The following is a 144,179-nucleotide window of genomic DNA, read 5'->3' as shown; positions in this document are numbered from 1 at the left end:
GGGTTCTAGCATTGTTAGCCACACATGCTACCATAAACTTTGCTACATGAAGATCAGGGTCTTTATTGTACTCTCCCCTAAAAATTAGCAATGGGACTAAATTTCTTGGCATGTCATCAATATTTCCAGGACAGGTTTGACTAGGAAGGGGACCTTGAGTCACCATGGGGACTTCTGTAAAGAGTTCTTTTAAGGCGTCAAAGGAGGCTTCTGTTGCAAGCTCATTCTCAGCCTTGATTCTTGCCTTCTCTCTTTTCACGTATCTCTGGACTCGTTCTAGCACTTGTCTCTTGATTGTGTCATTTATCAAGGGGTTGGCTCCAAGAGGGGGCTTCAGTCTCTGGAGGACTTTCTGACCAAAATCTCTTCTACTTCCTTCTTCTCAACATCTCTGATTTCAGCTTTCAAACCACTACAGAGGGGGAGATATTCCATTCTGAATGTATCAAAACTCATTCTTCTTACGATCATTGTTGTGTCGTCATCCTAATAATGCCAGCTTCTGATGGTTTCAATAGTGTATGTTGTAATTAACACTTTGTCTACCAACTTCTAGTGGGTTGCTAATTGGACAAAAGATTGTCAGAACACCAAGCATCTCACGTATCTTACTGTTGAGCATCCACGAACAAATTTCAACTCTTTTCTTTCTTGTTTTCGTGAACCTCCACTGACCACGACTCCTCAAGCTTCTTCACGATCACCCACTTGATGATGTTTGAAAACTTCTCAATGAATGCCAAATCTTCCATAGATGGTCATTCTCTCTGTTTCTGCTCTTTAGTTTGTTCCCAAACAAATTGCCACCAAGATGCACGTCTCTATTGCTTCAACTGAAGGAGGAAATAGTCTACCACATAGAGCTTGCATCATGATGGTAATGTGTTTCCGCCATTGTGGGATGAAATTCTTGTGGAAAGTGGATTTGGTAATGAGAATCTCCAACTTTAGCGGAAGAAGGAACTTTGCAAACATCCATTGAATTCTTCTCTTCTTGGCAATGCCATTTCCTTCATTTTCAGTCTCTTTTGATGCTTATTGATGGCAAGTTTCCCCAGCTGTGCACCAAAAACATGAAGCCCCAAGAAAGACACCAAGGAAAAGGGGTTTCTACTGCAAGAAAATCTATCTTGTAACATCAACAAGCTTTTATTTCATTCTTTTGAGAACCACAACAAGGAAAAGAACAAATCTTCATGCATCATCATAGTAGATATCTCCCACGGATTTGATAGAATCAATCATAATCTTCAACATCTTCATAGAATCCATCAATAGAACAAGAAACACAAAATAATACACCACTTTTGAATGGAAATAATCACATAGTATTCATCTTCATTGTCTTCATAGTTCTCTCTCTCAATCTCTCATAGATAGATACATTGTTTTGATAGAATTGGCTATCTCTGACTCTCTCTTTCTCTCTCTATCAATAATACATCATCTTCTCACTACAATACTCAATAATCACTCTCAATAATCATTCTTAGATCGTGGATGTACCTCCCAAGAGGTATGTCTGATATGAAAGGGCACCAGAGCCACTACAGTGTCTCTTCATAGCTCACTACTGTCACTTCACTTCTGTCTGCTCTTCAATCTTCAATAGCTACTTCTTCCATTTGTTTTAGCTCTTTTGAACTTAGATTCATCCTTTTCAAAATTTAGAAAACTTTTTCAAAGTACACCCTCATATCACAGAACACTTACAGAAGATCTATAGAGGATTTACATAAAATAGAAACAGTGCAAGAACAGAGGCTCTACAGAGGGTATATATAGGGGGTTAACAGAAGGTCATTAGAGAACATCAGAACCTCATAACTCATACTATAAAAAACTATTCAATAAGCTTTCAAAAGACCTCAACCTTCATCAATCATCAATCATCAATCCATGCTTCATACAGAAGAAAATCAGAACAAAACAAAAGCTAAACAGAAGGTATCAGAACCAATCAGAACCTCAACAGAACTTATCAGAACATCATAGAACCTCATATTTCTACTGAGAATCATCATGAGCTTCTGAAATATAATCAATATCATCCAAAAACACTTTCAAGTACTTCCAAAACAACCAAACATAACTCAAAAATCCATTAAAAATCAACCATTCAAGCCTCAAAAATAACAAAAATCAACCAAAAGATCTAGTCATTTCAACATTCAACATTGACCTTAGACAGCAGATCTACTGAAATTCCTTCTATTGAAACTTTAAACCCTAAATACTCGATTTGCTTCTTGAAGAACACATACTTCTTCTTCTTAGCATACAGCTTGTGAATCCGCATTTTCTCAAGAACTGTCCGTAGTTATGACTCGTGACTTCCTTCATCCTTGGAATATGTTAAGATACCATCAAAGAATACAAGAACGAAATCATCAAGATAAGATTTGAATATATCTTGCATTAATCTATTGAAGGTAGCAGGGGCGTTTGTTGATCCAAATGACATTACGATAAACTTGTAATGATCGTAACCTGATGTGGAATATCTTCTTCCTTGATCCTGATCTAGTAATACCCTGATGTGAGATCAATCTTGGAGAAAATATTTTCTCCTTGTAATCGATCAAGTAGTTCGTCTATCCTTGGAATCAAATACTTATTCTTGATTGTTACTTGATTTAGCCCTCGATAATCAATGCAGAGACAGAGAGTCCCATCCTTCTTCTTCTGAAATAACACTGGAGCTCCCTAGGGTGAGTTACTGAGTCTAATGTATCCCTGATCTAAGAGCTATTTGAGTTGTTCCTTTAGTTCTATGATTTCTGGAATGGACATTCGATATGGTCTCTTCGCAACTAGTGCAGCTCCTGGTACTAGCTTGATTTCGTGGTCAACTTCTCTCTGTGGTGGAAGTTTAGTTAGTTCTTCAAGAAATATGTCAATATATTCCCTAAGCCACGGCGATTCATCTTTAGATTCTTTATCTTGTTCAGTCTTAATTAATGTGATTAGGTATACAGGTGAGCCTTTTCTTAAACCTTTAATGATTTAAGAAGCTTTCACTAATTGAATCTTTGGTTTTCCTGCTTCTCCTTGTGTGGTCACTTGTTGTCCTACAAGATTCAAGAATGTGACTTGGCCCTTTTCACAATGAATATGAGCGTCTTTGGGAATTAACTAGTCCATTCCTAATAGGGACTCACAGGTTCCCATGTTCATCACTTTGAATTGCATGTTGGTCTGATTGCCACCCAGATTAAACTCCACCTTACTGTCTATTGTGTTGAGGAAACTTCTTTCGCATCAGCTAACTCAACTATTAGCCCAAGTGCATGCATTGTGTCTTTGCCTAGTTTTCTAGCACACCTTGGTGATATAAATGAATGTGTGCATCCACAATCAATCAAGATTTTAAAGAGTGTACCATTAAAGGTTGATGATGTTTCAATCGTTGAGAACTGTCGATTTGGTCCCTTCTTGTTGAGAGAGGCGTGAATTCTTGCTCTCTCCATGTTGGTTTCCAAAGTGGGACCTTCATCATCTTCTACTTCCTTGAGGGTTATGCTGGCAACTCTTCCTCTAGATGTGGATGTCTGATTCTCATCGTTCACAACTTGCTTTGGCGTTCATTCTATTCGAGTTTTGGGCATCGCCTTTGGATGTGGCCAAGTTTGTTATAGTAATAGTACTTGAAAGTATCATTATTACCACCAGTAAAGTTCTCCACCACTGATGTCTTAGCCTTCTTATTGCTATTAGTAGATTGGAATTGACCTTGGGCTCTTTTTGCATAGCCCGCCCCTAGTTATATTTCTATTTTGAAACTTATTATTCTAAGGCTTATTATTTCTTGGTTTCAATTGGAGTTCTTGTACAATCGGTCTTACTCTTATCAATGTATCTTGGAGGTCAGATGGGCGCATTGCTTCAAGCTGTGTGTTCAGGGGATCATCCAATCCCTGGAAAAACTTGGATACTTGCTGCGCAATATCCATAGACGATGCATACTTGAGAAGTGTTACAAATTTCGATTAGTAGGCTTCCAATGTCATTCCAAGTTGCTTTAGACCAAAGACTTCATTCATCTTTTGTGTGCGGTGTACTGGCGGGAGATACTGGCCTCACGTTGCATCCTTTAATACGTCCCAACTAATAGACGCTTCGGATATTCCTTGGTTTTTACACCATTGTTTCCACCAAATTCAGGCTTCTCCTGTTAGCTTTAACTTGCTGATCATTGCTTGATTAGCTGGGGTAATTCCAGCAACAATGAATATAATCTTCCATGGACTTGATCCATATTTTCGCTTCGACCTCGATGTTTTTGCCTTGGCCATCAAACTCAAGTGGTTAAATTTGCTTAAGTAGGAACTTCTTTTCTTGGATCTTAGCAACATTAAGTGTAGGAACAACTTCCTGGGGTATGATAAGATTTTCTCTAGTTATCTCTACGAATGTTATCATACAATTTGCTCATATCTTTTCAAAAAGAAAAATCATTTCAGAAGGAAATTAATACTTTATATTAAATTTTCAAGGAAGGTTACATCATGATAGAGTTTTCTAAATTAACTTAAGGAATCTAACCATGGATTTCAGATATATCTATTGACTCGTAAGATGGTTTTTTTGAATTATTCTTAGTTTTTCTTTCATCGTAAGGGAAAAATACATGGTTTATTTGGGATGGTTGGTTATTTGGGAGAGATGATTTCCCTGATACAATCTAAGCATGGATTTGGATACATCCATTGGGTAATAATCGGGCTTTGAAGAAGGGATATCTAAAATTTGGTACTTTAAAGGAAGATCAATAAGTCCATCTTTGACATAGCTGCGGCATTTAGAGCGACCAACAACAACCATAACTCGCTAGGATGACCTTTGTCACTTCCTCGTAAACATATCAATTTAGTTTAACCTCCCAACCTCTAGTGAATAAAGTTGAATTCACTCTGGCTTCATGGGATAAATAAACCTTCACGACTTTAAGGTTTTTCATCCATCCTATCCTCTTCAAATTGGTTTGAAGGAAGGCAAGACGGTTTACGTTGATATAACAATATCCACTGCTTATCATTCAACGTCTTTCCCGATATAGTGGAGAAGGATCATAGATACAATCCAGAATCTGCATTACTTGCATTCTCCATCGATAATCCGCAGAATGCATTGCCGATGTAAACATTGTTCAGAAGACAAGGAATCACTCCCAATATTCGTGTCTCTCTGGGTAGGATAAAAAATACATATCAACAAGAGAAGGGGAAAACAACTCATATCTTAGGTTACAATTACCATTTTTTTAAAAAATTATTTTGGCTATGATACCAATCGTAACATACTCACCTTGATTGCGTGACGAGTAACATTTTAGAAGTCGCCCAAATTTTTCCTTCCAGCCGTCGCTATCCTTACTCTAACCAGAATGATCGGATTTTATCCCGGCTAGTCTAGCCCGTAGGGGAAGCATCTTGCCGTTACCCACGGAGAATTGACCTGAAGTTTCCCAATTGACCTAATAGTCACCTATCACCAACTAACTCACATCCAGATGTGTCTTTCGAGAGGCTTCTTGTCCGGAAGGAGGGACTGCCATTACCCTTGGTTCATGGAGTACAATGCTTTTTTTCAATAGTAGACTAAGGATTTGAGAAATCCCTAATAGTGCTCTGGCACAACCGCCGTACTTTTCCCCTAATATAATTTACAGTTAGGTTCTAAGACTAAACCTTAGGTAAGTCAGTGAATTGACCCTTCCTAGAGTTTCTTCTTAGCATTTGTTTTTGGGAAAACCTCTCGGCTAACTCAGACCACCCTACTATAGGATTGGATTCATCGGGAATCCATCCACCCACTTCCCTTAATGAAGTTTCTTAGTTATCTAAATTACCTACCACATTATGTGAAACAAATAAAAACAGCTTTATTAATTAAAAATCTATTTATGCACAGCTGTTCATTTGCATAATTTACTCATAGACATACAATCAGAATTAAAAAAATTCATTGATTATATTCCATAATGTGTGTTCTCTTACCCATATAGGACAGAAATTGCAATTTCATGTACTGCCTCATCCGGTGCATCTGCACATCATCAAGATCAAATCCACATATAGTTAGCATTTTTAAGTGTCCTAAGTAGAACTTAGGCCACATAGGGGACCAATTTGTTCCTAGGTGCATAAAGGAATTACTAGCTAGAATTCCCCCTAGCACCCTAACCACCTCCTACTTAATATGATCCCTGGTAGGAGACCTCTCGCCATCGGATTTGATCCATGCTTCCACGGCAGTAAAAACATCCCCTCTTGGTATGGGGATTCAGCACTTATCCTTGGGGGAGGTATAGGGCTCCTCAATTTATATATGTTCCAATACTTAATTCATCTAGATCTAATCTAGAAAATCACAAACAAGATTTGATGTCTTCAAGCAATTTTGACTTTAAACAATCATGCAACTTTCAAGTGATGATTAATCTTGTAGCAATCGACCTTTGAATTTCACGCAATGAGCTCTTCCCTTTTGGAATTTAACTAGGATATCTAGATTTTGGGGTCTCTAACTTCTTAGTTTAAGGTTCATGATGACATTCTTACAACCCAAGTTTCTTGGCCTTAAGTCAGTTTCTTCAACTTAGAGATATTTCTAGTCTTTAAAATATTCTATCAAGCTTCTAGATCAAAACTATATCCTTGACTAATTTCTTCAAGGTTTCGTTCTTAATAAATTCATCTTGAAATTTTCTCATGATTTCTCTTGAGTTTTAGGTTTTTGTAGTTTTCCTAACAATTTTCTAGCCTATAAAATGTTCTAAAAATTTACCAAGTGAATGCTCTAAGATCGCATACTTATCTTATTTCTATTGAATTCGGATATAAATTTTTAGAAAAACGTGTGGTATCACGATTGGTAAAGGATTGTTATCCATGCTCGTGACTTTGTTAGTGACTCCCATGCTCGCAACTCCAACTATTGCTTCCACGTTAGTAGGGTCACTTGTGATTCCCGCTTTTGAATTCTTTTTCTTTGGGCCATGACAGAAATATGATTCGTAGAAGGAGAAGGACACGCCAGTAATACCAACTAGCAGAGGTGTAAGACTCTTGATGATGATGATGGTTATTGTGGGATTCAATGGTGAAGGCCTTGGGATGGTTCTTCTAATTTTGTGGAGAGTAATACTTCTCTCTCTCCTAGGAAAGTAAGGAAGAACAAGAGTAGCTCTTTCTCTAGTATAGAGCAAGAGTGAGAGAATAGGTATGATCTCTCTCTCTAGTAGACGGAGTAGGGACGAGAGTAGAGGTATGACTTCTAATTGAATTGATGGAATAGGATAGAGTTCTTCAATGTCTTCTCTTCTCGGATTAGAGTAGAAGAGGATGAGAGACCTTCAGCATATCCCCTCCTTGGGTTGAATGGAATAATGTCTCCTTGTCTCATGAGTAGAGTCTCCTCCTCTTGAATTGACGGAGTAGAGTCTCCTCATCTTGGAATCACGGAATAGAGTCTCCTCCTTCTTGATCAGCGTCTCATCCTCATCAAGAGCACTCTTATCGATCTGTCTAGTTATCCCCATGCCCTCAATTTATAGTTTTTGTTGGGGGGGTCATTGATCAAAAGCATGTTCATTTTTATGCGTAGTTTATTTTTTTGGGGGGGAGGGGGGAGGGGGGAGTTAGTATCCCTCCCAGTCTGTAATGCGATGGTGCTTACCTTCGTGATGAGGAGGATGCTGACATTCGTAAGGAGGTTTACATTCGCATTGTTGATTACGTTGACGACCATTTTTTTCCTATTTTTGACAAAGAAAAACTTACGTAAAACCATTACATTATCAATGTCTTCCTTTACGGTGTGAGTATGCTTCAAATTCATTTGTTAAGGTCACTACTTTACTAGTGTTGCATTTGAAGTCATTGGAACATTATGTCTTACAACTCTTGGATCGACTCCTTTGAGTTCATTTAAGGACCAAGCAAACACGTCTATGTACTCTCACAAGAGAGCAACGAGATCAACCTCCTCTTTTAGGTCATCAACTATGTACTCTCATGTCTATGTACTCTCACAAGAGAGCAAAGAGATCAGCCTCCTTTGAATTCATTTAAGGACCAAGCAAACACGTCTATGTACTCTCGCAAGAGAGCAACGAGATCAGCCTCCTCTTTTAGGTCGTCAACTATAAACACGAGTTGAGGCTTCGCCCCTTCCCTTGCTAAGTTGACTTCCTTGACTTTGGCAGGCCCTTCTATTGATTCACTTGCCTATCCCCACCTCTTCACTCCCAACAAGATCACTACTCTATCTTGCTTCTTGAATTTAGTGAAGTGCTTTGGTAGTTCCTTGAGCTTCCTTAGTTGTTCGGCCTCGGGCCCCTTTGGTTGCCCTCTCTTTTCCTCCTTCAACCATCTACACCTTAGATGGACCAGTAAGTCCCCCTTTTGGTGCATCTAGTTTTAGGTGGTCGGGGTATCTCTGGATCACTCTCGGAGCTTAATTCTGATTCTGAGTTAAACTCACAACCCTTGCTAGAGGAGGGAGTCTCCCCTGGCAGTCATAGCTCTGAGATTGATTATGTTTTGAAAAGAGGCATGGCACTAGGTTGGGCTAGCCATGCTTGCTCATAGTCTATCATGCCTAAGTGATCCAACCAAGTGTGATCACATTCAATTATGAAGACTCTTCTCTCAATTCTAAAAGTGTTGGCTCTATGCGGCTTGGAGTCTACTCTTATATGTTCAATCAATTGGCCATTTGTGTCATACTCTATCATCTCGGCCTCCCTAAGTGATCCAACCAAGTGCGATCACATTCAATTATGAAGACTCCTCTCTAAATTCTAAAAGTGTTGGCTCTATTTGGCTTGGAGTCTACTCTTATATGTTCAATCAATTGGTCATTTGTGTCATACTCTATCATCTCGGCCTCTTTTTCACTTTCCTCATTCGCAAAGCAGCAGTCCTCGTACTTGTCACCCGAATCACTACATTGTGATTGCTTGTCATTGTCTAGGTCTCTATTCTCAACCCTTTTTTCATCCATGATCAGTGCCCACTTGTACATAAGGATTAGGCCGTGCACCTTAGTCAATTGCCATTTCGGCCCATCCATGAGGTCTTGGAGTGGCTTGAGATTGGCAGCTAGGTTAGCGGCTAGCTCCCTTTTCAAGTACTTAAGAATCCCTTGGAGCTTAAGTCTATTAAAATGAATATGGAAAGGGACATAAGTTTGTTCTCTGCTAGGGCTTCTGGCCATCATGCAAAGTGGCAGTGAAGGTGGGGTCTTACCCTTTGGTAGTTGGGATGTGGTGGCTTTGCGGAACTCACTTGTTATCCTTGCAACCTGCTAATCCTCTTCTTTATTTGGAAACGGTAGATTGATAGTGCCTAGGATATGCAATCCAATCTTGGTCATCTTCAAGACAAGGAATATACTTCATTAATGGCCCATAGGAATTCCTAGCCTGTGAGTCTCCCTTCAAGATAGAGGAGATGGCATCAAAGTCGACTATTGTGGTCTTCTAGGTGTCCATCTTGACTCTTACAGCCTCTGACCTATTACCTAGGAAAATAAGGTCTTTACCCCAATCTTCTATCACTCATGTGTTCCACATTTAGGATCGGGCCTACCAGAATGTCATAGTCCACTCTCTTCATAAATATGAAGTTTACGGAGAACTAGGCACCCACTATTTTCAAGGGCTAGTCCTTCAGCACTCCGAATGGTCTAAGTTTCATGCCATTAGCAAGTATGATCTCCAATGGTAGGTCACCCCATTCTTGTAGGGCCGCATGGCTAAGCACACTGACTCCTGCTCCTATGTCTATGATCCCCTTTCTTGTGACGTCTCCTAATGCTACCACTGGTAGGGCCACATGCATCTTTGTGCCCTCCCAAAAATCATTTACATGCAAGGACTTAGGCACCAGATTCAGTGTTAGGCTCGGTATATGTGTGGTTGCATCATGGTCGTGCAAATCAGTTGCTCCTGCCTCACTAAATCCCTCTACCCATTGCTTTAACTCTCGCCATAATGCGAAACTTTGCCTAAGCAGATCCCCATTGGTAGGGTCATAAGGGCTGATATCTGTGTTGTAAGCAAGCTACTAGGTGCTTGCCTTTCATTATACTCTACACTCTTTTGCCACTTTTCTTGGTGGTGGGTAGTCTACATACCAAGCCTGTGGCACCTAGGCTTTGTCTTTGTGGTGCTACATGGGGTGTGGATGCTCCTCTAGATTTTATGTGAGTAGGTGAGATAGACATGCTCACACTAGAGAACTCATTGACCTCATCTTTTAAGATGGGCTCAACATCCTTTAGTGAAGGGGAGCTACAAGCTCTACCCCGAGACCTACGGACCGCTTATTGATCAAGCGTTTCAAGCCGAGCGGCCATGGCTACCTCTCACATAGCCGATGCGCCATGCCTACCTTACGAGTGTAGTGAGCTTACCTTGATGCTCGATTGAGTACCCTCCTCTCTCTTGCACACTGGTAGCTCCATGATCCTTGTGGCAAGCTCAAGCAACCTCAATCCCTCTCCCATGAGCTCCATCCTCCATAGTCAAGCGCAAGACAAGGGAAGAGAAGAGAAGAGAAGAAGATGGAGAGAGAAGATGGAGAGCTTCTTCTCCACGATCCCTCACTCTCACACACTCACTCCCTCACCCTCTCACACTCCCTCACTCCCTTGCTCAAGTACAAGCAAGAAGGCAAGAAACAAGAGAAGAAGAAGAAGAAGCTTTAGAATGAGCTTCTCATTCACTTTTGAACTTTATATACATGCCCTCCCTTCTTTGGGCGGTCATCCCCTTTTTTACATGGCCGGCCATTGGCCTAAGCCCATTTCTCATTTCCCACCATTCTAATTTATCATATTTCCAATTAATGCATACAATTTGCACAGGAGCGAGCCTGGCACTCTTTTACAAGGATTCGGGAGCGCTTCCACATTTAATGGTGCGTTTTTTACTCTTTTGCTTTCTCCGGGCGACATTGAGACTTTCTGGGGATCGTACCCGAACATTTAAATTTTTCAGGGTCTGTTACCGGTCAAGGCGCCTTTTCCTTCTTTTATCCTGCACCTTTTTTGCTATTTCCTTTTTTCCATTTTCTTGCTCCTCTGCTCCATTTTCCTGCTCCTCTGTGCTGCGGTAAACACGGTAAACATTACCCCCCTCCTAGCCAATTACCAGTCCCATGGCACTGCGGTGGGAAGTAGTGCGATAGTACGGATGTGTCTTGGTGGAGTGAAGCTGATCATTGGCCTCGTTTTCTTCTGTCTTGGTGGAGTGAAGCAGCGTGTTGAGGAAAGTGTGCTGTTGGGCCATCATAGAGAGCTAGGCAGCCTCTGCCTAATTTTTAGTCAACACTCTATCTCCTTCTACTTTGGCCAATTGGCGTGCCAGGTCTCGTACCCTCCTTTCGTTGTGGTCAGCCCACTCCTTCACTCTCTTCTCCATATCTTCCAGGCTCTCCTCATGATGGAGGGTCATAGCCATGAGTCGTTGCTCTTGGTCTTCGAGCTCGCAGTGTAGGCGGGACTGCTCCTAGTCTTCATTGGCGATATGCGGACTAAGCTGATCCAACTACACCTGCATTCTTTGCACATGCTCTTCTCTTAGCTTTTCTAGCTCTGCAGTCTCATGTTTGATCTTCTCAAGCTAGTTTTATGCCTCCTGGTTGACTGCAGTGAGCTGGGTTCTTGCACCGCAAGTGAGCAGTGGTCTCCCTCTCTCCGTTGAGGCGATCCATTAGGATTTTTCTTCTTCTCTCCCAGGTAGCATCATGTTCCTTTAGGGTTTTTGCTTCTTCTGCATCTCTATTGCTAGCTTCCTCCTTTAGCACATCAATCTCCTTTTGGTACTCTGCTATCTGTTTAGTTTTCTCCAGCTGGAGAGTGGCTCTTGATTCTCGCTCTGTTGCCAACTCTTCTATGGCAGTTCTCTTTCCTTCCTTGGCCTTTTCTAGCTACGAGAGCAGCTCGTTAACGTACTCATCGTACTGGCCTATTGGAGGTGGGGAATGGGACATGGTGGCGGCGGTGGTAGTAGCTTCTATTTTCTGTCTTTTAAGCTCTGGGCTTGGCTCCACATCAGCCGTGGCTGCCCTCTTCACTCCTGGCACTGGGGTGGCTACGCCAGCTTCTCTTGCTAACTCCCTTTCCACCAGGAACTGCAGCCATGTGACCATATTGCTCTCATCAACCTTTGGCAAATTTCCTGGGGCGGGGATGGTTATTATGGAAGCAGCAGGGCTAGTTGGCACAAAACTGGTAGAGACAGGCGTGATGGCCTCCTTGCCCTTGCCCTCTGCGAGACCGGCGGCAGGATGGGATCGGCACATTCAAGCTCGTATCTGGGTTCTCATCCTCCTGAGGAGGGGTTTGCTTTCTTTGTCGTTGATGTTGTTCCACAGATAGGCGAGTTGCAAGTTCTATACCTTCTTGTTCCTTCTTCCTCAAGGCTTCTTCCTCCTCCTTAGCCCTTCTTTTCCTCTCCTCTTCTGCCTTTCTAGACTCCTCTTCCACTCTCTGTGCATCCTCTTTTTCTTTCCTTTTCCTCTCTGTTTCCTGGGCTCTTGACACTCTTTGCGCTTTTTGCAGTTCTTCTTTCTCTTTCTTCCTCCTTTCTTCTTCCCTTTGCTGTTGGAAGCGCTTAGTGTGCTGCTCTCTTTGCTGCTGCTGGCGCTTTTCTTCTTCATCACTACTCTCGTCAGTTTCTTTTTCCTCGTCAAAGCCAGAGGATTCTTCGTTGTGTGGTGAGGATGGCGGTCTCTCCTGCTCCTCCTCTGCTGCTCCTACCTCCTTTACTGCTTCTTCAATTAGGGTGGTTAGTACACCTCCATATCCAATGAATGATGCTTTGGAGGCGGCCTTCTTCCTGTCTTTTGCTGCTGGGGATTCACCTCCAACAGGTTGGCTTCCCAGATCAAGCGCTACGGCAGCCTTCTCGATTGTGTGTCTTACATAATCATTCCAGTCAATCTCTTCTAGTGCATTGGCCGCGAGGCTTTCGAGCACAGGCACATTTATCCTACCCATATTTGCAGTGTATCGATGGCTGGAGAAGAGGATGTGCATGACTTTAGCATGCATGCGGATTTTGTCATCAGGGATGTCCTGGATATTGACTCCGTTGTTGGACCGCACCTGGCCCCTGTCCATTTTTAGCATGGCGAAGACATCCCTTTTTGGTCTCTTTATGGCCCTTGATTCCAGGCCTAGTGCCTTTTCTACTAGTTTCTTGCTTAAGGGTACCCTGACTTGCCTGGCAGCATCCCCCCTTCCCACAGTCACCATGGCACTCTTGGAGGCAAAGTTGAAAGTTCATAAGAATTCAACACACCTTGCATGATCCACATTTTGCTCTGCCTTCTCCACATGCTTGGTCATATTGCACTTTTCTATGACCTGCTTAGCTGCTTCCTCCATTTCCACGACCCTGGATAGGTTGTGGACAGTTCGGAAATTCAGCCGTCTATAAGCTTGAATTTGCAGACTCGGTATATATTTTTGCTTTTCTTATTCCATGAAGGGAACCTTATGAGCGCGATCTTGATGAGCCATCTTGGGTTCCTGCCCAGCAAAAATACTTGTCATTAATCACAAGTGGAAAAGGAAAACATGGCTAAATGAAGCTAAGCATGAAAAATACGCAAAATAGGAATGCAAAGAACTTGAAAATTTTTGCTAACTTTTTTTTTTATAATCACTGAGTTCAACCTTTCAACAATTATTTATGCCTTCTTAGCCTTATTCCTTCCCCTCGGAAAGATGAAAATCCTTTCTAGGATTGAATGAAGTGGTGAGGATATCAAAGGTGATTGTGATAGGGTGTTCCGGCCAACAGCCACTCATAAAATGCAGGGTTGTACTCAAGTTGAGCGTGACGATCGAGTTCACAAGGTTGTACAAAAACTTGGGAGATATAGGTCAAGACATCGTGAAAAATATCTCCGGTATTAAGGCGGCTTGCAACGTGCAGTTCTTCTTCCGTAAGGAATTGGTCAATGTAAGGATGGGCTAGGACCTGGTCATCTAAGTGTTGGTTCCGCGTAATGGCCAAAACTCTAAATGAAAGAGGTGCCACATAAGTAGGATCATACTCAATGGTCTTGATTGCCCTCCTTTGTTCAGCATTTGTCATGATACGACAGCCTTTCTTTTCCCATTGGGTCCACTTGGTTGTAAGTGGGTTTATAAGGTGAAGCACAATGTAGATGGTTCTGTGAACAGATACAAGGAAAGATTAGTAGTCAAGGGGTATCCACAAACATATGGCATTGATTATGAAGAAACATTCAGTCTGGTTGCAAGGATGGCAACCGTAAGAGTAGTCATTGCTATGGCTGCATCAAAGGGATGGTCTGTACATCAGATGGATGTAAAGAATGCCTTCTTGCATAGTGATTTGCAAGAAGAGGTTTATATGGAGTAGCCACCAGGTTATGTGCATACTGTTCATCCTGAGTTTGTTTGCAGGTTGAAGAAAGCCTTGTATGGCTTGAAACAAGCACCTAGAGCATGGTCTGACAAGATAGGACAATATCTTGTCACTATTGGCTTTCAAATTTCCAAGGCAGATTTCTCACTTTATGTGAGAAAAACAGAGAAAGGTATTATGTTGCTTGTCATTTATGTTGATGATTTGATTATCACAGGTGATAATGATGAAGATATCCTTCATGTGAAAATGCTTTTGAAGCAGAAGTTTGAGATGAAGGGTTTGAAGAGCTGCGTTATTTCTTGGGCATTGAGGTGATAAGATCACCAAGTGGGATATGGCTCTTGCAAAGGCAGTATGGATTGGACATGCTGTCCAAATATGGGATGACAGGCTGTAAGCCTATTTCAGTTCCTTTGGAGCAGAATGTGAAGCTGAGTGCAGATGCAGGTGAGCTTCTAGAAGACCCTACTATGTACAGGCGCATAGTAGGAAGTTTGATTTATATGACTATTACCAGGCCAGATTTGAGCTATGCTGTTGGATTGGTAAGTCAGTTTATGCAAGCTCCAAGGAAACCGCATTTGGATGCGGCTAGACGCATACTCAGGTATGTGAAGTCCACATTGCAATATGGACTATTTTATGAGACTGGGATTTTGATACAGTTGCATGGATATACTGATGCTGATTGGGCTGGTAGTATTTCTGATAGACGATCTACCAGTGGATATGTGTTCTCTTTTGGAAGTGCTGCAGTCACTTGGAGCAGCAAGAAACAGCCTACAATTGCCTTGTCGAGCACAGAGGTTGAGTACAGGGGTACAGCAATGGCTGCATGTGAGGTAGCTTGGTTGCATAAGCTACTTTATGATATGCATCAACCTACATATGGGCCAATTGTCATTTATTGTGACAACATGAGTAGTATACACTTGGCAAATAACCTAGTATATCATGCTAGAACAAAGCACATTGAGGTGCATTATCACTATGTGCGGGAGAGGGTTTTACTAGGTCTTATTGATCTAGTTTATGTCAACACAGAGGATCAGGTAGCTAACATATTCACGAAGGCATTGGGTGCAGAGAAGCTGCGCAAGTTCAGAGACCTGCTTGGTGTGTAGGAATTGGGATTGAGCTCGAGGGGGAGTGTTGAGATATCGAGCTCCACTCGTGATATGCCAGGGTGACCGTTGTGCATTTATGTCACCGGCTTGTTAGTTGCAGATGCGGTTGTTACACCGCCCATGAATAATAGCTAGATGATAGCTATCCTTATCTACCCTAGTTTGTGGTTCACTTAGTATGCCACCTTAGTTAGTTGAGTTTGGTTTGAGACCCACATATATAGGGTTCTTCTATTTCTTTGTATGAGAGTTCTTTTTGGCTTACACAAATAAGAAGAGGAAAACTGTTTTCAGCCTCCACCTGTGTGTGTATTCCCCCATTATGCAAGCAAGAAAGGTACAAGTGAGACTCCTTCCTTCTCTCCCACAATCTTGACAAAAAACTCTAAGGGCAGAATGGCCTCCGTTCCATAAGTCAGCCTAAAGGGTGTCTGACCTATAGCCGTTTTAAAAGCCGTACGACAGGCCCACAAGGCCGCCATTAACTTGTTGTCCCAGTCACTCGGAGATGTAGATACCACTTTTGTGAGTACATTGACTAGGATTTTATTGGTGGATTCTTCTTGTCCGTTAGCCTGAGGGTAATAGGGCAAGGATTTTCTGTGAATGATAAGAAAAGTAGAGAGCATATGCGATATCACCTCATTAATGAAGTGTGTACCCTGATCACTGACTAATTCTATTGGACACCCAAACCGTAAAATCACCTGCTCCCACAAGAACTTTGCAGTGGTTCTAGCGTCATTATTCCTTGTAGCTCTTGCCTCTGCCCACTTTGTTAGGTAATTAGTTGCCACTATGATGTAGTGAGCCTGAGAGTACTGTGCCGCGGGACTGATAGGTCCAATGAAGTCAATGCCCCATTTTTCAAAGGGTTGTTGGGCTATGACAGGGGTCAACTCCATTTTATCTTTGCGCACAGGCACCTTGGTTATTTGGCATTTGTCGCAGTGCTTCACAAATTTAGCAGCATCACGGAATAGGGTGGGCCACCATAGTTGGGATTGCAGCACCTTTTAGGCTGTTGTATCCCTGCGAAAGTGTCCTCCAGCGATTCCGCCATGTGCTTCTTTCAATGCATCATGCATCTCATGCTCACACACGCATCTGCGCAACAAACCATCTTGTCCTAACCTATAGAGTTGGCCGGCTATCAATTGGTATGGTTGGATTTTCAAAATAGTCTCCTCAACCTGGCCTTCTCAATTGGTCTCTCAGGTAATCCGTTCTCCAGCACTTGAACTACATCATCGGCCCAATATGGCATCAGATTAGCTTTAAACAATTCTCTCTCACTAGACAGGTTAAAGAGATGAGCATCCGGTAAATCGTCAGGTATGCCTTATCCAGTGGCTTCTCCTATGGGTATGCGGGACATATGGTCAGCCATGTAATGCTGCTTTCCTTTGCGTACAACCACAGAGAAGTCAAATTCCAATAGGAGAAGTAACCATCTAGCTATGCATCTTGTAGCGCAAGGCTTGTTCACAAGATAGAGCAAGGCTTGATGGTCAACAAAGAAGACAAAGGGAATGGCAAACAGATAATGTCTAAATTTCTTTACAGCAAATACCATGGCCAACCCCTCTCTTTCTGTGGTGGAATAATTCATCTCGGTCTCTGTGAGCTGCCTGCTGGCAAAACTCACCGGATAGTCTAAGTTATGTTCACCAGGCTAGCATAGCATGGTCCCAATAGCAAACTTAGAGGCGTCTATGTGCACATGAAATGTTATGTTCCAGTCTGGGGCTCGTAAGATTGGTGCAGTGGTAAGAGCCTTCTTCAACTCTTCATATGCGCGCTGGCATTCCTCAATCCACTCGAACACGATCAACAGCTTGTACAATGGTCTAGTAATCAGTGCATAATTTAGTACAAAGCAGCGATAGTATCCAATATGTCCTAAGAAACACTGAACTCCCTTGTAGTTATTGGGTGGCGGAAGGTCAACAATGACTCTGACTTTTGAAAAGTCTATGGCGATACCGTTCTTTGACACCACGTGCCCTAGGATACATTCGTGTTTCATCCAGAATTGGCACTTCAAGGGGTTCAACGAGAGGTTGTATAACCGACACCGTTCAAAGACAGCTCTCAATTTCTCTAAGTGTTCGGCCCAACTAGAGTGTACACATAAGTCGTCTACAAACACCTCTAGTTTGCGCCTAAGCATATCTTTGAAGATAGTGCACATTAAGCGTTGAAAAGTCGCAGCTGCATTCATCAGCCCAAAGGGCATGACAATGTAGGCGAATACACCCCATTCCATGGCGAAGGCAGTCTTGTGCTTGTCATCGGGGTGCACTTGCACTTGATTGTAGCTCGAGAAGCCGTCCAGAAAGCTGTAGGCCTCTTTACCTGCTACCCTCTCAAGCATGTGCTCGGTGTATGGTAAAGGGTAGTTATCCCTCTTCGTAGCAGCATTAACTTTGTTGTAATTAACGCACACCCAGATTTTTCCATTCTTCTTCATCACAATCACAATCGGTGATACCCAGTCTGTGTGCTCAATCTCATATATGAATCCCGCCTTCATGAGCTTATCAATCTCCTCTTTTACTACATGGGCGTGTTTGGGATTCATGGGGTAAGGTCGTTGCTTTGTTGGCACTGCATCAGGGACCATTGGGATATTATGAGTCACAACCCTAGGGTCGACCCCTTTAAGTTCTTCCAATGTCCAGGCAAATACATAAATATACTCTTGCAAGACTGCAACAAGTTTGGCCTCCTCATCCTCGGTCAAATCATCTGCAATGAATATAGGTCTTGGCTTTTCGCCCTCCCCAGTCAACTTGACTTCCTTGACTTTGGCGGGTCCTTCGATCGGTTCACTAGTTTGGCATCTTTGCACCTAGCAGAATCACTACTCTGTCACCCTTTTTAAATTTTGTAAACCGTTTGGGTAGATCCTGCGGTTTCTTTTGCCTCTCTGCTTCTGAGTCCTTCACTCGCGTCATGGCCTCCTCATTTAATCTCCTGCGCCTTAGGTGGGCTGGCAAGTCCCCTTTTGTATGTTTGACCTTAGAGGGTTGGGGTATCTCGGGATCACTCTCAGTGCTGACTTCCGACTCCGAGTTAAACTCGCATCCCTCGCTCGAGGAAGGAGTTTCCCTAGGGGGTCGTAGTTCAGTAGGTGCATCCGTCTTGAGCACTGGGATTACCCATGGTCATGCTACTCCGGCTTGCTCGTAATCCACGGCTCCTATGTGTTCTAGCCAGGATCTATCGCACTCCATCCGCATGACTCCTTTTTCACTCCAATTTGTCTTTTCCTTCCTGGTTCTCGAGTCTGCCTTGATTTGTTCTATCGTTCTCCCTTCTGTGTCATACTCTACTGTATCTATCTCTTCCTCACTTTCATCTCCTGTAGAGCAGTAGTCCTCATATTCCTCATCGTCAAAGTCTTGTTCTTTAGACCGTTCAAGCTTTCCTCTTTAGTCTCCTTGTCGTCAGTAACTAAAGCCCAATTGTATAACAAATTCAGATCGTGGACTTTGGTCCATTTCCATCCTGGCTTCGTCAACAAATCACATAGAGGCTTTAGGTTGGCAGCCAAGTTGCCCTTCAGTGTGTCTGTCAGATACTCTATGATTTCCTGAAGCTCTAGCTTATTGCTGGGGATATGGAATGAGACAGGTTTCCTTGGGTTGAGTGAGCTTCCTGCCATCATGCAGAGTGGCACAGTTGGCTCCTCTATTGGCATGGTTGCGGCTTTAGCAGCCTGCCGATATAGTTCTTCCTTATCTGAGAATGATAGGTCAATGGTTGCCAAGACGTGCATCCAATCCCGCTCATCCTCAAGGCAGGGAATATATTTAGTGAGTGATCCATAGGGTTTGGTCATTTGAGTATCGCCTTTTAGCATGGCTGAGATGGCATTTAGGTCAACGGGGGTCGTTTTCCAAGTGTCCATCTCTACCCTTACTGCTTCAGTTCTGCTCCCTAGGAAGATCAAACCATTCCCCCAATCTTCAATGACTCGAGCGTTTCTCATCCAAGGTCAGCCTAGCAGTATGACGTAGTCCACTCCCTTCATGACAATGAAGTTCACGGAAAACTGCACACCTGCAATCTTTACTGGTCAGTTCTTTAAGACTCCGAATGGCCTTACCTTCATTCCATTTGCTAATGTGACATTGAACCTAGCAGCCTCTACAGGAGGGTTTCCCCATGCCTCTAAAACTGCATGGCTCAGTACGCTAACACCGGCGCCTGTGTCTACAATTCCTTTCCATGTCATATCTCCTAAGGCTAGAACAGGTAGGACTGCATGCATTTCAGTGCCTTCCCAGAAAGCATTGATGTGCAATGACTTAGGAGTTGAGTGTAGAGTTAGACTTGGGATTTGCGTAACTGCAGCATGATCTTGCTAATCAGCACCCGTAAGTCCTATGTGTCCCTCCACCAAATCTTTTAACTCCTGCCATAAAGAAAGATTCTGCCTAAGCAGGTCTTCTATGCTTAGAGTTACTGGGGTGGACAGCAAGGTTGCAAGGAGACTGCTGGGCTCTTGTCTTCCCCTAAGGCTAGCACTCCTGGGCCATGCATTCTATCTGCCCTGGTAAGTCCCTCTTTGGCCTTGTTGCTGAGTTGCCCCCTGTGGCAAGGATACACTTTTAGTTTATGGTTTTGTGGGTGAGACTGGTGTGCTCACGCTGGAAAAATCATCCATTGGATCTTCTAGTATGGGTTTAGCATCCTTGAGGTGCTCTTGGGCATCCTTGACCCACTCCTTGACTTTGGCTATAGCTTCGAGTTGCCGTTTGGGATGGGGATATTCCCCTACCTTGGCACTCCCTAGCTCAGCTGTCTTCGGGGCTGAGGTCTCTGCCTCTGCATCCGTGACTTTCTTTCCTATCACTAACGTCGTGGCTTCCTCGATTTTAAGGGTTATCTTCACGTCTGTTCTCTTTTTCCTTCTCCTTCGGCTTTTCTTTTCTATTGAGGCTGTGTCGAGGTTACTTGGTCCAGGCAAGGAGATACCTGCCTGCCTTGTTTGAGCTCGCATCATAACTTGTAGTGGGATAGTTGTGTCCTCACTATCAAAGGTTTCCACTCCAAACAGCCCCAGAGGTACTGATGGTACATTGGCAGAGCTAGCTGATGGTTTCCGCCTAGGGCAATCAAGAAACAGGTGAGTGATCCCACATCCTGTGCATCGGAGATCCGCTTTGTCCTTGTTAGCCTATTCCTTCTCTGGGCAACGTGATGAAATGTGGCCTGGATGGTCACAAACTTTATATACATGCCCTCCCTTCTTTGGGCGGTCATCCCCTTTTTTACATGGCCGGCCATTGGCCTAAGCCCATTTCTCATTTCCCACCATTCTAATTTATCCTATTCCCAACTAATGCATACAATTTGCACAGGAACAAACCTGGCACTCTTTTACAAGGATTTGGGAGCGCTTCCACATTTAATGGTGCGCTTTTTACTCTTTTGCTTTCTCGGGGCGACACTGAGACTTTCTGGGGGTCGTGCCCGAACATTTAAATTTTTCAGGGTCTGGTTACCGATCAAGGCACATTTTCCTTCTTTTATCCTACGCCTTTTTTGCTATTTCCTTTTTTCCATTTTCCCGCTCCTCTGCTCCATTTTCCCACTCCTCTGTGCTGAAGTAAACACAGTAAACATTTAGGTGCTCTTGGGCCTCTCTCACCCACTCCTTGACCTTGTCAATCACTTCCAATTGGTGCCTCGAATAGGGATATTCCCCAACCTTGGTGCTCCCCTTCTCCACTATCTTAGGAGTAGATGTTTTCACTTTTCCACTATCAATTTTACGTGCAATTATTGTCTCATCTCTCTTTCTTCTCCTCCTACGACTCCTCTTCCCTATGGAGACTTCATCAAGGTTGTTAAGTCCAAGTAACGAGATACCGGCTTGCCTCATTTATACCCTAGTCATGACATTCAATGACATGGGAGTGGCCTCGCCATCAAGTGTCTTGACTCCAAATAGCCCCAAAGGTATGGATGGCAAGATAGTTGAACTAGTGGATGGTTTTCACCTAGGGCACTCGGCATACAAATGAGTGATTCCACACTTAGGGCATCTCAAGTCACCCTTTTCTCAATTAGCCTACTCTCGTTTAGGGCAATGAGATGAGATGTGTCCTGGGTGGCCAAAAGCATGCGATAGGTTCTTGGTTTTGATGTCCTAGGCCTGTACCGCTTCCCAACCTAACTCCATCACTAGTATTGGCCTAAAATCCATTAGAATGGGGTTACCCTCTTTATCATAGGAGACATAAGGGTTTATGTATGCCTCTTCCTCATCTGGCTCCTCGACATAATGCACTATAGTGTTGCTCAATGGATGGGTCACGAAGGGTCCAGGTGGTCTAGGTATCCCTGTGGGGTTGATGTCCATCCTAGGGATAGTTAGTGTTATATCATTGGGTGCTAGAAGAGCTAATGGAGCTTCCCTTCCATAAGGTAGCGGTCTATTCCCTAGGAAGTAAGGCTGATTATATGGTTGTGGGTATAGCAACCGTCTCGACAATCGGCAATGCATTACATCATGGCCAAACCTACTGCAATTGGCACAGGGTTTGGATATAGGATCCATGCACTCGGCTAGAAGGTGGTTTCCTCCACAATGCACGCATTGCACATGAGGTCTTGTAGACCTTCTCATCATCTGTGAAGCTTAGCCAAATCTAGCTTCATGTCCACCAATTCCTGGCTCTGATTGACATTATTGGCTCAATCTCTCACTAGCAATCATGGCCCTCTCTAAGGTTCTAGAGGTTGCACTATCTCAAATTGTGTCCTTGAGCTTCTCTCTCTGAGCATGTCATCCACTCATATGGCTTCTTCTCAGAGTCCCTAGCTAGCACATCCCTTTGCAGGTTCGAGTTGCTCACCAAGGCCTTGTAAATCTTGTCACTCCTAATTCCACTTATGAACATAGTGGAGTCTACTCATTCGCTAGGTCACTCTGTGAACTAGGATTCTCTTAAAGAGACTCCTCACATAGGTGGTGTAGTCTCAGATATTCTCCTTGTCCTTTTGACAAAGGTTTATCAGCTGAACAATAAGGTTATTTGAGTATCCTGCCTCAAAGAATCTCCTAATGAAGAGACTCTTGAGAATGTTGAAATTATTTCGTTCGGTATTGTCTAAATTAGTGTATCATGTTCGTCCTCCTTTATCCCCAATCCAAAGACCAAAAACATGTGCATGTTGAGGAAGGTTTGTTAGGCTCTTCGCCTCGCATTCCTGCTCAAACTTCTCTACAAAACTATATGGATTTTTATCAAGTTGATACTTGTTGAGTTGCTTGGCAACTACAGGTATCTTTGTTTGGCTTTTTGAATTTGGAGTAATACCTAGTCATGCTAGCAATGAAGTTGTTAGGGCTACTTCGCTCTACTCCATAGCTATGTTATCTATGAGTCGCTTCGTGAGAAGCTCACTCAACATAAGGTTGGCTTCAAGCCCTCTTTCCCTCTCAGTGTTGGGTTCTATTCTATTTCTATTGGCAAGCGTTAAAACTCCTTGGACCTCTCATATTTCTATTTCCTACCTTAGCCTCTAAGCTTGTTGCTCCTAATTATGGGCAACTATGATTGAAGCACTTTCTTTGCCAGTCTCTGCTCTTCCTCATGGTTTGCTATGATATCCTTGGTTGGTCTATTGTGATGCTCCATTTTGGTTTGCAAATCGTACCGATTTATCATTTGCTAGATGTCGATCGAGAAGTATCCCAAGTCAAGCTCACCATTTTTGGGATTGGTACTGGATCCCGAAATTTCATCTCCTGGGCTACTAGAGTGTCAATCAAGTTGATCAACTCGGGTAAGATTGAGTCCCTAAGCACATCATCTCCTAGTGCTCTCCAAGAGGCTTGCTCTAAGGCTCAATGTCCTTGGTCACATGTTCAAGATCTAGAGGTCTTCTCCTATTAATGGGTTCATTTGGTCTTGCTTATCTTGCATGTCGGTTCCTTGTCATTTCAGTCAGTTCTCAATTTTAAGTGCACTCAGGTGCTCGTGGGGTACTTCCTTCCATGCAAAGTGTGAAATCAAGCCTTTGGCTTTCTAGGTGCACTTCAAGTGATTCTTTATGTAGTGTGTGACTGTAATGAAAACAATGTGGTACAACACACACTTTTCTAGTGCACTCCTGTAGGTGGTGGTCACTCTAACATGTTCGTTTTTGGGTCCTTTGAGACGTTTTGGATGGGTGATCTTAGAGGTTGTATTCACAACCACTCCCTAGGCTGCTAAGTCACAAGTTTTGGAGTGCGAAGACTCTACAAAGCCTTTTGATGTGTCAGGGGGCCTATGGGGGTGTTGCTTCTGGGCTCTGTCTAGTCTAAGAAGGCATGCTAGTTTTGTCAACTTGTAGGTTTTATTTTTAGTGTATGAGTATCAAGAGTCCAATTCTCAGAATCAAACTCTCCGATTTTGGTCTGGTGTCCGAGTGGTCAACTCAAACGGTCCAATTCTGAGTGCTCGAATGTTGGGCGTTCGAGTGCTTGGGGTCCAAGTCGAATTGCGTTCAAGTTGGATGGTCTGATCAGGGTGGTCTGAGTCTAGAGACTCGAAGGATGAGTCTATCCCGAGTGGACAATTGGTTCGAGTGTCTAAGTCCAGTGACTCGAACGAATAAGGGCATTCAAATGTGGATGGCCTGACTAGAGCAATCGGACCCTACATCAAGCATCCAATTACAGCAGTGGATTACAGAACAATGAAAAATCTTTGAAAATCCTACATGTGCCTTGCTAATGACTACAATCAAGGTGCTAATAGTAATCAACAAGCACCAAGAAACATCCAAAACACACCTGGAGGCAAAAATGCATTGCGATGAAGGTCACCATGCACAATCTCTCCTCTTTGCCTATAACTCTCTCTCTCTCTCTCTCTCTCTCTCTCTCTCTCTCTCTCTCTCTCTCTCTCTCTCTCTCTCTCTCTCTCTCTCTCTCTCTCTCTCAAATGAGAAAATGAGCTCTCCTACCTGTTCCTGACCTATTAAAGCCCTTCTATACTGAGTTCTAATCTTCCCCCTCTCTTCCTTCTTTTGATGCATCACACATTAAAGCTCTTTTTCTCTCCCTTTTTCACTATTTGGCCTATTTACAATAGCAGAAACCCTATTGTGTGCATAACCTTATTTTTCTTATTTTTTCATTATCCTAAAGCATTCAAATCACAATCAAATGCCTAAAACACCATATTGGGGAATATGGGAATTTTCCAAAAGTTTGGGATAGGTGGTCAAATCTTTGGATTTGTCATAACTTGAACACTATAACTCCAAATCGAGTGCTCTATAGCTCTCTAGATTCCATTTTTCAAGTGCTTTCTAATGATAGGTCACATCATATGGTTTTGAGAAACTTATATGCATGTTATCGAGTGCCACCTTTTTAGTATTCAAAAAATGGGAATTGGGAGATTCCCAAACTCACTAATATTGTGTTCTAACTAATCCAACCTACTCATCTAGATTAAAAAATCACAAAACTTACTTACCAAGGAGATCGAATACCTCTTCAAACTCCCTCACTTCCTACCTATCTACCTCAAGCACGGCTTCAGGGAAAACCCTACTTCAATACTATGCTCGATCGCGAAGACCCACAAACTACTTATTGTTTCAAGCATTTCAAGCCACGTGCAATGGCTACTCTCACATAATCGTATGCACTCTTACACCTATGAGTGTAGTAAGCTTACCTCCATGCTCGATCGAGTTGCCTTCTCCCTCAAACACTTCGATGGCTTCATGATCCAAGGCGCAAGCTCAAACAAGCTCGATCCTCAAGCTCCAAGCTCCATGCTCCATTGTCATGCATGAGACATGAGAAAAGAAGATAAGAAGAAGAAGAGAGGAGAAGATGGAGAGCTTCTCCACCACAGTCCCTCACCTTCACACACTCACTCCCTCACACTCCCTCTCTCAAGCACAAGCACAAGCAAGCAAGAGCAAGAAGAAGAAGAAGAAGAGAGCTCCTTTTGGCCACACACAAGAATGAGCTTCTCTATTCACTTTTTGGATTTTATACATGCCCTAATCCCTTTTGGGCACCCATCCCTTTTTTACATGACCGACCATTTGGCCTAGGTCCTCTTTTCCTATTCCCTTCTATTTACATTGTGGCTTCACCCATGCCCATCTATGTTTTATAAACTGCACAGGAGGGAGCTTGGCACTCTTTTACAAAGATTTAGGGGCATCTTTGCATTAAAATATGTGCCTCTTCCATTTTTACAATCACCTTGGGTTTTTAAGGTGTCTTTGTGATAGTCTCATCTTTTATTCGGATATGATGTTTATTCTTAATTGTTATATGATTCAATCCATGAAAATCAATGTAGAGCCTTAGGATCTCATCTTTTTTCTCTTGGAAAAGTGCAAGGGCATGCCAATGTGAGGTGATGGGTTGGATGGACCCTTGTTCTAATAGTTGCTTTAGTTGTTCCTTTATTTCAATGGCTTTAGGAATAGATATTTTATAAGGCCTTTTTGATTGGTTTAACTTCAAGGGTTAACTAAATCTCATGATCAGCTTTATAGCTAAGAGGTAACTATGTTAGATCTTCAAGAAACGTATCAGTGTATTTGCTAAGCCATAAATGCTCTTTCAGGTCCTTTGGTGGTTCTATCTTATTTAATTTGATTAATTAGATGGGTGGTCCTTTCCTTAAACCCTTAATTAGTCAAGTATGTTTGGCTAATTGCAATGTAGGTTTTTCCACATTTCGTTGAGCTTGAACTAAAGTTCCTTTGCTATTATTAAAGGTGATATTTCCTTCCTCATAGTGAAGACTTACTCGATTAGGGACTAGCCAAATCATTCCTAGAAGATAGTCACAAGTCCATAGGGATAAAACTCAAAAGTGTACCTTTGTGTATTGGTTTCCTAAGTGGAGTTCTATGTTTTTTATTATCTGAGTTGAATAGATTTCCTTTCCATTTGCTAGCTTGACTAATAGTTTTTTGACAGTTTCAAGTTCTAGTTGTAACTTATTTATATATTTAGGACACTAAAGAAATGAGCAGCACCTCTTAGACCTTTGTAGGCACTTGGAGGATGGTATCTTGGGATTGGGCCTTTTTATTATTGATAGTTACATGGATAGTGCCTCTTTTCACTTCTTTGTAAATGGTAGGGTCTTCTTCTTTTTTCCCAATTTAGGAAACAAGCTTGGCCATATATACCTCCTCTCACTCCTCATCCTCACTCTTGATTATTGAAATTTTCCCTTGCTAGAGGGTGAAGAGGAGGTTTTGCACTAGGTTGTTTACCATGGTGGGATACTGGGCTAGAAAATGGCTTGGCTAGTTGCATCTAAAGCAATGAGGTTAGGCTCCATGATTAGCATTGGCAAGATTAAGGTGGTTGTTATTGGTTGGGCAATTTGGGGCATTGTTGACAATATTGAGACGGCCCCAATTCTGATTTTCCATTTAAAGATTAACTTTGGTTCTCTTTGGGCAAGGAAATCCTCAGTGTGGAATGTGTGGAGTAGCCTACAAATTACATCTAGGAAGGGAGTCCAGGAGCTCGCAATAGAGCATCCTTGAGTTCGAAAGACTTCATGGCTTTTAGATGCCTATCTAGAGGCAAATTCATCCCTTGACAGAAATGAGCTCTTGTTGTGTTATTGTCATCTTGGGGGCATACTTTAGGAGGGTAACAAAATGAGAATAGTCGTTTTCCACTATCAAACCTTGTTGCACGAGCTAAAAAACTTGTCCATCTTTCCAATTTGGTAAAACGGGGACAAGTACCTTCCTTGGATAGTTTCTTTAATCTACTCCTAGGTTTGGGAGATCTTTGTGATGGCTTTGTCATGGCACCACTGCTTGCACCAAAGAGGGGCCTCTCTAGTGTGGCGTAATCAGGTAATCATAGTTTGATTGGCTATAGTCATCTCCACTGTAGAGAAGTATTCCTCCGTTTGTTTAATCTAATAGTATATCTAAGCTACTATAGACAATATCAATTATTTTTCTTTACATTTAAAATGTTGTGCCAAAATGTATAAGGGCTCTAATAATGCTAAGGTACATCAATTTGAAGTGGAGCATGGGATGCAAAAGGTCAATGCATCAATTATGTGATGCATTTCCTTTACTTTTGAGCCACCTTGGGTTACATTCTTTTCCTTCTTCAATGGTGACACACTAAATGATATATTGATGTGGGGCCCTTTTTTAGAATGTAAATATGGAAGGAGAATCAAGTACCTATACAAGCCATCAATGGGATTCAGACCTAACACAGATATGGTACCCAATGGAGAGGAGAGGGTGAGGATTGTGGGCATCATATGCCAAACATGATTTATGCAATGGTGGATGGGATGAAGGTTGTGCATAGGGCCAGTATCATCCATTCAGACTTGCATTCTAATAACATGGTAAAAGGCTTTATAGATTGGGGTCTAATTTTTATTTTCAGTATGATAAGATCGACTCTCAATTTGCAATATGGGACACTAGATGAGCCCATGTACATAATAAATGAGCATCGACAAAAAGGAGAGTTGGAAAGGAGAAGAAGGATATGGATTGCACTTGAGATCTACAACCCATTGTGCCAATCTACCTATAGCAAGGAGTCAAATGTGTATGCAATGGGTTGGCTCATAGTTTGCCTTGTAGAGTTTTGGCACCTAGGGTGGAAGTGCTTGCTTGTGGTTGTATAGGGAACCAAAGGATGTCCTAGATGAAGTGATCATGCAATTGATAGAGTTTAAAGCAAGGAATTGCATGTTAGGAGATGATAGGCTCATGTGAATGTCTTTATAGATCTCGATGACTTTTTAAGGGCAGAGTGTGGCATTGATCCTACAAAGACACAAAGACCACTCCTAGAGCTTGGTCTTGTCCTAGCTCACCCCTTCTAAATAGCTCATCTCTTGTAATATCTACTCATATTATTAAAAAATATATATCTCAATTGTTGGAGTCTCTATGACTTGTGAATCTAAAGTTGTCTTGAAAAGAGTCACTTTTTTTTTTGTAAAACTCTATACTCCATGGAATACAATTTATAATTTGTGTCTTAAGATTAACTTAGTTATCTAACTATAATTTTGGTAATTAACTCAAGATTCCAAGTCTTTATCTGTCTCATCCAATATTTTCATGGTAACGTTGATAGTTTTCTCAAGTTTTGAAATTTACCATTTTCATTATCTCCTACATTTTATATCATGGTGTGAGATTTTATAGTTACAAATTGTTTGTAGTTAGTAGAAATTAATCACAACAGTCTTTGGCAATCTAACAAATATAACTATGACTAGAAATGCTATTAGTAACTCGCAGACGTCTACAAATCAACTGGATATGTCCATGTATAAAAATGAAGCAACTAATGAGATTGAATCACAATGCTAAAATAGTACGAGACCAACAAATCCCTATTATTGCTACTAGTGTTACAACACTTAAAGCGTGATTTAGGTCTCTATAGAAACCCCAATTTTTGCTTATAGAAATAAATGAAGAAGGGATACCAAGTTTTTGAAAAGCATACAATCTAATAAGAAAAGAATTTGATTTGGTGCCTTGAAAATTGTATATTTCAACTAAATTAGGTGAGTAAATTTCCATTTATTGAGCCGCTCATACTAGTAAATGGTGCTAATCCAAAAGAAACTTGATGTATGGTTTGCTCATGAAAGAAAGGAACTGATTGTAAGTTGTAGCTCAAACTTGATATTATAGAAAAGCATGTATGCGAAGTTTATGAAAAAGCCATGTTTGATGAAAAAGAAATAAGTCAAGTGACGTGAAAATTAGTTAAGATTGTTTACATCTAAGGAATGTCCAACTATATGAGAAGCATTTACATCATGAAGCACAAAGTGAAATATCGTCAATCAACACTTTGTTAGAAAGAATGCAAGATATGAGGTTAGAAAGCAAAATCTTACAATTGAAGGTATTCTTTGTATTATTGATAATTGTTAGTATATTTATAATATATGTTCTATTTTTAAATACTAACTTGTAATGGTTTCTCTATCATACTATTTTTCATATCTTAAGGCAAGGGAGACCAATGGTGGACTATCTTAAGTATGAATAGTTTTTATCACAACTCGCTATTGATAATTTTCCACGTTTGCAATGGTCATGAAATAGTCAATGGGATTGGGCAGAAGCATTAGATAAGGTTGCTAAGGAAGATTTAAGAGAAAAAATCAAATCTTGTCAATTTTTTTTCTCTCTCATTGGATAAGGCCATGATTAAATATAATACTAGTTGGCTTTGCATAAATGATTATTGTGTAAAAAAATTCATGTTTGACATGGATATATTCTCATAGTTAGATGAGTGCAAAATGATGCCATGACTAAAAACACATTTTTACTTGTCTAAGAAAGCTGGATTGAGTATTTTGCAATTATGAAAAGTTGAGTACAAAAACTAGTTCGTATGGGGGTTGATAGAGCAACAATTATGCAAAGATATCGGTCATGGATTTGTGTTTGATTGCAAACTTCTATAGCATATTTTATGGTAGGGATTCATTGTATGGCACACCGAATGAACTTGGCCTATAAATTAGTTGATGAATTTGATAGTGTTGCAAAGATGGAGCAATGGATTAGTCACATTCACTAGTAGTTTCTTTTGCAGAAGTTCCAAATGATATTTGAAGTTCTAAGAGATGGCAAAGGGTTTAATAAAGGATAGAAGAAGCATGTGGGCGTAAGGTAGATCAACTTGTACTTTCCAATTAAGAGATTATTAGATGATTATCTATCTTTAGTGAGACTCCTGGATAGATTGGTAGCTCAAAAGTTGAAGGATGCTAACAAGGCATTGGAGTTGTTCACAACTTTGACAGATTTTGAGACATTTCTTATATTATTAAGTGTTTCAATGTTCTTTACCTCGACATATTACATATACTATTTCTTTTCCAATTTGAAGTCTAACACTTTTTTTTTCTTTGTAGGGACTGTTTCTCTCCTTGTACAGCTTAATATCCTAGTGAAGCTTGCTCAAAAGCAAACAATGTATATGGCTAAATATAGTAATATTCAAAAGATGATATGCTTATCATTGGATTCTTTTTATGTTGATATGAATTCTCCTCTATATGGGGAGAAACTCAAAAAATGGCATGAGATCTTAAACTTTGAATTAGAACTAATCAAAAGTTTTTTAACAATAAATAAAAATGGTACAATATGCATCAAAGCACATTTAAGATTAATACATCTTTATGTTTCTAGGAAGCAAGTTCTAGGAAAACTTAAAGTTGCAAAGTTTGTGGCACATGAAATAAGAGAAAGGTTTCCAAAAAGTGAACTATTAGAGGCAATGTTAATAATGTATCCACAATTTTGGAACCACAACAAGACATCCAAGTTCTTCAAGTAAGTTTCAAGGAAAGAGTCAATTCCTTAAATATCATTTTGGAAAAGTTGTGCATGTACATGAGTCCGAAGAAACAATGTCAATACTAGATGTAGATGCACTTTCAGAGTAATCACAATGCTCTGGAGATACTATATGGCACCAGTTTAGTGAGCTTATAGAGCCTCCAAGATCAAGTGTGCTATTACTCAATTATGGAACAAGTTGGGCACAAGCCAAGTTCTCCAAGAATATATAATGAACATTTTTGGCCTGCTAACTTGGCTCAAACAATGACTTTAGGGTCAATACAGGATGAAATAATGTTTAACATCATGGGGTTTTGAAGAATAAGGTGTGCAACAAGCTAAGTATAAACTTGGATATCTACATGAGATTATATATTTTCCAATTATACTCAATAGAGAACTTTCCATGTGATCAAGATTTAGTACATTGGATATCAACTAATGCTGTGCAAAAATGTGTGGATATCAAACAAGGTCAACATCACCAACAACATCTTTAGCAAACCTAGATGACAATGATGGAGTATCGAGTACCACTAGATGGCAAGCTTGAGACATTCAAGCATTTTTCATTGTATACAATTAACCTAGGTAGAAATACTCATCAATAGAAAAGGTAGATCAATGTTGCACTCTATGTGATGAATATATTATCTACGGATATTTGTTCACAACAAGTTTAAGCTTTGATAACTTTGTGCTTTCTGATTTCCCTTGCTTTAGTCATACTACTTTATTTCCCTTAACATAGTTGAAGTTTGAACTATCTTTCATTCTATGGTTTCGCTAGCTTATTATCAAGAAGATTCTATCATTATTAGTCTAAAAATAACCATTTTAATTTTTTATATCTTTACGGGTCTCATTAGAAGTATCCACCAGATCGATTATAAGTTTTCTTTTATTTAGGCAAAAAATCACCTCACTTTCTAAAGTCTAGGCAAGAAATTTAGCCATCTACAATTTAAAATTATAAATAGGTTCTTAAAGGGATCCTTGATAAAGATGCTTAAGTCAACAGCTCAACATGCTCTTCGGATTGAACTTTCCCAGGTAATACTTATTATACAGGAGGATGAATCCTTGGAACAATCTATCAAGGGCTTCATAACATCACAATCTACATTATACATCACATTGATACTTGGGAAAACAAGTTATAAACAACTTACTACAAAAGATATGCCTATAGTGCAAGCCCTCATAAGCACCTTGAAGTACAAATTGCTAGAGAAATTCCCACACCAAAAGCACTATCAGCACTTCCCTTGCCCAACCTTAAGCAAGTCTATTAGCTCATTAAGGTGCATAAGTGAACCACTCAACATGCTCCCAAGATTGTACTATCATAGGTAATATCTACAATAAAGGAGGATCAATACTTGGAATAATATATCAAGAACTTCACAGCATAACAAGCTATGTTGGACATCCTTATTGCGTTTGACTTTATGATGCCATTGATACTTAAGAGGCCACTTTGAATTTGTATTGTCAAGTGCCAAATCAAAACAAGTATCCTAGCTTATGGGAGATGGTTAGTAGGTCAAGTTCATAGAGAAGATTTTTCCCACTCTTGCAAGGATAGGTAGATGTGAGGAGCCAAGTATGCACTAGAGCCAAAGGAAGCACGTAGAGAGAAACCAACATGGTGGCACAACCTCTTTGATACCAACAACCATATAATTTTTAATTTTTATAGTAACCTAACTAAAGAGAGAGGGTGGAGCCAATATGTTGTCCCTATCGAGGTAGCATGAACTTTCATATTACCTAACAAATGATCTAAATTGGCATTGCCAAGAACCCAAAGAGCATTGAATTATTTAAACCTCAATATTTAGTAGTGTCATTTAGTGATTTTGTTAAAACAAATACCGGCCTTTTATATCCTCATTCATCAGCACTTGCAAATACTAAAGGATACTTGTTCTCTAGCTTCACCAAAAGAAACTCTTTATAAAGATACACAAAAACCATTGTTCTTTAATATCAATGAAAGGATTAGGATAGCCCCATGGGTTGATTCATTCTTTGCTCAACATTTCTACATGTATATTCTTTGAAGACATGAATGAGAGCCACATTAGACATTCTAGTAGAAATGTGGTTGATAGTTAAGGAACACTTGATAAGTGAGGCATGTCTCTCTCTTAGTCCTAGAACCTACTCCCCACATCCTCACCTCATATATGTACTTTTGACTACATTACAAAAAACTTAAGTCTTATACAAAGAGGTTTTATGTCCTATGAATTTCAAGTCTTGTGATGCACTTGTGGACACAAACTTTCAAGTACATTATTTTATAGACCTTCATGCCACAAGAACATACATTTATCCTAGAAAAATGATTGAGGAAAATGGGCACACTATGTACATCTTTATATAGCAACATGAGCTTATAAATAAGAAATATCTAAACTTAGTTGAATGATATTTTTAAACTTACACAAATAATGCAACTTATGTAATAGGGATAAAAGCATTGAGTTCACATCCCTGCTACTTTGAGTGCACATATGCATGTTGTTCTAGGCTAAATTTTAGAGGAAAATGTAGTTTGCAATTTAAACGCCACCTTGCTTTGTTAGTAGTTCCTATTTTTTTGGAAAAACCAGATACAAATATAGGAATTCAGCAAATCATGATCTCTCCATGGGTACATGAAAGGAGTGATGATTTGACAAATGTTTTTGGTACTTCTAATGGTTCTCTTCACCTAACCAACATAATCTAGTTTGATTTTTGATATTTCATGGGGAACAAAAGCAAGGTACATCAAGTTGCCTACTTTGTTCATGCATTTGAAAATGGTCTTTTATAAAATAAGAATAAATTGAAAAGGTCATTAAGTGCTTTACATTCCTTAAGAGTCCTTGAGGTCTATATGATCGAAAAAGTACTTTACACAAACCATATTGCTTTAATATTGAATATGAAACCTAAAATATAGTTTATATATTCATAATCTATGCATGTAACTATGAAACGAAGTTTGAAAAGCTCCAACATGACTACATTGTCTAATCTATCCTAATCAAATTCTAGACCATCTATTATAGGGAGATATTTGCAACCCAATAAATGTGAGGATTGATCATGTGCTAAATCACCTAACTATCTCGTGACCTTTTTTTTAAAAATGACATTGAAATGTGCCAAAAACCTGTTATAATGAACGGGCAAATTTGTGAGACTTATAAAATTGCAATAACGCACAAGTGTGGGATCCCTAACCAACTACATGACATTTTTGGAAATAATTGCTCCTAACAAGAGCCTTTCAAATGTCATTTTCTAGAGATACTCAAAATGGAAAATTCTAGAAAACATAAAACTTGGAAGCATTAATAAAAAGAATGACAATGATGTGAATGGTGATTTACATCATGTGTCCTTTCCTATATCTCATTGAGCATAAAAGATATAATCATGGAAGCCGACTGTAATCCATAATCAGTTCATAGCATAGAGAAGTAATGCAACTCTTTGAATCTAAGGCTTAGTGGCATTAACACTTTCCTTGTTCTATTACATGATGTAACAACAACTTTAACAAGCACAATCAGGTTACGCTATTGCATATGCAATGATACAACATATTGCGAACAACTTGTAATGGTATCCAAACTTGGAATGTACGAAGCACTATGGCATAAAGAACCATTTCCATTCTATGACAACAAAGAACCTATGGCAATGCATTTGAAAGCTTTATATGGAATGCTTTCATGGATACATCTAAATGCAAAAAATGTACAAATACTTTGGAACAAATCGGTAAATGTAGACTTTTTGGACTTCATCCTTCAAGATACTCAATGTAACTACCTCTCTACCAAAAATGACTATTCCCAATAGCATTAGCATGTTCATATCCAATATGTGTGCTCAATAGCATAGATCAAAGGTTAGATACATTTCTCTAACTCACGCTTTAAGGGGGTGAAATTCATAGTGTGTAATAGTATCTCTCTTTTCTAAGAGAATTTTGAAAATCCTGTCAGCCAAAGAGTGTTTCCTTCATTTACTAACCATATAGGCAAGCTTTTAATGCATTCATCTCCACAATTGTTTGGTTTAATAGTACTCCCACTATTATCACCTTTTCTACATCATGCAATTTCATTTGGACCTTTTGACATGATTTTCATGAACATGATTAAAGCAAGCTTTGTCTCTCCTTCCAACATACCCAAGCATAGCACATGATCCAGCTATGATTGGGACTCGTGCTTGTACGATGCTTGATAGTGGCATACCCTAACTTGGTCTTTGGATCGATTGTGCTTTTATAATTGCTTCTAGTAAGATGCTAACTAGTAAACCTGAGAAGCTTTTCACCACAAAGTTGTTGTGAAGAAGAAGCGATGTGAAGGAAAAGGCTAATGGGTGTAGTGCTTAAGTTGAATGATTGTGGCACCACTAAGGACCATAGTGTGGGTGATGGTGAGAGATGCAAAGTTCCACTTCAAGGGTGGTGGTGATGAGAGGGCTCCATTAAGGACCACATAATGTGTGACTTCCTTTTGTCATGTTTTGCAATTTTTACTTTAAAAAAAAACATGTGTAACTTTCCATGCACTTGGAGTGTTGGAAGTGTTGTAACTTTTCCACGAAAGTGTGAGTCCCATGCATACCTTTCTCTTTCATGGGGGAATCGTGCAAAAGAGAAAAGGAAAGCGAGAGAAAATGTCATGCATGGGAGAAAATGTCATGCATGGGACTGTAGTGAAGTGACGGAAGGAGGCTAGTGTGTTGGGTGTGAGAGATGAGTGGGGAGAGGGGGGGTAATGCTCTCTCTAGTGATGTATGTGGGATGTGGGTGGGGCGAGAGAGAGAGAGAGAGAGAGAGCTCAATCGTGCATGGGATGACGAGGTAGGGCAGCTTGATCGTGTGGTCGTAAACAACGGTCATGATCCGAGTTTGTGGCTAATGGTAAAGAATTTGTGTATAGTATAGGCCGCTGATTGGCTGGCTTGTGCTCTCTTTGGCTCGTGATTGGACGAATTAGCCTTTCCTTTTTTAATTAATATTGTTGTGGTGTGCAGTGACGAGCACTCCTCTTCCCTTCACGTCACAGTGACATGTCTCTCTGTTTTTGTTGTGCCCGCGGGCCTTTATAATGCGCTTCCTCCTCCACAGTCCATACCACCATGCTCGCCTTAGAGTGAGTGGTCCGGGGGGGTCCCACTCCCCTCCCCTCCCCGTACCCATAATAATAAATAATAAGCAACCCCCCGCTCTATAGTCTATAACCTTATAAAACAAAATAAGCCTCTGTCCAACCTTTGAACTTTATATATCTCCTGTCGCGGGTCCCTGCAGTCCAAACTTTCCGGTGATCCTCGTCCCTCAATCGAGACACCGATCCATCACAATCCTAGTTTAATATTTGTAGCGTGCGGAATTGTTCGCGATTTTTACATAGCGGCTCATCATCATGGCCCACGTCACGTGCAAATCCATATCTAAGGGCCGGGATCACAACTGCCTGCAAGCAACGGTAGATACGAAGATCAATGTTCACCGAATAGCATTTCTTGGGAGCCTATTCCAAACGCCTTTAACCTCCATCCGCGCGCGCGCATGTTATTTATTTCCTAGATTTGCAGCTCCTTTTAATATGATATTGTACTAATATAACCTTGTAATTTGGATTGCAATCTTTAAGGAAATTCTCATTTCCTCCCCATCCCCACACTTTCATTGACACTAAGCCTTGGTTTTTCATGAAACTTTGACATAGATTTACGTTCCACCAACGGTAGCAAACTCCAACACTTGAAAACAACTTTTTAGGCTATAAACAAGATAAACTACCTTGACATTTGATTTAATGTCTTACATGCAAAATAAGGTAGATAATTTGTTAATATCAAAAAGATATTCTTTGCAACTTCTACACAAGGAACCGGCCAAAAGGATAGGGTACTCAACCTTAAGCAACACTACCAAATCGTCCTTATAACTACCTACATACTTAACCAAAACTTTAGCATCCCTTTTAGAAAAATGCATGAGCAATTAATAGGCCACCTTCAAGGTAGGATTCTTCCCCTTCAAACTCTTCAAGCAAAGTCCCTCAAACATATGTTAACTGAGTCAAAGACAAGTTCATAATGCTCCAAAATCTCTTTTACAAAAGGGCCCTTCTCAAGTCCTCGTTCAATATTCCTCTCAGACAAGAAGGCAAAACTTAGGGAACTACTAGAAAACCCTCTTCCTTGTAACAAAAAATACATATTGCTTTAAAGAAGATATTCTTGAATCATGTTTCCTCAAGATCCATCTAGGATCATTCTCTCCTTCCTTTAGAGAAACTATTTACAGTTCACTTCTTCCTTCTATTCACATAGTACTTCATGCATCATCATCTTTAATGATGTTTGAAGTTATCCAATTATCATTGACCTTAGTCAAGTTCAATTGTGACCACTCTCCTTCCTATACTATTAAGCTAATGGCTTGCCTTATGTGCTCTTCAATCCATCAGCACAAGCCTTTGGCATTCTTGAGGGACCTCTACTACCCCTTGAGCTATCTTGCCATTCAAGAGCTTTACTAGACTATGGATGAGTCTTTCACTCTCAATGGGGCTCCACTAAAAACTTCTAAATGTCTTGGCCCACAATTAATCAAGGTAGCTCCAATCCACCATCATGTGTGCTTGATCCAAGCAACAACAAACGACTATTTTTGTGAACCTTAAGTCTAAACCATATCCCTAATCAACTTCTTCAGTCTCTCTATGGGAAGTGGATTACTCAGATTGTTGAATGTTGTCTCCACGCTATTGCTGAGAGCCTTTGGCTTGTAGCTATGAGCCTAGATCTTATAATAGATTATGCTATAGCTCACAAGCAAGGATGGTTAGTGTTCAAGAATGATCTAGATAAGGCATATGACTTTGCTAGTTGGTCCTTTGTCTTGAAGGTGCCAAATTCTTGGGTTTGGCATTTCTTTTTTTTAAACTTAATTCTAGCCCTATTCACTAATGCCTTAGGTGAGCTAGTTGAAATGGAATTTTGGAAGCTCTTAACTTGTTTAGTTTTCAATGCAACTACCATATGAGCATTAGGTTATAGAACTAAATGAACATGATGTAATAATCAGTATCAGAAATGCACTTACTCAAGAAAATCTACAATAGGTTTATCAACATCTAATGTCATACCATGCAAAAGTATTTGAATCCTTCATTCAAAGGTTTGTAAGCACTGCTATCCATTGGCCATGTATGCTTTTTCTCTTCAAATATCTTAATCACTCACCCTTGTTTACTAGCCCTCGTCTCTAGTGAAAAGCGTTACTTTCAACATTTAAAGGAAAATTTTGGGTGCAACATGCAAATCAAATTAGGAATCTTTGTGTTACCTTCTTTGGACTTGCTTATTCTTGGTATGTGTATCTTACAAGAGTAAGAAACAAGATCTATGTTTGATGCCATGAAAGTAACACAAATTCAAGTTTCCATCTTGTTTTATGGAATCAACTATTGCTTAGGGATGGAAGAAGATGTGGAATTTAGGGTAACGTGCTTAACTTCCATCACAATGCTTCAAAATGTTTAGGAATACAAAAAATGGAGAATCCTATAGGAAGAAACCATTTGTAAAATGATTTAAGAACACCTTCTAACTTCATCAATACTAGTTTGTTGGAAAAGGCTTCTTTTTTGCAGTGAGATTGGATGTGCTATAGATCCTATATTTTTAGATCACTTAGGCACTTTGCAAGGGTCTATCCTACAAAAAATCAATCTTAGAAAAAGAAGGAAGAGAGAAATAATGGGAATGGGAAGGTGGAGGATGAATGTATTGCAAAATTGCAACCTAAAGTAGGCACTTCTACAAAGTAAGCTAAGTAGGGAAAAGGGTCTCTAAACGTTAATGATTCCCATGGTCAAGGAAAGCAAAGAAACATTCCAAGTCCCAAGTGGATACATCAAGTACAAGTCAACATATCAATAAAGGTGAAGGTAGTGTATATCATGAAGAAGGAAAACAACGAACCTAGTAAGGAAGATGCGTAGTAAACAAGTAGGTGCAAGAAACCTTCACACAAAAAGATAATGAGACAACCATAGGTGGAAAGGAATTTCTATGGAGTGTTGTACAAAGATATGGATGACAATTTTGATTTTGATGATATATAACCCTAATAGGGTCACTTCTAAAATCACACACCTCTCTTACAATGCAAGAGGAGACTTGAATGAGAAGAAATGGACTACGTGTATAGAGAAGAACACTCATAAATTCAAGCCAAGAATCATAGCTTTTTAAGTAGTTGAGCTAGAAGCTTGATTGGAGGAAAAGAAAATGTCATATCAAGGGTATGAATGTTTTGTGACAAAATGGCAATCCACGGATGTTGGGTACACTCAACCTCATGTGAACTAAAACAAAGAATGTAGTGGTATGATCCAAATGGTTGCTGAGAACTTCAATGGATGGGGAGGAAATGGACCTCATTTGAATTATACTCCTAGTTTGTCACCCACATTGAGCTATAGTGACCCAACCACATTGAGCAAATAAATGGGAGTGGTTGTTCTCTAAGCTTTGCCTCAACCATTTCATTATGATAAGTGATTGGGACATGACAACTTAGGATTACAATAAATTCCAAAGTGTGTTTTGATTATTAGAAAAGAAAATGATAAATAGGATGTTCTCTCAGTTATGCAAAAAAGTATAGATGCAAATAGCTTAGATGCAAGGGAGGGTAGCTTTTTGACTTGGCAAAATTAACACAAAGGCACAAATTGGTGAGCTACAAGACTTGACTACTTAAGCTCTTAGGAGGAGGAAACTTTTTGATAGTGTTGGGAAACGTAAGCTATGGTGCTTTGTCTTGATGTGTCTCCTAATCATAGCTTAGATTCAAGGGATGGGCACTTTTTCACTTGATATAATTGACACAAAGGCACAAATTGGTGAACTCCAAGACTCCACTGCTTAACATCTTAGGAGGAGAAAACTTTTTGATAGTGTTGGGAATTGTATGGTTATGCTTTGTCTTGATGTGTCTCCTAATAATCATCTAATTATGCTTTATATCTTTTAAAAAATTGAAATTTTATTAGAGAGGTTTCAAGTTGAACTTTCTCTTATCAAATCAAAAGCATAAGGGAAATGTAAATGGAAAAGCGCACGACTAGTTGTATTTTAAATCTCAAAAGAGCAAGAGGACTAACAATAGCATCACAACAAATGAATATGAGGACGGGTACATACAACATACAAATAATTTATGCATATGTTTGGTAAGGATCTCTTAAACATTGTGGAAAGTCCATGATGGTAGTAGAGCAACAATTAGAGGAAAAAACTAAGTTCTTCCCAAATTGCTCGAAGAGTAAACATCCTTGGAAAGGTACCGATAAGGATGGACAATCTCTTTACAGGAAGGGCTAGATTTTGTTGTCAAAAGAATGAAGCATGGAAAACTTATAGGCCATGAAGGACTATGTGCAAAGCACCTATATCGTCATTTCGAACAATGTTAAATACTTGTATTGAAGATTTGTGCCAAAATTGTAGATTTAGATAGCTCAGATTCAAGGGATGGACACTTTTCACTTGGTATAATTGACACAAAGGCACAATTGGTGAGCTACAAGACTCGACTGATTAAGCTCTTAGAAGGAGGAAATGCTATGATAGCGTTGGGAAATGTAGAGGTGTGATTATGCTTTGTCTTGATGTTTCTCATAATCATCTTAAGTATGCTTTATATCTTTTAGGAAATTGAAAATGTATCTAGTGACTAAGATAGGGTTCAAGTTGCACCTTCTCCAACCAAACCAAAAGCACAAGAGAAATGTAGATGGAAAAGTGCCCAATCAATTGTATTTTAAAATCTCAGAATAACAAGAGAGCTAAGGATAGAATCACTACCAAATGAAGATGAGGATGGCTATCAACATACAATATATGAATGATTAAGAAATCATGCATGTGTTTGATAAGCATCTCTTAGACTTTGTGGAAAAGCACATGATAGTAGAGGAACAACTCGAGGAAAAAACTTAGCTCTTATGTAATTTCTTAGAGAGCTAGATTTTGTTGTCAAAAGCACGAAGCATGGCAAACCTATAGGTCTTGAAGGACTACATGCAAAGAGCATATATAGTCCTTCCAAACAATGTGGAATACTTGTATTGAAGATTTGCCAAAATTATAGATGCAAGTAGCTTAGATTCAAGGGATGGGCATTTTTTCGCTTGGCATAATTGCCACAAAGGCACAAATTGGTGAGTTGCAAGACTTGACTGCTTAAGCTCTTAGAAGGAGGGAACTTGTTGATAGTGATGGGAAATGTAGAGTTGTGGTTATGCTTTGTCTTGGTGTGTCTTCTAATCATCTAATTATGCATTATATCATTTAAGAAATTGAAAATTTATTAGAGAGGGTTCAAATTGAACCTTCTCCAATCAAATCAAAAGCACAAGGGAAATGTAGACAAAAAAAGTGCCCAATCAGTTATATTTTAAAATCTCAAAAGAGCAAGCCTGGGTCTAAGGATAGCATCATTACCAAAGAAGATGAGGATGGATATCGACATAGAACATATAAATGATTAAGAAATCAAGCATGTCTTTGATAAGCATCTCTTAGACATTGTGGGAAAGCCCATGGTAGTAGAGGAACAACTAGAGGAAATAACTAAGCTCTTCTCTAATTGTTTGGAGAGTAAACATCCTTGTAAAGGCACCAATAGGGGTGGACAATCTCTTTACAAGAGGGGCTAGATTTTATTGTCAAAAGCATGAAGCATGGCCAATCTATAAGCCCTGAAGGACTACGTGCAAATACTATATAGAGTCCTTCTAAACAAAATGGAATACTTGTATTGAAGATTTGTGCCAAACTAAAGATGCAAATAGCTTAGATTAAAGGGATGTGCACTTTTTCACTTGGCATAACTAACACAAAGGCACAAATTGGTGAGCTACAAGACTTGACTAATTAAGCTCTTAGGAGTAGGGAACTCTTTGAAAGGGTTGGGAAATGTAGAGTTGTAGTTATCTTTGTCTTGATGTGTCTCTGAATAATCTAATTATGCTTTATATAATCTAAGAAGTTGAAATTTTATTTAGTGACCAAGAAAAGGTTCAAGTTGAATCTTCTTTGATCAAATCAAAAGTACAATGAAAATGTAGTTAGAAAAGTGACCAAATCAACTATATTTTAAAATCTTAGAAGAGCAAGAGGGCTAAGGATAGCATCACAATCAATGAAGATGAGGATGGCTATCAACATACAACATAAAAATGATTAAGAAATTATGAATGTGTTTTTATGTTGAGACGACAAGCTCAACACATGCGAAGATTAATGATGGACCGCCTGGTTAGATGGGTCCACACATCTACACCCCGATAGGATCGAAGGCACATCGGCTAAGTGAGAGATAGCCATAGGTACTCACTTGAAACAGTTGAACAAAAAAGTGGTCCATGGGTCTTGGCAGTTGAGTGTGAGCTCCCTCTACACAATAAAAGGGTACAAAATCCACTAGTCAAGCCATCAACTCAAATTAGTAGCTCACAAAGTTAAGACATGATGCTATCTAGGAGTGAGTGGCCATTATATTCAGGTTGTTACACCTGTTTACAGCTGGCATAGTTATAGCGCCAGTCGACTAATGTAGTCAGTTATGCATTGTTTGACTTAGTAGGCCACTTTCCTTTACGTTGTATCTTATCTATACTTTGTGTACATTGTAAAGCATATGGAAGAAGAAGAAGAAACCAGCAAGAAAACGTTTTGGCCTCCAACTCTCTTCTTGTCTCTTGAGTGAGCTTCTCCTTGTGCATTCTATGTGTGTTCGGCGCAACATCTTGAGCAAGTCCCCCCACCACGCGATTCTTGACATGTCATGGTATCAGAGCTGCACCACTGATTGAGGCTGGTTTTGAAGGCTAAAGCGAAGGAGAGGAGCCAAGGATTCGAGCAAGTAAGCAACGGATAAGAAGCTCTTCCATTCTCTACTTCTTCTCTTGGACAGTGCCTATGGAGACACCGAAAGCAGGGCAAAGCAAAAATCTCAAATTGCAGTGAGATTTGGTGTGTGCAAAGAGCGTTGTGTATTTGGCAAGCTTGTCTGCTGCTATTTTGGCCATCCGAGGTCATTTCAGGCCATGTTTTAAACTCGCAAGGTTGCAAACAACAGTTCAAGATACCCTGCAATTTCAGCTCTGTCTGCCGTATACAGGTGCACAGGTTACAGATTTTAGATCTGTAAGTTCAAAGGTGTTTACCAGTGAAAAAACACAAGGTTTATCTACAAACTAGTTGCAGATTGCATGTATTATTGAGCAGATAGTGAAAAAGGCTGTCTGGTGTATTGCTGTGCACTACAGGTCGAGGATTGCAGAAGATTTGCTTGCTGTTTGGTATTAGTTTTGTGATAATGGCAGAGAACAATAGAAACCCCATCATTGAGAAGCTCGACAAGAACAACTACCCTTCATGGAAGTTCTGTGTCACGAACTTCTTTATTGGAAAAGGCCTCTACGAGTTTGTTTTAGGTGAAGAAAAGGAGCCGGAGGTGAGTGATCCTCCAACTACAGAAGAGACAAAGGCACGGAAGGAATGGAATGCAAAAGACAAAAAGGTCATATATTGGCTGTCTACAGTAATTGACAATAATATGTTGGGACATATTAGAAATGCAGAGAATTCATATGCAGCTTAGACCATACTTGAAAGTATGTTTTTCGTAAATACAAAGGCACGAAAGATTCAACTCAAGCAAGAGTTGAATACATTGAAGAAAGGGAAGATGTCTATCAATGAGCATGCATTGAAGGTGAGGAGCATTGCAGATGCCTTGGCAGCGATTGATGCAATGCCTGATGATGATGATTTGGTGTCGTCTACCTTGGGTGGACTTAACAATGAAAAGGCTTGGAAGTCTTTTGTAACTTCCGTATATGTCAGAAAGCCATTTCCAGATTTTGATGAGTTGGTCTCCCTTATGATCACTGAAGAGATCAAGATGCAGAGTGAGACATATAAAAAAAGTGGTGAACATGTCCAAGCTTTCTATTCCAATTCAGGAAGGGGACGTGGCAGGTCCTCTTCAAGAGGCCGTGGTAGTGATAACCAGCAAAACAGATTGAATCAGCAATTTGGTGATATGCAGGTTTTAGGAGGTCGTGGTAGCTTTAGAGGTAGGGGGAGCTTTAGAGGAAGAGATGGATGGCAGAACAGAGGTTCTAACAACCTTGGTATTGTGTGTCACTACTGTGGCAAAACATGTCATATTGCAGCCCAATGTTATGCCAAGAAAGATTATATTCACAGTGGTAAGTTGCAGCAAGGAAACTATGCATCATCTTCATGACAGAATGAAGACAAAAATGAACGTCTGTTTGTTATGTAGCATATGCTAAATGCTGTTACAGGAAAGGGAACACATGATGATGTTTGGTATGTTGATTCAGGTGCATCCAATCATATGACCAGCCATGCAGAATGGTTTGGAGAGATGCATGATTTGTAATTATGTACAGATGGGTGATGATTCATGCCGCCCAATTTCACACATTGGAAAAGTTCCCTTGTCCTCGCATAATGGTAAGACAAAGAGTCTTTCAGATGTATTACATGTGCCATCTATTACAAAGAACTTGGTGTCAGTCAGTCAGATGGTAGTGCAAGGGCTGCAAGTCAGATTTAATGCAAAGGGCTGCTTTGTAGAAGACTTCAATGACAAGTGCAGGTTGGTTGCAAAGGGAAGTAGAGTTGGACATATGTTTACTCTGGATGCTGGAATTCTTACTATGAATGCTGCTATGTATGCTAAAGGAAAAGGTGTTGTTACAGATATTGAAATTTGGCACAAACGCATTGGACATGCAAATGTACAAAGGCTGAAATTAATGTAGTCCAAAGGGTTGGTTACAGGTTTGCCTACATGTAGAGTTGTAGAATTTCATAAGGTATGCGAAGCATGTCAGTTTGGTAAGTAGGCAAGACAACCCTTTTCACATGACAGAGATGTAAGCAGAAATATCCTTGATGTTGTGCATACAGATATTTGGGGGCCTAGACAAAATATATCTCTTGGAGGCAGTTCATACTTTGTCATTTTCATTGATGATTGTTCTAGAAAGCTGTGGGTATATTTTATAAAGGAAAAGAGTGAAGCGTTTGAGCACTTTAGAACTTTCAAGGCTGCAGTTGAAAGAGAAATAGGCTTGAAAGTAAAGTGCTTGAGGTCAGATGGAGGGGGAGAGTACCTCTCGAATGAGTTTAGTGATTTTCTAAGGTCTCATGGGATAAAGAGACAGTTCACATACAGGTATACCCCACAGCAAAATGACATTGCAGAAAGAAAAAATAGGCATATTGCAGAAGTTGCATGGGCATTAATGGCTAAAAAGAATATGCCCAAACATTTTTGGTCTGAGACTATCCATACTGTTGTCTACATTATGAATCGAACTCCCACAGCTGCAGTTCATGGGATGACTCCTGAAGAATGCTTTACTGGCAAGAAGCCTGATATATCGCACTTGAAGGTATTTGGCTATGTTGCATATGTTCATGTCCAGATGAGCTACAGAAGAAGCTTGATCCAAAGGCAGAAAAATGTGTCTTTATTGGATACTCTTTAGAGCAGAAAGGGTATCGATGTTATAACCCTATCACATGTAAGTTCAGAGTGAGCAGGGATGTCATCTTTGATGAAATAAGCAGTTTGTATGCATCTAGTGGTGATGCATTGGATGATGATGATCATGACACTTGTGTGCATGCTGAAAAGCAAGAATCACGAACTCTTAGTGGACCAGAGACATCATCTGGTAGTCCTTGGTTTGGGAAGCAAAGGAGTAGCTCTACATCTTCAAGTGCATCTAGTAGCACTACAGGTAAAGACAAAGGAAAGAATAAAGTGTCAAATGGCATTGATGCAGTTCTTGATGGAGACTCCAGTGGCTTAGAGAGCTTGGATGATGAGCTTGGTATTCCTTCTGTTCAGGAAACCAGGTGTACAAGGAGCTCATAGTAATGTAAAGGCTCCATTGAGTGATCCGGTGGTACGCAGATCTAGCAGGGTCAGATACCCTGTTAAAAGATTTGGTTTTGAAGGTTATGCAGCTTACCATTATGCTTATATGGTGAAACAAGTTGAGGATGTTGAGCCCACTTTTTTTGAGAATGCTGTTAGTCATACTCATTGGGATGCAGCAATGGATGAGGAGATGGCTGCATTAGAGGCCAATAAGACTTGGGATCTAGTATCATTGCCAAAGGGCAAGAAAGCTATTGAATGTAAGTGGGTTTATAAGATTAAGCACAATGCAGATGGTTCTATTAGTAGGTACAAAGCTAGGATGGTTGCAAAAGGCTATGCCTAGACATATGGCATAGATTATGAAGAAACCTTCAGTCCAGTTGCTAGGATGGCAATTGTCAGATGTGTGATTGCTTTGGCAGCAGCCAAAGGTTGGAGGTTGCAGCAAATGGATGTGAAGAAAGCCTTCTTGCATCGTGATTTGTAGGAAGAAGTGTATATGGATCAGCCAGCAGGTTATGAAGATTTAGAGCATCCCACGTATGTGTGCAGGTTGAAGAAGGCGCTCTATGGGATCAAGCAAGCACCTACAGCATGGTCTGACAAGATCAGAGAGTATCTTGTCAATATTGGCTTTTATGTTTCTCATGCTGATCACTCACTTTATGTGAGAAAGGGAGATGCAAGTTTGGTCATCATAGTCATCTATGTGGATGACTTGATTATTACAGGTGATAGTGATAGTGGGATTGCTGAAGTCAAGGACTTTTTGAAGAAGAAGTTTGAGATGAAAGATTTAGGTGAGCTAAGGTACTTCCTTGGCATTGAGGTGATCAGATGTGATGATGATATATGGTTGTCCCAAAGACAGTATGGCTTGGATATGTTGTCCAAGTATGGTATGATATCATACAAACCACTTTCAGTCTCGTTGGAGCAGAATGTAAAGTTGAGTGCTGATGTTGGGGATGAGATAGAAGACCCTATTATGTTCAAGAGGATAGTAGGGAGTTTGTTCTACATGACCATTACAAGGCCAGACTTGAGCTACGCTATTGGTCTTGTGAGTCAATTTATGCAAGTACCTAGAAAGCCACATTTGGATGCAGCCAGACGCATATTGAGATATGTGAAGTCCACACTATATTATGGACTTTTCTATGAGGCAGGTACAGATATACATGTGTTTGGATATACAAATGCAGATTGGGCTGGTAGTATGTCTGATAGAAGATCTACCAGTGGATACATGTTCTCTCTTGGTAGTGCAGCAGTTACTTGGACCAGCAAAAAGCAATCTACAGTTGCTTTGTCAAGTAGAGAGGCTGAGTATAGAGGTGCTGTTGTTGCAGCATGTGAGGTAGTATGGCTGCAAAAGTTATTGGCTGATTTAGATGTGCAGGTGTGGAAGGTCCATTTGTCATTTATTGTGACAATATGAGCAGTATAGAATTGGCTAGGAAATCTGTGTTCCATGCCAGGACAAAATATATTGAGGTACACTACCACTTTGTGAGAGAGAAGGTACTAGCAGGTGAGATTGACTTGGTGTATGTCAGCACACAGGATCAGATAGCTGACATCTTCACGAAGGCATTGGGTACAGAGAAGCTTCAAAAGTTTTGAAGCTTACTTGGAGTTGTAGAGATGCAGTTGAGCTTGAGGGGGAGTGTTGAGATGACAAGCTCAACACATGCGGACATTAATGATGGACCACCTGGTTAGATGGGTCCACACGTCTACACTTAGCACGTCGGTGGTCATTATGACTCTCACATGGCCACTAACTCATTACTTATTATGTTCAGGTTGTTACACCTACTTACAGCTGGCATAGTTAAAGCGCCAGTCGACTAGTGTAATCGGTTATACATTGTTTGACTTAGTAGGCCACTTTTCTTTATGTTGTATCTTATCTATACTTTGTGTACATTGTAAAGTGTGTGGAAGAAGAAGAAGGAACCAGCAAGAAAACGTTTTGGCCTCCATCTCTCTTCTTGTCTCTTGAGTGAGCTTCTCCTTGTGCATTCTGTGTGTGTTCGGCGTAGCATCTTGAGCAAGTCCCCCCACCACACGATTCTTGAAATTTTAGAGGAGGGGATAGATTTTGTTGTCAAAAGCATGAATCATGGTAAACCTATAGGCCCTGAAGAACTATATACAAAGAACCTATAGAGTCCTTCCAAGAAATGTGGAATAATTGTATGGAAGATTTGTGCCAAAATTATAGATAAAAATAGATTAGATTCAAGGGATGGGAACATTTTCACTTGGCATAATTGACATAAAGACACAAAGTGGTGAGTTTCAAGGCTCGAATGATTAAGCTCTTAAAGGAGGAAACTTTTTGACATTGTTGGGAAATGTAGAGCTATGGTTATGCTTTGTCTTGATATGTCTCCTAATAATCTAATTATGCTTTCTATCCTTTAATAAATTGAAAACTTATTTAGTGACCAAGAGAGGGTTCAAGTTTAGCCTTCTCTAATCAAATCAAAAGCACGAGGGAAATGCATACAGAAAAGTCCCCAATCAGGTGTATTTTAAAATCTCAGAAGAGGAAGAGTGCTAAGGATAGCATAACAACCAATGAAGATGAGGATGGATACCAACATACAACATAAAAATGTTTAATAAATTATGCATGTGTTTCATAAGCATATCTTAGACATTGTGGTAAAGGCCATGCTAGTAGAGGAACAACTAGAGGAAACAACCAAGTTCTTCTATAATTTCATGGATAATAAAGATCCTTGTAAATATAGGATGAAGAATGTCTTTATAGGAGGGGCTAGATTTTTTTGTCAAAAGCATGGAACGTGGCAAACCTATAGGTCTCAAAGCACTACCTACAAAAGGCCTAAAGAGTCCTTCAAAACAAAGTGGAATAGTTGTACTGAAGAGTTGCACCAAATTCTCAATTCATTTAGGAGTAGATGGGCATTGCTAAAGAAGTAAATGAAGGCCAACGAAGGTAATCTCAAAGTTGACCAATAGATTCTTAGTTAATGGAGACCAATAACTATGTTGAACATAGAGTACAACACCATGGCTAAGGAATTAGCATACAAAATCAAACTATACCTTCCTAAACTCTTTCAACTGAGACTATAGTATGGCACTATATTTGGTAGGAGACTTTAGGATGCAATACTTTATTTAGTCCTCACGATCAATTGGATTTGTAAAAGAACACATAACTTTTCTTTGATTAACATGGAATTTGAGAAGGTTTATGGCACAATCTCTTGGCTTTTAAATCTCTGAAGGCACTAGAGGCACTTTGCTCTAGAGGAGATTCTATAGAATGGTAACAACTCTCTTTTTATTAATGCATCTTGCAAATAATAATAATGGGTTCATATCCAAAAGCTTCAACCTAGAATGGTATGTAAGGTTAGGGTGCACCTTTGCCCCTTGCTTTTTGCTATTGTCATTGAGCCAATGTTAAGAATGTTGGAAATCATTTTTTTTGTAGGCTCTTTCAGATGCACAAATGTTGTTGATGAGGATGCAAATGTTATAGAGGTGGACGAAGAATCTTGCAAGGAGCTTTTGAAGATGTACGAAGAATTTTTTGTTTCTAGCTCTATAATCAGTAGAGAGAAAACACAAGTTGCATATCTAATTTGTGGTACTATACTTGAGTGGCTACCAAATTGGGATTTCATGCAAATTAAGTTTGAGGTGATTTTTAGATGCATGACTTTCCCTTTAGGTTTTAGGCATTGGCAAGTGGGTTGGTGATGACCAAAACCCTCCTCTCATCATATTTGGCTACAAGGCTGGCTACAATGTAGTTCCAAATCTCCTTTGGAACTACATCAAGTATTAGTACCAAGGATTGCATATTTTGACTACAATGTTGCATGCATGAACATAATGGTTGGTGGTTCTAAAGTGGGTGAGAAACCCAAAAGGAGATGCCTCCTTAACTTGAATTATTTGGCTTCATTAGTATCCCCTTTATATGGATAACATTAGGAGGTTGATGAATCTCTTTTTGAGAAGGGTATATAGTGGTGGATTCATGTTTAGGGCCCATTAACATGTGGATGGAAGGATCTAGAGGCTTTAGCTCAAGAGTTTGGCCTTAAAAATAAGAAGGAATGGTTGATCAAGATTTTTTAGAAGAACAAAGTAGACTAGCCCACCTCAACAACATTAGAGGTTCTCCAATTGTTAAGGAATTGGAGATGTCATAGTGGGAAAAGATTAAATTGGGTTAAGCAAAGAAAATATTTCAATCTTAAGCCAAAGGGCTTCATTGAAAAGGCTAGACAAGGTTGAAAGAGGAGATCTCCCAATGATATTCTAGTAGAGGAGAGCAAAAGATGTTGGAAGGTCCTTGCCTCCATGGATTGACAAACCCTTTTTTCTAGAGGGTGCTAATAAGAGAATTGTCCACTAAAGCTTGGGTAGAAGAACACATATGTACATTCTAGAATGTCTCCTATATAGGAAGAGTGACAATGGTGTCTATCATTTATTTGTGGGGATTCTTAGAGATTAAGAAAGTGTGGAAAGCCTTCTAGATATGATGGAGAAAGCATGATTGCATTACATTATTAAGTGTAGATCAGCCCACTTAGGTGATCGAGGGAGTATGGACGAAGAGATTTACCACATCTAGGAAATAATTAAAGGTAAAGTCATGAAGAGAGTATAGTGTATTAGATGTTCCATTAACCATGGAAAAGCTAACTTTGAAAAGGGTGGCATGGAGGATGCTTTTAAACATAGCCTTCAAGACATAATAGCTTTAGTTAAACAAGTTTCTTTCAAGATTTTCTATAGCGCCTTGAAGATGGCTTTGGAAATTTACCTTTATGATGTCAACCTTTGGGCTATAAGTCATTTCGCATAGGGGAAGATGAGCATATGTTACTCTCATAATGAATTTCACTAGCGTTGCCATATCAGAATATGGTGGCTATTTTCTTTTGTCTTCCTAGATTGCTACACTTAAGTTACAAATCATAAGGACTTGTGTGAACATCGAGTATAATGGCATTTGATAATATATGACTTTGCTCATGCACCATGATTTTGTATGTTAAGGTTTGGAACTCAAGTAACAGGTCACATTATGTGGAAGTGGAGTATAAGTGATCTTCAAAGATTTGAAAGATCAATCTATCCATCCTTGTGGATCAAAAGTTGATAGCCAAAACATTTATTCTTGCCTATTCTAAGTACTTGCCAACTTTTTATTATGTGAACATATTGTACTATGGCTATGTATTTACATCATCACCTAAAGGTAACTAGCTTGATGTATGTGTAAGAAAAAAGCAAGATTATAGGTAAGAAACTTATATGAGAATGTACTATGCCCTTGCCATCTTAAGCCAACGCAAGCCATTTTATATAACAAGCTACATGTATGACTTCTCCCCCTTTGAAAGGCCAAGTTCCCATTATTCATGCTTTTAGCAATAAAATTTGGCTCAATTACAAAGACGTAATAACACCTATCCTTGATTTTTTAACTCCCTCCTTTTCTCTGTCAGTTATTGATAGCTTTTTGCAGCATCAATGCATGGCTTGCATTTATGGCATAGCTCTAATGCATGTTGTCTTGGAGACATGATACACATAAGTCAAGTAACTTGTGTGTGTTCACTAAATTAATGTAGAGATGTTTGTCTATGCATATGTCTATAGTTGGTGAATCTCATGACCATCGAGAGTATATTGTGAGGGGGGGAGGGGGGGATAGAGGATAGAAAATGTGGGTTAATTTTTGTTTGACAAAGTATCACACACCCAAATGCTCACAAGAGGGGAGTGCCTCCCCTACAAATACTAGTTGAGAGAGCAGACAAGCATGCTAGTAGTGTGCAAATTAGAAAGCTTGCAACCCAAATGAATGATGGAGCTTGATCACAATGGGAATCTCCTCTTGAATTATCTCACCAGGGAGGACTAATCGAGTGTTTGAATTAGCAATGGCTCAAGTCTTTATGAACATGTGATACAAACATAGGTGTCTGATTGAGTAATATGCTTAGGAAGACTTTAACCCACAACCTTGTGATTGTAAACCCAAGTCTCAAGCACTAGGCCGTCATCTCTAAGAAAGTGGGATATTTGTGCTCAACTACTAGTAGGATAGTCTAGGAGATGCATGGAGTACTCCCCTTTGAAGGGATATTGTCTATCAACTAGTGTTCACAAAAAACCGAGGTTTAATGTAAAATGAATGGAAAATTAAAAAAAAAAAACCCTTCAAAATTGAAAGAAGAAGATTTAAAACCTCGAACTTTTGAAAAATTTTAGTCATAAAAATGGCAAATACATTTAATTTGATTAAAAAATCCCTGCAAAAATTTGAGTTGGAGGTTTTTGTGTCTGCTATGAAAAATATTTTTCGTGAACGCTGCTATCAACTCAGTTTTGCCAGTTAGAGGAACCTATGGATGTGTGGATCACATTGATTATTGCACAATGACTCCCACAACGTGCAAGTCGTTAGGGACGTTGGTGTGAATGGGCTCTTGTTGGTCCATGTATGTATGTATGTATTCAGTTAGTCAAACGTGTCGAGAAGTTCTGTTGTCTTTTTATTTTGTAGGATAAAAATGCGAGAAGCAGCGAAAGCTAAACAGATAGATAGATGGATTCCATCATGGATCTGTTTAGAAGAGAGGTGGCCTACACGTGTCAGCCTTATAGATCTCGCTTGACGGCGGCTGTGGTGGGCTTGGTCAAACATTTGAAAGTGGAGAGAAACGAAGGAGAGAGCCTAGACCCTACAGGGACAGAGCCTGGCGCGCGCGCGACTCCCGAGAGAGAGAGAGAGAGAGAGAGAGAGAGAGAGAGAGAGAGAGAGAGGTAGCCTCTGTAGGGTGGCAAAAGGGACTGCTCATTTAAAGCGCGACGAAGGGTTCGGCGGACCGTTGGGAGTTGCATTCACACATATCATCCGTCCACACGTATATATGAAAATGGCCCCGCCTACCACCACCACCACCACCCTGCCTCTTCTACTAATATGTGACAATATCATTCTCTCCTCTCTCTCTCTCTCTCTCTCTCAGCTGGACTCCACTCACAAACACGCACTATCTCTCCCCCCACCTTCTCTCTCTCTCTCTCTCTCTCTCTCGCCAACATTATACCGCCACTACCACCCTAATTTATTCATTATATCTTTCGTGAATTGTGATTCATGTATGCAGCATTTACATACAATTTTCTATAGGCTATATATCATGAGCTGAGCCTGACAATCTCAACTGTCAACAAGCCGCACTTGCCATCGACAAAGGATCTCTCTCTCTCTCTCTCTCTCTCTCTCTCTCTCGATTCTCTTGCAATCGATCACCATCCTATCCCACTGTCTCTCTCTCTCTCTCTCTCTCTCTCTCTATAAGAAGGTACCCTACCGTTTTGCAGAAGCGTTGAGGAATGCCTAACTTGCCCAATTCCTTTGACACTGAGTTTTATGTCATGACGACCAACAAAGGACCATCAACCTCTAAGTCGATGGACCAAAGAGTGATGTTCGCCAGTACTCAAGAGCCAGACAGTGCCCCAATGACACCAGAAACAGATATAACGCCTCGGCTTAGTAAGAAGAGGAGGCTGAATTGTGATCACTTGGGTGAATCGGACCTGCGAAATGCCGCTACTGTTGCTGAGTACCCGGCATGCCCGCAGGTTCCATGTATTGACGCAAGGATAATACTGCAGGTACTGTACTACAAAATTGGGATCAACTTTTTGCCATGGTTGTATCGCTATTACGGTGTAATTACCTCAACATAAGTTAATATTAATTCCTTGTCTGTGATGGCAGGAGGCACATGCGCATATTGATCAATATAACGGCGACAATGCTGAGCTCTCTACTGCGGACAATATTCATGAATTAGTTGGAGTTCGAGCTTCCTCCATATACGACGAGGAACAACAGGTATATTACTTCTTAATGTGTATGGGATTAATACCCGCAGCCATATAAATTTACTGGCTAAGTGCATCACATAATCAACCATTAAAGTAAATTGTTTGCTGTGGATGATGATTTCAGTCTATGTCGGCTCTATTAGACCACAATTTCAATGAGCGCTTGCGTGCCCTACAGAGCCTCATTCCTAACGGTCTTCAGGTACTTAATCAATCTATTGGCTGCCACTTAACTCTGGCGTACAGCTAATTGCAGCAGAAATTTACCCAGTTTTGACAAACACGTCGTTCTTATAAACATAGATGACCCCTCTTTGCAGTTAGAGAAGGATGAAATTCTGAGAGTGGCGGTCGACTATGTCAAAGCATTGGAGAGAGAGATTCAAGTAATTATTGACTCCCTGCAATTCCTCTTAGACCTGTATGAATTACGAGTTCCGAAACTGCAAAGGAAGATGGAGTAATTCGTTAATGCTACACGATACTAACTGCTGTACTCTGTGTATAATATATGTGTTTGTGTTCCTGTACACAGACGTTCGATCTGTCGATGAGTATGCAAGCTTGGCCTGCGTCTCCGTCCACAGAGGCGACCGCAGGCGGCAAGAAGATATTGGGCGCAGATCTTGACCAGCAACATTATGCTAATTTAAGTACTACTGCTTCTCCTCCTCCAGCTACATTAGAAGCCCTTTCTAGTAATTCACTGCAGAGAAGGGGTCTATGCATTGTTCCCCTGTCTGCCCTCGCTAAGGCCTTTTAAAAACTTAAAATCTCCATGAATGTGCGGAATGAGAGCTAATCACTGTTGGTCTCTGAGTCCCATGTTTCGAACATCGCCGGCTCTCGGCCTGCTGTAATTAATTGCTGATTTGCTTGTAGAGCGACGGGCGTGAAGGTCCTCCAGTAAGAATTAGGAAGCAAAAACTTGGGGGAACGCTATTTTGCAGAATCGAAATCAAAACTACTGCATGTATCATCCTTTTGATGAGGGACATAATATATATGTCTTTGTCGAAAATTTATCGCCAAAGCTCTGAACATAACATTTCCCGCAGTTCACTTTCATGACAGTCGATGTAACGTTTTTCCATTGATGGGTCTGGCAAATAATTGGTTCTTCCCTTGTGTGTGTGCTGGTTAGCTCCAATCGATGGGATTAGTGGAGTTTGGTCACCCCCTCAGAAAGCCTTCTCAAAAGGGGTGTGCAAGCTCATAAGTGGGAGTGCTAGCAACGAGGGTATTGGTCATCCCCTCCGAAACCCTTCTTAGGGAGATGTATCACGTGCTAACTTACATATCGAGTGGTAGGAATGAGATATTTGGATAAAGCGATAGCATTCTTTTTGCAAGCAATGATTGTGGCAAAGCATCAACATGCTGAATTTGTGCAAACGCTCATGTGCCTTGCATTCTTTGGTGTCCTTGGTCTTGGATTTATTGCGGGGAGGAAAAGTAAGAGACAAGAAATACTTCAATGTATATAATTCAAAAACCTTAATATAACACAACGCTTTTTGCTTAGTCTTTTTTGAAGAGAGAGACATAAATATGACTCAAGACGTACTAAGTGCTCCCTAGCTGCCGTGAGATTAAGGGTGATGACGTTGTTTATAGAGTCAAGTGGTTTTGGAGTCTTTCTTGTAAGTTGGAGAGTAATTGAGCAAGATGTGGCTAGAATCCATGTCTTTTAATTGTGTATTTATAATTAATTAAGTTTTGACATGTTTGTATCTGGAATTAGTATTCAACTTTTATTAAAAGTATATTAAACTCTTGTATGGTCTTGAGAAAGGTCTAAAAAGCTGAATTATATGGGTGTAAATCTTCAAGTAGGCCTTTAACATCAATGATTTACAATAAATTTACAAGTGATTGAAGTCCAACTTTAAAGCATCCTTATGGGAAAGATCAAGTGGAAGCAAGGAGCGCGGAAAAAGTTGAGCTACAGCAGTTATGCCTATACCATGCATGGCATGTTTGCTCCTATCTTGGCTTACAGGGAGAACATGTGACAACATAACATAAGACTTCCCTACACACCCCAAAGTCCCAAGAGCGAGAATTGATGGGGGAATGGAAGTCGAATCCTATGCCTCTCAACTAAAAGAACAAAGCCTTGCGGCTTAAATATGCTAAATAAAGGTCAATGATGGGGTAAACTAAAGTCTCTTCTCTTTGAGAATAAGAAGATCCATAGGGTTGAGATGGAGCTTCCCATGCCAATTGTTTGGTAGCAATATTTTGATTTCTTCACAAAATGCGCTCTATTGATGATTATAAGAATAAGTGTGACAACATAACTTTGTTTGATAATTTGCTTGCGAGAATTACAAAACACATTGATTCCTTACCATCTATTTGCTAGATACAATGGGACCCTGCCACATGTATATGTAAGTCTAAGTAGTCACTATCATGTAATGAATAAATAAATCATGAAGCTCCACAAAATAAGTAAATAAATAACATATTATTTTCATTGCAAAAAAGTAATAAATTATCATAACAAGGTAGCCAAATGTCTCCTTTAGTATCATTTGTCTCAAGTACTAAATTGCTCAAAATTGCTTAAAATTGATATCTATACATCACTTATAATGTATAGGTGTGCGGGTACTATAATGTAGCAAAGTGTAGTGAATAGATGGATGGTGTAGGCATAGATGCATTTATCCCCAACACCTTGCTACTTAAGGATGAATGTGACTCTATTGAGGAGAGAACAAGAAGAAAGTGACAAAGTATAAATGTACATAAAGTACAATATGATGAGGAATAGACATCATCTCATCCAACACCCATCATCTTTTTAAGAAGGCAAAATGCTCCACTAAGAGAATTTTAGTGAGTAAAACTACAGGATTTTGATCAATTGAGATCTTGAGACAGGCTCAATGGACTTGTTCTCAATGACCTCTCTCTGATAAAGTTGTAATGCATCTCAATGTACTTTGTCTTCGCATGGAAGGCTGGATTCTTGGCCAATTGAATATCACTCATAAAATTCAAATATAGTGTAGGGACCACATCAATAATACCAAGGTCTGCCATCACTAGATGGTCCCAACTAGAGAGCCTCCTTGGAAGTCTCAGTAGTCACAATATACTCTTCCTCTATCGTAGATAGGGCCATGCGTGTTTGCATCCTAGACATCCAACAAGAAACATCCCCTTCAACAAAGATAAAGACATAGCCAGAGATGGATTTCCTACTATTTGCATATCTTGCATAATTAAAGTCAGTGTAACCCATGACTTCTATATCCTAGCCACCATAACACATGTACATATCTGCAGTACCCTTTAGATACCTCATGACACCCTTCACGATGTCTCAATACCGCTTGCCAAGTATAGCCATATAGGGTGCCAACTCCCACTGGAGATATTGTGTTAGGATGATTGGCTATCATGGCATATATTAAATTGCCCAATATGGATGCATAAGGGATCTTTGCCATCTTGACCTTTTGCTCATATAAAATTGCTAAAGGGCATTCTAGATGTACTCCTTGTGTGTGACAGGTAAAGGAGACCCTTAGAGCGATTGCATGCGATACACATCTAAGAATATGTGAGGCTTGTCCCATGTCTTTCATCTCAAAGCTCTTCTTGAGCTGACTTTTCAAGGCATTTAGCTCCTCTTCATGAGCACTCCCATTAATTAATATATCGTCTACATAGACTACCGAAATCATAAGGTTGCCATCATAGGCCTTCTTTGTGTATAAACATGGATCCATATTACTGTGACTATATCCTTGTGAATGCATGAAAGCATCAAAATTATAGCATCTTCTCTAGGTGCCTACTTAAGGCCAAGGCTCTTCTCAACTTGCACACTAGGTGTTTCTGCATGTTTGCTCAAAGCCTTTAGATTGCTTGCATAAATCTCATTATGCAAGTTCTCCATGTAAGAAATATGTCTTTACATCCATCTGATAAAATTCTAGATCTAACTATGCAACAAAAGCTAGTACCAAGCATAGGGTAGTCATCTTGACTATAGGAGAAAAGACTTCATCAAAGTCAACACCATGCTCTTGCTTAAAATCCTTAATAACCAATCTAGCCTTATATACTATATTGGGACATTCAAGGGTGCCCTTTAGTTTGTACATCCACTTGCATGACAAAACACACTTTTCACTAGGCAAAGGAACCAAATCCCACATTTAATTTTTTTGTAATGAGTCTATTAACCCCAAATCGAGATGGCGAAAAAATGAAGAAAAAAGCCAAAGGAAGATGGAAAAAGAGCAAAGACACGTAGGCGGCCTCTAAAGATGAATCGGGGCAAAAAGCGCAACTTTAAATAAAAAGGCGCCTCAAAAAACTCGAAAAACTCTTGTAAAAGAGCATCAAGCTCCCTCTTGTGCCAATTGTAAAATATTAGATGGGTATAGGCTAGAGGCACAAGGCTAGAAGAGGGAAATGGAAAAAGGACCTTGCCACAATGGCCGGTCATGTAAAAAAGGGATGGGTGCCCATGGGATTTTAGGGTTTGTATATATAAAGTTCAAAAAGTGAATAAGAGATCATTCTTTTGGTGTGTGGCAACAAGAGTCTTCTTCTTCTTCTCTCCTTCTCATCTTCTTGCTTGTGTGTGCTCTTGAGGGAGTGAGTGTGAGAGTGTGAGGGAGTGAGTGTGTGAGAGTGAGGGATCAAGAGGGTGAAGCTCTTCACCATCTCCTCTTCTCTTCTTCTCTTCTCTTCTCTCTTCTTGCGCGCACGGCTATGGAGGATGGAGCTTGGAGGTGGAGGAGGCTTGAGGATGCTTGAGCTAGCATCTAGGATCGTGGAGCTACCGGCGTGTGTGAGAGAGGAGGCAACTCATATCGACACTAAGGTAAGCTCACTACACTCGTAGGGTCGATGGCGCATCGGCTAGGTGAGAGATAGCCATTAGTGCTCGCTTGGAACGCTTGAAACAATAAGCGGTCCGTGGGTCTTGGCGGTTGAGCGAAAGCTCCCACATTTTGGTTCCATTGCCGGGACCAATGGATTCAAGCTTGAGCACTTGCGTGCATCATATCGAGCATCGAAGTAAGGGATTCATCCCCAAAACGGAGCTTGAGATAGGTAGGAATTTTGGGTGTTTTTGATCTTCAAAACAAGTAAGTATTTTGGGTTATTTTATTTGTTTGATGATTAGGAAATATGGAGAAATCATTTCAGTATTTTGCTTTCGATTCTTGTTGCATTTAGAGTAGGATAGGATTAGGAAAACACACCGGAGAAGGGTAGGGTTTACTGTTGCAAAACAGGGCAAAAATCGTGCACAAAATGGCAAAAAGCTCGATGGTGATGCCTAAGATCGGCAAGTGAGTGATTGGGGGTGTCAATCCCATACCCGGGAAGGGGTATAAGAGCCAAGAGGCCAAGGGAGAACTCATTTGCAACCATTTCAGTGAGAGAGAGAGAGAGAGAGAGAGAGAGAGAGAGAGAGAGAGAGAGAGAGAGCTATTGCCCGATTCGATTTGATCGCACCAACGATGAGCCCACTACTCTATCCAGGTATATGAATCCCTTCCCTTATCCCCTTAGGTAGGATCTAGACGTTTGTGCCTGATACGATTGAGTAAATCACAAGAAACGATCGAAATCAAACTCGCGCTGTTGACGTGCACCGTGCTCGGCCCGTCTGAACAGTCACTTCTGGGCCGAGTCCCAGAATCGGCCCTCAGCCCTATTTCACTCGGCCCACTCGGCCCAAACCCTAATCGGCCCACTCGACCCACTTGCCTACTCGGCCCATCCGATTCTACCATTCGGATCGTGGACCAATTCGGCCCTTTGCCATGTGTCAAACTCGACTCTCCGCCCACTTGCCTCGGCCCGTCCGAGCAACCTTGTTCGAATCGACCACTCGACCCGTTCGAGCCAATTCGTTCGAGTAACTTCGTCCGAGTCCGCTCCTCGGCCCGTCCGAGCCCACCCTGTCCAAGTCCCAAATTTGGCCGTCAGCCCATGTGCCTCGACCCGTCCGAGTGACCCGCTCAGACCCTGCAATTCGGACCAGTTGAGCAAAGTGTAGATTTTTGTCAAATTTTTAGAAATTTGACCTGACCCGACTAGAACTCAGCAGCACGAACTGTCTAAAGCCCTCAGGACGCTCAGAACTTGATTCTGGCACAGGGAATATGCAAAATCATAGGGCGTAGCCGCTTAGCAGCTAGAAGTAGGCAGTTGCGAGACCCAGAGACTTAGACGCAAACCATTGAGTGGTAAAGCCTGATTGGACCAAAAACTAATGAGGCAACATATTAGAGAAACCCTAAACCCTGACAAGATGGCCAAAAAATTGACCAACAAGCCTATTAGGCCCGAAACAACGCGAAAGTGCATAGGATGCCTAGAAAGTGGTTGTTGCACTCACCCTGAATTTCCGCACTTGAAGTACACTTAAGGAAACTGAAAGCCTGATTGAGCACAAGTGCACAGGAAAAGACGCATACATTGAGTGGCCATAAATTGAGGATTGTATTCAATAACCGAAGGAACTCACCCAGATAAACCACTCAAGGAACCCACCAGTAGGAAAGGACCCAAGACATACACAAACCATCAACGTGCAAAAGTAGGACCAAGAAAGGGGCGCCGACGAAGTGGATTTGACAAGTCTACTGAACCTGATCGATAGCTTGGTGGAGCATAATAATTCGACGATGGCAGAAGAAATTTCAGACCGCAGATCTAACGAGGAATTTGACTTAGGAGCCTTTCTAGATGCTATTCAGCTGGTCAATAGTTATGACGCCCATGCCCGGTATGAGCACCACGGCAGGACAGCAGACGCTATCATCGCAGATCTAGAAGAGGAGAGAAAGCTGGCCCGCAAAGCATTGCAAGGCATGACTGAATACAATAGGGATCAGCAGGCTAGGAGCCAAAGACAGAGCATGGAGTTGCAAGAGGTGCAACCGGTGCTGAACCTGGCTGGCAGAAATCGAACAGACCATGAGAGAGCACTAGAAGGAGACTTAACTCTGAGTGAGCTTCTCATGAAGCGGTTGCTCGATAACACAGCTGTAGAGCAAAGTGCCACGGCTTTAGCGACATCACTACTCACAAGATTTGGAGCAAACCAGGGCTCGAAGAGCCAGTCTAATATTCCTATTGTTGCCAAGCAACTCGATAAGTACCAACCCCTTGACGATCCATACAGCTTTGTTAAGCAGTTTGAGCAAGCCTGCGAAGCCAACGGCCTCAACGACCTGACTCAACGCTCTCAAGCGTTTGGGCTTTGCTTGGGCGACAAGGGTAGGATGTTGTATACAAGCTTGGATAACGCAGAGCGAGTCAACTTCGATGGCCTCAAAGATCTCTTCATTAAGAGATTTGCCGAGCCCGGATACTCCGATAATCTACTAATACGCTTGATGAACGTCAAGCAGAAAGAGAAGGAGGACATTCGCGATTACGTGACCCATGTGCAGAGTCTCTTCAAGAGAATCCCTACTGGAGAACGGCCGACTGAAAGAGCAGTATCAATTGTATTCATCAGCGAGATTCAGAACGAGGAACTATATAAGGCTTTGACAGGCAACTCGGTCAACTTCCAAGTCCCAACCAACAAAAGGGAACTCCAGGAGATACTGGAATACCTAACGGACAAGCTAGTTGGCAATCCAACTGCAAATTTCAAACCACTCTAGGATCTCTTAGATGAATCCAAGTGGCAATGGACCAAAGTGCATGACTTAAACCTCATGTAAAATTGGGCCCTAGTTCGTGACCAATGACAAGAGATATATCAAGCCCTAGGAGACGACGAGCAGTCTGATGAAGAGGATTCTAACGAGAATACGAAGACTGCCAATCTTTCAGTAATGAAAGTAAGGGTGAGGTAGATACCGTGGAGTACGACACTAAAGGACAAGAAATAGAGCAAATACGAGCAGACTCCAAGCCGCAGAAAAAGAGTATCTTCAGGATGGAGCGAGAAGTCATGCGCATGGAATGTGATCGCACCTGGTTGGAACACGTAGGAGCCATAGACCTTGAGCAAGTAGGCCTAGCCCAGCCAGGAACGACATCAGTGCTTAGGACTGAATCACCATCTGAACTGCGCCCACCAGGGGAGACCACCTCTTCTAGCAAAGACGGAGGGTTTGACTCTAAATTGGAGGTTAGTTCGGATAGTGATCTAGAAATCCCTAGGCCGTCCACAACCAGACACACCAAGGGGGACCTACCCGTCCACCTGAGGCGCAAACAATTAAGGCATGAAAAGGCAAAACAACCCAGGGATACATGAGCGGAAGAACAGTGAAAACCGCAGGACCTCCCTAAACGATTTACAAAATTCAAAAAAGGGGATAGGGTGGTAGTTCTGTTAGGTGCCAAACATCAAGTGCAGATGAGCAAACTAATCAAAGGACCAGCCAAGGTCAAGGAGGTAGACCTAGCCCAGGAAGGAGAAACACCCCGACCAGTCTTCATTGCCAATGACTTGACTAATGAAGAAGAAACGAGTCTTGTCGCTCTCTTGCGAGAGTACATAAACGTGTTCGCCTGGTCCTTAGAGGAGCTTAAGGGGGTAGATCCGAGTGTCGTGACTCACAACATACCCATGACGCCAGACACAACGTCGGTCAAGCAGTGACAGTACCCTATGAATCCAAAACATGCTCATGCTGTCAAGGAAGAGATTGATAAGCTGATGAGAGTGGGATTCATCTACGAAATTGAGCACACAGGCTGGGTATCGTCTATACTCATCATGATGAAGAAGAATGGAAAAATTTGAGTGTACGTCAATTACAAGAAGGTGAATGCTGCTACCAAGAGGGACAACTATCCGTTGCCGTACACCGAGCACATGCTTGAGAGAGTGGCAAGCAAGGAAGCCTATAGTTTTCTGGACGGCTTCTCAGGGTACAACTAGGTGCAAGTGTATCCTGCGGACAGGCATAAGACGGCCTTTGCCACTGAGTGGGGTGTCTTTGCCTACATAGTCATGCCCTTCGGGTTGACTAATGCCCCTGCCACTTTCCAACGCCTCGTATGTACCATCTTTAAGGACATGCTTCGCAAGGAGTTAGAAGTCTTTGTCGACGACCTCTGTGTCCACTCGACCTGGATCGAATATCTAGACAAACTCCGAGTAGTCTTCGAGCGGTGTCGCTTATATCGTCTCTCCTTGAACCCCTTAAAGTGCCAGTTTTGGGTGAAGCATGGATGCATCCTAGGGCATGTGGTGTCAAAGAATGGCATTGCCACTGACTTCTCGAAGGTCAGGGTCATCGTTGACCTTCCACCCCCAACCAACTTCAAGGAAGTTCAATGCTTCCTAGGCCATACTGGATACTATCGGCAGTTTGTACTGAATTATGCGTCGATTGCAAGACCATTGTACAATCTGCTTATTGTCTTCAAATGGACCGAAGCATGCCAACGGGCATACAAAGAGTTGAAGAAGGCTCTAACCACAGCACCAATCCTACGAGCCCCAGATTGGACCATTACCTTCCACGTGCATATCAATGCTTCTAAGTTTGCCGTGGGGGCAGTGTTGTGCCAACCTGGTGAACACAATTTAGACTATCCAGTGAGCTTTGCTAGCAGGCAACTCACTGAGATGGAAATGAACTACTCGATGACAGAAAGAGAGGGATTAGCCATGGTATTCGTTGTGAAGAAATTTCGACATTATCTTTTGGCCACGCCCTTTACCTTCTTCGTGGACCATCAAGCCCTGCTCTATCTAGTAAACAAACCTTGCGCTACAGGACGCATAGCTCGATGGCTCCTGCTTTTAGAGTTTGACTTCTCCGTGGTGGTACGGAAGGGAAAACAACATTACATGGCTGATTACATGCCACGCATTCCCACCGGAGAAGCTGTGGACAAGGTGTTGTTGATGAACTGGTCGACGCCCATCTGTTTAACCTTTCTAGCGAGAGAGATCTATTTAAGTCTGATCTAGCACCATATTGGGCAGATGACATAGTTTAAGTGCTTGAACACGGGCTACCTGATCGATCGATAGAAAAAGCCCGACTTAGGCGATTAATCCTTAAAATCTAGCCCTATCAGCTGATTGCAGGCCAAGTTTATAGGCTGGGGCAAGGCGGATTGTTGCGCAGATGCATATGCGAATATGAGATGCACGATGTGCTCTCAGAAGCGCACGGCGGCATTGCCGGAGGGCACTTTAGCGGAGACACAACATCATGAAAAGTGTTGCAGTCTCAACTGTTGTGGCCCATGCTTTTCCGTGATGCAGCACGATTCGTCAAGCACTGTGACGAGTGCCAGTGACGAAGGTCCCAATTTGCAAGGATCAAATGGAATTAACCCCAGTTATTGCTCGACAACCCTTCGAAAAATGGAAATTTGATTTCATTGGACCCATCAGGCCTACGGTATAGTATTCGCAGGTCAAGTACATCATTGTGGCCATAGATTACCTCACTAAATGGGCAGAAGCGAGAGCAACACGAAAAAATGATGCTAGAACGACTGCTAAGTTCTTATGGGAGCAAGTGATTTCACGATTTGACTGCCCCATCGAACTGGTCAGTGACCAAGGCACGCACTTCATCAATGAAGTGATCGCGCATCTCTTGTCCACCTTCCTCATCATCCATCGCAAATCCTCGCCATACTACCCTCAGACAAACGGCAAGGCTGAATCAACGAATAAGATTCTTGCCAATGTCCTAACCAAGGTTGTCTCTGCTTCACGCAGTGACTCGGACAACAAGCTAATGGCAACCTTGTGGGCTTACCGCACAGCTTATAAAACGGCTGTCGGTCAAACCCCCTTTAGGCTGAAATATGGAACAGAAGCGATTCTACCATTAGAATTATTTGTTTCTAGCCTGAGAATAGCGCTTCAAGAATGATGGGAAGGGAAGGAGGCATGGACACAACGCCTAGTTGAACTCGAACGCCTCTCCGAGACTCGTCTTCTAGCCACCCATGAGCTGATCTATGAGAAAGGCTGACGCAAGAGCTGGTTTGACCAGCATGTCAAGCAGTGCGAGTTCAAATAGGGTGACTTAGTGCTCCTCTACTCAGTTAAGGGGCATAAGCAAAAAATGAAATTTAGAGGTCTTGGACCCTTCAAAGTCTGTGCGATCAACCAAACAGGCAATGTCGAACTTGAGACCCTAAACGGTGAAGGAATAGGCTTCTTCAATGGCAATCGTGTCAAGAAGTACTACCCTCCTATGCATCCTTTGCATGAGCCACCGATGTTAGAACCGCCTGTCAAAGTATGAGTAGCCACAATCACTGAAATTGACGACGAGGATGAGGAAGCCGTAGAACGCGCATACCTCCGTATCACGGTCATGGCAAAACAAACATGTGCTTTCAACACCTTGATCGATGAGGGAGCAGACTTCAATGTCTTAACCCATGATCATTGGACTCAACTTGGCAAACCACAACTTCAACCCACCACTGCCAAATTAAGCCCATATGGGGCCCATTCCTACGCACTACTCGACAAGTGCAAAGCAGCCATTTCTATCGAGTCTGAAACTATTCCAATGATTTTTTACGTGTTGCCAAATGCTAAAAACGCAGGCACAGAGTCACTGCTGGGGCGAACTTTCAAAAAGCAGACCCACTGCAATGTTGATTACGCGTCGCAGTGCATCCACCTTGCGATAGGCAACGTTCGCATTGTTACAACTTTCAGCAAGGGCTATGCAACCTCATCCCGGGCCACAAAGCCACCGATAGAAACGTATGTAGTCAAGTCTAAGGAGGGGGGTAGTGCGCGGCCGCCACTCCCCGAATTTCATAGACCGCAACCCATAGCAGCCAAAGCTAAGGCCCCACAGCCTCGCCTTCAATGGATGCCCAAACAACCGCAACAACCACCTAGGAGTCGATGCTCCTACCCTCATAAGACCAGAAACTCTACACCTAGGAGGCCCAGACACAGTTATAGGAATAGACGCGTAATCAGTCAAAGATGGGTTCCCAAAGCCCTCTTGAACGCTCAAGGCTACTATGAGGGCAATGCTTGGATATGGATACCTAAGGCCCACACGGCCAAAGGCACCACTCGTACGCCAGCCTCAAGCTTGATCATCCCAAAAACTGTAAAACCTCAAAACCACAAGCTGCAGAGCTTCCCTGACCCGCAACCATCAAGTTCATCCACGCGTGAACCCAAGAGAGTCGCCCAAGCCTATTGGCCCACGCGACAGCCACCGTCGCAAGAGGCATCACCTACCAGAGTCGATCTGACTTCCCCAATCCATCCTGAAAGCAGCAGGCCGTTATTCGAGGGTGCTGCTAACCCAACCTTCGTCCCAGCGACCCAATCGCAAGCTCAAAAACACTCACCACCGCAACTTTTCGTCGCCAAAGGCTCAAGTCCTATCAAACCCCAACCACCCGTAGGCCTTAGGCCCTTTTACAAGAGGAAATCCTTTCTCTCACTAGCAGCTGATTTAGCTAAAGAAATAGGGGATGACGTGGTGGATTGCATTAAGCGACTGGATGCCACTTTTGTGTCGCTAGCTCTGAGCTACGATCTCCTCGACTTAGGCCTATTGGATGAATCCTTCGCAACCTAAGTTCAAACGATGCCTTGTTCTTGGGAAACGTTTGAATTCGCATTTGCAAAAGCCGCTACCTCCGCTGCTAAATTGCTCAGCAGTGAGATCTCCAAAGAGCAAGCAATCAAACAACGCCTCATCACGTTGTATGATTAGCGAACCACTTCTGCCATCACTGACCAAGAAGTGGCAGAGCTGTCAAGACTTGCTGAGGACGAAATCCTAGTTCTTAAGGCATTGGCACTCTCTTAGGTTGCAATGGGAAGTTGAAGGATGCCGAATAATGACCAATGTTGAGCAGCGCTGCGCTATCAAAACAACAGAGTACGACCCCGGCATATGTCGCGCCAACCTCATATCGAGTGTTAACCACTCTTCGGGGCCGTCCTATAGAAGAACACATCAAAGGGCACCCCTACCTCGATTGCTTGTTGACCGAGGAAGAGTTACACATTGCTAGCCGAGTCAACTCTAGTGACGTCCTAACAGATGTTCTCACATACATCACCCAAGTGGGTATTAAGCCCAGCGTTGGACGGTGAAGCCCAATTGGAATACAATCCCAATTTCTATACTTGGCTCCTTCACAAGTAACCCCTACACCTCCATGCCGAAAGCCCTTAACCTTATGACCCTAAATCCTAGGAAGGATTCTTCTCAAGCTAGAAGGGGAGGGGGTAAGGTGAATCAAATCAAAATCAGTAAATCAAATCAAAGTCAGTCAAACATATAGCCATATATTATAAAAAACAGATGGGGTAGAAAAAGGGCATGGAAATTTTGAAGTAAAGGACAAAAAGTCAAAGTCTGAAAAGGAGAATCTGCATTAGATCTTAATGAATTCATTCAAAAGCATAGAGTTTTTCTTTTTCAGCAAATTATTATGTCGCAAGCACTAATGAAAATTACAGTTTATGATAGGAACAAAAGATGTCGCAGCAAGACCGCGTCTACCGACTCCCGTTCACAGACGAGGAAAGAGAGCAATATCGCATCCACCTAGAAAACCGCGACTTCGGCCAGCTTAAGTTTCGAACCATCTGCAACATAGAAGTTGTGGTGGCTAGGGAGGAAGCGGCTAGGAGGGTGGTCGAGCAATGTAACCTCAGCAAGTACCTTGAAAAATTCTCACATGAGCCGGACCACCTGAAGTGCATAGAGTTCCTTAGATCTTATGACCCAGACCAAGAATGCGGCACAGTGAACGGTGGATAGAGGAAAAAGTGCCAAGCAGGTGTAGGTCTGTCTAGACCCACCAGCCTTGGTAGAGAAGGCGTTGGGGTTGAGCCAAAGACGGAGAGAAAACAGAAGAGGGATGTCTATGCGATGCTGAAAATGAAAAAGGAGGAGGTACTCACCAATGATGGCATCAACATCCTAGACATCCCCGATGCAGAAACTAGGCTGCAAGCAAAGCTGGTACATGTCCTCTTCTCCAGCCAATGCTACAACTCCTTGATGCACCGAATCAGCGTATCCGTGCTCGAGAACATAGCGGCCCACACTCTGGACGAAGTTGACTGGAACAGATATATAAGAAAAACTATCGACCAGGCAGCTAAGGCATTGGCTTTAGGAAGTGTGCCAGCAAGTGGAGGGTCCCCAGCCTCTAAGGCTACAGAGAGGAAAAAAGCTTCATCCAAGGCCTCTTACATCGGGTATGGAGGTGTCTTAATGGTGCTTATCCAGGAGGCCGTGAAGGAGGCGCAGGAGGCAGAAGAGGGGGAGGGGGAAACACCCGACAGATCACCTCCTCATCAACACCAGGAGAGGTCCAGTGATAGGACTGAGACCAAGGAAGAAGGGGAGGAACAAAAAAGTAAAAAGCAGGTTAAGGAATCCGAGAAGAAAGCATCACAAAGGAAAAAGAAAAAGGATGACGAGGGCCGCAGGAAAGAGAAAGAAGACTTGGAGAAGGCCAAGAGAGAGTCCCTTAGGGAGGCCAAAGAGAGGGAGAAGAAGAAAAATAGGAAGAAGAAAAGGAAAGGGAGCAATTACAGAAGGCTAAGAAGGCATCGAAGCAGGAGGCAGAGGAGAGAAAAAGAAAGGAAAAGAAAAAAAAGAGAAAAAGAAGGAAGAGCAGAGAAAAGCAGAAGAGGAAAGGCGAAGAAAGGCTGATGAAGAAGAGAAAGAACTAAGAAGGAAAGAGGAGGAGGACCTAGCTGAAGCTATACGTCGGTACATAGAACAACAATGCAGAGCTGATGAACTGGAGAGTTTGAGCCCACATAGAGAAGAAAGGCCTGGGTCAAGCACACAGCTGCCGGAGATTGTGCTGCCCGCCATCATTACGGGCAAGGTCAAGGCCCTGATCCACCCAATTCCTACTCTATTGGTGCCTCCCACCGAGCCAACAACCATCACTCCCAGCATTCCCACCAGTACAGATGTATCAAATCTTGTGGCTTGGATGCAGTATTTCATTAAGAAGGAGATAGCCCAGGGGATGAGCATTGAAACTACGGCTACAGGACAAAAGCGGTCGGCCACAGACGCAGAGTCTAGGCAAGATCCCAAGCGACAAAAGGTGGAGGCCTCAACAACACCCATCCAAACAACGATGACGCTGCCAGCTAATTATGGCGAATACGTCGCCGAGCTACTCTCGCAGTTGGAGAGAGCTAAGGAAGAACGCAAGGTAGTGGTGTGGCTGAGTTGGCAGCAGTTGAGAAGGAATCAATAGCCACCTTCCAGCTTGACAAAACAAGGATGATAGCCATGAAACAAAGGGAGATCGCAGATCTCAAGCAGAAAATAAAGGCTAAGGATGACAGAGAGGAGCACTAGAGGCAGCAGCTCAAGAATGAAACACAGGAGCTGGTGAAGATGCAAAGAGAACATAAGCTCTTGATAATGCAATACACTAGGAGCTCATTACAAAAACCGCTAAAGTTGGAGAGCTCATGCCTGAGCTCAACGCTAGGGATGAGAAAAGAAAGCAGGACATGGAGGAGCAGCAAGAAGAGATTGAGCGCCTAACCGGTCAGTTGAACACGAAAAGAGAAGAACAGGAGAGGTTGATCAGGGAATTGGAGGACCAAGAGCAAAGGCTCATGATACTGACCCTGAAGCAAGGGGAGAGCATGGAGCACATGAATAAGAAGGCAGAGGAGTGGGCGATGCATAATGAAAAGAGGGTGAAGACACTGGCATGGTGCCTCGCTCTGGCAGAAAAGGAAAAGATCATTGTAGAGAGCAAGGCAGAAGCCGCCCAAGTGGCCTTCAATGCCCAACAAAAAGCCTTCCTCGACACCATCAGGGACACTACCCTCTTAGAGGAGGGAGAGCCGTTGGAGGTGGCACAAAGAAAGCTCAACATTGCATGAAGAGCCCTACATGCAGGACTACAATTGCCACCCCAACTTGCAGAGGTTAGGCTGAGCCTGAACGAGCAATGGAAATACCTATTGCTGGTCGGCCTAACCCCCCAAGAAGCGGATGCCCTAGGATTTGAAGAGAGAGCAGCATAGGGAAACCGGCAGGGGAAGGAAGCCGAATTCGAAGTCGATGTGAATAGATTCGCGGAAGATGTGATCCCACAACCCCCCTCGCCACACAATCAGGAACAACAACCACTTGACCCACCCCTGGACAAACAAGCCATGCTCGAGGAGCGACGTAAAAAATTGGTGGAAGAAGCCAGGAAAAGGTTGCAAGCCAAGCCAGTCGTGCGGCCATCTGCATCCCTTCCACCATGCCTCGATGATCTCCCAACGCAATTCCACGCGGAGCTGGTGGCTGTGAATGGCACGAAATCGAAAATGACCCTTTCTCTTTTAGCTTCCTTATGCCTAACAGCCTGAGAAGGGTCCTGTCGATCAAAGTAATGGAGGAGGTGATCGCGGCTGGTAGCCGACTAGGCCAAAAATGGCTGGATGATAGGGCAAAGACCCCCACTTTGTGGGGCACAGAGGAAGCAGAATTTTGGCAAGACAAAGTGTATGAAGTGCCACACACCGTAAGGGGCTACAACTACCAACCCCTCTGGAGAAGGCGAATATGCAATACCAACATGCTCGCCTGGATGGCATTTTGCAACACCCTACCCTACGAGAGGAACGACCCCACATTCATGGCGTATCCTCGTAGGGTAGGAGTGGATTTTGTCGCCACCCTCCATGGGAGGCATGACTTCCCCGTCATCTACAATTCCAACACCACCTCCTTCGAGGATGCTCTACTTTTTTATTCATGAAGCCTAACCGACTCCATGACGCGCTTCCTCACGGAATTCTCCTCATATCCCGATCCCGCTTTCATAACTACGTGTAATTACCTTAGGCTCCTTAAGCTCCTACTCAATCAAGATCCGACACCGCAAGAAAATGGCTTGTCTCCCCTCTTTTTTGATCCCAATGCTATTGATAGTTGCACTATGGCCCGCTTAATGATAAGAGCTAGCCTACTACCTTCCTTTTGCCTAGCTCTCCTAGAGGATATGAGTTACAGCCAATTCACTAGGTGTAATCACCCTTTCCTTTCCACCACCTCTCTCCACGTCCGCATGAACCTGAAAGGGTACATGCAAAGCCACCAATTTTTGCGCAAATCCATCCTCCCTCCTTCCCCCCCTCATTCAGATGAGGAGACTTAGACTTGGCTGTCATACTCCTGATGTAATACTATCCCTAAATGTATCTCATTAAAAAAAAAGAGAACCGAAGAAAGGAAAAGCATGAATGCCATTCCACACTGAATGGATGCAAAAACTCACTTGCAGAACCACTTAGCACCACAAAAGCACGATCACTGCACCTAGAGGTCCTTAAGTTAGGCATGTTCGGTGGCTTCGGTCGGCCGGCTCCTCTCCTAACCCCCTAGCCCTTTTTCCTCCCCCACTTCATGCTTAGGGCACATAAAGGGCAGGACACACCTGGGGAGGTAACACTCACCTATGGTTAGACCTGTCACCCTAAGCCACTGGCACTGCACCCCCTTGGCACAAATGGGGTCCTCAAGTGTGGAACATTACCCAGGCTCGCTTGCGGTTAGACCCACCTCCCCATTCCACTACACGAGCACAATGCACCAACACATTGAGGAAAGCACTTCCCTTAGGTAGAGTACCGCACCTTCTTCTTCGGGCACCCCAAAAGCGCCAAATCACCAACTTTGGAGGCCCTCGTCCCCCCATGACATCCAGTTAGTTGCTCCGACAAACATCATTCTTGAGCTTCCACAAGCACCTGAAGTTACATATGGCCCTCGCCCTTACACCAACGCCGAAGTGCCATGGGACTGGCACCCGTTTAGGAGGGGGGTAATGTTAATCGCAAGTCAAGATGGCGAAAAAATGAAGGAAAAAGCAAAAGGAAGATGGAAAAAGAGCAAAGACACACAGGCGGCCTCTAAAGATAAACCGGAGTAAAAAGCGCAACTTTAAATAAAAAGGCGCCTCAAAAAACTCGGAAAACTCTTGTAAAAGAGTGCCAGGCTCCCTCCTGTGCCAATTGTAAAATATTAGATGGGTGCAGGCTAGAGGCACAAGGCTAGAAGAGGGAAATGGAAAAAGGACCTTGCCACAATGGCCGGTCATGTAAAAAAGGGATGGGTGCCCATGGGATTTTAGGGTTTGTATATATAAAGTTCAAAAAGTGAATAAGAGATCATTCTTTTGGTGTGTGGCAACAAGAGTCCTCTTCTTCTTCTCTCCTTCTCATCTTCTTGCTTGTGTGTGCTCTTGAGGGAGTGAGTGTGAGAGTGTGAGGGAGTGAGTGTGTGAGAGTGAGGGATCAAGAGGGTGAAGCTCTTCACCATCTCCTCTTCTCTTCTTCTCTTCTCTTCTCTCTTCTTGCACGCACGGCTATGGAGGATGGAGCTTGGAGGTGGAGGAAGCTTGAGGATGCTTGAGCTAGTATCTAGGATCGTGGAGCTACCGGCGTGTGTGAGAGAGGAGGCAACTCATATCGGCACTAAGGTAAGCTCACTACACTCGTAGGGTCGACAGCGCATCGGCTAGGTGAGAGATTGCCATTAGAGCTCGCTTGGAATGCTTGAAACAATAAGCGGTCCGTGGGTCTTGGCGGTTGAGTGAAAGCTCCCATAGAGTCATACTCTGACTACACAGCTCCCTCCCAAAAGTTACTATCACCTATGTGCATGGCCTTGTGATAAATAAGAGGATCAGTAATATCTATCACCATAGCACAATCCATGTCTATCTCTAGCACATTGCCTCAAAACAAGCAATGGGACCTATACATCCTATCTAATATCATGGTCATGGGCCATTGGAGCATTAGTTGTAGGCTATCTAATTGGTTGTATAGAAGCATGAGGCTCCTCTTGAAATATCACCATGTAGACCTCAACTACCTACTCAAGTTGCTTATGCATTTTCTCCTCATTGAAAACAACACTATGGCTACATGGATGGATGACCTTTCGAGCTTGCGGATCCCATAGGTAATAACCCATCTCACATATATCCCCATAACCGAGAAAGATGCGTTTCACTACCCTAGAATTGAGCTTATTGCGCTTGTCCATGGGAACATCACAGAAAGCCTCACAACCAAAAATACACAAATAAGTATATGATGGAGGTTTTCCATTCCAGACCTCCTCTATAACCTGATAGTCATGACCTTCAGAGCTTGCGGATCCCATATGTGATAACCCATCTCACCTACATCCCCATAACCAAGAAAGATGCATTTCACTAACTTAGGATTGAGCTTATTGCAGTTGTCCTTCGGGGAACATCTCATAAAGCCTCACAACCAAAGATATACAAATGAGTATATGATGGAGGTTTTCCATGCCATACCTCCTCTATAACCTTATAGTCAATAGCAATGTGTAGAAATCAATTAATTAAGTGTACAATAGTAGTAACTGTTTCAATGCAAAAATGTTGTAGTAAGCTTGCATGGCAAAGCATGCCATGAATGCTCCACTGATCACCTTGCTCATATGCTCAGCCATACCATTCTAGGGTGGGGTATACAAGGCAATCAAGTGACACTTAATATCATTTTCGTAGCAAAACTACTCAAAGGCATTAGATACATATCACCCCCATTGTCAGATTGTAGGCGTTTCAAGACTAGTTCTCAACAAGAGCAAGCCAATGTTGAAATGTAGTTGATACTTTGATTTCTTCTTTATGGGGTATGTAGAAACCTTATATGAGTAATCATAAATAAAAGTAATGAAATACTTTGTGCTATTTAATGAGTAACACAGTATAAGTCCACAAACATCAAACTGAATAAGAGCTTGAGGCTCACCCATATGTGTAGCGTTAGACTTCTTATTTGAACTACGTGTTTGCCTATCATAAAGGCAATGATCACAAGAATCAAAACATTTATAGTCAAGGGGTAGAAGAGACTACAAATGGGTAAGAATTTTCATTCTCTTGAATAAGATGTTCCCAAGGCGATGATTCCATAACGATACATGTGGTATTGAAGCCATTGTCAAAACATCATTGATAAACTCAGATACAAGTAAGGGATAAAGAGTACCAAACTTGGCACCGCATGCAATGACAAGGTTTCCAGTGGTAATCTTAATAAGGAATAACCAAAAGAGAGAAAGTAACATGTATCATCCAATTGCCTACTCTAGTAGAGAGAGTTGAATTTTGATTAAAGTCAGAACATGGCATATACAATGTAAAGTAAAGATACTTCTCAAAGAAAACTGTATCCATACATCTCCAATACCAACAATATCTAATGCCAAGTCATTAGCAAATCTGATAGATCCTGTCATGCTATGATAGGAGTGGAATCACTCTTGATGAGGGAAAACATAAAATGAAGCTCCTAAATAAATTAGCTAATACTAAGCATAAGTAGATGAGGCATTAGTCAACTATGGAACATCAAGAGAAGAAGCTATAAGTATGTAATTATCATCGGAATCAATCTACATGACATTAATCTCTTCAATCTTGACAGTGGACTTACTAGGGACAATGTTGCAATCATCATTCTTTTCCTACACTTTGACATTTTCCTTTTTCTTGTACCTGTCTCATCACACATTTTATGGCACTTGGATGAATATGACCTGCTTCCCACAATAATGACAAGTCAATACAGACTTATGGCCATGGGACTTACTACGAGATTATCCACATGACTAGGAATGAGACTTTTAAGAGTCTCTCCCATGGAAATAATTACTTTTCTTAGCATTATTACTTTTGACTATCAAAGCATGAGAGCCACTGGAAGCATCAACATTCTTTCTGTTAACTTATTCATTCAATAATGCACCCTCTTCTTCCTACAAGTTCAGTCCATTAGTAGACATATTTGTACACAGAGTAGTACAGAATGTGTTTCATGATTCAAGCAATGTAACCAACAGGAACAATGCTGGAAGATTCTTTTTAAAGTCACTCCCCTACGAAGACAAGTGGCTGAAAATAGAATGAAACTCATCTAAGTGGGCCGACACGGAGGTCCCCATCTTCATATATGAAGGTCCATGAGTTGCTTCAGCCAATACATTTGAGAGACATGGCTTTACTTATTATAGACATCACAGATCTTCTCCCATAACTGCCAAGGCAGTTTGCCCTTCAAAGACAATATTGCAGAATCCTTGCTTAGAGAGTGACAAAATGATTGTAGATTTATATAACTCATTTAATTTAGCCCAATCCTGCACATCAAAGTGTTCAAGCTTTGCACCCTCATGTCTCAATGAATTAATCTAAACTTTTTGCATAAAACTTGCCATATCTGTGTCTTCTAGTAGCTATACTTAGCCCCATGCCATTTTTGAATGTGCAAGATAGCATTGTCATTTGATTCACCAACCATCATGCCAACAAATGAAAGCATAGTACAAGAAGACATGCTGCTATAAATGATTGCAAATCAATCCTAAATCATAACCAAGACAAAATCTAAATGGAAGAAAACACCAAAGTGTCAGGCTATCCACTAGCTAATGCCGGTAATGAACTACCAAATTAAAGCATTTGCTCTCATAGATAATGTATAAACCTGTAATTACATCACTACTATAACAAATGTAGCAATATGAGGATCCAAGTGTAGGTGAAGCAAACAAAAGATCAAGCTCCCACTTCCAGGAATATCCAAGGAAACAATTTGAATATTTAGAAGCAACTAGCAATGAAGATGCATACAAATGGTACCAAGATTTGTCACAACCTAAATGTGTTAGTAAACCATACATCCAATAGGCATAGATATCATGCATGTAGCAGGTCTTAGGAGGAATAAAAGAGAACTATCAAATTGTTAGGACTTAAAATGGGCTCAACAATGGTTCTCTCACACTCTAAGCTCACAATAGTCAGGCGACCTCAAATAACCAACCCCCATGGCGACCATGAGCAGCTACCAATGACTAGAAGACCTCTCAAAACTTTAAAACATTACGTTGTCTAGTCCACTCACCTAATTGCCTACTCGACTCCAAGCTAGAGTACCCAATATAAGGTGTAGTACACCACATATATGTAACATAGGCTCCTCCTCGAATGATTGTCATAGCCTTTAATCACGAGTGTACTAACTTGTTTAGGGATTGGCCTATCGGTCCTCATCTTATATCATAGATCACTACATTGACTTCACTCTTTCTCACCACTTAATACTTATGAATCTCAAACCTAGTTAGCTTAGGTGAACCTGGTGCACTTAGTCAAATGAATACAATTGCCATGCATCCGTGTATGCAAAATAATGCTTGCATGCATAAAGTGAATGAAATGTACATAATCATGATTAATGTAGAAAACATTATGTATATAATGCAAATAGTCTTTTAATATTTTCTCATGAATATGCTCTAGCGATATGCAGCATTACTACACAAATCCAAGGGCGCCAAGTCTCCCTAACTCATGCTATCCTCGAATATACAAACAACACATGATTGTCCTACTAATGAGATCCATAAGATTTTAGAACATTTCAGTAAGATATTTTAGTTTTGGGACACATTAGTTAAATTGGTTTACAAACAACACAAGGGACATCCCTGTGCTACGAAAACACTTATTTTGAGCCTACAAATCCTAGTTTTTATGGATTTTTAAGTTGTAAATGGAATATGTTTATATGTTCTGAAACTTCATGTCATTCTAAGCATTCCACTAATTGTCAATATTTTTTGTGATTGTTTGTATTTTGTACTTTTTATATATTTATCGATAGAAAATAAAAAATAGCAAATTGAAAATTCAAAGTGCTAAAAATTAAGAGTTAACATTTCTTTTCCTTTAAAATAATTTTTCATTTCACTTTCATTTACTATGAAAATTAACAAACTTACTGATAGAATATTTTACCCCATAACACGGGTATTGCCTTGTATGAGAATCAAGGTTGCTAACACTCTCTTGCAAGCCACTGAGGCTCTTGGATGACTCCCACGTGCTTCAGTAATATGTCACGATCATTCTTTGTTGCACACAATCCATCTCTCATGATCACTCTCCCCTTCCATCTTTCTCATAAGAACAAGAATTTTATATGTAGAGGAGGAGGAGAGAGAAATACAAAAAATTTAAAATTCTCATTTCTTCGAATCAACCTGTGAAAATGGTATCATCATGTAGAGCTTGACAAATGGGCTGTGATTATAAATTCAAAAGTGTCAAATGGTGCCAGATTGTGAGAGAGGAGATCAACATAGAGGGTGCTATGATGGCTTTCATCTTCTGCATTCTCTCTCACATTTTTTTTCTTTTTTAGCTTCAAAGGGCTATGTCTTTTGATATTTGGACATATAACCCTTCAAAATTGGCTTGTTATTGACCACATATTTCTCCCCCACCCTTTTTCCCTCAAACTAATGTCATTTTACATGCATTCGACATCTAAATGCATGGGTTTTATGCAAATATCATGGCTATATACTTCTCCACTATGTGTGGACTTGATTTTGTGTTCTACTCCACCTTTAGCTTTAAGAATGACTGCACCTTGTGCCTTAAATACTACATTTCACAAACCACTTTTAAGTTGAAAATCTTCATTTTATGCCAAAATCACTTTGTGGATCCACCTAAAAAGTCATAAAATCCCATAAAGCACGTATTTAATTTCACCTCTCATTAGTGATTATAGGATAGAGTGACGCAATCTATAGAATCCACAAACCAAACCTGTCAACACAACACAAGATGAAAACACACTTGACATGCAAAGAAACAATTGAAGAACAAAGTGAATATCAAGTATTCAACCCCACAAACCATGGATTCGATGGCCAAGACTAGAACCAATAAATGAGGGTTCCTCCATGGGAATAACACTTAATAATTATCCCTACTATCAAACACTCATAAGGTGACCTAAATGACATCTTATCTCAGCCAGAAAACCACCTAAGAGAAAATCTATCCTCACATAAGGCTCACAAGCACTAATAAGAGGCCTAGGCAGACTCTCTACCACTTAGGCTCCATTAATGATAAAATATAAAAATGCTAAGTCCAATATCCCCTTTGTGAATTTATTTATCAATCCATCAAATGTATAAAATTTTCATTTTTCTTTTCCTCATCGAGCCATTTGTTTGGACCATAGTGCCCTAAGGAGATCAAGTCATCTACAATGGGCAACTCAAACCTAAGAACCTACCAGAACCTCTCAAGGTGACACACATGTTTTATTTCCACCACCCCCCCTCCCCCCCCTTTAACCCCATGTCTAGGTCTTATCCCAAGGAGGATAGGGCATTAGCCCTAGGCCTTTGACTCGAACCTAGGGACCTACCAAGCCCTCGCAAGGTGTATTTTTTTTCCGTAATGGGACTTATGACAAATTCTAGCTAGTAGGCCAAAAATGAAAACCCAACCCCTCGCTCTCAATAGGGGACTTTGTCGTGGCAGGAAATCAAATTGAATACTCCTAGCTATGCTGGCTACCCTATGGAAGACAAGTGGTCCCACATTGACTATCAAACTGTCAAGAATGATACCAAAGATCATCTTATGAGCACCTTCAAGAAAGAAACTAGCAACTAAGGTACTCCACTTAGCAAGGATACACAAACTCTAGCCCAAGTCCTGACCAAGGTGATTAAGTCACTTTGTATTGAGAATATCCAAAAAACAATACTAGCTAACAACCCACAAATTAAAAGCACCTGCATCAAGAAAAAGATTAATTGGCCCTCTTAGCCTAATGAAATATGATAAGAAAACACTAAACCCAGTAAACCAATGCTAATTTAAACCCTTGACCCTTATTGAACTCTCTTAAAGTAGAAATCCTAGATCAAGGGATGGGCCACTCAATCCCCTGTGTTTGTACCTCCATACAAAAGGGTGCCAATCTCCATGGTATCTCCTCTTTATTAAAGTTTATATTCCTTGTACCATTCTAGATATAATAATTAGAAAAATCATGTACAAGGATCAATATCAATATATGAGCTTATGCTTATAATCTTCAATATCATGACCTAAAACTAGTATGGGGTCCACACCTCTTTCTACAAAATCTTTGCATGTTTCTACAAAAGGTGAGACTAATGTCTCCCTAAACACTGACATAATGTCCTCCACGTGGACACTTTTATAGCAAGGAGCTTGAAAGCAAGCTACACTTGGTGTATCCAATGGCTTTTCTAGTCCATGTATACTTAGATCATCCTTCAAGTCACTAGATACAACATTTCCCTCTCTAGCTAAACTTTTAAATCTCCATACATACTAAGGTTGAGATGCCCTTGGTTCTGGTTCAATCATAAGCACAATCTTTTGCTTATCATTCATATTCTTAGTCAAGGGGACTTGCTGTATAGGATAAGAACCAAATGGAGGTGAGGAGCCCAAATGTCTCCTCCTCCTCCTTTTCTTTGATGACCAAGGCCATCCTTCTTTAAATGGCTTTCTTGAGACATGGTTCTTTTCTACCATAAGAGAAGAACCACTAGTTCCCATGCCATGTGCTCCATTGGATCCTAGTAAAGTTTCTTTTGAATCAGTCATACTAGAAGTATGTAGTCTACTATTTTGAACTGTCTGCATCGGGAAAACACATGGTCTTCTTATGGGTTCATCCACCTATTTTTCATGCTCATTAGCACATGTAGGTCTTGTAATATCTACATGTTTTCTACTAAGTTTCAGATCCTCGCCATAATGCAAAGGATCTCTTCACTCTTGAACTGGATGTACAAAATTCATACCCTTCTCCTTGAGCTTATTATCTTTAGTAACTCAACTATTTCCACTTTCTTTTTGGAAAATGCTTGTTCTTTGGCCTCGGCCATGGTTTTTGGATTCCTTAGTGTAATATTTATACTAGCATTGAGGTCTAGCCCCTTCATAAATAGTTCTCTTGGTGCATCATCAGGTAATGAATTAAACCTCCTCAGCTGAAGCCTAATGAAATTATCAAAGGCATCTATATAAGACTTAATGCCCCTATAAGCATGCTTCTTAAATAGCCAAGAGCTTCCCAAGAACTTGATCCACATGTAAGGTGTTTTGGAACTAATCTAGAAAGAAGTCATACAGCTCTTGGATTCAGCTTATGGTTTCTAGGTATAATTTTATACCACGTTTATGCTTCCCTTTTAAGGGTATTAGAGAACCACAAGAGTTGATGGGTATTAATAACATATCAGGTTAAATTCTTTGATGTGTACCATATGATCCTCATCAAGAGGAAGACCATGAAATATAGGAAGATCTCGAAATTGAAGAGGAGGATACTTCAATCTGATCTTTGGGATTGGCACACACAATCATCCAAGTCCTCATAAGTAACTTCATTTGTAGTGGTTTGCACATTGGTATGGGGATCATTTTGTTCTTGGTAACTATATGTGTATCAATCCTTTCCTTAGCTATAGTATTGCTACATAAGGTGGAAAGGGTGGATAGCTCACATGAGGCTAAACCTTTACCACTTAAGGAGTGCTTAGCCTTAAGGCTTAATTCCTCCTCCTTCCTTAGAAGCGATCCCCCTTGTACTTGCAAATCATCCAAGACCTAACATATCCTTAGATAGTCAAGATGTGGAAGTAAGTTAGGAATTATAACATCATGTGTAGGAGGTCTAAGTGCACTCTTATCTTGAGTCATATACCGTGCAATGCTTTATTCATCCTTAAATGAAAATTTCACATAGACACTTCATTAGATTTATTTGTATGAGATGCACAAGAAGACTTAACTCGCAATACCTCAAATTCAAACATGAGGTCATTTGTAGGAAAAAAATTTAATAACATGGCCCATTGGTGGCCAACAACAACCCTTATTGCCAATCCACAAAGGATTGATATACCATCTTTAACACTTCTTGAACTACTCATCCTAGAAGCCATGATACAAACTTGAAACCACTAGGAATGATCCCTTATTCCTCTCCTTTAGCCTTCAAATGGAGAGTTATAGATGTGAACCATGTGTCTTAAGCCCCTAGCAAGAAATCATAAAGACTCCTAGCAAACATACCACCTATTGAGACCTAAAATGGGTTTGACAATGGCTCTCTCACACTCTAAGCTCACTATCAGACTTCAAACAACCAAACCCCATGGCCCTACGGCCATGAGCGACTGGCAATGACTAGAAGACCTCTCAAATATCTAAAACATTGCATTGTGAATGAAAGGTGTACAAGCATTATTAATGTAGAAAACATTGTGTATATGCAACACGTAGTCTTTTAATATTTTCTCATGAATATACTCTAGCGATATGTAGTGTTGCTATATAAACTCAAGGGCACTAAGTCTTCCTAACTCATGCTAACCTAGATTAACATATGATCGTTCTACTAATGAGATGCATTAGATTTCACAACATTTTAGCAAGATATTTTAGTTTTGTGACACATTGGTTTATTTGGTTTACAACAGATGGTACGAGGTCCACCTTGTGCTACCAAAATGCTTATTTTGAGCCTAAAAGACCCTAGTTTTTATGGATTTTTAAGTTGTAAATGGAATGTATTGGTATATTCTAAAACTTATGCAATTCTTAGTATTAAACTAAAAATTAGTATTGTTTTAGTTCTAAATTATTTTTTCTTAATCTGATCTATTTATATATATTTATTGATAAAATTAAAAAATAACAATCTGAGCATGTACATATCTCAATGAGTCCCACTATCTCAATAGACTAAGCTCAACTGCATAGAACCCAAAGCTTTGTTGCTTGAATGAAAATTATCAAAGTAGCTCAAGTGACTCCCATTGGAACAAAGCTGAATGCCAATTGAGCATGACAAGCTCAATCGATCGAATACATGACATCCGAGCATCCAAGATACATCAAATACATAGCTAGGAACATAAAACACAATAGAATCTATAGCAATTGACCAAAGCTCCAAGACATGCAACTGAGATCAAATGCAAAGCTCAAGGCATTCCATAAGGATATCCAGGTGCATATCATCAATTTCATACATAAATACATCCACTGAAGTACTCAGATAACATCAAATGCCAATAGGCATAGTCTTTCATTTGCAAGCTCAAATCAAGACAAGGACCTCAAGACATTTGCCAAATATCCTAGCATCAATGTATGTGCAAATAATAGAGGTTTGGAGGCTAAAATCAAGGCCCAAAGCATCTCAAGACATGGTCCAAACATCCACCAATGATTGTACTATCATATGAGCATCGGTAGGCATATGAATGATCTCACATAGTAGGTGAAATGGCCATCTCTATGTTATGACAACGTGTTACCTTGAGTATCTAGCTACACACAGAGGTTTTGAAGCTTAAAATAAATGCTCAATGATGAATGCCAATGTTGGGAGGGTAGGGAAGCAATGCCTAATGATCACTAAGTGCAAAGCAAGCAGTAGTATTACTGTTAATGCTAGGGAAATGCCCTAAAGAAAGAGTTGCAAATTGAGCTGTCTACATTGATTACACTGGAGCACTTAGTAGTGCTCAATTAATCCTTTGGAAGGCCAAGGGAAAGATCAAACAACCCTAGAGCAAGCTGAGATCAAACAATTACCCCGAATGGATAAAGTCATGGGCTGCCAAGAACAATGAGCTATAGGTATTCACAAGTTGAAGCAAAACTAAAGAAGCAGCTCCTTGAACCAATGCTTTGATACCAATCAAAGGGAGAAGCTTGAGTGGAAGCATGAGCAAGTAAAAGTAAGAGAGGTGCAAGCTATGGAGGATGGAGCATAGAGCAAGATAGGGAGACTCAATATGTGGGGACTCCAATAGTCACAATGTGTGACTAGCCTTTCCTTATTCATTAGTCACCGAAAGAATAATGTGTTGGCATGGCCTTTGGTATCTTAGGTGGCTTCAACAATTACTTCTAGCATTGTAAGCTTGAATATGTTCACTATTCTAGAGTTGTTGCCACTTTCTCCTAGGAATTTTGATGTGCTTTTAGCCCGTTTGTTGCATCATAAGCTAGTCTTGAGCTAAAGACCTTTTCTACAATCTTAGTCTTGAAGTTATTTCATATTTGAGGGCTATTCTAGTTTCCAAATTCTTTCACAAGCTAGGATAGTTTCTAGAAGTATTTATAGTTATCGTTTATACTAGTAGTGTGTCAATCAAGCCTATTCAAGCCATGGTCGAATCTTCTTCTAAGGATACAACTAGGATAAATTTTTAGGGGCACATTTTAGCCCAAATGCTATTTTTTGGGGGTTTTCTTGATGACGTGGCTAGTCTTTAAAGCTTAAAACTTAAAAGATACCCCTTCTATTTCACATGAATTTTATATTGTAGCCAAAATTTTATCCCAAAATACTAGAAAATAAGGTTTCATTCTAGCAATATATCACCCTATTTTCCAAAATCTTAGCTTAGATAAGCTAAATATTCACCCATGTATTTATAGTCATGAAATCATATGGGTCCTCTTTTTTTACCTTTGCTATATTGATGAAGAATTCTTGTTGCTCTTGTTTCTTAGCGACCTCAATTGATCTCTACATTGGTAGAGTATTTGGTTTGTTTTCTCAACTTGCCTTCCATTTTCTACCATAAGTGACCATGTTGTGTGTCCACTATCTTACTAAAGCCTTGCATCAACTTGAGGTAGAAAGGGACCATGTGTAGTAATGCACATGTAAACAACATGTGACAACTTGTGAGAAGTTAGGCCAATGTAACACATAGGGGAAAAATTCATGATTATCATAGAATCAAAGCAGAAATGCAAAACTAGGCATGCCATTATGAATGCACATGCACAATGCACACAAGTGCACCCCATAGTGGATAGTACATCTTCACACATGCACATGAATGCACCTATACCATTCAATACGCTCCACATCTAGATCATCTTGTTTTAGAACCCATAGAAAACTATGCATAGTGCAATCACTCACAACCTTAGAACTCACATCATGTCTTTACACACTGTGCATTGGGGGTACTATGCGCCATGTACCAACCCTTGTACACTAAACCCTAAAGTGCACTATACTATCAATTGAACCATCCCCACCCAACCATAATGCACTCAAGCACAATAGCACAGTGATTGTGCACAAGCCACACATATCCTCAACCCTTAGGCCACTTCATACATGCACCAATCTAATGCATTAGTGGACCAATTGCACAAATGTGTGTGTTTATGTGTGCTTGAGAGCACTTGAGTACGCTTAGATGCACCTACACTTAGCTGCACTCACATTTAGGCATACTCGCACATGCATGTGCACTTGTGTACACTCATGTGTACTTATGTACACTTGTCTATGCTTTAGAGCACTTATGCTCACATGTGCACCTATACTTCCACCAACAACATGCAATTGCACACACACACACACACACACACACACACACACACTCTCTCTCTCTCACACGCACACGCACATGCACACGCGCATGCGCACGCACACGCGGGCATTCACACGCACCGGCGCACGTGCCCATGCACGCGCCCGCGCACGTGCATGCACACACGTGCGCACGCGCGCACACACACACACACACACACACACACACACACACACACACACACACACACACACACACACACACACACACACACACACACACACACACACACACACACACACACACACACATTCATTAAATGAGAAGGGTTCTTACCATAGCAGGAGAAGGAAACCCTTAAGAAAAGCCAAACTCAATGGGAAAAAATAGAGTATCAATAAAATCAAAGGAACCCACAGTCAACTTGAACCTTAAAAATGTAGTTAAGGTGTTGCATAGTGAGGCATCTTTATGCACTTGTTTGAGAAAAAGAGAAAGCCTATTTGTGCATAATGCACAAGTAAAAATTCAATTGTAACCAAGAAAACCTTTATTGCTAAATAATTAAACAATTCTAAAAATAGAAAGGTATGAACAAAAACAAGGAGACTTAGGAAAACCAACGATAGAAGATAAGGACCAAAACAACAAATCAACAAGAATACCTAGGACTTAAGTTTGCAATGTAGGCGCATGCGCTTGCAAAGTAGACATGACCTTTCAACTCCTACATCAAGTAGAGACCCCAACCCAGGTAGATATATATACATTGAAAACACCTCTATTCATGATGTTTTCAACCAAGTTATCCAATCAAACCACCTAGAGGCAAGAGCGACCATGGGAACAGCAAAAAGCATAATGGACAGAACTAAGGGTTCAGAAGATGCCTCGAATGACTTCCATGCCTCAAATGACAGCTTCCACAAGCTACAAAGAATTTTACATCTCAAGTATGACCCTTGATGCCATGGAAAGGAACCTTTGAGAGTTGTAAGGCCAGGAAACAAACACCCACAACTAGCTAACTGGATCTCAACAATGACACTAGATATCAACTTGCCACCATGCAAGAAGAAATGTAAATCATTTGTAGAATACTATTAAATATAAGAGTAACATGATCATCACAGGATTCCCTCTTGGATCTTGTACGACAATGCCTATTTGATCACTCTATTATGATGCAAGTAGGGACCCACATCACACACACCATCCTGACCAAAATGGAAAACACTCGGAATACTAGAGACTAGGAAAAGATTCCCATGCCCACAAAATAACTGAGACAAGTTCCATGCCATTGATGGACCCTATAATCCAATTAGTGAAGATCTAGAAAATGATAGGACAAGAAAGTTTAGGATGACAAGTCTCTTGAAGGATAAATATATTTGGAATTACAATAAAGGAGACATAGTAGTAGCATCCGAAGTTCCTATGCAAAATGCTATTGCAGAACATGTATGTTAAGAAGCAATAGAAAGAACTCCTCAAGATTTTAGAATCCTTCAAAATTTCTAGGCTATACTACTAGAATGTGCAATGTATTCATTGTGGTGAGAACTACCTTCCTTTGGAATGTCCCCAACCACCTCAATCATGCACTAATTGTGGATGATTCATTTATGAAGTCCACATAGGCTCCCTAGCCCTAAATTTGCCTACCAAAAATTTAAATGTGTCCTAAATTATGCTAGATAGAACCAATTGGCCCATAATTGGTATTCGTGGCCCCTTAAACAGCCATGCAACAAGTTGAAATTATCCTCTCTAAGATCTTTAGATTCCCATACCAATTTTCGTCCATCCATACAATGATACCCCTGTCCACATCATTGAGGAACTAATGGAGAATGAGGAATAAATTAATCCTTTTGTTTGTTATGATGATAAATAACATTTGATCCTCATGGACTATCGTACTATATTTGCTATGATGTTGATGTAAATAGAGTTCTCGTTTTCTCTTGGAATTGTGGGTAGCAAGTACACATTTCCTTAAGATATCTACAAAAAAAAGAGTAGTCTAAGAGGAGTGATGTTGACCAATGTTTCCTTGAATGAAAAATCACACACATGTATCTAGACTATCCATAGCCTAAAACAAGCAATAGCAAGGTAATAGTGTCTCAGCTCCCTTGAGCATGTGGAAAGGATCAATGATGAAGATAGCATTCTCATTCCTATGCACACTACTACTCGCGCATAGAGTAAGATTCGGGGAATGAGAATTAAAGGCCCATGATGATGAATGGATCATTCATTGGCAAGAAGAGCACCCATAAAAGGAGACAAAAAGTGGAACTCAAACTCAAGAGTTAAGGACTCTCGATACTACCACAAATGGCTGCCACCTCTAGTATAGAGAATCCTACAACAATACCATAGATTGCTAAAGAAACCATCACCAATGAAAAGGCATGCCTCAACCCAAATTAGTAGCTAGCTACAATTGACAAGGTCAAGGAATGGGTAAAGGGGACTCAAGATGAGTTGTAGATAGGGGAGACTAATGAGGCCTTGAGAAAGAGAAGCTATGAGAACTTGATGAAATCACAATTGAACCCCTGAATGATCCACAACCCATAGAACAAGAGAGTCTTCTCTTGTTCTTGGTACAAGTAGGCTACATTATATCTATGAAACCATCGAGCCTACTATCATTTCATCCCTTGCAAAAGTTACCATTTCACTAGAAACTCTACTCAAATGTAACCCATTGATTTGGCAAGGATTGAAATATTGAGTAGAAGGAACAAATCCTACGAAATCTCACCACATTCCACAACGTGCTTTAGTGCACCTCCAATACTAAGTGCTTTAGGGGTTAACACATTCCAGGATGGATCTTAGCCACATGCTCTTCTTCCCTTGGAAACCCTTGGAGACTCTATACGATGAGGAATTGTTAACATTGGAGCCATTGGGAGCATAGTTAAGCAAGGGTAATCCAAGACTGGAATAACACGCTAATTAAACCAATGCATTTTAATATGACCATTTCTGATGGGTTTAAAGTCAAATTAATGGAAGTCTTAAGTAATCTCTAATCAAGATTACTAGGGTACAATTCAGGGTTTACTTTGTTGTCATGAAAGGAGTTGACTATGACCTATTTCTCGGTTGGCCATGGATATATAATGCATGTCTCATTGAGGACTAGGAAAATGGTTTAGCCTTTCTAAAAAATAGGAAGGAAGGAAATTTGTATTGAGATGGAGACTTGGAAAACTTTGCGTGTGGACTTAGACGCTATCTTTGCACTATTACAAAAGGAGATTCAAATTACCCTCCAATCTCCCAATTATTGTCTAGATATATTCCCTCTCTTGAGGATGAGTAAGACTTTATGCACATTCTAGCCACCTTGGAATTGCTATTTACAAAAGAGTTGAAATATTGATTGATCTATGAACATGTGAATTAGAAAGGTGCACAAGATACTTCATCCCTCATTGTAGAACCTCACTCAGAATCAATTTTAGTACCACTCTTTATGATGGCCCTTGACTTAATAGCCATAAATTTTCAGGGCTATCCTACCCCAATGGAAAAGCTTGCATTATGCAAGATTCTCAACTTGTGGTGGCCATATATCCATAATCTAGCATGTAAGAATTTGACCTTCTTGAAGAGTTGTTAAATAAACCCATATGACAATGAAGAAATCTATACCAAGTCCTATTAAACTTCTATAATAGTCTCTTTGCCTCATCAATAAAAGTGTAAGGCATAAATGCTCAAGAAATAAGTGAACTCAAGGACTACTAATCAGTTCTTGAGGGGTGCACCTTATAGAACATGCAAGATACCACACGAGTTTAAACGAAAGGGTATCTTATTTAGTAATATTTACAATATTTATTTACAAAAGGGGGTTTTAATTATAATTTGAAAAAAAGCCATAATTTTAGTAAAGAAATACCCTTTGAATGTGTGTTACAGATGATTTCTATAGATGTGCCCCCCTAAGAGACAGTTCAAGATGATGATAACTTTGATGCTGAGATAATGATTATGAGACTAATGGTCACACCATTGAGTAAATCTATATGGACCCTAAACTCTCTCAGACTAAGAGCCAACTTATTGATGGGGGTATTACGAGGCTAAACTCGAAATTGAAATGGCTTGAATACCTCACGGTACTTGACTACAAACAAATGGGGCATTAGCTCAATGGTTGCTATCTAGAGCTCGAGGTATTCATACTTAAAGATGACATAATTAGAGTCTAAGAGAATACCACGATAAGTATGATTCTAACCCCCAAAAATTCCTCACCCAAGCTAATATGCTAAATCTAAGACTAAACTTCCAATCCATTTTAAGAGAAAAACACTTAAAACACAATATCCATATAGCGAGTCAAAAACCCAAAGCTAGAAAAAACCATTAGAGAAAGTATGAACTAAAAAAGGGCCCTTTAGCTTAAGGGATAGTCACCTTTTTTGTGCAAGATTTGAGGTAGACCAATAAGAGAGGGGGTTTTGTGCATATTCTATCTAGGTTTTCCCCCAACTTTGCTAGTTTTGCCAAAGAGAATAGTGGTTTAGTAGAAAATGAGAATATAATTTGAATATTTTTATACCTAGAGAAAGGAGAGAATCTTACTTAAAATTTTGCATTTGGTTAAAAATTATTTTTTGGGCTCATCAAAATGTGACACACATCACAGGCCCCAAAAATTGTGCCAAGGCTAGTACCATTACAGTCGATTGTAATGGCATGATTTGTGAAACACACATGAATTCAACCCTATGGCCCCCTATTACAAGGCCTAAGACCTTACCATTGGGCTAAAAGGCCATTTGTGTTATGACACCTAGAAATAAATGTAATAACTTGAAACTCTTATCATGTCTTTCCTTTTAAAATTGAAAACCTTAGATATTCTTGGTCAAAACCACTTTTGGTGCTTATCACATCATCCATGCCCACTATCTTATCTAAATTAGAAAAAATAGTCTTCTCCTAATCAAATTCTTATGAGGCCCTTTTTTAATCCATATTTCCCTTAGTGACAAGACCTTCCCCCATGATTTGCAAAATTAAAAAAGAATGATCAAATAGTTGTGTTCCTCCTTAGTGGAAGTATGAAGGCACATCTAACAAACCTATTGAGAGACTGATAAAGATCAAGAAAGTAAACATTGTGGCACCTAGGGAAGCCCCTAAGACTATGTACATTTCCAAGAACCTTAGTGCGGGGGATGAGAAATAGTGGATTAACTTGCTAAACAATATTGGGATGTTTTCAGTTGGAACTACTCGGACCTTAAGGATATACCATAACAAGTTCTCACCAACACAATCTCTCTTATGATTCCAAGCATGTCAAGCAGCAACCCTACCCTACCATCATGTCAAGGAAGAAATTAATAAGTGCATCATCATGCCACTTGGGCTAATTAATGGTCCAACAACCTTCCAAAGGCATATGTGCACAATTTTTAAGGACATGCTATGGAAGTGGCTCGAGGTGTTTGTAAATAATCTATGTGTCTATTCTAACTAGGAAGAACAACTTGATAAACTTTGCCTAGTCTTTGAGAGATGTAAGTGATATACACTTTCCTTGAATCCTCTTAAGTGCCAATTTTAGGTCAAGGATGGAATAATCATAGGCCATGTTTTTCCCAAAAATGGAATCACAAGTGACACTATTAAAATTAAAGTCATTATGAATCTTTCTTCACCCATCAATCGAAAGGGAGATGCAATGCTTTCTTGGCCATATCTACTATTACAATCACTTTGTGCTAAACTACGTTGCTATTACACAAACACTCTATAGAACACTTGGCCATCTCTTGTAAAGAAAAAAAAACTTCTTTCAATTTAGCGTGAAAATCAGATGTAAGTCTATAGGAGCGGTATACTTGGGTGGCCTAGATAGGGGAATGTTGAGCTTTCTATGAAGCATTGACGAGGGCTATCATGTTTGCTTCTATTTTAAGAGCCTAAGATTGGATGATAACATTTCGTTTACCTATTGATACCTCCAAAATTGTAATTGAAGTGATGTTGTGCCAACCCGATGAGCATAATATGGATTTTCGAGTGAGCTTCAATAGCCTACAACTCATTGATCCAAGAAGCTATTGAAGCACATTCACATTGGGAAAGAAATTTGGATTTTTTAAAATCTTGAGAAGCACATGATGTTGGCCGTTTAATGGTAGTAGAATAAAGAAATATTATCCACTTAGACACCCTCACATGAACCACCCATGATGAATGATCAAAGTCCTCTACTATGTATAGAATCAAACTTTTATGAATAATTCGAGTAAGAGTAGCAATATAACCCTACACCACACTCCAAACCAAACTCATCATATCCAACTATAAATGTTTGAGCTATTACCATTAGCATCTTAGAATTGGAAGATGATCCCCTTATTAGCATACCTCCACTTTCACCTTACAGCAACTAAGTCAGTCATGGTTGATGCACTCATTGGTGAGGGTTCAGATTATAACACACTTACTACTTTTGTAAAAACCTAGTCCAACCACTGCAGTTGCAACCAATGGATGCAAAGTTGAATCCATATGCAGGAGGGCCTTACTCCTTGGTGGGAAATCGTAATTTGACAATTACCATTGAGATTGAGATTGTCCCACTCCTCTTGTATATTATTTTGGACTATGAAGGAAATGGCATTGAAATTATTTTAGGATAAAGGTTCAAGTTCATGGCAAATTGCAATGTTAATTATGTTGATAAAAACATTCAATCACAATTAGTAGAGACACGAGGAATTCTAATCTTTAGTTTCAAAGAAGACTTGTCTAAGTTTACTTAAATTACCCCTACATCTCAATCCAACCAATCACCTATAACCATGATGCAGGACCAGCTGACTCAAGATATGCCAAAGTAGCAGTTGCAAGTCTACTAAACACTTTCCTCATTTACAATGGCAACACTCCTAAAAGACATTTTTGCCATTGATATGCTACACCATCTTTGTAGCACAACTACTCTCTCTCTCTCTCAAGATGGTATATAAACCACCACTTTGAAGTTGCTAGTGTAGGAAACAAGGTTGTCACCATGATTGAACAACGCAAGATTGTTAATCTTCTCAAATATGATTCAATGTACTATGAGACTACATATGTATGTGCCATCATTGAGGCTTGCATGTTGATGTCCCCCAAGTAATTTCTTCATTACCTTCTTACTGACTAATTACTAAACTAAAGAAGAGCTCCATATCACAAGTCGGTTCAATGGCCACTCACTCCTAGATAGCATCATGTCTTAACTTTGTGAGCTACTAATTTGAGTTGATGGCTTGACTAGTCGATTTTGTACCCTTTTATTGTGTAGAGGGAGCTCACACTCAACTGCCAAAACCCACGGACCACTTTTTTTTTCAACTGTTTCAAGTGAGCACCTATGGCTATCTCTCACTTAGTCGATGCGCCTTCGATCCTATCGGGGTGTAGTGAGCTTACCTCGATGCCCAAATGAGCTGCCTCCTCCCTCAAGTACACCAGTAGCTCCATGATTCGAGATGCAAGCTCAAGTATCCTCAAGCCTCCCCCTCCAAGCTCCATCCTCCATAGCCACATGCGAGAGAAGGGAAGATAAGAGAAGAAGAAGAAGAAGAAGAAGAAAGGAGATGATAGAGAGCTTCACCTCCAAGATTCCACACCCTCACTCCCTCACTCCCTCACTCCCTCACACTCCCTCTCTCAAGCACTCACAAGCAAGAGAAGAGAAGAGAAGTCAAGAAGAGAAGAGAAGAAGAGAAGACGATGAGTCTACTTTTGCCACACACCCAAGAATGAGCTTCTCCATTCACTTTTTGGCTTTTATACATAACTCTAAATTCCTTTTGGGCAGTCATCCCTTTTTTACATGACCGGTCATTGTGGCAAGGTCCGTTTTTCCATTTCCTTCTATGTGCCTTCTATTTGCCTTCTCTCTTTACCTATACCAATCTACCTTTTACAATTTGCACAAGAGGGAGCCTGGCACTCTTTTACAACAATTTTAGGGGTACCTTTCATTTAAAAATGCACTTTTTCCTTTGACTTGATTTTTGAGGCCGCCCTTGCACTTTTAGCCATTCTCCATCCTACCTCTTCCATTGCATCTGCATTCTTGACTTCTTTTTCTTCCATCTCAAACTGGGGTTAACATTAGCCCCCTCCTAGCCGAGTGCCAGTCCCATGGCACTGATGGGTAGTAGTTGGGAAGTGGGATGCGTATAGCTAGCTGGCTTTTTTAACTTTATGTACAAACCCTTGCAAGGAATGGTGTTGGGTAGATTGGCCCTTGAAATTGAAGATGTAGTTGACGCTGACCTTGAGTGGATCCGTCCCTTGAAATTGATGATGGTGTTAGATGGAACTGTCCTCTTGCTTTCTATGGTTGCTACGCTGCAATTTCACCATAGCTTTTTCCTATTCCCTTCAAGGCGCCTTATCCCTTTGCCAATGTTGGTTTGGTATGCTGATAAAATGAATTACATTGCACCTTGCGCATTCCTTGCGAGAGCCCTCGAAAGTTCTCCCTCATCCTTGAGAGAGCCTTGCTAGAATATCTAGTGCTTTCCCACATTCTTTGTGAGCACCCTGCTAGAATATTCGGTGCTCTCCGTTGTTTCTTTTGAGCTTGCCTTCTCTTCCACTTTTCTCGCCTCAGAAAAAAGAGCTTCTCATTCACTTTTTGACTTAGGTTTGTTCTTCCTAACATTATCCCCCTCCTAGATGAGTGCTAGTTCCATAGCACTTGTGGTTGTGAGCTGATAAGGATCCGTTGATTTAAAAGGTGGTCATGTGAGTCAATGATGATGAGGCCTTGTGGGGATTGGTACTGGGGAAGAAACTGATCACTCGGTTGAGGTGATGGAGGCTAAGAGTGAATTGAATGGATGATGGGGCTTTCGAAGCTGGTGGGTTCTAGCATTTGTATTTAGTTGAAAAGAAAAGAAGGTGCACTACCTGGGGCTGTAACTACTTATCATGTGGTGCATTGTGCTTGTGCTAGTGGAACTGGGAGTTGGGTTGAACCACAAGAAAAGCTTGGGTAGTGTCCCACACTTGAGGACACTACCACATGCAGTCCTAGGAAGTGTCCCACACTTGAGGACCCAGTTCGTGCATAGGGGAGTTGCGGTGAATGCAGCCTAGGGAGGTAGGTCTAACCATAGGTGAGTGTGACCTCCCTAAGTATGTCTCACCCTTGATGTGCCCTAAGCGTGTGAGTGGGGAACCAAAAGGCTAGGGGGTGGCCGCCACAAGATGCGCCTAGCTTGAGGACCCCTAGATGCAGTGCTTGTGGCCTATGTGAAGTGAGGTGCTCTAATTGTTTTGCTTGTGAGGTGCTTTTTAAAAAAAATTACATGGTCACAATGAGAGCTAGTCTTTGTCATCTGAGTGGGTGTTCAAGAATTACCGAATCTGCAAGTACCCTTTGAGGTTAAAGTGGACTTACAGAGTGGTCGTAGAAAGAAATGGATGATTGCAATGCGTAAAGCCGCTATAATTCATATATTTGAGGAGGGAAGAGCAAAATGAAGGGAAAAGAGCAGCTTGCATCATCAATCAAGTCATGATGCAACTATATATGGCATTGGGATCAAAATAGAGGGTTGGAAGGCCCCATTTCTTGTGGAGTGGGATCTTGCCTAACTAGTATTCTAAGTAGTCTAAGGCAATTACATGTGGTGATGAAAGCAGGGTTGGGGCATGAGGAGAAATCATTTACAAAGTGAACTATAGAGTCTTCCAAATCTTAGGGTGTGAAGATGAGGGCCTCTTTAGGCTTAGTACAATTAGCATTGTACATTATAGGGAATTCGTATCAGCCATGGACATTGGGGTCAAAATCCACTCCTACTCTTCGAGGGTACGGTATGAAGGTTGGGTTGTTCCGCTCGAAGGGTAGGGTGTTACAAAAAGCCAGCCAAGTGTCCATATTTACATCACAGATACGCCTTTTCCATGTGGGCTGGCACTCGTAGCCAGGACAGATCTAGGAACAACAACTTTATTTTTCCAAAACTCGACATCTTTTGTGCCCCACATGGTGGGGTTCTGCTCTCTTTCAGCCAGCCATTTCTCCCTGAGTCTCCTTCGGATGTTAATCACTTCTTCCACACTTTGATTGGCAAAATCCTGTGCAAGTTGGCGGGGAATTGGAAATTAAGATCAAAGGGTTTTCTAGTAGTCTCTTGTTGTTCCTAGATTATCAAGTCAGCGTGAAAGCTTGCTGGGAAGTGGTCCTGACTTGGTGGGATGGATGTAGATGGCCCCGTAGCCTATTTAGCAACCAATATCCTTCATGCTTCCTCCACCATCTGATTCCTCTTTTCTTTGATTACATCTTTTCTTTCTATGGAGGCATCTACTTGTTGCTGATCTTCTGGTTGTGGAGGGGAAGGATGCTGTGGGACTAATTCTTCTTCTTGAGGTCCCAACCCAAAGCTCGGTCTAGCCCCTTCTCCTTACTCGTCTCCTTGGGCTGCTTTCTCTGTGAACCCTATTGCATTTATTTCTTATGGTGTCAAGCCTGCTTGCAATAGATATCTTTGTTGCTCTTCAAGGGTTAGGATGACTCCCATGGGTTGCGGTGGCACCTAAAGGCTTGCTCGTAGGGCTCTCCGTGCAATACCTAGCTTCTTTTTAATGGCATCCATAGCCTCTCCTTCCTCTGTTTGAGTGACATCTAGCAAGGAGTTGAGGAAGGCGTGTTGTTGGGTTTCAAAGGCCACTTGGGCAGCCCCTACTTTGCTCTCAACTAACACTTTATGTCTCTCTGCCTGATCCAGATAGAGTGCCAAGGTTTTGACTCTCCTCTCATTGAGGTTTGCCCAACCCATGGAGGATTCACTAGTAGTAATAAGGAGTCATCACCTACATGCAAGAAATATATGAAAATACCCCTTATCTACCCCCTATTTATGGGACCTTACCTTATAAAATGTATCTTCCTTCCCTTAAATAACCCCCCTCCCTTACATTCACATGGTACCATACGGTAAACCCTAGTGGACCCCCCGGGGCCCAACCTTTAACTCTCTTCTTCAATTCTTCACGGCCTTCCCCTTGCCTTTGAGCCAATATGACAAGCCTCTATTCTTGATCTTCAATTTCTCTTTTGATTCTTTGTTGTTCCTCCTGTTCCAAGGCTCTCTCCTATTTCGATTTTTCTATTTCTTTGTGCAATTTGAGGGTCTGCTCTTGTCTATATGCTTCCAATGTTGCAGTAGCATCCCTGAGATTTGCCATTTCTGCCTGTAGTTCTTTGCATAACTCTCCCAAATCCAAAGTGTTTTGTTGCATCCTCATGAAGCTTTGCTTTTCTTTACCCAGCCTTGCCTCCCATTGTCTGTCTTCTCCTTCCTTTGTTTTGAGTGCTTCTTTTAGCTCGTATATTTCTTTTTGGCACATGGTCACCTGTTTGGTCTTTTCCAGCTGGAAAATAGCCATCAACTCCTTCTCAGCTTCCAACTCAACAACTACTATTTTCTTATCTTCCTTAGCTTTTTCTAACTGTAAGAGCAGTTCTTTGACATATTCATTGTAGTCAGTAGTTGGTGTCATTGTTGTAGAGATGAGAGTAGTGGAGGTTTCCATTCTTTGTTGTTTCGGGTCTTGTCTTGATTCTGTGTCTACTACTGGCATGATTTCTTCTGCCCAATGGTTGTGGTTTCTACACTCCTCCCCTGTGTGAGTTTCTTATTGACAAAGTACTGCACCTAGACCCCATGAGATTGTTGGCATCTACTATGACCGGGGTGCCTTGAGTAGGGGTTACTACTGCGGTGGTGGGTATCAAGAGGGGTGGGATGGGGTCAATAGGGGCTTTGCCCTTGCCTTCGGTCATTGTCGATGATGTCGTTTTTCTGGCACATGTGCACTCAATCATGGGCCTTCATCTCTTTGTGGGATCAAGGCACCCAGCTCATCTTGCCTGCCTTGTTGTTCAATGGATAAGCGCGTGGCTAGCGCGATGTCCTCCTCTTCCTTCCTCTTCAATTCCTCCTCCTTTTCAATAGCCTTTCTTTTTCTCTCATCTTCATCTTTCCTCGATTCTTCTTCCAGTCTCTTAGACTCTTCTTTCTCTTTCCTCTTCCTTTGCTTTTCCTCTTTCTTTGACTCCTTCTTTGCCTTTTGTAGGTCCGCCTTCTCCTATGTCATCTTTTCCTTGGGCTATTTTGGTTTCCTTTTGCTAGACTAGGCTTCTAGCTCTCCCTCCTCCTCGCTAACCATTCTCTCGCTTGACTATTCTTGTAAATGATGGGGAGGTGACCTTCCAAGTGTTTCATCAGCCCCTTCCTCCCCATCTTGTGCATCCTTTATGGATTTATGGATCAGAGCAATTAGGATCCCCCCATATCCGATGAATAGGGCTTTGGATGATGGTTTCTTCCTCTCAGTTCCCATTGATACTGGGGATTCCCCACCAGCAACTAGCTTGCTTCCCAGGGCTAGTGTCCTAGCAGATTGATAAATGGTTTTCTATACATAGCCATTCCAGTCTATTTCATACAATGTGTGAGCTACCAAGCTCTCTAGCATGGGCACATTGATTCTGTGCATGAGGGAGTTGTATCATTGGCTACAGAAGAGGGAACATATGACTTTTGCCTACATCTTGATTTTTGGGTCGGGGATGTCCTGAATGCTTATGCCGTCATTTGTTAGGGCTTGCTCCTTTCTCATGTTTAGCATGGCATATAAATCACACTTTTGTCTCCTTTCCACCTTGGATTCCAGACCCAATGCCTTCTCCACCTCAGCTCCTATCATAAAACCATGGTTCACCATTAGCATTTTTAAGATAAACAGGAGTTAATCATGCTTTTATCGAAAGGAGAACATGCTTAAGCATAAAAAAGAGAATTTTCCTTCGAGCAGTTCTATTCATTTCCAACATTTTATGGCCCTTTTCCTTAATCACGAGTTGATTTTCATATATTTTGGACGTTGATCGAGACTTTAATTTTTCCTTGCATGTTTCATTCCACCTACATGTTTGGCTTCACCTCTTGACTCCACCTGTTGATTTCACCTTACTTCACCTTACCCCCCTCCCCCCTTGGGAATGAGAAGAATCTTTCCTAGGATTAGATGTTGAGAGGTCAAGGGCCTTCAATGCGTGTTCTTGGGGCTTTACTTCTGCACGAGCCAAGTATAGAAATTTGGATTGTATTCTAATTGAGCATAGTAATCCATGTTGAAAGGACAGATGCTTGCTTGAGTGATGTAAGTGAGAACATCCATGAGGAAGTCACCAAAGTTTACTCAACTAGCAATGTGTAACTCCTACTCGATGAGAATTCAATCTAGATACGTGTGGGTCAAGAGGTGCTCTTCTAGGGGTCAGTTTATGGATGGTGGTCAACATCCTATAGGAGGTTGGAGCTACATAAGTGGGGTCATACTCCAAGGTTTTGATGGCATGTTGTTGCTTAGCATTAATCATGATTTGGTAGCCCTCTAGCTCCCATTGAAGTCAGAGAGCATACCATTTCCTCAAGAAAGAGGAGTTGGTGCTAGCGAGTTGTTTTAACTCCTTGATTTCTCTGTCTATGGCAAGGAGAATGCTCTTTTGATAGGACTTACTCAGGAATTGGTTTCATGCATATTCTACGGGGATCTCAATGGCAATTAGCTCCTCAGGTGCTTCGAAAGCCTTAATGAATACAAATTTTGATTTTTCCCAAGAACAAGGGAGTGTACGCACTTCCATCACTATAGGCTCATCCAAAAGACCTAAATCCAATCTATTGTAGCTTTTAGCAAGTGTCATAAAGGTAGCATCCAAGCATCTAAGGCAAGCAACCAAGTCATCCCCCATATTCCCTGCTAAGTCTATGACCAAGGTTAGAATTGATTTTCGCTCATAAGAGCATCTAAGGCCGATTGGTGGTTGGTGTTTGATGAAACTAGATAGTTAGCATGTGATTGTTGCAGCTTGGGTTGCTCCCGAGGTTGTGGCTTGGCCTCTTGTTTGACTGGCTGGTTGGAGCTGCGGGTGTTGCGCTGCTATATGCTTTTGAGGCCTTAAGGGCACAAGTTGGAGCGGGTTGAGGCAGCTTGTGAGTAGCGAGCTGTAGCTTTTATTGATAGCTCGGCTTAGGGTTTGATAGCCTAGGATTTTGAGGTTCTATGAGTTTTGTAGCCTAAGTCTCTTGTGGCATGTGTGCCTTAGTTGCCTTGATGACTTGGGTGGTCAAGCTTGAGGGCGATGTTCGAGTAGTGCCCTTGGCTATCATGGCTTTAGGTACCCATATCCATGCATTACCCTCGTAGTAGCCTTGAGCTTGCAATAAGGTCTTGGAGACCCATCGTGGCTTATTGGCCATTTGTTGAGGTCAATAGTTTTGTCTTGGCCTTCTAGGTTTTGAGTGCAAGTTCTTAGCCTTGCCGGGTTGTAGGAGCCTACTCCTAGGTGGCGGGCCTTGATGTTTAGGTATCCATTGAAGCTTTGGTTCGTAGGCCTCAGCTTTGACTCCAATGATTTACTTGTCTTGAAGTATGGCGGGTGGTGACAAGTCACGACCCCCTTCCTTAGGCTTGATGGTGGGTTTCTCTACAGATGGCTTTGCAGACTTTGAAGGAGTCACACATCCCTTGTGTTGAAAGCAGTGACTATACTCATGTTTCCTATGGCAAAGTGAATGTGCTAGGACTCATAGTCAACATTGCAACAAGCTTTCTTTTTAAATGTGCGTCCTAATAGCGATTCCGTATCTGAATCTTTAGTGTTTGGCAACACATAAAAGATCATTGGTAGGCTCTCGGACTCGATAGAGATTGCTACTTTGCACTTTCCTAAGAGTGCATATGATCCGCCCCTAAATGGGCTAAGTTTGGCATTAGTGGGTTGTAACTACGGTTTGCTAATTTGGGTCCAATGCTCATGAGTTAGGACATTAAGGTCAGCCCCTTCATCGATCAATTCATTGAGGGTGGTCGTGGCTATGACCGTTATGCTTAGGTAAGATGGTTCTATTGTTTCCTAATCCTCATCTTCAATATCCGTAATTGTGGCCCCTTGTACATTGATAGGGGATTCTAGCATTGGAGGCTCATGTAATGGGTGCATGGTGGGGGAGTATGTCTTGATGCGACTGCCATTGAAGAAACCTATGCCCTCCCCCTCTAGGGTTTCAAGTTTCACATTACCCATTCTACTGATGGTGCAGACTCTAAAAGCCCTAGTCCCCTAAACTTCATATTTTGTTTATGATCCTTGACTGAGTACAAGAGTACTAAGTCTCCCTGTTTGAAATCTCACTGTTTGACATGCTTGTCACACCATTCTTTGCATCTTTCCTTCTCACATATCAGTGTGTGGATGGCTAGGAGTCAAGTTTCTAATAGGCGTTTGAGCTCAATTAGGGGCTCTATCCATGCCTTCTTTCCATCCCATCTTTCTTTAAGAGCGACTCTTAGGCTAGGAATGAAGAACTCTACGGGCAGAATTGCTTCAGTCCCATAGGTCAACTTAAAGGGAGTTTGTCCCTACAGCCATTTTATAAGCTATACAGTAGGCCCACAAGGTTGCCATTAATTTTTTATCCCAGTCACTACGTGAAGTAGATACTACTTTGGTCAAGATGTTCTTTAAGATTCTATTAGTAGACTCGGTCTACCATTTGCTTGAGGATAGTAAGGTGATGACTTTCGATGGATGACTAGAAAGGTAGATAGGAGGTGAGCGATCACTTCATTAATGAAATGCGTGCCTTGGTCACTAACCAGTTCGATGGGGAAATAGAATCATGAGATCACCTGCTCCCATAAGAACTTGGCAGTTATCCTAACATCGTTCTTCCGAGTTGCTCGTGCTTCAACCCACTTCGTGAGATAATCCATGGCAACGATGATGTATTTGTCTTGTGAATACTGTGTTGTAGGACTAATCGACCCAATGAAGTCAATTCCCCGTTTCTTGAAAGGTTATCTTGCAATGATAGGGGTTAGCGCCATATGATCCTTATGAATCAGGAATTTAATCAGTTGGCACTCGTTGTAGTGCCTTACAGTTCGTCTGGGATGCACATCTGGCAATTCATCCGGGATGTCCTGTCCAACGACTTCTCCTGTGGGTAAGTGAGACATATGGTCAACCATCTAGTGCTACTTCCCCTTGCGTACCACCATAGAGAAGTCAAATTCTAAAAGCAGAAGTAACCATCGAGCAATGCATCTCGTAGCACAAGGTTTATTAACAAGATAAAGTAATGTTTGATGGTCAACAAAGAATGTAAAAGGCATGGCCAAAAGATAATGCCAAAATTTCTTTATAGCAAATACCATCGCTAAGACTTCTCTTTCCATTGTTGAGTAATTCATTTTTGTATCCGTGAGTTGTCTGCTAGCAAAGCTCACTAGATAGTCTAGGTTGTGTTCACTAGGTTGTCACAACATGGCTCCCACAATGAATTTCGAAGCATCGATGTGAACACGGAAGGTGATTGTCTAGTCTGGGGCTCGTAGAATTGGTGCAGTGGTTAGAGCTTTTTTCAATTCCTCATATGCACGTTGGCATTCCTCAGTCCATTCAAATACAATTAGCAACTTGTAAAGAGGTCTAGTGATCAATGCATAGTTCAACACAAAGAACTGATAGTATCTCGTGTGGCTTAGGAAGCATTGCAATCCCTTGTAAATGGATGGTGGTGGAAGATCGATGATAACCTTGACTTTTGAGAATAGCCATTCTTCGACACCATGTGCCTAGGATGCATCTGTGCTTTACCCAGAACTGGCACTTCAAGGGGTTTAGCGAGAGACGATATGATCGACATCATTCAAAGACCACTTGAAGTTTATCTAAGTGTTCCTACAATGTAGAGTGAACACACAAATCATCTACAAAAACCTCTAACTCCTTCCTAAGTATGTCTTTGAAGATGGTACACATGAGCCTCTGGAAAGTAGTCAGTGCATTAGTCAACCCAAAGGGCATGAGTATGTGAGCAAAGACACCCCACTTAGTGGTGAATGCAGTCTTATGCCTATTGTTAGGATGCATTGCACCTAATTGTATCCCGAGAAGCTGTCTAGGAAACTGTAGGATTCTTTTTACCAACCACTCTTTTGAGCATGTGCTCTGTGTATGGCAATGGATAATTGTCTCTCTTTGTATCAGTGTTTACCTTATTGGGTGAGACCTAGTATGTGTGCTTAATCTTGTAAATGAATCCTTCTCTCAATAGCTTACCAATCTCTTCTTTTATTGTGTGAGTGTGCTTGGGATTCATTGGATACAGTCATTGCTTGACCAACGTTGCATCGGGTATCATGGGTATGTTGTGAGTCACTACACTTGGATCTACTTCCTTCAGCTCATCGAGGGACAAGCCAACACATATATAGCAATGAGATTCGCTTCCTCTTCCTCACTCAAGTCATTAGCTATAAAGATAGGTCGGGGTGTCTTCCTTGGCTAAATTGATATCCTTGACCTTGGTGGGTCCTTTTATTTGTTCGTTGGATTGCCCCTGGCATTTAGCTCCCATCAAGGTCACTATCCTATCACATTTTTTTGAACTTCATGAATCAATGTGGTAGGTCTTGCAGCTTTCTTTGCTCAGCTGATGGTTCCTTGGTCTGTTTCCTCCTTTCCTCCTTCAACCTTCGGTGCCTTAGGTGAATGGGTAGGTCCCCTTTGGTGCATTTAGTCTTAGGAGGTTGAGGTATTTCGAGATCACTATTTGAGCTTACTTCTAACTAAGAATTGAACTCTTAGTACTTGGCTCGAATAAGCATGCTTGCTCGTAATCTATCGCTCTGATGTGCTTCAACCAGGTGCGGTCGGAATCCATGTGCATGACTCCTTTCTTGATCCTAAAAACATTCTTCTTGCTGGTTTGGAGTCTGCTTGTATTTGTTCTATCAATCGACCCTTAGTGTCATATTCTATGTTATCCATCTCTCCTTCGCATTGGTCACTAAGGGAAAAATAGTCCTCGTACTCATCCTTAACGCTATCTTCATCTGACTACTCATCGTCTCCTAAGTCTTGACACGGCTCCTTCATTTTTTCAGTGAGACTAAGGCTCAATTGTACCTCAGGTTTAAGTCGTGCATCTTGGTCCATCACCTCTCAGGTTCATCCAAGAGATCTTGGAGAGGCTTAGGGTTAGCGGTTGGGTTTCCTGCTAACTTGTTTGTCAGATGCTCGAGGATCTCAAGGAGTTCTTGTTTGTTATTGGGGATATGGAATTTGACAGGGTTTGGTCATTCATTTGAGCTTTTAGCCATCATGCTGCAGACTGGCACTGAAGGTTCATCTCTGGGTTTACTGACTACCTTAGTAGCCTACTCGTACTTCTCGACGTCTGAGAATGGCAGATCGATAATGTCTAGTACATGCATTCAATCTCTCTCATCTTTTGGACAAGGGATATACTTAGTCAATGGCCTGTAAGATTTTCTAATATGGGCATCACCTTTTAGCATGGCTGAGATGGCATCAAGATCTCGATTAACATTGTCTTCCATGTGTCCATGTCTACCCTCACTGTCTCTATTCTATTGCCTAAGAAGATTAGACCATTACCCCAGTCCTCTATGACCCGTGAAGCATTGCGCATCTAGAGTCGGCCCAACATGACGTCATAATCTACCCCCTTCATGACTACAAAGTCCAAGGAGAATTGGACTCATGCGGTCTTCAAAGGCCAGTTCTTTAGCACCCCAAATGGCCCTTACCTTCATTCAATTAGCTAGCATGACATTAAACCTAGCATTCTCAATAGATGGGTTACCCCAAGCCAGGAGTATTGCATGGCTAAGCATACTAACTCCTGCCCCTATGTCTACAATTCCCTTTCTTGTGGTATCTCCAAGAGATAGGATAGGTAAGATAGCATGCATTTCTGTGCCTTCCCAGAAAGCATTGACGTGTAAGGATTTGGACATTGAGTACAACGTTGGACTCGGTATTTGTATCTTTACATCATGTTCATGCAAGTCAGTGGGGCAGCTTGCTCCATCAAACCTTCAATCTAGTGTTTTAGCTCTCTTGCCATAGCGTCAGGTGTCAAGATTGTGGGAGAGAAGGAAGGAGTCTCACTTGTAGCTTTCTTGCTTGCACAATGGGGGAATACACACAAGGGTGGAGGCTGAAAACAGTTTTCCTCTTCTTAGTTGTGTAAGCCAAAAAGAAGACTCATACAAAGAAATAGAAGAACCCTATATATGGGTCTCAAACCAAACTCAAATAACTAAGGTGGCATACTAACTGAGCCACGAACTAGAGTAGATAAGGATAGCTGTCATCTAGCTATTATTCATGGGCGGTGTACCAACCGCATCTGCAACTGACAAGTCGGTGACATAAATGCACAACGGTCACCCTGGCATATCGCGAGTGGAGCTCGATCTCTCAACACTCCCCCTCGAGCTCAATCCCAATTCCTGCACACCAAGCAGGTCTCTGAACTTGCGCAGCTTCTCTGCGCCCAATGCCTTCGTAAATCTGTCAGCTACTTGATCCTCTGTGTTGACATAAACTAGATCAATAAGACCTAGTAAAACCCTCTCCCGCACATAGTGATAATGCACCTCAATGTGCTTTGTTCTAGCATGATAGACTGGGTTATTTGCCAAGTGTATACTACTCATGTTGTCACAATAAATGACAACTGGCCCATCTGTAGACTGATGCATATCATAAAGTAGCTTGTGCAACCAAGCTACCTCACATGTAGCCATTGCTGCACCCCTGTACTCAGCCTCTGTGCTCGACAAGGCAACTATAGGCTGTTTCTTGCTGCTCCAAGTGACTGCAGCACTCCCAAAAGAGAACACATACCCACTAGTAGATCGTCTATCAGAAATACTACAACCCCAATCAGCATCAGTGTATCCATGCAACTGTATCTAAACCCCAGTCTCATAAAATAGTCCATACTGCAATGTGGACTTCACATACCTGAGTATGCATCTAGCCGCATCCAAATGTGATTTCCTTGGAGCCTGCATAAACTGACTTACCAATCCAAAAGCATAGCTCAAATCTGGCTTGGTAATAGTCATATAAATCAAACTTCCTACTATGCGTCTGTACATAGTAGGGTCTTCCAGAAGCTCACCTGCATCTGTGCTTAGCTTCACATTCTGCTCCAAAGGAACTGAAATAGACTTACAGCCTGTCATCCCATATTTGGACAGCATGTCCAATCCATACTGCCTCTGCAAGAGCTGTATCCCACTTAGTGATCTAATCACCTCAATGCCCAAGAAATAACGCAGCTCTCCCAAATCCTTCATCTCAAACTTTTGCTTCAATAGCATTTTCACATGAAGGATATCTTCATCACTGTCACCTGTCATAATCAAATCATCAACATAAATGACAAGTAGCATAATACCTTTCTCTGTTTTTCTCACATAAAGTGAGAAATCTGCCTTGGAAATCTGAAAGCCAATAGTGACAAGATACTGTCCTATCTTGTCAGACCATGCTCTAGGTGCTTACTTCAAGCCATACAAGGCTTTCTTCAACCTGCAAACAAACTCAGGATGAACATCATGCACATAATCTGGTGGCTGCTCCATATAGACCTCTTCTTGCAAATCACCATGCAAGAAGGCATTCTTTACATCCATCTGATGTAAAGACCATCCCTTTGATGCAGCAATAGCAATGACTGCTCTTATGGTTGCCATCCTTGCAACCGGACTGAATGTTTCTTCATAGTCAATTCCATATGTTTGTGCATACCCCTTGACTACTAATCTTGCCTTGTATCCGTTCACAGAACCATCTGCATTGTGCTTTACCTTATAAACCCACTTACAGCCAATTGCATTCTTACCTTTAGGCAAAGGTACCAATTCCCATGTAGCATTTGCTTCCAAGGCATCCATTTCTTCATCCATGGCTTTCTCCCATTTTTATTTTCCCATGGCTTGCTCAAAAGAAGTGGGTTCTGGTTCCTGTATCACTTTGACCATATATGCATAGTGAATGGCTGTAAATCCATCATATTTCAGCCTATCCACAGGATACCTAACTCAGGTTTACCTGCGCAAAGTAGGTTCACTCCTAGGTGCTCTCAAAACATCCCTGGTCTTCCTTACTCCAGGTGTAACAATAGAAGGAATACCCAACTCATCATCAATGCTTTGTTCAGAGCCACTGGATTCACCATCCACATAAGAGTGACCTGCATTTACATTAAACATGGGCTGATCTACCTTCTCTTTTCCTTTTCGTGACACCTGCATACCACTATTTGCACTGCCTTGAGAAGATTCTCCTGATCTCAATCTGCCTGTCCATGGCGAAGAATGTGAACCACTGCTAGAGGACGCTCCAGGTTCACTAATATCTTGTGACTGCTATTGAGAATTCTGTGCAGCATTACCGTTTTGTGCATCTACATCATCAATTACATTTACTGGTTTATACCAGCTACTTATCTCATCAAAAACAACATCTCTGCTCATTGTAAACTTACGAGTAGAAGGGTTATAGCATCTATACCCTTTTTCCTGTGCAGAGAGTAACCAATAAAGATGCACTTCTCAGCTTTTGGATCCAACTTGGATCTCAACTCATTTGGCACATGTACATAGGCAATGCAACCAAAAATTTTCAAATGAGAAATATCTAGTTTTCTACCAGTATACCTCTCCTTTGGAGTCATCCCATGTATTGCTGCAGTGGGAGTCCTGTTCATTATATAGACTGCTGTAGCAACCGCTTCAGCCCAGTAAAAATCTGGCAAGTCTTTTTCGTTGAGCATGGCATGAGATACCTCTCCAATATGCCTGTTTTTCCTTTCTGCAATTCCATTTTGTTGTGGGGTATGACTACATGAATATTGCTGCTTTATGCCATGCTCCTGCAGGAACCTTGCAAACTCATTTGAGAGGTACTCTCCCCCTCCATCTGACCTTAGGTATTTTATTTGCAGGCTTGTTTCTTTTTCAACCATAGCTTTAAGAGTTTTGAAATGCCCAAAAACTTCACTTTTCTTTTTCATAAAATACACCCAAACTTTTCTGCTATAGTTATCAATAAAAGTGACAAAATAATGACAGCCTCCAAGAGATGCAGCTTTAGTAGTCCACACATCAGAGTGGATTAATTACAATGGCTTCTTACTCTCTTGAACATGTCTAGGAAATGGTTTCCTTGCCTGTTTTCCAAACTGACAGGCTTCACATACCTTATGCATTTCTGCAACCTTGAATTTAGGCAATCTTGCAACAATATTTTGGGCCTGCATTGATTTAAGTCGCTGTACATTAACATGACCAATGCGTTTATGCCAGATATCAATATCTGCAACTACACCGATCCCATGTGCAAACATTACTGCACTCAATTCAGACATGTATGCATCCAATGTAAACATTCTGCCCTTCTTCTTTCCTTTTGCTATCAAGCGACCTTTATTTTTCATATCCTCAACAAAGCATCCATGAGGATTAAATCTGACCTGCAAGCCCTGCTCAACCATTTGACCAACAGAAACCAGATTCTTGGTGATATTCGGGACATGAAATACATCCGACAAGTATTTCTTTTTTCCATCCTGCATAGACAAGGGAATTTTTCCAATCTGCACAATAGGATGTGCAGTATCATCACCAGTCTCCACAAATCCTGGTTTTTCCATTTTCCTTGCATTCTCCATCCATTCTGCATGACCTGTCATGTGGTTTGATGCACCTGAGTCAACATACCATACATCATTGCTTTCTTCTGCACTTGTCACAGAATTATTCATGTGCTGCACCATAAACAAATGCTCATTTATGTCATCACCCTGTCTACTAGAAGATGCATAATTCCCTTATTGCAGTTTTCCATTCATGATGTCATTCTGCTTTTTATAGCAGTCTTTAGCCATATGACCCATTTTACCACAGTAGTAGCATTCAACATTATTGTTTGCATTTTGGCCTCTTTGCCATCCACCACGACCTCTTTGGCTCCCCTTGCCTCTAGAGTTACCACATCCTCCTCCATAGGACTGGTTTTCTTGAGTTTGCTGCATATTCTGATTTCTACCACGGCCTCCAAATCGGCCTCCTCCACCTCTTCCAGCATTTGAGTAGAAGACAGTTTCTTTTGAAGTTCCTCCTGAAGAAGATACACCACCATTTCTCTGCTCCTCAGAAATTAGAAGAGCAATCAACTCCTCAAAATCAGGAAATCTTCCACGAACTGAAATGGATGTCCGAAACTGTGCATAATCCTTTCCTAGACCATTCAAGGTCACAGAAACTAAATCATCATCTTCCACTGGCGACCCAATGGAAGCAAGTGCATCTGCAATCTTCTTCACCTTCATGTGGTAGTCATTGATGCTCATACTTTCTCTTTGCACATTATGCAACTCTTGCTTGAGCTGCATTTTCCTAGCTTGCGTATTTGTGCTATACATTTTTGACAAAGTATCCCATGCCTCCTTTGGCGTACTTGCATCTTGAATATGCACAATCATAGAGTCTGAAATGCTGATAGACAACCAGTACATAACTTTTCTGGCTCTCTCATGCCATGCTTTAAATGCCTGCATTTGCTGTTGATTGGGAACATCAGGAAGAACTGGTTCTTCTTCATTTCCTGCAACAAATACCCAATATCCTTTTCCCATAAGGAAATTCGTCATTCTAAACTTCCATGCTTGGAAGTTGTTCTTGTCAAGCTTTTCAGTTACAATCTGTGAGAGAGAATCAGACGCCATTACAGAACACTGCAAAAAATTCTATCACTGCAAAAAACACAGCTTCAGCCTCACAAGGGCAAATCTGCAAAACTGACGAAAGTGGTATTTGACCACACAGTCACTTCCTAGTGACGATTTTGCATCAACAGGCAACAAGGATGATTCTGTAACTCCCAATGTCTCTGCACACAAGCATATGATTCAATTTCTGTGGTAACTTTTCACCGACCTATAGAATAGTGGTCGCACAGCATAAAACAAGGCTTTTTCCTGAGTGCGTGCAAAAAACTTCCGCCTCCAAAACAAGCCCCGAAATGGCCTCAAATCAAAAAAACAAGGTCACCAAGGGCTAAAGCCATGTCCCGCAGCATATACTGCCCTCTTGCTTCACCGCGAAGGGCGTCTCAACCTGAGACAATGCACTCTTGCAATTTTCGGCTATGCTACCTGTAGAGATCTGCTCCCAAAACAGAAAATGAAAGCAACACTGGTCCTCTTACCAGAACACCACGAGATTGGCTTGCTTTCTTGAGCTCCTTACCACGAACAAGGCTCTGATACCATGTCAAGATTGTGGGAGAGAAGGAAGGAGTCTCACTTGTAGCTTTCTTGCTTGCACAATGGGGGAATACACACAAGGGTGGAGGCTGAAAACAGTTTTCCTCTTCTTAGTTGTGTAAGCCAAAAAGAAGACTCATACAAAGAAATAGAAGAACCCTATATATGGGTCTCAAACCAAACTCAAATAACTAAGGTGGCATACTAACTGAGCCACGAACTAGAGTAGATAAGGATAGCTGTCATCTAGCTATTATTCATGGGAAGTGTACCAACCGCATCTGCAACTGACAAGTCGGTGACATAAATGCACAACGGTCACCCTAGCATATCGCGAGTGGAGCTCGATCTCTCAACATCAGGTGCTGTCTGAGTAGGTCTCCTAGGATTAGCATCACAGGGTGGGGTCACCAGTGTGGTGAGAAGGTTGCTGGTTAATTGCTTTTCTCCAAATCCTACATTTCCAGGTCAATGGTCTTGACTGATTTGGTGGTAGTAGTATCATTCAAGCTTCGTCTAAGCGGCACTGCTTGTGGTGCAGTTGCACCTCTCAATTTTGGCTGTGGTGGTGAGATTGGCATGCTTATGCTTGAGAGATCATCGATCTTCTCTTCTAATATGGGTTTAGCATCTTTTAGGTGTTCTTGGGCCTCTTTCACCCACTTCTTCACTTTCTTGATGGCTTTGAGTTGGCACTTTGGGTTGGGGTATTCCCCTACCTTCGCACTTCCATTCTTAGCTGTCTTTGGAGAGCTGACGTTTCTACCTCTGCATCCATCACCTTTTTTTAGCAAGTAGCATTGTGGCACTCTTCATTGTTAGTGTAACCCTTGCATTGGGTTTCTTTTTCCTTTGCCTACAACTCTTTTTTCTGATTGAGGATGCTTTTAAGTTGTTAGGCCATGGCAATGATATACCAGCCTGCTTCGTCTGTGCTCGGGTCATGATATGCAATAGGATGGGTGTGGCCTCGCCATCGAGTGTCTCAACACTGAACAACCCCAATGTGACTGATGGCATGATTGCTGAACTAGAGAATGGTTTTTGTCTAGGGCAATTGATAACAAAGAGATGAGTGATTCCACACTCCCCACATCTAAGATCTACCTTGTCGTTGGCTTGCTCCCTCTGGGGGAACCATGAGTAGATATGTCCTAGGTGATCTTGGGTTTGCCCTCCAACATGAGATCAGCTCTTGGGTGTGCCATCCTATGTCTCTACCTCTACCTCTACCTAATGCCATCACCGGTATTGGTCTGTAATCCATAAGGATCAGATTACCCTCTTTGTCATACGAGATGTAAGGGTTCACGTAAGGTTCCTCATCATTCAACTCCTCCACATAGTGGATACGAGCATCGCTTGGTGGATGGGTCATGTAGGGTCCAGGTGGTTTGGGTATTCTAGTGGGGTTTATCTCCATCCTAGGAATGGATGGTTTAGCATTGTTGGGTTCGAGGAGACCCATTTGGGCTCCTTTCCTGAAGAAGTTTGGCGGCCTATTCACTAAGTAAGGATGACTGTAAGTAAGGTTGCAAATACGAAAGTTTCCTTGGTAGTCAACAATGCATGGCATCGTGGCCAAACCTACCACAATTTGCACAAGGTCGGGACCTAGGGTCCTGACACTTGACTGAGAGGTGGTTTTCGTCACAATACACACATTGAATATGAGGGCATGTGGGTCTTCTCATCATCTCTTATAGTTTGGATAGCTCAATCTTCATCTCTACTAGCTTATGACTTGGGTCAATACCCTTTCCCTTGTCCTGAGTACTTGGGCAGCTCGATGGCGTTGAAACTCTCTCGGAGTTCCTAGGGTTAGTCTCTTCTCGGCGGAGCTTTTGGAGCGTCTCTCCTTGAGTTGGTCATCCACTCTAATGGCCTCTTCAAGGACCTTGGTTAGCATGTCTCGCTGCAAGCTTGAGTTGCCTACCAAGGCCTTGCAGAGTTCTTCACCCCATATCCCATTGATGAAAACTGTAGACACCACTCTCTCCATGGGTCGTTTCATCATTGGGATTCTCTTAATAAAGAAACTTCTCACATGGGTCACATAATCCCTGATGTCTTCCTTATCTCTTTGTTTCACGTTCATGAGTCGTATGATCAAGTTGTTTGAGTACCTAGCCTTCGAGAATCTCTTAATGAAGAGATTCTCGAGGTTATTGAAGTCATTGTGCTCTACATCATCTAGGCTGGTGTACCAAAGCCCATCCCTTATTGCTCAAGCATAGGCCGAAGGCTTGTGATTGCTGAGCGAGATCAATGAGGCCGTTGGCTTCACAGACCTACTAAAATTGCTCTACGAAGCTGTAGAGATCATTGTCCAGTTGGTATTTTTCTAGCTCCTTCGTGACTACAAGGATTTTGGATTGGCTCTTGGAGCCCCGGGTAACTCCTAATTTTATAAGCAATGAGGTAGCCATTGCAGCGGTGCTTCGCTCGACGGAAGCGTTGTCTAGTAGTCACTTAATGAGAAGCTCACTTATCGTAAGATCTCCTTCCAGTGCTCTTTCCCTCTTGGCATCGGGTCCTATTCTATTCCTATTTGCTAGTGCTAACACTTACTAAATTTCACGCACTTCCATGCTCTGTTGCAAGCTCTTGGCTTGCTGGTCACTAGGCTCTACAAGGCTTCCTGTACTAGTCTCCTTTCCTCTTCCAAGTCTACCATGACATCCTCGGACGTCCAACCATGGTGGTCTGTCTGGGCATGTAGATCATAATGACTAGCCATTGGATCTCTGTCACAATACTGCCTAGGTCGAGCTCTTTGTCTCATCTGTGGTTAGTGCTTGTTTCTGCCATGTCAGCCGTCTCTCTCTCCACCAAGTTGTCGATGAGATTGATTAGATCGGGTAGATCCACTCCTCCAATGGTGTCTTTCCTTTCTAGCTTCTCTGTTGCTTCTTCCGCTTGGTCCTATGCTTGGGGTTTTGATCTCCGGACTATGTCTCCAAGTCTTCTAATGGTGGGTTCATTTTATGGTTATGTCTAAGTGCGTTTCTTGTTAATTATGAACAATCCTCAATTTACAGTCACTTGATGTGTGTGTGTATACTTCTTCTGTGCACTATGCTCAATCATGATTTTAACTTTTATTAGTTGTACTTCAAGTGCTAGAAAATAGTACGAGTGAGAAGGTACAGTGACTATGTGGCTCTTGCACTCTCGTTTACGGATTTGGTCAGATAGGCTATAAGTTTCGGTCAATCTCACATCGGTCCTAGGGTTTATGCTGCATCATTTATATTGATTGAGGTTTGTTGGGGATCTATGACTCGGTCTCATGTTTCTTAGTGGCTTGGACCGTGGCTAGAGTCACTTCTAAGTCCGCATTTTGATGATTTACCTGTTTCTGGTCTTCAAGTCAAAAATTTGAAAAAATCCAAAATCGGCCTCATAGATCCAAATTGCAGGGGCCGAATGAGAAAGAGTTAAGGGTTGAGTCACATGGGCTGAATGCCAAGTTGTTCTGAGTGGGGTTGGGATGAGCGGTGGGCGTCTAAATGATAGCGGGCCAAACGGCTAAAGAAATGAGGGTCGAGGGCTGATTTTGGGGTTCCCGTTACTCAGACAAGCCGAACATAGCACGATTTTGGCTGATGCAACAACAAATTGATTGAATCACAAGATTAATGGCACGCCCTATAGTAAGCACCTTTAGATCAAAACTATAGACAGAGGAGAAGAGTTGTGTGTACGTGCAATGCGCTAAAAATACCTAGGTGAATCGATCGATTGAATGTGGGCAATAGTCTCTCTCTCTCTCTCTCTCTCTCTCTCTCTCTCTCTCTCTCTCTCTCTCTCTCTCTCTCTCTCTCTCTCTCTCTCTCTCTCTCTCTCTCTCTCTCTCTCTCTCTCTCTCTCTCTCTCTCTCTCTCTCTCTCTCTCTCTCTCTCTCAGAATGCAACAGTTGCAAATGAGCTCTTCCTTGACCTCTTGGGTCATAAACCATTCTTCGGCTAAGACTCCACCTCTCCAATCACTCTCTTAATGGCATAAATCCTTTTGAGTATCCTTTTTCCCTGATTTGTGCCGTGTGCCCTATTTGGGCTTGTTTTACAGCAACAATCCTATAAGCTTTCCGCTTTGATTTCTCAATCCTACCTACTCTAAATGCAACAATAATAAAAAGTGAATCACTAAAATGATTTCTTCTATTTGCCTAATCATAAAAAACACAAAGTACTTACTTGCTTCGAAGATTAAACTCCCAAACCTTATACTTACAAAGAGCACTAGTTCGGGGACGAACCCTACTTGGTCGCTTTATTTGAAGTGTGCAAGTGCTCAAGCTTGAACCTATTGGTCATGACAATGGAACCAAAATGTAGAGGAAACTCACACTCAATCGCCAAGACCCATGGGCCACTTGTTATTCAAGTGTTTCAAGCGAGCACCTATGGCTATCTCTCACCTAGCCAACACGGCTTTGATCCTATCGGGGTGTAGTGAGCTTACCTCGATGCTTAAATGAGTTGCCTCCTCCCTCAAGCACACTGGTAGCTCCATAACTCGAGATGCAAGCTTAAGCATCCTCAAGCTTCCCCTCCAAGCTCCATCCTCCATAGCCGCACGTGAGACGAGAGAGGGGAAGAGAAGAGAATAAGAAGAAGAAAGGAGATACTGGAGAGCTTCACCTCCAAGATCCCTCACCCTCACACACTCACTTCCTCACACTCCCTCTCTCAAGCACTCACAAGCAAGACAAGAGAAGAAGAGGAAAAGATGAGTCCACTTTTGCCACACACCCAAGAATGAGCTTCTCCATTCACTTTTTGGCTTTTATACATAACTCTAAATCCCTTTTGGGTGGTCATCCCTTTTTCAAATGACCAACCATTGTGGTAAGGTCCTTTTTTCTATTTCCTTCTATTTGCCTTATCTCTTTACCTATGCCCATCTACCTTTTACAATTTGCATAGAAGGGAGCCTGACGCTCTTTTACAACAGTTTTAGGGGTGCCTTGCATTTAAAAATGTGCTATTGCCTTTAACTTGATTTTTGAGGCCACCCTTGCACTTTTAGCTGCTCTCCATCCTGCTTCTTCCGTTGCATCCACATTCTTGACTTATTTTTCTTTCGTATTGAACTAGGATTAACATGTTGGTACATAAATAAACCATAAATATCATTTGTATATAATAATAAAACTTTCCACACATATTATGACCTAGTTTTCCAAGATAGGAAGCTTGCTCCAATCTTAGAGGGGTGAGGGGGAGACCCTCAAGTAGGTCACCTAAAAACATGTAAGTGTAGCCAAAACTGATTTAGAATAAGGCTATATTCAATTCTCAACAATATGCCAACCTTGGAATAACAATACAAATGTATGAAATGTACTAGTTCAATTTTGAGCTCTTAGCAGCATAGAGAGATTGGTAAACCACTATCACTCACTTAGGGAATTTGTGATGGCAAAGTGTGCATTTTTCATAGATGCGGATCTAGAGCATGGCAAAGCTATGGAGGTTGGAAGGTAGAGACCAAACTCATGATGACATAGACAAAGAAGAGACAACTGTTACACAAGTGAATTAGGTTTCAAGATTGAGACTTGAACTCATAAAGACATTCTTGTGTATTAGATAGACAATGACAATGACACTAACTGAAAGAGGAAAGCATCATGATATTGTATTCATCTCTTATGAAAGTGATAGTCAAGTACAACATTATATAGAGTTCTTTGGTAGCACTTAACATCCACTGTGCATATGGGATTTTGTCTCTCTTCATAGAATGGACTGCATCTTCCTAGCCTAGCTGTCCTATACAAAGGGACTAAAGTAGATGTGATTGCAAATATCTCAACACCCCTCCTCAATCACAACCAAAAGTACAAAGTTTGTAGAGGCTTTAGTAAAAGCAACACCCAGAGACTGTCACAGAAAAGGCTAAGTGTGGGTACCACAAACATGATGGACATCCAGAGGCTCTAGCAGGGGCCTTACAAAGTGTACAGAGGCTGTAGTACAAGGATAACTGAGGAGTTTGACAAGTTTATGTTTGAGACATTAGGGCTAGGAAACACAAAACTAAAAAAGTCTATCTGAATAGAAGGACTGATGAGGTTTGTCCTTCTCCTGGTGGTCTTCTTCTTCCATGTAATTTAGATGTGTGGCAAGTGGTGCTGGACTTCATTTCAAGCCTGAAAAACTCAATCAGGAGACCATATTTTGATGATTTAGACTGTGCATCAAACAAGGTGTCAAGTCTCTTCCATGTATCCTGTGAGGTCTCACAGTTATCCACATGGTGGATATAGCTATCATCTAGCTCTAGTTTGATAATGGCATGGGCCTTTTCATCGTTCTTTTGCCAAGTTACAGCAAGATCCGCATCACGAGGCTTCTTTTCTTTTCCAGTGGTAATGGCCCAGAGGCCCTTCTTCATCAGGATGAGTTTGATGCGGGTCTGCCAGTTGTGAAACCCGACTCCTTTGAACCGAGCTGTTGGAGAGTCTTTGCCCATGTTAGACTTACGGGAATAGTAGCAAATCAACTTCAGAATTTTGAGATTTATCAGTGGAAGAGTAGATTACAATGTGTCAAGAGACACAAGTAATGACAGTGTGAAAACACACTATGCGGAGACTATGTCTGTGTTGATGTTGAGCTTGAATCTTCTTTGTTCGGGGTCGTCGATCTTTCTTCAATCTTTCCAGGTTCTTCCCATCCTTGATTTGATGTTGGGACAATAGATCTGAGTAACAAATGCTTCAGTTGATCAAGAAGAAGCAAGAGCTTGAAGTGAAAGAAGAAGCTTGAATTAAAGTGGCTATGGTGGCTTGGTCTTCAACTCTTCCAAATGTTCAAGATCTCCCCTCCTTGATGATTTGATGGGAAAATTGATCAAATCAAAGTGGCAAGGGCTTTGTTGAGTCCTAAGGAGAGAGAAACTGATGGATTTTTGAGCTTGAAGCTCAAGGCTATGGTGGACTGTGTTAGGTTTTCTGCCAGCTGCTTGGTTTTTTTCTCTGTGTGGGCTGTATACCTGATCATTTCCCAAAATTTTTACATGGATAGAAAGTTTATTCATAGCCTTCCAAAGCCCCATGGTCGCAGGCTGAAATTCATTGTGTGATGATGGCGCAGATGGTACGAACAGGAAGAGGCACAGATCTGCCAGCGAGAGGAAATTTACGCAATGCTGGACAACTGGGAGGCCAATGTTGCAATGTAATGTGATAAAGAGAAGCGCCTGGAAGTGAGGAGGAGATCCTTAGAAGAAAGTGTGGCAAGATAGAGCCTCTGTTGTGAGATCCAAGAGCTCAAATGATTGCAGGTCTTGTCTGGCTATGGCTGCCAACTAGGCAAGATGGGCAAAAGTGAGGAAATGGAGTTCATTGCTCAGCCAGCTCTGATACCATGTCACAGATGCGGATCTAGAGCATGGCAAAGCTATGGAGGTTGGAAGGTAGAGACCAAACTCATGATGACATAGACAAAGAAGAGACAACTGTTACACAAGTGAATTAGGTTTCAAGATTGAGACTTGAACTCGTAAAGACATTCTTGTGTATTAGATAGACAATGACAATGACACTAACTGAAAGAGGAAATCATCATGATATTGTATTCATCTCTTATGAAAGTGATAGTCAAGTACAACATTATGTAGAGTTCTTTGGTAGCACTTAACATCCACAGTGCATATGGCATTTTGTCTCTCTTCATAGAATGGACTGCATCTTCCTAGCCTAGCTGTCCTATACAAAGGGACTAAAGTAGGTGTGATTTAGTCCCTTTGTATAGGACAGCTACTTTAGTCCCTTTGCTACTATAATTAGTCCCTTTGCTACTATAATTAGAAAAATAGAGGATTCAAGTTCAGATACTTAGCTAAAAAAGGAGAATATTGGAAGAGCCATGAAACCATGATTGAACTCAACCCCTATTTCCTCATACAAGGGGTTTTCCATGAACTTTGAGAAGGCGATATTGACTTGGTTGCTCTGGGAAACCTTTGACCATATAATTGTTACGTTTGAGCTTGCCTAATGAGCTATTCTATCAAAAGGTATGATATCAGTTACTTGATCATAAATGTACCGATCAATTTGTGTCATCATTCTATCTTAAAGATGATGTATAATTTCCTTGCTGCAACTTGCCACCCACTGCAAATGTCATCCTTCTTTTGTAATATGACCTATTATTTCACAATAATGATAAAAAATACTAGAATTATTAGAGTCTATGTTCTACCATCCACCTCTTCCTCTAGAGCTCCCCTTGCCTCTAGAATTATCAAGGCCTCCCGAAAAATCAGCTTGCCACCAAATTGTTGACTGAACTAGTTTTACTAGTTACTAGTACATCCCATATCATGATCTCTTCAAGAGGATTTTCCATGTTCCCTTTTGAGTAAAATGGTTGGACCTATTCACCCATTCTTTTAGATGATTTGCCCTCTACATATTGATCTCTTTAGTGATTATGAGAGAGACCAACTCATCAAAATTAGGAAACGACTTCTGTACATATACACAAGTAACAAATGATTTCTAGGCCTTCTCATTATTTTTAAGGCCATCCAAAGTAGATGAAACCAAATCATCATGATTAGGCATTGCATCAATAGTAGCTACGGCATCTGCAATGCTCCTCGCCTTCAAAACATACTCATTTACAGACATCCTCCCTTTCTTCAAAGCATTCAACCCTTGCTTGAGTTGAATCTTTCGTGCCTTTTTTGTTATTGAAAACATATTCTTGAAGGATGTCCAAGATGTTGCATTTCTGACATGCCCCAACATGGTGTTATCAATGACAAGATAGCCAATACATTACTTTTTTGTCTTCTACATTCCATTCTTTCCACGCCTTTAATTCTTCTATAGTGGTAGGATTATTTAGCTATAATTCATTTTCTTCACCTACAACAAACTTAAAGAGACCTTTTTCAATAAGGAAGCTCATCACATGGAACTTCCATGATGGATATTTATTCTTGTCTAGCTTCTCAATAATAGAATATCCATATCTCTTACAATCATTGATGTAAATAGAATTCCCCCTTGAAGATATTTTGTTGAGCCTAGCAAAACCATTGCCAACACATCACCAAAATACAAATTTAGGCTAGCCAATACTGGGTAAGCAAAGAAAATTACAAGATTAGAATAAGAAATATGAAGCTTAATATATTGACCAATAACCTTATATGAATATTAAGGGGGTAATATCTATAAATAGTTGAAAATATTTTCCCCAAAAATCTATATGTACAACATCAAGTGTATTCTTGCTTACATCTCTATCATGCAAAAATGGTTCCCTTGCTTGCTTCCCAAACTAACATGCTTCACAAAGTTTATGTAATTCTATAACTCTAAATGTAGGAAAACTAACCTTCTGGGGACTATATTAATTTTAACATTTGCAAGTTTGCATGTCCAATACACTTGCACCATATTTTAATGCTTACAACCACATCTTTGCCTTTAGTATACATAGCAACATTTATAATAGGGATTCCAATATCTAAAGTAAACATGCGACCAAATTTTCTTTCTTTTGCAACTAAATTACTCTTATTCTTGAAGTCTCCAATAAAACAACCCTTTGCATTAAATCTAACCTAAACTCTTGCTCTACCATTTGACTAATAGATACCAAATTATTTATGATGGATAGTACATGAAAAAAATCCAAAAAAATACATTGTCTGACCATCATGAAAGGACAGTGAAACTTTTTCAATATGTGAAATTGGATAACATGAATCATCACTTGTCTCTCAATAACCTAGACTTTACAAATCATGCATCTCTCCAAACCATTGAGCATGGTTGGTTATATGATTAGATACACATGAATCAACATACCTTATATCATCACATGTTCCTTGTCCTATAATAGTATTCATCATATACTATTTTGAGGTAGGCTAGCCTCTCAACATCAATGAAACTATAGACACTGTGTGGAGTCCATCACCTCTCCATATAATATTTGAGAGGCAAATAAAGGATTTCCAAGATCTTCATGAAATTTTCCTACCAAGAGTAATCAAATGAGTGCAAGGCAGATTGGTATACAGTGCAAAAGACTAGGTAATCATACCATAGTTCACTTTGGATCTATATACAACAAGTTAAGTTAATTTAAATCACAATTATTTACAAAACAAGATTTCTTATAGTATAAAAGAAGGAAAAACCATATGTATTATCCCATTATTTATATGCAAAGTATTTACTTACAAGCCATGTGACATACAAGATCAATTGTGAAATTTCTCTAAGGAAATAGTATGATATTTAGGTGACTCACTCATAATATTTAAGGCTAAGTGCTCAGCAACAAGGAGATTAGGGAATATCTCCACTTGATACCCAAAATCACGGGATCTTTAAGTGAATATGATGCAGTTGGGTCGGATGACATGAGTAATCCTCTTATAAGCCCACTAGGCTCGAGTCATGGCCTCATCCTCATGATACTCAATAGGACCAGGGGGGACAAGAATAAAATGTAAAGAGTCATACAATGTTGATTCTCTCAGCCCAACGGATCCATACTAACCCATGTGCTATGTTCACTAATAGGTGTCGAAGAATTGGTAGTGAGGTGGAACAAAAAACTAGTCCATGGTAGACTACACTGTTAGGAGAAACATCATACAAAATCCCTCCTACACAAAACATAAAAAAGAGTGTTCTTAACAATTGCTACAACTTAATACACTATATTAATTGCTAATTTATTTTTAGTTTTTTTTTTGTGTTGATTGGTTATCATACATTCCAACATATTCATCTCAGATATCTAGTGGTACAAACAAGGTGGTGGCTGAAGAGGCCAAGTATAACCACTTAGTAGGGTTCCTTCTAGATTTGTGGAGGTGGGCATCATTAAATAATGGACTCACCCACACAATTATTTGCGATCCCAAAGTATTGCAAGCAAAGGTGCATGGACATTATGACCTTTGAATCCTATGATACGATCATTTTGGCCAACTTACTAATATGGATTGTATTATTTGTGGATTATTTTTCATCCCAATTTATTAGATGACTAGTGGTTGTACACAATGAAAGTTGCTCCATGGTCCTATAGGTTCTTTTAAGTATGTAGCCTAATTGAAGTCTCACCAATGAATCTATTTTAATGGATGGTACTTTAATGAGGACAAAGAAGTGGGCATGCCTGGTGAGCTCAAGAAAGAGTCTATTGGACTAAGTGTTTATGGACAAAAGGATGAGCTCCCATATGAGAATGAGGGAAAGCAAGAGATGACAAAGGAACAAGAGTTTTTTTTACGGAGTCATGAGTGTCTAAAATAGTCATCTCCAACTTTATGAGCCTAAATCTAACCCAACAAGGTAGGAGCTTTGACATTTAGACTATCATGTGTTTTGATGGAGAAGGTAGAATTTTTTGGAGCATGCATTTCTTTTTTGTTCAGATTTAGGAGTGTTCACACTAGTTGGTTATTTTCTAGCCAAGTGCATTTCTTTTTTAGTGGGATTCATAGTGATCAAGATGGGGTGACTAGCATTTATAACAGTGATCAATATCTTCTTGATTATTTTATTGATATGTGCATCTAGTTAGCATTTATGGCTGCTTCTAGATCAAGCCACCTAGTTTTTGGGATTTTTGGGATATTTATACCTTGCTTCTATGATTGGCTAGTCATTTAGGTTTGCAAGTTTTAATACACTCTGGCATTCAAGGATACTCCATATGTTGGTGTTGCTATGCATCATTAGCCTAATCTGGTGCCCTCACTCACACCTTAGGTTGTGTTAGGGATTGATTAGTCCTTTTTGTATTTAACATTCTTTTGAAGTTCAATGAAATTTTTTTTCTTTCATTCTCTTCTTTCATCACCACAATCTTTCTCTTCCCTTTTGTCTTGTATTCATGAATCCTCATCTGTTGTGCACTCTCACATGGTATCATCACCAAAGCGAGGACTCAAAGGTTTTCTAAAGAGAAGATCACACCCAGATTTCTATTTGAAGTAGATCGATTACAAAGTATGTAGATTTTTTACCTTGTTTGGGCCTTCTACAAAGTAAAGGGGCATGTACAACTTCTCTTTGTAGCGTGTAAAAAGTTTCCCCTCCATTTGGTCATCCAACCTCAAAGTTTAGGAGTTTTGGTGTGTTTGCAAGTCTATTTGAAGAGTTATGGAGTAACAATTTGATAGGTTTGATGACCTCAAATGATATTTGGAGACCATTTAGCCTCATTTAATGGGAAGTCCATCAATCAGATCATCACAAAGTGATGTGAAGATTGGCATTCAAAGCCTCGTTCTTGCTCTAATAGGTCAAGAAGATCGGAGCCCCCTTCTCCTCACTCTGCTTCTCTACATGTTTCTCATAGGGCATGTATTAGATATCCTCATATAGTCATAATGGGCCCTTTTATTTAGGTGCCTATGCTTGCTTCTTTTGCCAAAATAAGATTGAATGGATGGTGTGCACTACTCCCTAAAGAAGATCATGACTTGATTATGTGAACTACTCCCTTTGGCTCTGCAAAGTGGAATGTATCCTTGATGTCTTTGACTTGTGGATCCCAACCCCCCATCCAACATAGGATCTCCACATTGGTTCTACAATGAACCAAGTAGCCCCTTGGGATTGGATCAATTCTAGAGTCCAATCTTTTCTCTTCATGAGTCTACAAGCTTTTGTTCTTATGCATGTGCGTAGACTTTGGATTGTAGCAAAGGTATGGATGAAGCTCTTTTCACTTTACCATCAAAAGACCTATTTCCACCATATCACCATAGGGAAGAAACTTCATATGCTCTATATTGATGATTTCCCTACTATGTAGGGTCACATCAATAAGATGGAGGGCATGGGAGATGATCCTTACATACCTTGGTAGGACGATCTCATAGAAGAACATGGTAATGATTCTCATTATTCATGTTCTTCTACTCCCTAAAGAAGATCATGACTTGATGATGTGAACTACTCCCTTTGGCTCTACAAAGTGGAATGTATCCTTGATGCCTTTGACTTGTGGATCCCAACCCCCCATCCAACATAGGATCTCCACATTGGTTCTACAATGAACCAAGTAGCCCCTTGGGATTGGATCAATTCTAGAGTCCAATCTTTTCTCTTCATGAGTCTACAAGTTTTTGTTCTTATGCATGTGCATAGACTTTGGATTGTAGCAAAGGTATGGATGAAGCTCTTTTCACTTTACCATCAAAAGACCTATTTCCACCATATCACCATAGGGAAGAAACTTCATATGCTCTATATTGATGATTTCCCTACTATGTAGGGTCACATCAATAAGATGGATGGCATGGGAGATGATCCTTACATACCTTGGTAGGACGATCTCATAGAAGAACATGGTAATGATTCTCATTATTCAATTGACATCTTCCAAGTGTGATGACTAATACACCAACTTACTTGCTTCCAAAGTTTGAGAGTTTTTCAATGGGAAAAGCTAGCTATAGTTGTCTTGGAGCATGAAGTGACTAAAAGAGATTGGTACTAGTGGATCTAGTCTTAGTAAGGCTTTTATTGCAAGTTTGAGAGGGGGAAATATGAAGGACAAGAAGGCAAAGAAAAATAATTAGAAGAAACCCAAAATATATTACCACAAAGCAAGAGAGTACTTGCCAAGGGTGAAGGGCCCTTATATTACCTTGTGGTGACCATCATGAGCAAGGAGCCTTGAATGTGTCACCATGGAGTGAGAGAGGCCCCTCCCAAGAGCCCCTTATCACTTGTTGAAAGTTGTGGGGTAAACCTACAATGTGCAACTACAAAAAGAAAGAGAGGCTACTCCCAAGTGTGGAGGACCCCTATATTGCTTTGTGGTGACTATTGTGTGTGAGGAGACCTCAAATGTATCACTACTTAGAGAGAGAGGCCCCTTCCAAGGGTGGAGGACTCCCATATTGCTTGCTAGTGACTATCATGAGTAGAGAACCCCAAATTTATCACCACCAAGTGAAAGATGCCCCTTTTCACGGAGAGAGACCCCTTCCAAGGGTGGAGGGCTCCCATATCTCTTAGTAGTAACTTGATAATTAGACCAAGTGAGAAATAGTTATTGAAGGTTGTAGAGTGTACATCCCACTGGATGATGATGTAACACATGCAACTATAAATAAAATCTCGAGTAGGCCCAAACTATTTGTCGAAATTTTGTTATACTATCATCTATCATTTTAGGAATTTTCACCCAAAAAAACCCATTTTGTATAGTGAACCCCTCATGGATTACCACCAAGCAAGCAAGTCCCCTCCCATAGGTGGCAAGCCCTAGTATTACTTGGTCATAACCATTGTGTGGTGGTGTAAATCATAATATGTCATTACCAAGTGAGAAAGGTCCCTCCCAAGGGAAGAGGACCCCCATATCACTTGGTTGTTGTGACCCTTTGCATGAGTCACCAACAAGTGAGAGAGGCCCATCCCAATGGTGGAGGGCCCTCATATCACATGGTGGTGACCCTTATGTGTAGTGAGGTTGAGAATTTTATGTAGGAGGTTTGTTTGGCTTGAAAAATGGTTTTACTTTCTCCTTATTTTCTCTATCAAGAACAAAAAATAGGATTAAGTTCACAATTTGAAGTTTGAGAATGATGTAGAGGAAACCCTAGCAGAAAATATATTTATTTTACTCTACAATGCATGCACTCATTCCCATGCTCCTGAGTTGTCATGTATGTTACTTTTCCACTTCCAAATGAGAATATTTTGTGCTCCTATAGGAATGTGCTAGCTATCCACATGGAGGAATAGAAAATAATAACTTTAAGTGGCATAATGACCATAAAGGCACATGAATATACTCACACTCATGACTCTACGATTGACAACTTTGTAAAGAGCAAGCTAGCCAGAATACTAGATAAATTACTTGGAAATGCATACAAAGATATAGAGAACTGCTCAGTACACTCAAAGAGATGTTATCTTTTGTAATTCTCCCTTACATTCCTTTGTTATTTTCCCTAGAGGTGCATGTTGAGGGATAGGAGACAACCTATCATTACTATTAGACACAGGTTAAAGAGAGAGATGAGATGATACCCTTTGATTAGAGGAGGAGAGTGGATGTTACTCTATAAGGAGGAGAGAGATGAGATGATACCCTTTGATTAGAGGAGGAGAGAGTGGATGTTACTCTATAAGGAGGGAGACAAGATGATACCCCTTGATGTAGAGGAGGAGAGAGTGGAGGTTACTCTACAAAGTTTTAATTGATCCCTAACTACCATTGATGACCTAGAGAGAGAATGTGCAATATTTTAATGCATGTGAGAAAAAAAGCATGTCATGCTATATTTATGGTGTCAAATGACCAAGACAATTTGTTGTTGGTTGATATCATGAATTGACTAGCCATTTGGTAGGATTATAGTCTTTCTACCTTAGCACAATTTGGTTAGGTTAGGCATTGGACTCGATAGATCTACATCTCTTAGTTTACTTTGTGGTTAAAGATGGAAAGTTTGCAAAACAGGAAAGTAGATCCTCAAAAGCATTGAAGCAGCAACAATGGCCTATTGAAGAGGAAAAAGTTGCAATAGTTGAAATGCTCGACCTAGCCAACATGGGAAAGTATGAGGCATCAGTGGCACAAGAGGATGGGAGTGGCACAATCCCATTGTTAACATTACATTTACTTGAAAGTGATGAAAATAGACTAGTGTTTAGTTTGTGCTCTCCTTGTTCTTGGTCAACCAAAGTGTTTGGTTTTCTTTTCTAAGAATGTATCTTTGCAATCAAGTTCTAGTGTACAATGTTGACTTTCTTATATGAGCTGGGGACTCAAGGACATCAACTATCACCAACTCCAAGTCAACAAGGCCCAAAAAAGGTACAACTCTTTCACAATACATTGGCAAATTGAATCATACAAAGGTGCATATTTGCAAATACTATGTCATGAAATTATTATAGAGAAAGATTGTATTGATTTGAATAAATTATGTACAATATATTCCTTGTCACAAATTATGATTTTTCACAATGAGTATTCTCCGGACAATGCAAGGCTTCCCCTTTTTGTGCTTAAGGTGCTAACTAGGTTTTATATGTACAATTTGCATCCTTACTCAAAAAGAGAATTTGGACTAGATACTTCTGACATACAAGACACAATGGTAGTGCACAAAAGGCAAATAGCATACTAGAAGTTTTCTAGTGGTTTTATAGATTAATTTGGCATAGAACAAGGTCAAAAGAAGATAAGAAGGCATGCCAAAACTCGAGCATAGCTCTTGCATTACAAATATCGAAACAAAAGAGATAACAAGCATACAATAACTCATGTGTGAATAATTTTTTTAATACTAGCTAGCCTCTAGGAACAGACAAGGCCAAAGGTGGGGCTCAAAGGGTAGATAATCAAATATTTTATTCCTAGCTATTTGGGATCAAAGAGTATGGTTTCATCTTCTTTGCCAGCATTTCATCAACTTCATCATTCTCATCCTCCAAGGTCAAAAATTGTATAAGTGGTATTGGCATTTTGAGGCAATGGCTCCATAGGAACCCTACCTTTCATCCATTGAAAAAAATCTCTTTTTGAGCGATGCAAATTGTATGCTTCCTAGACCCTCATTGCAATGGCATGAGCATCATATGACATGAAGTGAAGTGCCCTTAATCCATACCAAATGACAAACACCTACAATGCAAGTTGGTTTTTGATCAAAATTATTTTCTATGCATATATTAGAAGGGCATAACCTCCACAAAACTTGGTTAGTACTCACAACAACAAAAATGGAGCAAGTGATTGCAATGAGACCACATCCCCTCTTTCATCTCCACTATCGGCTTATGAGGTGACTTTAGATAAATTATTTTCTTTTCTAGAGGGAAAGTTCTTTTACCCATGAGATTCAAACTACTATATTTCAATCAAGATATCTAATTAAGCCCTTAGTTTTCTTTGAGGAACATAGTATACATTTTGTAGTCATTAAATAGTGAAGCTAGTGTTTGCTTACTGCTTTGATTTAGTATATTTAAGTAAGCAAGCACTATTTTGAAAAATGCTATTTTCAAGTAATATTTTAAGTGAATACCAGTTACTTGTATGTGATTTTTCAAGAAAGTTATTGATGGTTTAAGTTCATATTGAGTGTATGGGAAGAAAATGTGACTATCCCTAAGCACACTATTGAGTTCCACTATTTGGAACTAGTTCAAATTGGGCTCATAGATAAGAGATCTCTTCACAAGTTGCAATTAATCACCCAATACTATGATGAATAGTGGGAATCTAGGGACACCTTCATGGGTCCAAGTCAAGATCAATTACATAAGCATGTATCCATTCCAAAGGTCTCTATACTAGTTAAAGGACGGTTTACTAAAGGCCCAATACTAATAATTCAAATTAAAGGATGGTTTAGTGAAGGCATAGTATTGATACTTCTAGTTTAAAGCATCTTTTGCTCAATATTGGATTATCTATCCAAGCTAATTTTGGTTTGATACAAGCCTAAAGTTACCTTTGTGTGTGTTTGAGGACAAATGGTTGATGACTATTGTATTTACCATGTTTTGAATAAAAGGATTGTTTTCATGTGTTTTTGTGTATGTAATCTAAGGGTGTGTGACAAACCTATGCTAAAGAGTTAATTAAATAAGTCAATTTTGAATGTACATACTAAATGTACTAGGATTCTAATTAAAAAAACTATAGACATTTTAGGTGCATGCATGGAAAGTGGAGGAAAACTTCCCCGATGAGAGTTTTCCTATGGCTTGGTGGACTCAACTAATTTTGTGGATTCTCAAAAAATAGATTTAGATCTAAATGCTTGCCCTAGGGTCCAAGTCTAGGATCCTAACATAACATCCTTTTATGAGGCTAGTATGAGACTATGCCTTATGGGAAGAGGAGTTAAGTTCTACTCCCTCTCATTTATCTCTCATTGAATCAAGGATTGTGCTTGCCTACTTTGAGTTATGATTGATGACATAATATTGGCCTTTTTAGCTTGACACTAGAATGTTGTTAACAACTATCGTTAAGTCACTAGGAATCTTAGGTTGATCATCATAACTCAAGCTAGACAATCCTATGAAAGGTAGAAAAAGCAATCAACTATCTAAGCTCATGTATTACATGGCTTGTATAGGTGGTGTCACTTATAGCAAGTGATTGGGGGTGAGTGACTACCCAATATTACTCATGTTGAAGATGCAAGTTTAGCATTGTTAATTAGCATACATGCAAACAACTATTGATTATCATATAACTACTAATTATCATATAGGAAAATAGCTACTAATTAGCATATAGCTACTAATGGGCATACAAGCATACAATTGGTAATTAGCATACAACACATTACTAATGTAGCACATTGCTACTTAGCATATAGACAAGTCATTATAATTTTGATACTTTTGAGGATAACTCTATGAATATGACATTATATAAAAATATTTATTTTAAGATAATAAAAATCATGTGTACTTTATGGAAAAAATAAAAAATAGCACAAGTCCACTGGTCAAAAGTTTCTCCGACATATGAGCAAAAATTTAAAGCAAATCATACCTTTTTAGAAGGAAGTCTTTCAGTGTGAATATCTCAAGATTTGGCTATTAAAATTATCCTATGTAAAAAGTCAAAATGTTTCTCGTAAAGTGATTTACAACTTGACCATTGGGATTGGTCAAGTTCAACTTAGATCTCCAAAATCTAGGATATATTATGGCTATTTGAAAAGTGCAAGAGATTAAGACTGTACCTACATGCATACCCGAGTAATTGAATATCTCAAGCTATAACCATAATCACTACAAGGGAATGGGGACATAACAACGTCAGTTTGCAACACAAAATAGTAGCATTGCTATTTGCTTCGCTATTTACGTCGCTAAATTAATTAGCGATGCCATTAGTGATGTAGATAGTGACACTAATTGCAATGCTGATAACGATGCTTAGCAAGGCAAACTGCAATGTTGATAGGCGACACTTAACGATGCTAATTACGACACAAACAGTGATGTCAGTATAAGAAAAAAAAGGGATGAAAACCCAAGCATGGCATTTGCCACAAACATTTTCGAGAGAGAGCAAGAGAGTTCGTCACCTTGATAGGGAGAGGGAGAGGAAGAGGAAAAGAGAGAGTAGGAGAGCTCCTCATCGCCACCGCCACCGCTGCCACCATACACAAATAAGAAGGAGAAGTGTGCGAGGGAAGAATAAGGGACATCGTGAAGAGGAGGCGAAAAAGAATTCATCATCGAGTCTTTTTGGTAGGTACATTGCCTCTTCTTGCTTTGTTTTTGTGTTTTCTTCCTTTCTTTTTTTTGTTTTTCTTCGTAATGAGATGCATTGAAAGAGAGAGAGGAAGAGAGAAAATGAGAGAGGGAGAAGAAGGAAAGAAGAGGAAGAGAGAACGAGAGAGAGAAAAAGAGGAAAGGTAACAAAGAGAGGGAGAGGAAGATAGAAACGAGATATGAAGGAAGGGAGAGGAAGGGAGAGGAAGAGAGAAAGAGGGAAGGGTAGCAAAAATAGAGAGAGGAAGAGAGAAATGAGATATGAAGGAAGAGAGTGAGGACAGTGAGTGAGAGAAACAATGAAGGGGGGAGAGAAACAAAGAGAGAGGCAAAAAAGAGAGAAAGAAAGAGAGGGGAGAAAGAAAGAGAAACAGAGAGTGAAGGAAGAGGCGGAAGAAAAGGGTGGGTTAAGGAGAGGAAGGAGAGTGAAAAGAAAAGAGAGAGAGGGAGGGGAAGAAAAAAGGACGAAGCTAGGGAGAAAAAGAGAGATAGAGAGAACAATAAATATAGAGAGTGAGAGAGAGAAATGAAAGCACCGAGAGAATTAGAGAGAATATTTTCTATCTTTCATTTTAATTTTAACAAGATGAGTTGAGTGAGAATGGAGAGGAAAAGAGAGAAAGAAATAGATAGAAGGGAGGGAAAGAAAAAGAGAGAAGAAGTGAGAGTGGGAGGGAAGATGGGGGAGAGAAAGAAACATTATGTGAGAGAGAGAGAGAAAGAGGGGGAGAGAGAAACAAAGAAGGATGAAGGGAGGCAAATAAAAAAAGAGAAAGAGAGAGAGAAAGAGGGGTGGGGAGAGAAACAAAGAAGGATGAAGGGAGCCAAAAGAGATGGAGGGAGGGAAAAAAATAAAGGAAAAGGGAGGGAAAGAGGAGTAGAGATTAAAATGGAGGAAGATCACCAATGAGGGGAACAAAAACCTATTGTTTGACATAACATAGACTAAATGGAAAATGATGATGGTTGCAATATCCAAGATCGCGAGGCGTATCTTAATGAACGTGTCCCATGTCCTTGCACTCAATGCAAGATGGCAATTAGATGAAAGCATCGCTTGTCCATAGATTTCATACAACGCTTCGACGAGTTTCAATCAGAGATCATTAACTAGGCGATCTTAGACTTTGAAAAAATGGGAAGAAAAGTGTGTATCAATCATACTTTACATTTGCAAAGTAATTGAATATCATATACAAAAATATTAGACGTGCCCATGAAATTTGTACAGAGAGGTGATGCTTCATCCCAAGGAATGCACCTATTGCAGCCCATTAGAAAAGTTTGTGGGTGTGCGATGGATGGATTGCTTGAGACGATACACCAACTGGACGGCATGCCACAAACGACACCCTCGATACCAAAGGAGACAATGGACCTTTCGCACCTTTCTCCAATTATTGGAACCTAAAATGGAGGCAATGATCGATGCATTAATGCCCATGGATGTCGAGACATCTGATCCACTGAGAGAAGAAGTGTCTATACCATTATATGATGGGTGCTGAGTATCTTGCCTGAAGACACTGCTTGTGCTTCTAAGTGTGCACACAAAGTATGGGTGGAGCGATGTGAGTGTGATCGAGTTGTTCAAGTACATTCTATGCTCTGTTGATTTTTTTAACTCTATAATAAAATTAAAAATAGTTTTTGTGCTCTTCAAGGTGTCTTCTATTTTTTTTTCCAGGTTGCTAAGGTATCATATATTACCACCTGGAAACGTGATGCCTAAGTCCAATGATAATACATGATTGGTGTTACGAAAGCTTGGCATGGATTACAATAGCATCCATGTATGTGCCAACAATTGTGTGCTATTTCAAGGAGACTGCAGGACTGTGGAGACATGTCCGAAGTGTGGTGCTCACAAGTAACAACAAGAATTGCAAGGGCAAACCATCCCTCAAAAGGTTCTTAGACACTTTCCACTTATATTGCGTATACGTCACATGTTTCATACATCAAGAATGGCGAGCTTGACAATGGGCATACATAGAATAGACCCACAAATGGAATCCAATGAATATCAATATATTCATGTGCATGGAGCCACATTGACTCCACCTTTCTAGGCTTTGCACGAGAACTAAGGAGTGTTCGGCTTGGTCATGCTATGGATGACACGAATCCATTTGGTCTCAACTCAACTTCTTACTGCGTATGGCATGCAGTTCTTGTTAACTACAACATCCTGCCATGGCTTTCTACGAAGAAGAAAGGACACTTGATCCTTAGCTTGCTCATTCTTAGGCACTACAAGGTCAAGAACATGGGCGTCTACCTCCATCCATTAGTTAATGAGTTCACAATTCTCTCTCTCTCTCTCTCTCTGGCTTAAAACAATTATAGCAACTCTCTCCTATAATACTACAATACTACCTTTGGGCTTCTCTTATGTTAATAACTTTGGACCTGTATCAAAATGCACACATACATTCTCTCTCTCTCTCTCTCTCTCTCTCTCTCTCTCTCTCTCTCTCTCTCTCTCTCTCTCTCTCTCTCTCTCTCTCTCTCTCTCTCTCTCTCTCTCTCTCTCAACTTCCTCTATTTAAAAGTTTTTGGTCTAAGTATAATTAAACTAAAAGTCACATTTTGATTATAATTTTAATAGTATAAATTTTTAAAAAAACTTTGATAAGCCTTTATTTTTCCACATACACAATGCAAAGACAATAGCCATATTATATGTTATGTTAATTATTAATTTTCTATGTTAGGAAAAAAGAAGTCCCAAAAGAGAGGACTGATTTTTGTTCATAAGGTCCAAACATTCCAATATAGTTCATTCAAAAAGTCTCAATCTATTGTGTCTCATATTAAAACATATCATAAATATACATATAATTTTATCTTCCTAACTTGTAATTATATTTTATCTCTTCTCTCTCCAAATATTATTTTAAAACTTCCCTCTCATCTTCTCTCTCATCAAAAAATCATTTAGATATATATATATCTCTTCTCTCTTTCTCTATTGATTTTATTGAGTCCTAATAACTCTAGAGAGAGAGAGAGAGAGAGAGAGAGAGAGAGAGAGAGAGTTGCGAGATACACATAGTGAGAAATGAAGATAAGGGTTATGCACAAATACATATATATACACACATAAAGAGAGAGGCACATACACACATGCACTACTTAATTTGTTATTTAGTTAGTAATTTAATTACTAATTATTTTTTAATTAATTACTAAATAAAAATAGAAAGAGTGGGGAGAGACAGAGACAGAGACGAATGAGAGAAGGAGAAAGCACGATAAACGAGAGAGAGAGAGAGAGAGAGAGAGAGAGAGAGAGAGATTATGTGACTTGCTTTAACTTTTTTGGTCAAGAAGTGGGTTGCTAGCAACTCGTCGAGAAGAGGGTTGCTTGCAACCTCTTCTCGATATGAATTTTTTTTCACAAGTCTCCTCCATGATTTTTTTTTTTTGCCGAACAAGGGGGTTGCTAACAATCCCTTCTCAGTGAATTTTTTGTCACAAGTCCTCTCTAAATTTTCTTTTCACTAAACATGGAGCTGTTAGCAATCCCTTCCTAACAAAAAAAAAATCATAAGTCCCCTTAGAGAGATGGAGGCAACTTATCAATTTTTCTTTGTTGAGAAGGGGTTGCCGATGGGGTGACCCTTTTTTGTGACAAAATTTTTTGTGTCCCCTTAGAGAGATGATGGAGGGGATTTGTGATTCAAATCTCAAATCTCTCTCTCTCTCTCTCTCTCTCTCTCTCTCAGGGGACATGAAATTTTTTTTTCACCGTAGCTACCCTTTCCTACCATGGGGGAGGAGAATCATTGTATATCTGGAAAGGTCCCATGGGTCATAATTTGGCCTTTCGTGGATGATAATAAACTACTCTACTCTCTCTCTTGCCGAGAAGGGGTAGCCAAAGACCCATGTTCAGTAAATAAATTTTGCATTTCCTTAGAGAGTCCCTTAGAGAGATGATTATAAAGCCACATAATCTCTCTCTTTATTGCCAAGAAGGGGTTTCCGGCAATCGTTGTTCGGCAAAAAAAATTCACATCCACCCCTTAGAGAGATGATTATAAAGTCACAAAAATCTCTCTCTCTCTCTCTCAATGAGGAAACTACTACAACATTCAAGTGAACAAAGATTTGTTCTTCTAGTTTACATTGAAGATAAAGATAATTTTAGTTCTTCTAGTTCACATTGAAGATAAAGATAATTTCAAACCAAATGATGATATTGAGTCTCAAAAGTCATGCAAGTTAGCAGCATGGAGACTTCTCTATAGGCATAATTTGGTATCCTTCTATAGAAGTATATTTGCAATGGTATCTTGTCGATGTGTTCTCTATCTGTAATAGAACTATGAATGGTAGGTTCATGTTGTGTGGGCGATTGGAGAAGGGGATGATGCAAACTTTGCCAAGGAAATGCACAGATTAGGTGCACTTGAAGGAGGAGTAGCTCATATATAAGAATTACCAAATTGAGCAGCAATGGAATGAGGAGGTATACCATAGATGTTTTATGTTCCTCAACTACCCAAAGGTAAATTCCCCTCAAACAAGAATGCATTACACAAAAAACATTCAAATGAAAAAAGTGCAAGAGACATAAGGATCCAGATTCTTGGTAAGTAATTCCACATGTATTCTTTAGAATATGTCACACTCAATGATACTATTTGTGGATGATAGCATAAAGAAGATGCAATGTAATTTGCCTAACTCCTCTACATATCCATTTACATTTCAAGAAAATCCAATGGATACCATCCTCTTCAATCATATGCTGCCCTATTTGATTGAGGAAAATTCCTTCAATATTATCTTCTTGGAATACATGCTTCCATGTTTGACTCTGAGCTAGAAGGTTTTCATGGGGGAGTCTAGGAGTTTGTTAGAGACCACCCATTTCACCCTCTAGAAATGGACAGTTGGATTGATATTTAATGTTTGTAACGAATATATTCATTTGCTTTGCACATAGTAGTTCACTAACTTGCAAATACATTTGTGGATTTAGAATGTTTTTGTAGTTTTTGTAGTAAGTTCATACAATATAAAATGAAATATATTAGTATATTAAAATATTTGATTGTTGAAGTTTGGAGTTTAAAATGAAGAATTCTTGAAAAGAATAACAACTACAAGTAATAAAACAATATGGAGCTACATTTTACTAAGATTGTGAAGCAATTGCTTACAAGGGTCTATTGTCAATGAATGCATAACTTCAATCCATATGTAAGCCCAATCAAAAGAGGAAGAGAGAACAATGTGCAAGCACAAGTGGATGTGTGTCTATAATTTGCTAGTGTATGCATAATTAAAATACTAACACATCAAGATGTAATTATGAAATACATGAAAAGAAGGGAGAGAGGGGGGATGTGAATGTATATTAGTATGATATCTCATATCTATGCATAATTGAACCATTAACATTGTGGTAATATTATCAAAGTAGATAAGCTTAATCTAGTAATGTAAATAAGTTAAGGAGAGAGAACTACTAATACATCATGAGAGAGAGAGTGTGTGTGTGTGTGTGTGTGTGTGAGAAAGAGATGATGCATGGCAAATTTGGGGATGAAAAAGACAAAGACAAAGAGAGATAGAGAGAGGGGGTGCTATTGAGGGGGAGGAGGAGAGGGAGATGCATGTTGTGGGTCTCCAAGATATGAGAGAGAGAGAGAGAGAGAGAGAGAGAGAGAGAGAGAGAGATGTTATTAAAAGGAGTGAGATATTGGTGGTTGCTCTCTAATATATAAGGAGAGAGAGAGAGGAGAATCAATTGTGGTTCTGATGAGGAGGAGAGTAAGATGTGGCGGTGTAGTGGCAGTGCTAGTGGTGCTAATGTTATTGAGTATGAGGAGAGTGAGATGTCGATGGTTTGTCCCCAACATATGAGAGAGAGAGAGAGAGAGAGGAGAATTGGTTGTGGTTCCAATGAGGAGGGGGAGATTAAGATGTCATGGTAATGGTGGTGGTGCTAGTGGTGGTGGTGCTTGTGGTGGTGGTGGTGGTAGGGGTGGTGGTAGAGGTGGTGGTGGCAATGGAGGAGTAGCATTGGTGCTTGATATATGCCCAAAATAAAAAGAGGACCAAGTGGCATATATGGAATAAAACTTGAGGTTGTCAAAAAAAGCTTGCCCAAAATCTCGCTCCGAAATCTCACTTCTCACATGCACTCCTTTCCTTATGCTTGCACTTTCCACTTTGTGTCGATGTCCTAGGACTTGCTTGGCATACGAAGGCACAAGATTTCCTTATGCTTGCACTATGCATGGTGTCTAGGTCCCATCTCCTAGTGGCTTGGGACACCATGATTAGTGTAGTCATGCACTTAACCTTAAACAATCTGAGGCTTGCACTTTTTTCTTTGTGTCGGTATCCTAGGACTCACTTGGCATACAAAGACACAAGGCTTTCCTTATGCTTGCATTGTGCATGGTGTCCAGGTCCCACATCTGGTGGCTTGGCACTAAAGGGGCACCATGATTAGTGTAGTCATGCACCTGACCTAAACAATTTGAGGCTTGCACTTTTCACTTTGTGTCGGTGTCCCAATCCTTGCTTGGCACACAAAGACACAAGGCTTTCCTTATGCCTACACTACACATGGTGCTTGAGTCCCACATCCTCATGGCTTGGCACTAAAGGGGCACCATGATTACCATAATCATGCACTTGGCCTAAACAATCTGAGGCTTGCACTTTCCACTTTGTGTCGGTGTCTTAGCACACAAATACACAAACCTTTCCTTATGTCTACAACTGTGCACAATGTCCCAATCCCACATTCTAGTGGCTTGGCACAAAAGGGGAACCGTGATTAGTGTACTCATGCACCTAACCTAAGCGGATTGCAACTTTCTCATTTTAGAGAGAGAGAGAGAGAGAGAGAGAGAGAGAGACTCAAATTCACTTATATGTACCTCCTAAACTTAGTAGGTATAAGTACCATTGAGAAAACAATGTAACAAGAAAATATATGTAAATCAAATAAGAAGTTACTTGTTGAAATATGTAAATACGAGCTATTTAGTGCCATTTTAGCTATGGAAGATGATGTTATGAACGAGGTTTGTTGAAACCTTGGAAAAAGGAATGTATTAAGGAGCAAGGTGATTTCTAGAACTAAAAACACACATAAAATGAAGGCCTTTCACACATTGGGGAAGATCAATTTAGATGTCACTATGACTAGATGGATTTCTAGCACGATTGGAAATCTTATGGAAACTTGGAGCAAGAGTAAATCTAGTTTTAGAAAAGAGTTTGATGGTGAGAAAGTACACAAATGGGATAGCTTGTATACTGAAGTATGAGCTACTAAAAGAAAATCTTATAGAAGTGTCAAGAGGGCAATTTCTTGGTATAAAAAGATGTGCTTTGTGTGTGTGCAAAGTCTTGCACCCACTTCAAAGATAGGATCTAAAGCACAAGATCTCCATAGTCTTTGTGCTTGTGTGCCTAGTGTATATACCACGACATATCTAAGTAAAAATGAGATACTCCATGGAGAAGAATTAGGAAAATGTACATATGGTATAATATTCAAAGTGAGAAATATAGGTGTAGTCATGTTTGATTCCAATATAATCTATGCTATAAAAAGTATTATACAGTGAAGAATTATAGAAGACAAGTAGAGCAACGCAAGGAGATCATAATGAAAATTAGGCACCAAGTACTAGTCCACGTCCTTGCAGCCACCCACTATTAAAGAGCCCTTATGGACTATTACACCATACTTTAACAAAGGTAGCCATGGGGACTTCATGATTCAACTCCCTCATCACATGGATGATTCACAAGATTTTTTTACCCATGTGGTGGCAAGAGAAGGCATGATGAAGACAAGTATTTAGCAAGTCATCAAATACAATGAATCACTATATTTTGCAAACACGTCTTGTCTATCATGCATGCTTTAATTTTGGGAATGTGTTAGCTACACAAAGTGAGGTGGGTGCACACATATTTACATCTAGGATATATTATTTTGGATTTTTTTGGTGAACTGTGCCATGTGGGAATAATAGGTTGGGACAAGGCTTTGGATTTCTTGGAGCAATGAAAGGCATTTGCAAAGCCACCTAGAGAGTGCCATGACAATGATGAAACATATGCAAGAAAATTGGATCAATGCAAAGAAAATCATGCACGAAGGAAATGGCTAGCCCTTGAGTTACAAGATATATTGAAGGGTTGTTATATACACTCATGTTAGATGTGTATGCAACACTACGAAGGTGTTTGAAGAGGAGAGAGAGACAGGGTTGAGCAAATGTCTGAACCATTCAGGTTCCATCATCTTCTTCTCATTATTTCATCATTGAGTAAAACACACATACAAAAGTAACATAGAGTAAGTGACACGCTGACTAGACAGACTAACCATAGTCAGGTCACCGACTAGCTAACTGACTTATTTAATGTAGTCACATGCAGGAGACAGCTATACACTAGCTGTCATGTCGGTAGTACATAAAGACAGTCACACACTACATGGGGAGCTTGACTTCTAAGCTTGACTTCTAACACTCCCTCTCAAGCTCGAGACAGCATCTGCACACCAAGTAGCTGTCTAAAACCACAAAACTTATCTTTACCCAGAGACTTGGTAAAGATATCTGCTACCTGCTCATCAGTCCTCACATGCATAAGATCAACCTTTCCTGCAAGGACCATCTCACGAATAAAGTGGTAGTGTACCTCTATGTGTTTTGTCCTGGCATGGTAAACTGGATTCATGGCCAGGAGTACACTACTCAGATTATCACATAACAGTTTCACTGGAGCATCAACCTGAATATCCAAGTCAGCCATAAGCTTGAGCAGCCAAGCAATCTCACATGCTGCCAATGCAGCCCCCCTGTACTCTGCCTCAGTACTAGATAAACCAATCGTAGGCTGCTTCTTGCTGCTCCAACTGATCATGCCGCTACCAAAGCCAAAGGCATAGCCACTCGTAGATCATCTGTCAGTTGAGCATCCTGCCCAATCTACATCTGTGTATCCAATTAGTGTCAAGGGCTTATCTCTAACATAGAACAACCCATAGTCTACAGTGGACTTAACATACCTCATGATGCGTCTAACTGCATCCAAGTGCGGCTTTCTCGGCTTCTGCATAAACTGGCTTATCAGCCCTACTGCATAGCTCAAGTCAGGCCTAGTGATGGTCAAGTAAATCAGACTACCGACCATCTGCCTGTACATAGTCACATCTTCTACTTCAGCCCCAGTGTTCATGTCTAGCTTTACATTCTGGTCCAGAGGTGTATCCAGTGGTTTGCATTCAGCCATGCCATACTTCTTAAGCATTTCCATGGCATAGTGCTTCTGCATTAGCCATAAGCCATTTTCAGCTGGTACAACCTCAATACCCAAGAAATACTTCAGATTTTCCAGATCTTTCATGTCAAATTCAAATTTCAGCATCTTCATAGCATGTTGAATTCCCATGTCATCATCTCCAGTGATTATCAGGTCATCAACATATATGACCAGCACTACCAAGCCACTGTCAGTCTTCTTTGTAAACAAGCTGTGATCAGCCCTGCCAACAACAAATCCAAGACTCTGCAAGTAACTGCTGATCCTAGCATGCCAGGCTCTCGGAGCCTGCTTCAGCCCATACAGTGCCTTTTTCAGCCTGCACACATAATGCTGAAAATCAGGGTGCTCATACCCTTCCGGCTGAACCATGTATAAATCCTCTGCTAAATCACCGTTGAGGAATGCATTCTTAACATCCATCTACTGCAATTTCCAGCCTTTTGCAGTAGCCAAGGCAATAACAGTTCGTATGGTTGCCATTTTTGCAACCGGGCTGAATGTTTCATCATAATCCAAGCCATACTGCTGAGCATATCCTTTAGCGACCAGCCTTGCTTTGTACCTTTCCACACTGCCATCAGACTTTGATTTTATAAACCCATTTGCAGCCAACAGGCTTTTTCCCTTCAGGTAGTGGTACCAAATCCCAAGTCTGATTTTCAGCCAAGGCTTTCATCTCTTCGTCCATAGCCATGCACCAATTTTCATCCTTTGTTGCTTCAGCATAAGTACCTGGTTCTTTGATCTCCATCACTTTTGTCATGTAGGCATAATGCTTTACAGAATAACCAAAGTATGTCAACCTGTCAACAGGGTATCTGACCCTCTGCGATCGTCTAGGCTGTGGTGCACTACTCGATTCCCCTCTCTCATGAGGCGAAATATACCTGTTCTGCCTCCTACCAGGCATATAGACAGTCGGAATGCCAAGTTCACTGTCTAACGTATCAGCAGACTCATATCCAGAAGTCATTCTGCCAGGTGGCATCATACCATCCTCAGTAGCTTTCTCTTTTCATTTGCTATCCAAGACATCATAATATCTCCCCCTCACTGACATACCAGTGTCAGTGGACGATGAGTGTCGCAATCTCCCTGTCCATGGGGATACTGTCTGCTGACTACTAGGTCCTGTCATATCAGTGTTCTGCTACAACTCAACTGTAGATACATGAGTGGAAGGCATATCCAATGGCACTGCAACTGGTGATACATACCATGAGCCCAACTCATCAAAGATGACATCCCTGCTTACCAAAGTCTCCCTGGTAGAGGGATCATAACATTTGTATGCCTTCTTCTCCTGCGAGTATCCAATGAACACACTCTTATGCGCTTTGGGATCCAGCTTTTTCCTTTTCTCATCTGGAATGTGCACATAAGCAAGACAGCCAAAGACCTTCATGTGTCTTACATCCGGCTTATAGCCATAGAGCCTCTCAAACGGTGTCATGTCATGAATGCCTGCAGTGGGAGTCCTGTTCAGAATATATGCGGCTGTCACAACAGCCTCTGCCCAATAGTAAAGCGGCATATGCTTCTCATTCATCATGGCCCTAGCAGCTTCCATCAGAACCCTGTTCTTCCTTTCAGCTACTCCATTTTGATGCGGAGTGTAGCTGCAGATTAGCTGCCTATACGAATGCCATTTTCAGCCAAAAAATCAACAAATTCATTGGAGACATACTCCCCACCGCTATCAGATCTCAAGCAAGAGATGTAACATTCAAATTCCTTCTCAATCTGTGCTTTAAATTTTTGAAAAATAGCAAAGACCTCATCTTTTGTTTTCAATATGTAAAGCCAGGTATATCGACTGTAGTCATCAATGAAAGATACATAGTATCTGGAACCCCCCATAGATGCATTATGAGCTGGTCCCCAAACATCAGAGTGCTCTAACTGCAGTGGTCGTGTACTCTGTCTTACATGCCTGACAAACGGCAATCGTGACTGCTTATCAAACTGGCAAGCCTCGCATACATGACCAATATCTGAATATTGGAATCTAGGTAACCCTGTTACCAGCTGCTTCTTCTGCATGGTCTGCAGCCTCTGCAAATTGACATGCCCCACTCTCTTGTGCCAAATCTCTAAGTCCCTGATAGTGCCAGAACCCTGGGCAAACATGGCGGAGTTCAGCTCTGGCAGTGTAGCATCAAGAGTGAACATTCTTCCATTTCTGTGGCCTTTCGCGATCAACTTGCATCCATTGCCAAACTCTTCAATAAAGCAGCCATGCTTATTGAAGCGAACCTGCAAGTTCTGCTCTGTCATCTGGCCCACAGACAATAGGTTCTTCGTAATCGAAGGGACATGCAAAACATCATGAAGATTCTTCTTCCTGCCATCATGTACAGCCAGAGGCACTTTCCCCTTGTGCTCTATGCTATGCTGCGTATCATCTCCTGTGCAAACATAGCCATGCTTATCTGCAACCATCTCAGTGAACCAGTCACCATGTGGGGTCATATGGTTTGATGCCCCTGAATCAATATACCATACTACATCATCAGATGATTTTGCAGCAGCCTTATCCTTGACATATTGCATGGCAAACATCCTGTCACCAGAGTCATCTGCCTGACTGGACGTGGCATAATGTCCATGTTGCTTACTTTTTCCAGCAGTCTTTTGCAATATGTCCATATTTCCCACAGTAATGACAATCCTTGTAGTTATTCGGATTTTCTGACTGACGCTGCTACTGCCATGAGCCTCTGCCACGGGAGTTAGATCTCCCCCTACCTCTGAAGTTTCCACCACCTCTGGCATTTGACGATTGCTGATTGCTATTGTTAAAGGATGCATTTTGCTGGCTTCCTCTGCCAGATCCAAAACCCCTGCCACGACCGCGCTGGTTCGAGTAAAAAACTACATCCTTATTCTTGGAGTTGCTTGACCCTGTAGCCAAGCCAAGCTTCACCTCTTCATGAATCAACAATGCAACCAGCTCGTTAAAGTCGGGCATTTCAGCCCTCACAGACACGGATGTGTCAAATGACTTGTATTCTGGACCCAAGCCATTCAAAGTCACTGCAACCATATCTTCATCTTCAACCTGTGAACCAATAGATGAAAGCTGATCTGCTAAGGTTTTAATCTCCGTGACATAGTCCTATATGGATCTGTTCTTCCTCTCTATATTGTTGAATTTTTGCTTCAGTTGTATCTTCCTGGCACTCGTAGTTGTGCCATAGTATCTGACCAATATGTTCCATGCATCTACCGGACTCTTACAGTTCATAATCTACATCACCATAGCATCTGAGATACATAATGAGAGCCAGTGTAGCACTCTACGAGCTCTTTCTGTCCAAGCTCGATGCGCTCGTCTTTGATCAGCTGTGAGGTTCCTGTCTGCTACCTCTGGTTCAGCTTCAACACCTGTCACTAGGTCCCAGTACCTTTTGCCTATCAGAAAGTTCTCCATACGAAACTTCCATATCGCATAATTATTGCTGTCAAGCTTCTCCCCCACAATATGGGTTATATTATCAGTTCTATCCGCATTTGCCATGTCGTAGACACTGCCTGACTACTTGCAAGCCAATGACAACCTGACTACCTTCAGCCTGTAAGACTTTATGACAGTTTTTCTGCAATTAATTGCAGGAAAAAAATAGTAAATTTCAGTCAAATATCAGCCCAAACAAAGTCACAATTGGTTGATCCAACTCATAAAGACAACTACCAATACATATGCCTAATGTTCGGTTCAAATTTAACTCCTGCAAATCCACTGCCAGGGTCCAAAAGCATGCAGTCCAAACCTGTAAACTGCAATTACAGCAGCCTTTCCAAAGTCAACCTCCACTTGGATACATGTAATGCATGTTCCAAAGCTGCTTAGTTGACTGCTGGTACATATGCCACTTCAGACATCAGCTAGTGTATTCTTAACAAGTACCAATGCCAACAATTTATGTAAAATTTGCAGTCAATAAACCAGCATAACCCGCTTCAACTAGCTCAAAAAAGTCCTTAAATCAGACCATACATTTGCTTCAGTATGTCACCGTCAGTACATGACTATGTAGTGACAATACCCTGTCTACATCTGACAAGCAAGTCAAACAAAATGTCTGCAATTTATATTCATCCCAAGAAGACAAGATTTCTTTTATTTCAGCTGCAAACTTCCAGTATTCAGTGGCATTTGATGCTCCTCTCAACCCAAGACAATTCTAACATGCATATGACAGCATATATGTCTTTCAGATGTCTGCATCTGTCACTCTGTGCTTCAGTAGAAAGCAAAATGCTTACTGCCCACAATCCAAGACAGTTTCCAGCCAAAAAAGAAGCTTCAAATCTGTGTATTTCAGCCACCAAACTCAGCTTGCAATTGATCAAGACAAGTACATGTAGCCTCCAGCATGTACCTATACTTCACAGGTGCTTCTGGGCATACTCAAGAGCTTCCAATGCTCTTCAAAGTGTTGTAGACTCCATGTATGCTGTGTATACAGCAGTGTAGACAATTTACACCATTCTGCCCACTCTATTTCAGCTCATATCAGAGCTCAACCACAAGTACTTACTCCATGTACTTCACAAAGACCTTTTTCAGTAAGCATACATGCTTCTCATGACCCATTTATGGTCACCATTGAGTGCAGTAGATAGTGCAGGCCTTCAGCCCAAACAGGCGCAATCACGCTGGTTGCAGACCCCTATTTTTAGTTCTTGCTGATGAAGATGATGATGGTGGTGTTGATGCCACACCCAAATGCACTCTAAACAGCCTCCTCAAGGCTCTCAAGAAGCCACAAGCTCTTATCTTGACCCTGGAGTGTGTAATGAACAAATACCTACCTACAGTCCACAATGGCAACCTGTCTGCACAAAGGAAAAATGAGTCTTCACTTCCTGGAAGTAGATCTTCACTTTCTCCAGCTCTCAGAGATCCACCAAGTCCTGCTCTGATACCATGTTAAAGAGGAGAGAGAGACAGGGTTGAGCAAATGTCTGAACCATTCAGGTTCCATCATCTTCTTCTCATTATTTCGTCATTGAGTAAAACACACATACAAAAATAACATAGAGTAAGTGACACGCTGACTAGACAGACTAACCATAGTCAGGTCACCGACTAGCTAACCGACTTATTTAATGTAGTCACATGCAGGAGACAGCTGTACACTAGCTGTCATGTCGGTAGTACATAAAGACAGTCACACACTACACGGGGAGCTTGACTTCTAAGCTTGACTTCTAACAGAAGGGTGTTAAGGAGATTTGTCACTTCTATGGGGATGCATTAGACTAATTTGACTTAACAAAAGCTATCACTCCCTCCTTTCAAATGATTAGACACTTGTCTCAAATTTTTGAAGAAAAGATGATGAATACAGATCTAACAAGTAGGGTTTCATCTGAAGAGATGAATTAGCTTGTTTGGAAGCATCCTAACATGAATGGGGACTAAGCCATGTGCCTCTTTGAGGAAATGAAGCCAATTTCCATGTGAATAATTTGTTGCACCATGTAAATTATGCCGAAGTACTTGTTACTAGCTTCACTTCACGCTATATTAGTGCATGTCTTTTCTATTGTCATTTTTCCTCTTAAACAATGGAATGCCTTGCATAGAGGCATGTATCATTTTGAAATAGCTTCAATATGGTTATTTGTATCTTGTTTCTGGATAAAATAAGCATCTATCCTTGGATGTCTATTGCAATTATAAAATTAAACAGTAAAGTGTATTTTTTAGAGTGAGAAAAAATTAGTGCTTGTACTAAGTAGTGAAACCACAAATCATATTTGTGTTACATGGTACAATTACCAATTATGCACATACTCTTATATAATAGAGCCATTTATCAAAAATTTTCCTTGATGTGAGTGCATGTTTCCTACCCTTGAGAAGCTATTGATTAATATCATCTCTTTTCCTATAATGTATCTACAAGGCCAACAATTCATGGATTCAAAAACTTACATGAAGGTTTTTGAGCATAAATCCAATGAGAAAGTGCTTTTTTTGAGTATGGCCAAGTTGTCCACATATGGTGGAATACAACAAGAGATAACACATGATGGCCTTATTTGTGGTTCAAATTTAAATTTTTTAAAGAAGATGAAGATGATGATAGTGGATGTTACACACTAAACCTGATACAAGAAGAACATTGGCATGTAGAAAAAAATGTCAAATTTATCACTATGAAGAGGGATTCAATCACAGTAGATGAGGTTGGGGATGAGAATCATCCCAGAAAATAGATACGTAAAGACTTGGATGATACTATAGAAGTTACAAGCTTCAAAGCAAGCGATAAAGGTGACCATGCTATGTGCAATCTAGGTGATAACCCAAAGAAAGCTATAAATAAGCTCAAGAGCACATGGCTTTGAAAGTTGGCTAACCCAATGTGAGAGTACTTGCAAGAAGTTGTGAGAGCTCAATCCACCAAGAGATGATAAGTTCAAGTTTACCACGGAAGATCTGGATGGTGGACCCTTGGTTCAAGTATTGTGTCATGAATGTGGATCTCCTTATGGATCAAGAGTAAGTGGTATGCAATCTACCTACTCATGCATTTCTAATTTCATGAGAACCCATGTATTGGAGAATCAAGCACATCAGAGAATGTATGTAACAAACCAAGGGTTGAAGGTTGGAGTGATATCTAAAGGATGTAGAAGAAAGCAATGAAGATGACATGACTAGAATTTTAGTTGTAATAGAGGAGATGAATATTTTCAATATCACTCATGAAGGCAACTCACTTTTTTCTAACAATTGAGACCTTGAATTAACTACTTTTTATATATGGCAGTTGTTAGTTTAGGAAAGAGTCACTACTTCAAATTTATTTAAAAATGTTTTATGTAAGCATTTAAGAGCTGATCCCTAATCACTTTGGATATTAACTTTGTGAGTTTTAGCTTGAAATCATGTAGGATTTGATTTTGAGCTTGTTGACGCAACCTTGCATGACTATAAAGACAAAGGAAAAGTAAGAGTTCTATGTAAGTATGATAAAAAATTGTTGCCCTTGTATCCTTGAAGACCAAATTTGCAAACACTCCTTGAAAAGCATATAAAGCCAAAGTCTCACATTATGGTTATACCCAAAACATCATCCACCAACCAAGAAATTTTAGAAAATGCTCGAGGATGACCAAGAAAGATTTTTGAGGTGGTTCCACAACAAAATTCATTAGGTGTCTTTCTCCAGTCAACTAAAAAGATGCAACACCAATAGATTTGGAAACGCCTTCTACTTGTGCAAGTGACTCAAACATGT

The 144,179-nt window shown here is 40.8% G+C and overlaps 1 protein-coding gene across 1 annotated transcript; it reads left to right on the top strand.

Moving 5' to 3' along the window:
* The first annotated feature begins 53,051 nt into the window (after positions 1 to 53,051).
* Positions 53,052 to 55,338, top strand: LOC148036767 (uncharacterized). Its single transcript, XM_087677187.1, has 5 exons — positions 53,052 to 53,656; positions 53,763 to 53,879; positions 53,997 to 54,074; positions 54,193 to 54,258; positions 54,408 to 55,338. The coding sequence occupies exons 1-5, from the start codon at positions 53,372 to 53,374 to the stop codon at positions 54,633 to 54,635; spliced, it is 774 nt and encodes a 257-aa protein (XP_087533313.1). The 5' UTR covers positions 53,052 to 53,371; the 3' UTR covers positions 54,636 to 55,338.
* Positions 55,339 to 144,179: the final 88,841 nt, after the last annotated feature.

The sequence above is a fragment of the Lygodium microphyllum genome, chromosome 4 (assembly GCF_053477565.2).
Source record: "Lygodium microphyllum isolate KBCC chromosome 4, Lygodium_microphyllum_v1.1.10, whole genome shotgun sequence".
Lineage (NCBI taxonomy): Eukaryota > Viridiplantae > Streptophyta > Polypodiopsida > Schizaeales > Lygodiaceae > Lygodium > Lygodium microphyllum.
The sequence above is the reverse complement of the archived record's forward strand: the minus strand, read 5'-3'. Positions and strand labels throughout refer to the sequence as shown.

What these genes read in the sequence shown, in the direction of transcription:
- LOC148036767 (XM_087677187.1), top strand. Translation starts at nt 53,372, where the DNA reads ATGCCTAACTTGCCCAATTCCTTTGACACTGAGTTTTATGTCATGACG. An exon ending in ACGCAAGGATAATACTGCAG is followed by an intron (nt 53,657 to 53,762) that starts GTACTGTACTAC and finishes CTGTGATGGCAG; the next exon opens with GAGGCACATGCGCATATTGA. An exon ending in TATACGACGAGGAACAACAG is followed by an intron (nt 53,880 to 53,996) that starts GTATATTACTTC and finishes TGATGATTTCAG; the next exon opens with TCTATGTCGGCTCTATTAGA.